This window comes from Panicum hallii, chromosome 4, assembly GCF_002211085.1.
Source record: "Panicum hallii strain FIL2 chromosome 4, PHallii_v3.1, whole genome shotgun sequence".
Classification (NCBI taxonomy): Eukaryota; Viridiplantae; Streptophyta; class Magnoliopsida; order Poales; family Poaceae; genus Panicum; species Panicum hallii.
Genome location: NC_038045.1, coordinates 6,904,717 through 7,043,983, shown reverse-complemented (window position 1 = coordinate 7,043,983; position 139,267 = coordinate 6,904,717). Strand labels below are relative to the sequence as shown.

The window sequence follows — 139,267 nt, the reverse complement described above, 5'->3', positions numbered from 1 at the left end:
AATAAATTATATTAACTCGTCTATCAACATTGTAGGCTATTTAGCATTTTAGTATTGTTCCTAAAAGAAACCAGAAAAGGGGGAGCCTTTTCATGAAAAGATATCTGTTAAAGGAAAAAAAAACCATAAGCATGAATTGTTTTGAAGTTGTGTTCTGAAGTCCAACTCTGGAATTTGGAGTAGCAAGTTGTTGTCAGAAGGTCCCTTTTCTAGAGTAGTTGACTGGAAAGTCGCATTGACCCCATACTGGAGCACACGTAGAGGAGCCAGACCAAATTGCAGCTTTCCTTTCTTGGAGGATAAATGGCAGTGATAGATCGTCCTTTCTAAATACAGGTATTGCAGTGGGAGCGGGCTAGAGAAACAGCGGACTGCTGCTGCTAGAAGTGGAAATAACTGCTGGGGCAAGATTCCAAATAGGATGCAAACTTGTTGGAGCAACCAAAATGGCTGTGATCTGGACAGAAACTTTCCCTCCCGATCGACTGGCTTCACCGATACTCCCTCCGTTTTTTTGTTAGATGTCGTATTCAGCTTCGGTGCACAGACCAAGGAGACTACTCTCTCGTGAGTTAATCATTCTCGGTAAACGCTCTCTCCGATTAATGACACATAGGTTTCCCCACGCATGCGAGCTGCGCAACAACGCAAACCAATCACACTTATTTATGCTAGGCTCTCACCAGCGTGGCATGGCCAAGGGCCAATAGGGACGTGCATGCAGCAGCACCCTCTAATTCCATGCCTCTTCCATTAAAGCACTTCAGAGACTAGACAGAACCACGACATCCTTTTGTGATGTTTAGCAAAAAACCAAATACGACATCTACTGAAAAACAGAGGGAGTATTTTACAAACGAGACGGTGGGAGTGAAATACATTTCTTCCTCCAGTGCTCCGGTCCAGATTCAGATCTGACCCCCTCCCTTGATGTCTTCGGCGAGCTTGCCGGTGGTGAGAGGGAAGGGGCCATCTCCATAGCTTCCTGGCCTACAGACTACGGTATAGCAGTTTTCCTTTGCAGGAGGTGCTTGGATGCGTAACAAGTTTGGATCCGGTAACTAAACTTTAATCCCGTCACATCAAATGTTTGGATATCAACTAGGAGTATTAAACATAAACTGATTATAAAATCAATTGCATAAATGAAGGCTAATTCACAAGACGAATCTATTAAGTCTAATTAATCTATCATTACCACATGTTTACTGTAGTACAACATTGTCAAATCATGGATTAATTAGATTTAATGGATTCGTCTCGTGAATTAGCCTCCATCTATGCAATTAGTTTTATAATTACGTCTATATTTAGTACTTCTAATTAGTGTCCAAATATCCGACGTGACAGGGGTGATCCAAACAGCCCCTAGGTAGAGGACCTAATGCTTCGTCATCGCTCCCATGGTCATTGTCTTCGTCAGCATCCTTGTTGTCGCTCCCATGGTCATTGTCTTCGTCAGCATCCTTGTTGTCGCAAGTCGACCAATGGATCGATGGGGTGAGCAATAAAATGAAATCCCTCCCCCCTGTGTGATTTTAGATTAGAATAGAGAGTACAAATACACCACATGTGATTAAATTCAATAGAAATAGAGTAAAGATTACAATCTCAAACTGTGTGTTCAAATTACTAAAACATGGAAAAGTAAAACAAAAACTATTTACACCAATATTACCATAACCACCAAAATTCTATATATACTACTAAGGAATAATTTCATATTTGGTCCCTCGACTCTTTAGTCTCTCTTATTTTGACTTCTAACTCCAATACTGTGTAGTATGGGTTCCCCAACTTTCAATTCCGTTTAATTTTGGCCCGATCTGTAACATCGGTTTGTGGCTGATGTGGCAGCAGTTTTTTAATTATAAAAATACTTCATCACATCTACAAATTTATTAAAAAATCCTAATGATATTTTTTGACCAAAGGAATCCTAAAAAATAATTCGAGCTTGTGAAACAAGTTCTACAAACTTCAAATACAGTATTTTTTGACCAAACCAAGTTAGACAATAGTAGCTACGTTCTCCTATGAATATTCAGCAAAGCAGTAGCTCCTGGAGTTTACTTGTGATATGCAGATGGACCAAAGTCAGAGGAACCGTTTCCTTCTCCAGCAGCAAATTGACCGTACTGATTCTCTATTTCACACGTATGAACTGAACATTTTATTTCCTTTGGTGTCCAGCGGCAAATAGTCACGAAATAGCCAGTGTCTATCAACAAATCCAACATTGAACAATATCTTGATGACATATGCCATCATGTTTGTACCACTGTGTCCTAGAGCAAATTTACCTAGATTGAACAAATTTATTAACCGTGCCAGAAATCAAGTGTCTCAGTAGCTGAGCTTCCATTGCAGGCTACATACATACCTTAAGCCACTAGCTAGAATCAAACACGAGCTACTTTTATTGATTTAGCTGGGTGAGGATTGACCTGGGTTCATCCAAGCCTGGCTAGTACCAATCACTAGCCCAGGCCATTAGCGTCTGCCGACCCATGATCCATGATGAACTGAATAAGGACAAAGCCACCAACAATAGTTGGATGATCCGTTGTTTCCATGTGCCTATCTAGCAATCAGTCCAGTACATCGAAATTTGATAGTTTGGTTTCAGAATAAAATCTGTGATTAACCATTATCAGTGACTAGTAAATAATGTTGATATGTGACCCAGGATCTATCGCTGTTAGCATTGTTAAAGGACACTGCAGTGTACTGCAGCACTGGAGATCGGATATTTTGCATTCCAGGTCCGGTTGCCCACATTCAAACCTGAGATGAACTTTGCTGCTTCCCACCCATAAAATTTTAATTTCTCGCGACTAGACTTTAATAGCAACAACATATATAGCAAATATGTAATATCAGAACATGAACGTTCAGTTTTCTAAAAAATGACCCAGTACAGCAAAATCATTTACTCCAATAAGTGGCAGCGCATACACCCTGAAATACTACAAATTACTAGGGTCCTTTATCTGAAATTTAAATCTAAACTTGAATTTGATCTATTCCACAGATCTAGAAACTATGCCGGACAACATTGGGATTTTATCGTTGCCCAAGAAGTATCATGGGTCCGGCGTACCGTCCCTAGGATCTTGCAGTGGGTCAGGATCACGCCGCGGCACTTCACCTGGACCAAGAGGTTGAGCTGCAACACCATCGGAGCAGCTAATTAATCAAATTCATAAGATAATATACAGCATGGAGTAGATAGTGAAGATCTTAAATTTGCATGCTAACTAGTACTTCCTCTGTTCCAAATTATTAGTTGTTTTGATTTTTCTAGATTCATAGGTTTTGCTATGCATCTAGATATAATATATATGTAAACGTATATTAAAAAGTATGAATCTAAAAAAGCTAAAACAGCTAATAATTTAGGACTGAGGGAGTAGTAACTAAAAAAACTAACCAATCAAAATAAAATAGCTGATTGTTGGCTCCTGCCGCCTAAAATTTGCATGCTAACTCAAGAGCGTTGCATGTACAATCTCAAGATAGAAGACTAGTTTAGAACGATTAAAGCAAGGCACCATCTGGCACCACCGATGAGATGGGCTTACATAAGAATCCGCAAGGAAAGTAATAAGCATCACCCACTAGTTACTTGATTCCATCCTTACCTTCTTGTGGATCACATGGACAATCGCCAGAAGGTGGGTATGCTGGTGGCTCAACGGCAGGAGAAGCCTGAGGATCGCAGCCTGCGGGCTTATCGGCTGGAGCTGCAGGAGGATCGTCATAGCATTCGTGAGACTCGATTTCATGGTACAGGAAGAGTGCAGCAGTAAGGCAAGTGGCCTACCTTTTGGCGCATGTGAACAATCGCCTTGGGTTGAGGCTGCCGGAGGCTTAGCGGTCGTCACGGCCGGAGGATCGCCGGCGCAAGTGGCCATCGGAGAGGTGGGATACCTGTTAACAAGTGCCATTCTGAAGGTGCGCAAAACCCCGCCGTGGTTTAACCTCTTGAAGAGAACAAGTGCCATTTTTTAGCGCAATGCAATGCTAGCTGAAAGGTGTTCTACTGCATTGGGTCCAGCAGACCGGTTGCCTACAAGGGGTATTTATGCATTTGGATGCCAATATCTCAAGGGCCATGACCGGGTCCGATTGTCGGCAAGCCAGCAGGCTACTTGCTCCGGCGACTCTGGACTTTCCTGAGAGGAATGCATGCGTTCATATCAATCTCATGTGGAGTCTGACTTCGGTACGGTGAAGTCAGATTGCAGCTAGTCATGAGGGCGACGTATGCAGAGGAAGGCTGGTGCAGTCTCTGTCTGAAAATCTCTATAGACCCAGTATCAAAATTCAAAAACCCACAATCCATCGAACCAACTCGCAGGTTCAGAATACTGAACTGCAGTTTGCATTGCTTGTTTTGTGAAAATTTTAGCAGTGCCTAAACTATTTCAGATAGATCGCATTCTTGTCGATCTCTGTCGCCGGCGAGTCGAAGAACCTTGATTCGCCGAGATGAAGGTGTGCGTTCAAATCAATCGCCATTCAGAGGGCGACTGACCAGTCAAGTAGCGTGCTGCTGACCGCGTCCATTCAACGGGTCTACAAAGGCAAGTGGGAGGGGCTCTCACAGTCTCTGTCGTATTCTGAATGTCTGAACCTCAGATACCAAATATCTTCGCACCAACGTATGCAGGTTCATAGAATCATAGTAATGCAAGTGGGACCAAAATTCGGCTCCCCGTTTGTCCTATAATAGTTAAAAAAAGTTTAATCCTTTAACTAAGTGGATTATTCATGCTATTGTTTATAGTAAGCTTCAAAATTTGCATTTTTTTTCAGAAACAACAATTTTTTTGAAGTAGGTAGGATCATATAACTGTTTTGATAACGATCTAGCAAATAGTAAGATTCCAGTTAAGATGGGATTGGTCTGGTCCTTCTTGGATTGTAGTTATAAAGTGGAAGATAACGTCTAGATTAACCTGATTTGATACGAGTTGTAATTTTTCTAGTAACATGGCAGCTGAGTTTCTAAGAAAAATTAGCAAAGCATGGAAATGTGGATAACCTCGATGTTATTTTGAAAATAAAAGGTTTAATTAAGTGGCCGCAGAGCGTATGTAGCAGAGGTATTAGCTTTAGGGAGATCATCAAAAGTTGAGGTAATGAAGGCTGCAACCAGAGCACTTGCTTGGAAAGGGTAATTTATGCGTTTAGATGAAAAAAAGGCTAGTAAAGCTACCTGTGCCATGGTTGTGAATCGAAGAACCACGTGCTGTCATACTGTGGTTAGTCAACTTTTCAGTTAATGCAACGCTTGCAGAGGTTAGTGGCAGGGGCAGACCTAGCTCAAAAATGAGTGGTGGCCTGATACTACCTTTAAAACTTCACGAAACAAAGCATATGTCCACTGAAAAATAGGAAGCTGAGTGGTGGCCTGGACCCCGCTGAGCTCAACGTAAGTCTGCCCCTGGTTAGTGGGATCACAATCCATGTCAATTGCGGTTTCAAGTCTAAACCCTGCAGTGTTTGATTTCTTAGCAACAAATATATTAAACTAAAGAAATGTGAACATTTAGCTGAAGTTTATCCAAATTGCTTGGTTAGTTTATCCAAGTTCTCATGCAGATCTGAGATCTGAATTAAAAAATGTGAAAACATAATTGAGTCATTTTACATGGTTCTACGGCTCTATATTGAACTTTCCCGTGGCTGAAGTAAAATACTGAAACTTTTCTTTTGTACAAATTTGCCTTTTATACTAGATGTTTCTTATGCTAATTTGTTCTGGAGTCATTTGTAATGTTGGTTTTGCTGTCCTAGATGAAGGCTGTTCTATTTCGCCCCCCAAGAAAATTCTTCATCTCCAAGAAAAATTCGGGGTTATTCAAAGAGAGTCTTGATAGAGGCAAACGCCTCTGCCAGAGCACCGAGGTCAGCATTTGCCGCATGTACCTTCCAGTGAACTAACAAGTTCTTAAAAAAAGAAGAAAAAAACAAGTTCTCCTTTATTTTGTCTTGCACATTGAAAGTAGATTTCACACAAAACCTTCCTAGTAGTACAAGTGTAAATATTCGTCGACCATGTTGTAAGCTTGTAGACCATTTGTAGCCATTGACTAAGAGAGACTTAATTTCGTTAACAGTATTTAAAACAATGACACATTTTATACGATTACCGTACTGAATAATTTTTTAAATATTCAAATATTTACCAGTTTGCCACTAATAGGCGTTCAATAACTAAGTTGAAGGGAGGTTTGTTTCGCTTAAAAATATAGCTTCAAGTCTATGACATAATTTATACTCCACAAATTGCATTTCGCAGACGTTTTGAAATGTTAAATTTTTCTCCTATTCAGTTGTTCCTATAATTTTCTACCAGCCTGTGAGGGTTGATCGACAAGGATCATTAGTGTGGGATTGACTGATGACATATCGGTAACATATTCAATGATCTTATAAATCTGTCCATGAAAGTCATCTCAGAACTTGGCGTTGGTTAGCCAGGGTTGTTTTTATTTGACAATTTACGTGACCCAATTATAAGAATTGTCTAAGCAATGCTCGGGTCCAACGCTAGCTTTCAATATGAAACAGGAAAAAGAAGGCCAATTATCGCATTATCGCTGCATAAGTAAATTTTCTGATAGCTTTCAATATGAATCGGAGAATGTCAATAGCATGCACAACTTAATAATGGATCCAATTGCTAAACATTTATGCCAATAACTTTTTTTTACAATAACATAAATCTGCAACATCGTAGTAATAATGGTTACATAGTAACATATGCCAAACGGTATGGTCTCTTATGTGATGATACTCAAATTCCAAATTTGATGGACTTTGGAACACAATTTTGCCAAATAGCACTGTCGGGATTACTGGACCCTAAGACTGGTCATGATTCGAGCTCAGCTCACAACATTTCATGGGTCACGAAGATATGCGTTAGGGTTATGACGGTTCTCACTATCTGGATCCGGATCTGGAACTGCAACATTGACGATCAACTAATTAGATTTATAATAAATCAACAAAAAAGGAAAAATAAATATATGTGCTGCATCTTGAAGGAGTGAAGGAGATAATTTGGAGTGCAATTTGAAGAATTGTTCATTTGGCTTAAGTCTTGGCTTAAATTTTCACGATTATTATGAGATTCACATGTACTTGACGATTGCATTGCATCCCTCCTAGTTATATATAACATGGTGTAAAATGCAATTGTGAATGTGTCATGTTCAGTAATTATATATATACACGTATGGTGCCGGAAATAATTAAGCAGCTTTTGAGTAGTGACTCTCCATAAGAATTTATATTTCATAATCTTTATATTTACAAGTAAATAACGATTCTCGTAAACAACTAAATTTTATTATCAAACTAGTCAGTAGTACAATCATGATGATCGAGCCTTTACCTGCCGGAGGTGTGACGGGTTGAACTGCCGGAGGATCACCTCCTGCTCCAGGAGTAGCCGGAGGACCGCTGCTGCCTGGAGTGGCTGGAGGTGTAATGGCCGGTGTGGCTGGAGAATTGCTGACTGATGAAGGGGGCAGCTGAACGGGGGAGTTGTTATCAAGTGCCATCAGCTCTAGGGAGAACGCAAGCTGAAGGGTGGGCGCGACTGTCTTCAGGGAGGTTGCTTGCAAGGGTATATATGCAATTGGATGACAGAAAAGGAAAAGCATCATTTGACCCACCTACCTGGCCTGGGAACCGAAGAGTTACGCGCTTTCATAACTTCATTCAGAAGGCGGGGTGTGCGTTTACATCATGGCAGTATCAATGTCATTGGAAAGTTTTGCAGATGAATACATTCTCTTCAGTCAAAGTTTTCGGCAGGTGGACGGGTCAATGGCAGCTTGCAAAGGTTGGTGGCCAACCGGAATCTCAGTCTGCTGTCTGAAGATTGAAATGTCAAATTTCTTGGTGCAGGTTCAGGATAATGCAAGCAACACTTGGCACTGGTTCATCAGGGTTTCTGTTAGTCCTATTCTTTTTTTTCTGAAATCAATTTATGTGAAAGCTGATAAAGTTGGTTTATCAGGATAGTTTGTGAAAATTTTGACTAGATAAAGTTGGTTTTAGTATCCAGATCAAAATACTATCATGGTTATTCTTTCTGTGGACTGATAGTTTAAGTTTTGTTTCCTGACTATGTCCTGTACTGACTGAACAAGATCATAAGGCATACCCGGAAGTAGCTGTTTTATTTACAAACGAGATGGTCCACATATTCCAGCTCCAATATTGTCGACCTTCCAAGCAACTCAATTTCCAGACACCCTCCTGAAAACAACGTGCATTTTTATACGGCACAGCTAAAAGTCAATACTTAACAACTACACCTAAAGAATTCAGGAACCAACAGTGTGAATGAAACCAGCGAAGTTGAATACCAAAAGCATGCGTTCATGCATCTTCCTAGTTCCTACCTTACGTTGGACTAGAAGATGCTGTGCACTATGTAGAGCAGCAAGGAGCTACGGCTGCCCCATATATAAGTAGACTCCAGTAAAGGACAATTTGGATAAACAGCAATGGCCTCTTTGGGCATCTTGTCACCATGTCTTGTTTGGCTTCTTTGTTTCATCACCTTCCTTGGCAGCCTACCAGAGGCCACCTGCAGTGAAAGAGAAAATGACCAACAAGCACTCCTCTGCTTCAAGTCCCAGCTATCTGCTCCAGCTGATGTTTTTGCCACATGGAGCAATGCATCCTTGGAGTTTTGCAGCTGGCACGGGATCACTTGCAGCCAACGGTCTCCTCGCCGTGTTATTGTGCTGGATCTCGCATCAGAAGGAATCACAGGTACCATATCGCCTTGTATTGCAAATCTCACATCTCTTACAAGGTTGCAACTGTCAAACAATAGCTTCCACGGGAGCATACCATCAGAGCTTGGACTACTCAGCGAACTCAGCAGTCTGAACTTAAGCATGAACTCTCTTGAAGGTAACATCCCTTCTGAGCTTTCTTCATGTTCCCAACTTCAAATCCTTGGATTGTGGAACAATTCTCTTCGTGGTGAGATCCCATTTGGCCTTAGTCAATGCATCCATCTTCAGGAGATCAACCTTAGCAACAACAATCTAGAAGGAAGCATTCCCTCTACTTTTGGTACTCTTCCAGAGCTGCGAATACTAGTTCTCGCTAGCAACAAGCTTAGTGGTGCCATACCGCCCTCTTTGGGCAGCAGCCTTTCTCTCAAATACGTTGATCTTGGGAGAAATGCTATCACTGGAGGGATTCCAGAGTCCTTGGCTAGCTGTTCATCTCTCCAAGTACTTAGGCTCATGAGAAACAGTCTTAGTGGAGAACTCCCAGGGGCTCTCTTCAACTCCTCATCACTTATTGCCATTTGTCTCCAAGAAAACAAATTTGTTGGTTCTATACCATCTGTTACTGCAACCTATCCCTTAGTAAAACATCTTCATTTGGGTGGGAACTCTCTCTCAGGAACAATACCAGCCTCATTAGGGAATTTTTCTTCCCTACTTGACCTTCGTCTTACACGAAATAATTTAGTCGGGAGCATTCCTGAGAGCATAGGCTATTTGCCTACATTAAGTTTACTGAACTTGAATTTAAACAACTTGTCTGGGCCAGTACCACCCTCTCTCTTCAATATGTCCTCCTTAACAACTCTTGCTATGGCAAACAATTCACTCAACGGAAGATTGCCATCCCACATCGGCTATACACTACCAAAAATTCAGATACTAATCCTCACGTCAAACAAGTTTGATGGTCCAATTCCAGATTCTCTACTCAATGCCTTCCACATGAAATGGCTTTACCTAAGAGGAAACATGCTAACTGGGCCAGTGCCATTCTTTGGATCATTGCCAAATTTGGAAGAACTAGATCTGTCATATAACATGCTAGATGCAGGAGACTGGGATTTTGTCTCTTCACTCTCAAATTGCTCCAGATTGACAAGACTGGATCTGGCTGGGAACAATTTCCAAGGGGAATTGCCAAGTTCTATTGGCAATCTTTCTCGTAGTCTCAAGGTATTGAGGCTAAGGGACAACAAAATTTCTGGGCACATACCACCCGAGATGGGCAATCTCAAGAACCTCAATGAATTGTACATGGATTACAATCGCTTCACTGGTAGTATACCACCAACAATTGGGAATCTGAAAAGTTTGGTGGTTCTAGCTGGGGCACAAAACAGATTCTCAGGCACAATCCCTGATGCTATTGGCAACCTTGTTCAGCTGACAGATCTGAAATTGGATGCCAACAACTTGAGTGGCAGGATACCTGCAAGTTTAGGACGTTGTACTCAACTCCAAATACTCAATCTTGCTCACAATGCACTAGATGGTAGTATACCAAGAGTAATCCTCAAAATTTCTTCTCTTTCTCAAGAATTTGACTTGTCACACAACTACTTGTCTGGAGCAATACCAGAGGAAATTGGCAATCTCATCAATTTGAATAAACTTAGCATCTCAAACAACATGTTGTCTGGCAACATCCCGTCCGCTCTTGGCCAGTGTTTGCTTCTGGAATATCTTAAGATGCAAAACAACTTATTTGCAGGAAGCATTCCACAATCTTTTGCAGAACTGAGAGGAATGAAAGAGTTGGATATTTCTCGGAACAATTTGTCTGGAAAAATACCAGAGTTCTTCACGTCCTTGAATTCTCTCCATTACCTCAATTTATCCTTCAACAATTTTGATGGAGCAGTTCCAAGAGGCGGTATTTTTGCCAATGCTAGTGCAGTGTCAATCGAAGGAAATGATCAGCTGTGCTCTAGCGTTCTAACAGGAGGTATCCCTCTTTGTTCAGCACTGGGTGATGACAGGAAAAGCAAGCACACTTATTTGGTTCTAGTTGCCAAGATAGTAATACCAGTTGTTATAATCATACTGTTTTGTCTTGCCGCATTTTTGGGGAGGAAGAGAATGCAGGCACAAGCACATTTGCAACAACTCAATAAGAACATTACATATGACGACATCGTAAAGGCAACAGATATGTTCTCTTCTACTAACTTAATTGGCTCAGGTTCATTTGGAAAGGTTTACAAGGGTAGCATGGGGCTTCACAAAGATCAAGTGGCCATCAAGATTTTTAACCTCAACATATATGGAGCACATAGGAGCTTCCTTGCAGAATGTGAAGCCCTCAGAAATGCCAGGCATCGAAATATTGTAAAAATCATTACTTTATGCTCTTCAGTGGATCCTACTGGGGCTGATTTCAAGGCCATAGTTTTCCCTTATATGCTGAATGGGAACCTAGACATGTGGCTAAATCAGAGGGCGCATGAACATAGTCAAAGAAACATTCTGACTTTAAGTCAAAGAATCAATGTAGCATTGGATTTAGCAAATGCAATGGATTATCTTCACAACCAATGTGCGTCTCCATTAATACACTGTGACCTGAAGCCAAGCAATATTCTTTTGGACCATGGGATGGTGGCATATGTCAGTGACTTTGGCCTAGCAAGGTTTCAGTGTACTAAATCAAGTACCCATAAAGATAGTTCAGCAACTTTGCCTGGCCTAAAAGGGTCCATCGGATATATCCCACCAGGTGAGTTAATCTTTAATTTAAGTTCTCTTTTTCTGTTTGTTCTTTACAGAATTGAACAAAAGCTCATTTCATGAAAATTGTAAATATATATGCAGAGTATGGCATGAGCCAAGACATATCAACCAAGGGTGATGTTTATAGTTTCGGAGTGCTCCTGCTGGAAATGATGACAGGTTGTCGTCCCACTGATGAAAAATTCAGTAATGGTACGAACCTGCATGAGTTTGTTGACAGAGCATTCCCAAAGAACATCAATGAGGTTGTTGATCCTACCATGCTACAAGATGACATCAGCGCAAACAATGTTCTACAGAATTGCATAATTCCCTTGGTCAAAATAGGACTGTCCTGTTCCATGACATCACCCAAAGAGCGGCCTGGAATGGACAAAGTTTCTACAGAAATCCTTGCGATCAAGAATATGTTCTCAAGCATACATGAACATGATCAATCGAAATAGGGGACGGATAGTGCCTAGATCTAGTGATTTAACTGTACATCACTAATGTACTATGTGATGCTTTCGCATCTCCTTTCGGATTCTGTATAGTTAATCAAACTTGCATTCATCTGCAGAAATTACCCATTGTTTGGGAGTAGCCGTTCATGTTGATTTTTTTTCTTTTGATTTATTGTGTTGTGAATTCGTAGAATCTCATCTCAATCAGACGCTCTATATCAAGATCAAATTGGTCATGTAATGGCCCTAACGGGTTCCTAGCAATGCTTCTAGAAACCAATATTGGGTCAGAATCGGGAACTAACCTAGAACTATGGGGAGCAACTCCAACACCAAATTGCGACCTACTCTGCACGGAGTAAGTTACAGGAATACCTGGCACTAGTCGCAGAACCGTAGCTCCCGCATAGAGCGCGTGCTGCTTGGAGCAGAGGGAAGCTCTCTGCCACACGCACCGCGTGCCGTCGCAGCTATCTCAGGGCGCCAAGACTGCCCCGTGTGGCCGTGTCCTGTAGCGTGGCGCAAGCAGCGCGGCACAGTTGCCGCGATGGCGGGTATTTGGAACTTGGAAGCCGCACAATAAGGGGATTTTTTTTAAAACAATCCACAGGGGAGCTGCCGATTATATTAAAAGTTTGAAAAAACTACGGAGCAACAAAACTATTCAACTCAACTCGTCCAGTGGATTGGAACGTCAACGCGGGTAAGCACTCAAAGCTACCTTGAAAGATCCGACTGGTTGGATTGAGACGTCAACACGATGGAACCGCTCCACTGGACAATGGAGGCAGAAACAAGCCTACCACCGTAGCTAACAACCTTATTTCGCTCATGTAGTCGCCGTCAAGGCACAGCCCCGTACCGATAAGAAAACGAAAGAAACAGACCGTATCGTACCCAGAAGGCCACCGCCATGCGGGACTCATCGTTATAGTGCCGTTGCAACATCACACACCATCCGACAGGGTGAAACCACTAAATTCGAACCTCATGCAGGCTGCCTCGCAGTCGCCACCGCGATAACACAATGAGCGGGGGCCTCGCCACATCCGTCGTTGGACTCCACCTCGCTCTCGTCGCCTCGTAGAAGACACCACACGCGGAGGCCTCGCCACGTCCGCTACAGTACTCCGTGTAGCCGATCCGTTTATTATATCGCCATCAGGACGAAGAATAATGTTACCCCGTTTCCCAAGGTCCCCATCAAAACCGCCGAACAAGGCCCACATGACGATATCATATCGTTGTACCACCCAGGCACGCAACCTCCGCCACCGTGCCCGGTCTCCTTGCCCCGCGCCGAGGGAGCCCCCGGTCGTCTTGTGGGAGCGACACGGGGGTTTAGATAGATTCACTACTTTTTTTTTTGAGACAATAGAATCAGGGGATCGTGACTTTTTAAATGAACCGACGGAGCTGCAGAGGCATTGAAGGGTTCTTGATCCAACCTACCCCTGCCAGCGCTTATCACATCTCCATCCTCATCACGAATGATAAATCCCCATCCACCTGCACCTGTTTCATATGAATAAGCGCCATCACAGTTTGTCTTCAGAGTCTCTGCTTTGGGCTTTTCCCATTTACACGTGGTATTGCATTTTTCTAGCTCTCCTGCACAAAAACATCTCGTGTGCGAACACTTCAACTGCCTGGCCTAAGCATGTGATTACCTTGCTCTGGATTTTTATGTCCAAATTTATAATCTGCTCGACCACCTCCCTTGCTGTTTGGATCTGAGCAAACTGAATTCGAGTATATTCAATTGATTCTAAATCTTTGACAAATTTGCACTTGAAGAACAGGTGCCCTCCATCCTAATCTACTCGGTTGCAAATTAAGTGGACATTTAGTGTAAATCTGCATTCCTCTCCTCTGCTGATTCATTCGCAATGCAAGGGTATCATGTGCAAGATGCCACAAGAAGTGCTTCATTTTATTAGGGCAGCGCAATTGCCAAATTGTACGCCGCAAGGTATCACCTTCCTGCTGGCCAGCCGTGGTTGATGCTCCACTCTCTTTTTATTTCTTTTCCAATCTTCTCAGCAAACCTTTGCATTCTCCTTGCGACAATCCTTTATCCTAGTGGTGTATTTGTGTACCAGTATCTTCCCTTATCCTTCTTACCATTTGTCTGGAATAGTTGCTAATATTTAGACGATCGATTACTTAGATGGAATAATTTATCCCTCGCTCAAATGCTTCCCTTGAGAAATACTATAGCGCTAGCAGATTTGTTCTAAAGGCTTAAGAAACAACAGCACATGTATTGATCATGAGAATTTGAAGTTTTTCTTAACTCAAAGAATTGAATTTGATCCAGATAATGATTAAAGACAATTAAGGATTATGATCTCAACGCATAGAGATATGTTCATTCAAAAAAAAGAGAGATTTAGCCTGGAAGAATGGAATCGCACGCGCGGCCACCGATTGTCAGAGACTTAGTACTTCCTGTGCTGGTGCGTCTGCGTGCCAGCTGCGGAGTTCGTCCTTGAATCCGCGGCAGCCGGCTCCACGGGCGATGCTACCAGCACCCGCCTCTGCGGCCGCTCCTGTGGCCACGCTCTCTCCTCCGCCGAGTCCTCGGCGGCGGTGCTAGATTCGCGAGGATTCCCAAGGCGCTGCTCCCTGGATCTGCGGCGAGGCGGCGGTGCTCGTCGGAATCCGGCGAGGTGGCGGTGATTTGCCGAGAATCGGCGCCGCATGTCTCATATCTGAGATGGACAGGATCCGGGGCAGCAAGAGAGGCGGCGTGTCCGTCGCGAGCTGGCCGCCACCGCGGAGGCGCCTCAGGAGCAACGGCGGCGGCGCCGGGGCCCCCAGGGACTCGCAGCGCTCCGAGCGCCGCCGGGGCGAGCGGCTCATGCTCAACGGAGGCGGCGCCGGCGGCGGCAGGGACGACGCCGAGGACACCTCCGACGAGAGCCTCGGCGACGACGACGCCGCCGCCGCCGCCGAGGATGCGCTCGTGACTCGTGAGGGAGAGAGAGAGAGAGAGAGGTGAATGCGACGGCAGCGGATGAGTGCGCTCGTGAGTGAGAGAGAAAAAGAAGAGAGGGGTAAAGCTGTAAAAGAGACGGACGTGGGGCCCAACAGTTATTGGGGTAGCGGCGTTATCTCTCCAGATGAATCACCACCGTTGAAGCTTAATCGAACGGTCAAGAATCTGGAGGGCCAGATGCCCATGTGCGCATAGAAACCCGTGTCAGAAATATTATGGTAGAAAATTAAAAAGTAGCAGGAAGAGTATGGCATAAAAGAAAATAAAAATAGATTATCAATAGAAATGTGTAAGCTGTGATCTATCATATTATACGATAAGATACGAAAACCTACTCTACATCTTCTAAATATGTGGGGTTAATCGTTAACGAGCTATTGAGCAAACTTAAATGCCATGATTTACACTTTCTTCGGTACAGTGGCTGAAGTGAAATAGGCTAACAAGTACAATGGCTATTCATATATTTTACTCTTTGAACAATACCAAATATGCAACCCTGAACAAATTACGAAAGCCGGTACCTAAAAGCTATGATTATTTTAGCTGAGACCGCAGTCCTCATCAGCTTTGAGTCATCACCATGCCAACAAGGACAATCAAGAGTAAACACAATATAGATAGAGTTATGGACACAATAATGAATGTAGCTAGGGAGTGTGCCATATTTGGCTTATTATTGTGAATTTTTTTCTCCTCATCTTTCATCACGTCATCATGCCGTCAAACCGGCTCCTCAATGGCCACAACAATGACGTGGAGGATTAGGACTTCCGTGACCATAGTCGTCCATGAGCACATGGGCCCGATAGCCTGCCTCGGTCAAAATTACGCAGGATGAGTTCAAATAGAAGATCGTAGAAAGAGGCCAAAATAAATATATTTTGAATATGCAAAATAGACGTGTGTGTACCTCAATTTTGCCCAAGTTCATCCATCAACTTTTAAATTGATCAATTTAGTCTCTTAACTTTTATTCTTGATCAAACTTATCCTTACCCTGATGCGCTCTCCATATTAGCATAAGAATAATCACTACTAAAAATAATTTGTAGCAACGTTCCTTTTTTTTCCAGGAACGGGTCTTACTACAAAACGAGCAGTGTTGCTGTAGCAGCTGATCCACCCCTGAAAATGCATCTTTAGAGACAGGTGGTGCAATCACCTGCCCCTGAAAATACATCCTATTTTTTAGGGGCAGGTGATGGCGCAACCCATCTCTAAAGATGGAATTTCCAGGAGCGGGTGGCGCTATCACCCGTCCCAAGAAATGCATTACAGGGGCGGGTGATATCCCCACCGCCGCTATAAATGATTTTTTTTAAATCATACAAAAAATTTAATTAATTCTAAAAATATAGAAAATCACATAAAAAAACTCAAATTTGTACCCTAAGTCTATTGTCGCCTATAGAACTAGAAAAAATACCAAGTATATTTTAATGTATATAATGCTTAAGAGTGTGCAAACCACAAAGTATGACTTGAGTTGTATGAGATAGTAAGTGAGAGAACTATACATTGTTATTTCAACACTCTTAACTATTATATACACTAAAATATGGTTGGCATATTTTTTTTCTACTTCTATATGTCACAATATTCTTATGGTACAAATTTCACTATTTTTGAATGTGTTTTCTATTTTTTGGAATTAATTGAAATTTCAGAATAAATTTGAAAATCATTTGCAGGGGCGGGTGGTGGCCTCACCCGCCTCTGCAAATGGATTTGTAGGGGCAGGTAGGGACGTCACCTGCCCCTGAAAATCAATTTACACAGGCGGGTGACGCCCCCACCGCCCCTGGAAATGCCCTCTTTATATATGGAATCAGCGGCGGGAACTTGGAAAATTTTTTGATTTGAAGCGGAGGATGCCGGGAGGCTGCCGAAATTTCACCTCGAGCCGCCACCGCCACTCCTCCCCCCATGCTGCCGCCTCCTCGCGCAGTGTGGCCCTGCTTGCCCCACGCCGCCACGTCCCCTCGCCGCTAGCCTCTCCTCCCCGCATGAGTCTGCGCGCCTCCTCCCCGCCGGCCTCCTTGCGGATCTATGATCGCGGTCCCGGCGGCGCCTCCTTCCGTGGACCTACGACCGCGGCCCCCCGGCGGCGCCTCCTTCGGGAGATTCTGGATCAAGTCATTGAAGCGGTGGATGTAAATTACATGGGTGGAGAGCCATTCTTCTTCACAAGAGATTTGAAGTTTCAAGCAAAATTCACTTTCTACAGGCCAAATTAGCTTAACACTCCATTGTTTGATATTTATAGGACTGTATGTGTCTATCATTGGCAAGCGGAGGAGAGTGCACTTGTCCATGCTTTAGCTTATTTTGATGAAGTTCTAGTCTGGACGATTGGAGATTTTAACTATCTTCCATATCTACAGAAGCGGGTCGGAGGAGCATGAATATGTAATATGCATGATGTACTCTTACCTTTTTCTTATGGATTTGAACTTGCATGTAGTATTGATGTACGAACTTGCACTATCATAAGAACAATGGCATGGATGTACCCTTACTCTTTCCTTATTGAGCTCGAAACTGGTTAAATAATTTGATTGCATATACAGTATTATTTGAGTGTTGGATCTGAATGAATTAATTAGAACCCCATTTTAAAAAATTTGGCAAGAAAAAGGTACAAAAATTTTGGCGGGAAGGATATTTACAGGGATGACTGAAGCCATCACCCGCCCCTAGAAAATAGTTGCAGGGGCGGGTAATGGGATGATCCGTCACTAAAAATGGATTTTCTGGAGTGGGTGATGGGGTGAACCGCCTCTGAAAATGGATTTCCAGGGGCAGTGATAGCGTGACCCGCCCTTGCAAATAGTATTTGTAGCTGCGAGAAGTAGGGACGGGTATCGCAACGCCCCTAAAAATACCGTTTTACCCGCTCCTAAAAATATTTTAGCCGCTTCTAAAAATATTTTCTCTAGTAGTGAATGCAAAATATCCCTGTTATGATTTTACCCTTGGCTTCTTCCTACCCTCAATTTCCACCGTCATGTTATTACATAATCTACATAGACATGTAATTCCCCAGTCAATGAAGTAACTTGCCCACCGTTTTTAGAACTCTAATTCTAGTATTCAAATTAGACAATTTAATTTTAAATTTTAGCACTTTGAGTAAGGTTATTTGGATTATTAAAGTTTCTAAGAAATTGAGGGGAAGAAGGAGCCAAAGGCGAAAAAACCTTTTTATTAGTTTCATGCCAATTCAGAGAGCTATACACCAGCATAAGGACGAATTTAACCCAAAAACGAAGTTGAAGAACTAAATTGGCCGATGTGACAGTTTAGAGACGAACTTGACCCACGAGACAAAGTTTAGGGATCAAAATGTCAATTTGCTTTTTAATACCTTTTGAATAATGCTCACTTAGTTTCCAGATATAATGCATGGTTTCCAAAAAGAATTTGTCCTTTGATTTCTTTTCATTCAAAGTGGCACAACCATAAAACAATACTACCTCTGGATCGAAAAATATGGGGATTTAGTCCAGCAAAGCTGTCTATATTCTAATACTGCTCTGAACGTCTAGTTTTCTTGACAAGAGGTAGTACTTTCAAATACAAATTCAAATTTCACATGTTGTAAGATTAATTATTTATTGAATATTATAAGGTCTGAATCTTAAAATCTGTGGGTGTCTCATAGAATACTCCCTCTATCACGCAGAAAATTAAAGCCTCAGCAGATGCACTCACCGGTGTTCAGTCGGGTTTCATGAGAAGCTTGGGGATGGCCGCTATGGGAAGAAACCGGAGGGTTATTGCGGCCAGCGTGGCTGCCCGGGGCAGCCGGCATGAGGCCGCTCTTGCGAGCGCTGCTGACCAGCGACAAGTAGAGCAACACAATCATGAGCATGGCCAGGACGAGAAAACGAGAACGGGCAGCTCCCATGGTGAAATAAAGTAGTGCCCAACAAAAAAAAAGGGATAGCAGTCTTGAGGACGAGGGAATGCTACACTGCGATGCCACTGTTATCAAAAGGAGCAGATCGGAACTCCTGGGGCCGGAGAATTAGCTGTTAAAGGGTACTATCGAAATATTAGCTGTTACTAGTGTCTATTTTCGCTGCTACTGCTCACTAGTTTTGTTGTTCCTGCGGCATTCACATCGCTAGGAAATGGCTTGGAAAGTGTCTTATTTTGTACTCTACCATCCTATAAGTCATGATTTAGCTCGATGCGGACCAGGAGTGGTACTTTGACTGCTATTTTACAAAATAAAAATAAATCAAACACATAAATTTGCTAAAAAGGTTTTGGCCTATGTTTAACTAAATCATAGTATGGCACTGTGGATTAGTCAGCTCATGACATATTGCTAAGCAATGATAAAGCAGATGATTAATCATGTGTCATAAACTATTGTTAAGTCGAGGTGGGGATGACTATTTGCACCAAAGAAGACATTAGGGATGAAAGTCACACTTTTTTATACTTAAATGATGAAAAACACAATTTTTATATGATGTTCTGATTGTTAGAGTTTAATTATTAAAAATACAGTGTATTTTCTAAATATAAATCCGATATCACAACATGTTATAGTATAGTCTTTTCATGTTATTGGACGAAGGTTAATAAAAAATTATAAGTTTCAACCTTAAAATACATATAAGTATTATAGTATTTTAGAATACGAGATGCAATTAATAACACCACAAAACATGTCATGAGTTCAACATCTTGATGTGATAGGATGACTTTACATGCTATGTTATCGCGTGCTTTCCTATCCGTTGAATGCATGCTAAGATGACTTTCGTGAGATGTCCCGCTCATTGCTACAGGATTGCTGATTGTAACATCTCAACCATTTTTTGAGGAAACAGGAGGGGGATCCCCTACTGGCTATGTATTAAAATGAAAGATATAAAAAGTATTAAATTACAAATGACTCTAGCCAAACTTTCTTCGCTTGAACATGTCTAGACTTCACTCTGTGGATAACAGAGGAAAAATGGTATCTGAATCTTTCTAGAACATTATGAACTGCTTGGTCTTCTGACTCAAAAATCAATGCATTTTGTGACCCCAAATGCTCCAGCTCATCAGAACAATAATCTCCATGAAGAAAGGGACTTCCATGAAGAAAGGGACTTGCAGCCCTATCTGTCAATTGGGTCAATTTGCACCAAAGAAGACGCTAGGGATGAAAGTCACAGTTTTTTATACTTAAATGATGAAAACACAAACTTTTATATAATATATTGCTTGTTAGAGTTTAATCATTACAAGTACAGTGTATTTTCTAAATTTAAATCTGATATCGCAACTTGTTATAGTACAGTCTTTTCATGTTATTGGATGAAGGTTGATAAAAAAAAGTTTCAATCTTAAAATACATGTATGTATTATAGTATTTTAGAATACGAGATGCAATTAATAACACCACAAAACATTACATGAGTTCAACATCTTGATGTGAATGCTAGGATGACTTTACATGCTATGTTGTCGCGTGCTTTCGTATCTGTTGAATGCTAAGATGACTCCCGCTCATTGCTACAGAATTGGTGATTTTAACATCTCAATCATTTATTACAGGGCTTCTGAAGTAGAAGCTAATAGCCTATTATTAGCTTAGTTGTGAAGCAGAATAATAAGGCATTATTGTTACGGCCAGGGGTATTTGTGACAATATATTCAGCTTCATGATAATATTTTCAAATAAAACAAAATTTAAGAAACTTAGGTCTTACAAGACTATCATGCTTGGCGTACAGCGAGCTCCGGTCTGCATTCCATGCTTAGACAGTAGGTGCAGAGACGTCTATATAAGCAGCTGGGATCAAGAGGGCACACACATTCTCCGCTTGCATCTCTAATTATTCCCTACAAGCAGAAAGGAATATTTATTCCTTTGCTCCACAAGGCATCGGCAGGTACATAGCATGATACATTTTAGAATTCCATGTCTGAATCTCGTCCTTTATCTCTTCATGCTAGTGTGCTCTTTAGCTCTTGTCATCAGCAGCCAAAATGAAACTGACAAAGAACGACAAGCTCTTCTATGCTTCAAGTCCCGGCTATCAGATCCAGCCGGAGCCTTATCCTCATGGAGCAACCCATACCTTGATTTCTGCAACTGGCATGGTGTAAGCTGCGACGGCGCACAGTCTCCTCACCATGTTACTTCACTAGACCTCTCTTCTGAAGGCCTCACTGACTCTATACCATCTTGTATAGCCAACCTCACCTCACTTAAGAGGCTGCAGTTGTCAAATAACAGCTTCCATGGCTCCATACCTCCCGAGCTTGGTCTCCTAACCCAGCTCACCTATCTCAACCTCAGCATGAATTCTCTGAATGGTGGGATCCCATCTGCGATCTCATCCTGCACGCAACTTCGAGTCCTCGACCTATCGAACAACTCCCTCGAAGGTGATATCCTACCAACCTTAAGCCAATGCAAAAACATCCAAATGATAAACCTTAGTAATAACAAGCTGCAAGGGAGCATCCCAGCTGCTGTTGGGATGCTCCAGAAGCTCCGAACCCTGATCCTAGCAGGCAACAGTCTATCAGGGTCAATACCACCATCCTTGTGCAGCTCATCTCTAGTACATGTTGATCTCGGAAGAAATTTTCTCTCCGGTGGAATCCCTGAGTCCTTGGTGAATAGTTCTCTCCAAGTACTTAGGCTCATGAGCAATAGGCTCACTGGGAAGCTCCCAGAGGCTCTCTTCAATAGCTCATCGCTTACCACAATTTGCCTTCAACAGAACATTTTCGTTGGTTATATACCACCTGTTGCTTCCATCTCTTCCCCTTTGAAGTACCTTAGTTTACAAGAGAACAATCTCTCAGGATCAATTCCTGTATCGTTAGGGAATCTCTCTTCTCTGGTTTTTCTGTCTCTTCAGCAGAACAATCTGATCGAGAGCATCCCAGAAAGCTTAGGCAACATTCGGAAACTACAAGTATTGAGATTGACCGCCAACAAACTGTCAGGTCTTGTGCCACCGTCGGTCTTCAACATCTCGTCACTGAAATTTCTTGGCCTGGGCAGTAACTTACTTAGTGGAAGGCTACCCTCCAACATTGGCAACACACTTCCGAATATTCAGACATTAGTACTCATATCAAACAGATTTTATGGCACGATCCCTGATTCTCTTCTCAATGCATCACACCTGGAAAAGATATATATGGCTTTCAATATGCTGACCAGTTTTGTGCCATCATTTGGATCATTGCCAAACTTGGAGGTTCTTGATGTTGGTGGAAATATGCTGGAATCAGGTGACTGGAGTTTCCTCTCCTCCCTCTCAAATTGCACTAGACTGACTCGGCTCATGCTCGACTCGAATAATCTCCAAGGAAATTTGCCATTATCGATTGGTAATCTTCCAAACAGCATTGAGCATCTTTGGATTAGAGACAACAAAATTTCTGGGCCAATTCCCTTGGAGATAGCCAATCTGACAAACCTCGTAGAATTATATATGGGCTACAATCTTCTCAACGGTAGTATGCCACCAACTATTTTACAGTTGCATGACTTGGTTAGACTTGGAATTTCACGAAACAAACTTTCTGGCCACTTGCCACACGATATTGGGAGACTTAGTCAGCTGAATGAGCTCCGCTTAGAGCAAAACAACTTGACTGGAAGTATACCTGCTAGCATTGGGAACTGCACGCAGCTACAGAAATTAAACCTTTCTCACAATTCACTAGCTGGGAGTATACCAAGCAATCTCTTACAAATTTCTTCGCTTTCAATATATCTGGACCTATCATATAACCACTTATCTGGGGAAATACCAGAGGAAGTTGGGAATCTCATTAATCTAAATCTTCTTAACATCTCAAATAACATGTTGTCTAGTAACATCCCATCCACTCTTGGTCAATGCGTGCTACTTGAGTCTCTTCAGATGCAAAACAACTTCTTTGAAGGAAGCATTCCACAATCTTTCATAAACTTGGTAGGAATAAAGGAATTGGATCTTTCGGAGAACAATTTGTCTGGAACAGTCCCAGGGTTCCTCACATCTTTGAGTAGGCTGCGCACTCTTAATTTATCCTTCAACAACTTTGATGGAGTAGTTCCAATGGGTGGTATTTTCAGCATTGTTGGTGCTGTGTCCATTCAAGGAAATGATAGGTTGTGTACGAATCATCCAGCATTAGGCCTGCCACTTTGTGCAAGATTGGTTGGCCTGAAAGGCAGACACAGATCTTTAGTCCCAAGGATCGTACTACCAATTGTTTCTGCTATTGTTATAACTTTATCATGCGTTGTGATAGTTCTTAAGAGGAAGAAGAAACAATCAGTGCCACAAATAATACGACGACCCAATATGGATATGAAGAGGATAACATTTCAAGACATTATCATAGCAACAAATCAGTTCTCTTCTGCCAACTTGGTCGGTTCAGGATCATTTGGAACAGTTTATAAAGGTTGCCTGGAACTTGAGGACAGCATAGTTGCTATCAAGATCTTCAACCTTGAAATATTTGGAGCGGATAAAAGCTTCACAGCAGAGTGTGGAACCCTAAAAAACATCCGCCATCGGAATCTAGTCAAAGTAATTACTTTATGCTCTTCAGTGGATTTGACTGGGAAAGATTTCAAGGCGCTTGTGTTCAAATACATGCCAAATGGGAATCTGGAAACGTGGCTACATCCCGAGGTCAAAGAACAAGGCCATATAAAGACTATAAGTTTGAGTCAGAGAATTAACGTAGCCTTGGATGTGGCTTTTGCTTTAGATTATCTTCATAATCATTGTGCATGTCCATTAATACACTGTGATTTGAAGCCAAGCAATGTTCTACTGGATCTTGATATGACAGCATGCGTAGGAGACTTTGGCCTGGCAAGATTTCTATGCACTGGTGGAGGCAATGGACACCATAATAGTTCAGCAAGCTTGGCTTACTTAAAAGGATCCATTGGATACATCCCACCAGGTGAGAGAAATGCCCTTAGTTGTTATTATGTCTACTCTTTGTTGAACTCTATTTATATCATGTTCAAATTATATGTATCTCAATTTAAATGCAGAGTATGGACTAAGCGTAGAAATCTCAGCCATGGGTGATGTCTATAGCTTCGGGGTGCTTCTGTTAGAAATGATTACGGGGCGTCGTCCAACTGATCAGAATTTCAAAGATGGTATAACCCTGCATGAATACGTTTACAGAGCATTTCCAAATAATATCTATGGGATTCTTGACCCTGTGCTGCTCCAAGATGATGAAATGGATGCAACTGATGCCATGGAAAATTGCATCATTCCATTGGTTAGAGTAGGCCTCTCATGCTCCATGGCATCACCCAAAGCACGATTCGAAATGGGAAAAGTTTGTACTGAGATCCTCGCAATCAAGGATTCATTCTCAATCCTATAAGGTACACATACAACTAATCAGCTAGAGCTAGCAATACCAAGTGAAGATTAGCGATGGATAAGTTGTGATTTTGTACGTTTTCTATTGCGTATGGTTGGTTATATTTGTCTGCATGATACAATCCTTAGAGAGACTTCTTCAACGTTGAATAAGAGTACATGATGGAACTCTAATATATTTTCATGTCGAGGCTATGTATAATTGTGCCATAATAAGTAGAACCTATATTTTTTCTTGTCTCTACTATAAAAATGGTTTTTATAGGTGCCCCCTTTTCCATTTCCTTAAGCAGTGTCCACAAGCACATATGTAGAATTTTTCTTTGCGAAACACAGTACACACGACGCAGATGCTCATATTCATGCACACACTCTCACCCATACGTACACAACCTTTACCCCTATGAGTATTTCTGAAAGACTAAGCTGACAGATCCTCAAGATTAACGAAATCACCATATGCGCCTCACTGTTGACGGGTACGCTGCCTACCACTAGAAGAATAATGTTGGTTAAATTCTAGAATAAATTGATCTTGGTTAGTCAGGTTCCACCATAAGAAACCGTACCGGCGGAGCTACGTTCAGTTCGCCACACATGTAGAAATTTATTCATACATGCGGACCATATAAACAACCACCTCTGCAAATCAATTTCTAGAGATGGCCACATAAACAACCATCTCTGCAACAGTAAACAATCCTATTTTAAGAAAAGGAATAATAACTTTTCATATGAGGTCTGATGAGATAAGGAATCATAACCCAATTTGGTTATAATTTCTCAAATCTATTTAAGAAAACTAAATTTTGAATTTTTCAAATCACCTTGAATAATGGAGCGAGACATGCTCTATATTTCTACTATTGCTAAAGCAAGCAATGATTCCTTACCGGAGTTCTAATCGGATTCCGGGTGACCGTAGGTTGAGTTAAGGGTCCAAAACCATTTAGAATTAGTGTTTAGCGAGTAAAATAGAAAAAGATTGAAATTGTCGACTACTATGTTATTATAAAATACATATAATATATAATATATATTTTTATACGCTGATTAATATATTTATATCTCTTCACATAGTAAGGCACGAGCATATTTGCTAGTATATCAAATTTGAAGTGCTCGATAAGATTTGAAACTTTATAAATAATGTCTCTTCATGAAAGATCGTATAATGTAGAGTGCCGAAGCAATATAAATATAAGGTCGGAGAGGTGGAGTCAAAAGAATACCATCGCTAATTAGTCATAAATTCTTTATTGGTGATATAGTAGGGAGGCTACACATGGAGAGAGAGAGGGGGGTTCTATGCTTTTTTGGATAAAATGTGAAATATATTTTTCATATTTTTTGGTACTGTGTATTGATGTGTACTATGATGCCGTTTGGGAGGGATTCACCTAAAATAGCTTCACCAATGAAGCCAAAGCAAATAGCTTTCACCCAACTTTTAGTTCAAATTTGCCTCTGCTTACAAAATGACTTCATGCTATAATATCTTAATTTGTGCAAAATGGATGAAGCCAAAGCCGGTAAAAACCCTCTCGAACAACACTAAGAATATAAATTATTTTTTGGGTATAAAGAAATTAGTTTGTACATGTTGTGGTCTCTAGTAGTAGACCGGTTTGCAAGACATCGAACCGCTACACACTAGCGTGGTACGGTGTTGGTTTCATCGGAAAATATTTGGTGTACACGGCGGCAGGTGCCCATCCTGACATCGTTAGCATCTCTTAACGGAGAGAGAGTGCGTGTGGGTCTCATGGACAAATAAAAATCTTCCCATCCAGTTGCTCGTTCATCTCTATCTCCCGTTCTCTCTCTTTTTCTCTCTCCTCCAACAAGAATCCAAGAGGAAAAATAAATGACTATTTCACTTGTACCAAATCACACCATTTCTCCCCTCTTAGGGAGGCACCCCTCTCTAGTTCAAAGTTTAGCAAGGGAGTAAAATTAGGAGCTTTCTTCGGTTCTAAAGTCGCCTTTAAAATCTAGGGTACAAGTTCCATTATATTTTTTTCTTTCTTATAATTATTTTATTATTTAATATAGTGGTCCTTCCATATTTTCCCTATGCCAAGCATTACTTTTCGGCAATGACTCCATTCAAGCTGACCGTATTTTTATTCCCTGAAACAACTAGCTCTATCCGTCGTCGCTCACAGGCATCATGCACAACCTTATCCTTTCCATCACGAAGGGGTCAGCTATCTTCGGGTCTGTTTTGCAGGGCTACGGTTCCTCTAAAAACGACTCCGGCTCGAGCTTATCTGGTGGAGCGGTGTTTTTGGTAAAGCTAAAGCCGTTTTGGAAAACGTTTGGCAAAACAGCTTCACCTATTTTTCATGGATGGATTAAAGAGGTCATATGTCCAATATGCCCTTAGCTATTTGACGTGTTTGTGCAGCTGATTTTTTTCACTCAGTTTAGAATTTTAAATCATGTCAAAATAAAGATATAAATAAATAGAAATATTAGTTAACTAATTATCATTGTCTTCTCATATTATTAGTAGAGTGATTTTTAAAAAAGGAGTTAATCCTCACATAATACCCTTATTTTCAATTTTTCCTTCCTTTTTCCTTTTCTTCTCATTTTTCCCCTTCCTCACTTCCTCTCTCCACCTTATCGCTGCAGTCACCTTCTGATCCCGATCCCCATCCACCCACACCGCCCCACTCGAATGCCGGCCGCCTCGGCACCCGCCTTGGCCAAGCTTGCCTCAGCACCACCCATCACCTCTGCGCTAGGCGCCGGCTGCGCCTGCCTCAACGCTTGCCGCGGGCTACCCCTGCGATGGCCACCGGCGGGCCCTGCATCGGCGCTCGTCGTGGGCCGCGCCGGCCGCAATTGCGTTGGCTCCTACCGTTGGCCTCGCGGTCGCCACAACCCGCCGCGAGCTCGCCTCGGCGGCCTACGCCTCGAGCTCGCGCTGACGGCAACTGCCTCCGCCTCGGGCCTCCGCATCGGGCTCGCACCGGCAGCCTCCGTCTCCGCGCCCCTCACAAGGACAAGCAAGTCAAACGAACAGGAGGAGCTGTGCGGAGCCACGTTGTCTGGCTGCCCCTCCATCGTTGGCCTCTAGAGAGCGCGATTTTACGGGCTCCTGCGGTGGAGCCGTCGTGGAGCACCCCGTTTGGCAGGGCTAAAGATGGCAACGGGTAGAAAATATCCGTGTACCCGCGGATATTAAACCCGAGGGGTACCGATACAGGTCTAAGTTTATGCCCGCAGGCATAGGCACGGGCACGGGCACAACTCTAAACCCAACAAGTATTTGCTTATGGGTAGAAAAAAATGATATCAGCACCAGCAAATCTGCCATACCCACTTCAGTAGCTCATAGGTGGGCCAAAAACTCCAATATAAGTTCCTGTTAGGGTTTCAACCTCCATATTTCTTCCCTCCTCCCTCCGTGCGCCGCAAGGGGTCTCCTTCCTCCGCGCGCCGCCGCCGCTAGTGCACCCGGCCTGCCCCCTCCTTCCTCCTCCCTCTCAGCCGAGTGCCCACCCTCTGGCGCCGCCACCTCGTCGCCCCCGGATCCTCGCCAAGCGCACCGCCGGTGGATCCTCGCCGCCCCTGAACCGGCCACCGCCGCGGGGCCTCGCGCCCTTGGACCGCCCTTGCCGCGAGGGGCCTCCTCTACGCCGCCGCAAGGAGCCTCCTCGGTGCCCCTGGAGGCTTGGACCGGCCGCCGCCGCCATCGTAGGGGCCCTCCTTGGCTCCGCTGCGAGGGGCCCCCTCACCGCGGAGGTCCTCCTCGGCGCCGCCACGGGGTCCTCCTCGGCCCTGGACCGGCCACCACCGTGAGGGGCCTCCTTACCGCCCCTGGAGGCTTGGACCGGCCGCCGCCGCAGGGGATTTGCTCGGCGGCCTGGACCACCCGCCGACAGGAGCTTCTTAAGTTTGCGGGTACAGGGACACGCTCGCGGGCATGTGATATCCGTGAATAAAGGGTACGGGCGTGATTCTCTACCCATGATGGGTAGCGGGCGCGGGTGCAGATATGAGTTTTAGCTCGCGGGTACGGATATCTGAATAGTGTATCCGCGTGAATTTTATCGTTGCCATTTGAAGCCGGTTTTGAAGCCCTACCAAAGGGGCTCTTCCTCTTCACCGCTCGTTCACACACACGCAGACACGCCGCCCTCTCCATTCTCCTGAGCCGCTCTCTCCCCATCCTTCGATTCGTTCGTCAAGCTCCGGTGGAATCGTGGCCGACGGCCCGCGACGACACAGGTCCTCCTCCTCCCCTCCCCCGTCTCCCCACCGTTTTCCCCTCCCCATCTCGCCCGCCGTCCTCCTCCTCCTCCTGCTCCTGCAACTCCCCCGAAACCCTAACCTCTTCCCATCAGATCCGCAGCCTTTTCACCCCGCGCGCCCAGATCTGCTTCCTTTCGATTTGACCCGGTTTTCTCTCATCGTGCGTGGTTCCGTAGGGTTTAGGAGTCCCGGCGGCGATGGCGGCGAGGCTGGCGCAGCTGCGCGCTAGGCGGAGCTCGCCTCGAAGCACGGCGGCGCGTACTACAAGGAGGTCATGGAGAAGAACAAGCAGTACGTCGTGCAGCCCCCCACCGTCGAGAAGTGCCAGGAGCTCTCCAAGCAGCTCTTCTACACCCGCCTCGTAAGGTGAAGTACTCCTGCCTCTCCGTTGTGGTGTACCGTTCCGTCGTTCCGATTTGCCAAATGGGTTCTGTTGTGTGTGGTGCCACGTGATCTGTTCGTGCGCGTAGTAAATAGTAACGGGCTTTGTTCTGACTGATTGTTTGATGGGTGTGATGCAATGTGGTTAATATTTTCTCCCTGCAATTAGCTACTGTCCCAATCACCTAGTATGATGAGACCTGGTTGGGTCCATACCAGCAATGGTTGGACCAAGGCTTTGTGTGTGAAATTCCGTGAGTGGATTAAGATTGTTAGTTCTGTGTAGTGTAACTGACCTTTTGTAGGTAGTATAGAATATTTATGTTCTTCATTTTCGAGGGCACCAATGCTTGGCTTGTCCTCCTAGGTTTGTTCGTGGCTTCACTGTTTATGACTTCACACTTAATATGACTTAATCATGCGTCTTATAGCTTCTAGGCAATGTGATAAAGCTCTCATTTATATGCAATGTCTGTATTTCCATGTTGTCCTTCAAGATTAGTCCTGCCAATTCTGTTAATTCAAGTTTGTTTTAGTGGATTAAATACAATTTTGGAGCTTTATAGCAGAAGGGACCTACGGAACAATGCTCTTATGCTCGATTACCAATATCTGTAACTATGTATTCCTAGTAATTTTTCTGCATCTCGATGGATCCATCTTGTATTGATACATATGGATAGAGCACTCTCAGATCGAGACATGGTTGGGTTAGGGTTCGATCTGGAATTTGAGGCCGGGGGTTAGGGTTCAGGAATTTTGGCTGGACGGCCGACGACGAGGCCGTGAGTAGATGCTCCAAGATCTATGTGGAGGTCTACACCTCCTTCCTCTCCCTCAGCCTCGACACGGCGGCTGTGCGCCTCCCTTCTCTTGTCTGCGTAGAACCTGTTTGAGAAAATGCATGTGTGGCTTGTTCGAAGTATTGCTTACAGGTATCATCGCTTGCTCCTATGTTGCATCCAGGAGAAGCTATATAGCAAGGAGATAACGATGGCCGGCCAGGAGATGGTGAAGGAGCATGTGGACTAGGTGTTGCTTGAGCCCGCCAACGCGGACGTTGCCTTCCTTGTGGTCAGTGACCCATTTGAGTAACATATGCTTTGCTTCTAGTCCCCTTTTTTTGAGCTGATTGTGTTAGTTTTAGATCGTATGTAGTTCTTTTTTCAGTTAGGTGAAACCCTGTTTTATGTGTAAACAAATATATTTCTTCAGTTAGACAACATCCTATTTTATTATGGAAGATGAGATAAATTAATAATTATATCAAGTTGGATGCGTACAGAGATGACATATCTGCAAAACTTGAGGTATATTATTCTCTATATTTTCTTTCCAAAGCATGCTGCAATGCAACATGATTAGGCAATAATCATCTTTTCAATTAGGCAGTACTACTCTTATCATTATGCAATGCTACTATTTATGGTCCGGTTGATGATTTTCTAGATTGCAAGTTACTTGATTATTTTAGTGTACGGGTTATCTTGAACTACTTTTTTTCATGTTTATACCATTTATAAAATTGTTTTAGTGACAGATGCTCTATGCAATCTTAGGCCCTCTTTGGCAGGGCTCCAGCTTCGGCTCTTTTGATGGCTTCTGCTGGAGCCCTGCCAAACAGGGTGTTCCACAATGGCTCCGTTGAAGAGGCCGCAGATTTTCCGCTAAGAGGAGCCGTGAGACGGAGGAGCCAAAAAAAAAACTGGCTCCTCGCAGCTCCTCCGCCTAGCCTGCCATGTTTGCTCCCATGGCCTCTTCGTGTGCTCTGCCTCCTCGCGGCAATTGACGTCCGCAGCCTCCTGCTGCTTACCCTCGGTGAAGCTTGAGACCGTGGTGGTGGGCGGCGGCGGAGGCGGGCACGGCCGGCGGTGGGTGCGGCTGGCTGTGGGAAGCCGCGTGGGGGTGGGCGCGGGAGGCCGCGCGGTGGCGGGCACGGTCAGCGGCGGGAGCCCGTGCGGTGGGGGCGTGGGCGGCAACTGGAGGCTGAGCGGCGGCTTGCGCAGGAGGCCGAGCAGAGGGCGGCTGCTGGAGGCCTATCGGCAGGGAGCTTGGCAGAGATGGATCGATGGAGCCGGTGGATGGATAAGGAGGAATGAGGATGGAAGAAAAAGAAAAGAAAGAAAAGAAATAGAAAGGAGAAAAAATAGAAAATATAAGGGTATTATGGACATGTTATCATTTTGAACAACTGGAGAAGCCGTTTTACCAAACGTTTTGCTAACCAGACAATTCGGAGCCAAAAAAAGCAGTTCCACCAGAGAAGCCGGAGCCGTTTTAGCCACAGTCGGAGCCGCACCAAACAGGCTCTTAATATATGCATGATCTCGCTACCCTACCTGTCCCCCTTTTTGCTATATGAGAGACTTTTTCGATTGGCTAGTTCGAGCTGCTATGTAATCAGTAATAATACTCATTTGTGGGATTTTCAGAATTCATGATTCTCAAAAGCCATTGTAATCCTATTGTTTGAATGTATAGAATAGTTGCTTTTCCCATATTATTCTGAATACCAAAAGCAAACATATTTTGCTGCTCCCAAATTAACCATGATATTAAGTGAATCCTAGAATTCTAGCAATTTAACACATAAATGTAAGTATTTTTATGTAAATAATTTTAGTTTGTGAATCCCATAATGCAGGCAGCTTAGCAGACTCATGCAAGCATTTTTATGTCCAACAAGTAGGCATGCATAACTATGCCATGCAGTCTAGTCATGCGGGTTCAGTTTGTTCCTATCATATCCACCATGTCCTTTTGTTTCTGAGCAGTAGTTTGTTGTGTTCATAATTTTTAGTGAATGAGCATAACAGTTGTTACCAAAGTTTTGTAAGTATTTGTTCTTTGTCCATCTAAAACTGAACTCCTTGCCATGAAGAATTGTTTGTTGCTGCTCATGATCCACGACTTGTATAGTTTGGAATCTGGGTATTTTTAAATTACAACTTGTAGGCAACTTCAGCTGAATCAACAAGTAAATTATTCATATTAGCTAAGTTTTTTTGTTCAGGGTAGTAGTATTTTGCCATGTTTTTATGGATTAGCTATTGGTTCTACTGGAATTCATTTTTAGGCAACTCTAATGAACAAGCAATTTATTCTTTTTAGTTTAGCATTCTTGTGTTTCAAGCTTTGGCATTTTCTCATATTACAGCAGTTTGCCATTTCAGATATGCTTATCAGTTTGTAAAGCAAATGTTCATTTGTAGTTTAGCATTTTTTATTCTTGCTTGGTTCTAGGTTCTAGAGGAGGCGTGAAGACTTATTTTTTCTATATGTTTGGACAGTCCCTTCTTGTTTCAAAATGTATTATGATGCCTGACATATGTGTTCCTTTCAAAGGGGGTGGGGTGAAACTAAAAACATTGATGTGCTGAATGATGGTACAGTGTTCCTAGGTGTTTTTATTGATATTCGTGTTCTAAGCTACCTGATGATGTTTTGATGCCTCTTTTAGGCCGAAATCACACACCCTGATGCTGAATGATACCTGATGAATGTTTACGTGTTTGATTCTGAATTGCCTGGATGAAAATTCAATTTTTTAAGCAAAGAATTGAATAATGTTTATGTAGTTTTGAACAGCATCAGCGAATCAGGTGGATGGTGGTAAGAAAATGTGTGGGGGCTGTGTGGCACCCTGGGAGTGGGAGCAGGTGTACTGTTGGCACTACCGCATCGGAGAAAAAGGCGCGGAAAAAAATGCGAAAAAAGAATTTACTAGAATAGGAAAGCGTGCTACTACTGTGGATTCGGCTGCCTAATTTACGGACGGCCGTACGTACGTTAGCTGGTCACATAGAGCAGCTCCAGTAGTTATGTAAATTTTAGCTCCCTAAATCTATATCTAGGGAGTTGCTAAACCAGAAGTTAAAAAAAGGTTAGTCTCCAACAGTTCCTCATATTTAGGGAGTAAATCAAATTTGAAATCTACATGGGCTGATAATCCATTTTATTTCTATGTGGGCTGTCAATCCACTGGGCTATTTATCCTCGTACCGCAAATACGTACCTATACGCCGCCGCTGCAGCCGCAGATACACGCCGCCGCAAGTACATGTACGTGTGTGACCCGTGCCTGTGGCGATCAACTTGAAGGCTCGACGTCTCCACCCGCCGGCAACCTGGTGCGCGAGATGTGGAACGAAGTGGTGGCGCGCGAAGCTGGGCGAGGTGGCGCGAAAGCATTTTTCGGAGAGAATCGGCGGGAGATGTGTTTCGGGAGCTCCCTACAAGGTCCCTACATGTAGCAAGGATTTAGAGAAATTTAGAATTTTTGGAAATTTAAGGAGCTGTTTACATAACTGTTGGAGGTGTTTTTTTTAAAATCTCCTTAAATCAGAATTTAGGGAGCTCTCTACGTAACTATCGGAGCTGCTCTTACTTTTCACATTATTTTCTAGTACCTAGACCGAGTTGCGGAACTGTCTCTATATGTAGCTGCGATAGAGAGTAGTAACTAGTGTAGATATTGTGTCTAGATTAGAGTCTTCCTTGGTTTGTGTTGTGCCCAGTCCCACAAATAGCCGTGGTAGGTGCCATGTATGATACCCCTATCCGTATTCTACAGTATTCTACATTCCACCATGGTCGGGTTGTAGCTATAGGGCCTTTGCTAGCAGACATTTGATCCCTATCCCTTTCTGAGAGATCTAGGTCTATTTAGCGTACCAAAGTGAATGGAGGGGCATGCCAGTTTTGATCCCTTTTGGATTGGCTTTAGAGAGATGATAGTTGTGGTATGCGAAAGTTAACCTATGCTACTATACATATCTCTACGATAGTGGCGATTGTAAGCATAAAACAACAGTTTTCGCGGAAGCATTACAAGATCAGATTAGCACAAGATTGATTCAACCAAACAAAGAGACAACGATCTCTCGTATCTTATCCGTTCATGTGCAATATGCACAAACCCAGCTTGCGACATGTTGGGCTCCTTGCATCTTCGAGATTTCTCTCCTCTCTTCTTGCCTTACGAGTTCTCTTGATGATTAGAAAACTAATCTGCTATCAGGTTTTTGTCCGGTTGTTTTCCTTTCTCACTCGTGTTACCAGCACACTAGCGTAAGAGGCATAGACACATATATTGGTAGGAATGGAGCATGTCTAAGTAATGAGTTCCTGAACCGTCAGCGTATGATGCTTCAATTCAAGAAACTGTCATGCACTTGTAATTGAGCACTAACCCAAGCTTTACTGATCAGATCATAGGAGCCATTAGTCTCCCAATATTAATTAGCCATTAACATGCATACGTACTGTAGTCAGACCCAAACAAAACGCACGTAACGTGCATGTCCATTCATATGCCTGGGACATTAAGCACTAACAGTTGATGTTTGGACCAATTAATTACCGTGAGCCCACACAACCATAGAACTTCATATGCATGTACGTGTATTTACCTTTGGGTAAAATATATCGTACATACAAACCATAATTTAAGAAGAGAGCGGGGAGTGTATTTCAACCCATAATTCTTATTTCTTTAGTCCGGCAATCATCACACATAGACTCTAAATAATAAGAATTATTTCTCTAATAACATGGGCCACATTTCAGTTAATATAATTTAACAGCGATAGTTTAGTCACCCTTCCGATCTGATGTAGGAATGATGCATCGTAGGAACCTTTGCTCTTGGCTCGCTGTCCTTATGACCATCCTTTATCCTTGTGGTATATTTCTATACTGGTATCTTCGTTTACCCTTCTTACCATTTGTACAGAATTGCAGGTAACATTAAGATGATTGATAATTTAGTACCCCTGGGTCAATTGCTTTCCTTGGGTACTCTGGAATACGTACTCCTAAGTGAAATATTATTTGGTGTTCCGTGCACTTGCAGATTTATTCTCAAGATTTAAGAAACACCAATACTTGTATGAAGAGTATTGGGTGATATTTTATTGATCATGAGAATTTGAAGTATATTTTCATAAATATTTGAATTTGAGGCAGGCAATGGTTAAACTTAATTAGATTATGAGCTCAACACTTCCATGGTACCCGTCTCCCATTGTCTATATGACCAATCGTTCATTACACTCGTTCAACATCTAAATAAAGGACCGGCTATTGTAATTCATTCTGGGTTGCATATTAAAAAAAGAGTTAAACCTATATTGGGAAGAACAATAACAGCCGCAACATGCCTCCGGCCCACTATCGAAAGCAGCAACAGCATCCCCCTACTGGTCAACACGAGAAAGACTCGCCAACCATGAGCTCCACCACGACGCTAGCAGAAACCAAAGTGCACTACCGTCACCAGACGACAAAGTTGTCAAGCTGATATGTCAACGTCAATATTTGCACCACAGTTGCTAATATTGTCCTGCACCAAACCATCCACTGCCATAAAAGGCTAGCCGCTGCAGTCTGCTGCAAACTATGTAGCCATCACACCATAAAATCGGCATGTGCCTCCTCTCAATATTATCCCACACAGACTAGCTCCTGCCAAGCAAGGCTAGCCGCCATGGTCTGCTGCAAGCCGCCAAGCCGAAAACATGAGTAGTTATCTCTAACCTTCACTATTCAACCACGTCCACCGAGGTTCTCGACAACCCCATCACCTCATTGAAGATGCTGAAATGTCACACAGAGCCTCCAATTGCCAACAGAAGGCTTTCATGCACCGGTATAAACACCGCCATGCGGAACCACCCGCAGCCATACCATATAGGTCACAACAACACACTTCTGCTAGCCACCTCCTCCCACGCCGGCCTTCATGCCAACTTCGTGATCACAAGTGGCGCATGATCTGACTAAACCGTCATCCTCAACTGCCAAAACAGAAGTGCTGCCCTTCAAACATCACACCAACGCCATCTTTTGGCCCACATTTGCCATCGTGGACACTCGCATCTTGATTCCTCAACTTCGCCTCAACGTGCTCTAGCACAGTACAACTCCAGCCTCACCAGCACCCTGACTCATTGGCCACCAGCAAGGATCACCACCACCTCCACCACAATAGCGTAGCATCGCCTCTGCGGCCACCACAGTTGTTCACCACCACCCAGAACTGTTTTAGACCTCCATCTCTAGCACCCATAGAAGCTGCAGCACCATGCCGCCATCAACGTTCGGCGTTTCTAGGCCACGAGCACAACCCACCTGGAGCGCACATATGGTGCAAGAGGCTACCGGTGCAACTAGCCACGCCACCATGGAGCCACTAGCACACCACGCTCAACCGTTACCAACCGTGCCACCATGGCACCGTTGACACGCAGCCGAACTGACCGCCGTTGGCCGCGCAATCAACACTGCCAACGCACCTTTGCGCAAGCCCTACAGCCCTCAATTGCCGCTGCAGCTGGCAACTGCCCCCATCAGCTGGCACTGTGGAGGGTTCTGGCCTCTGGGAAACACCGTGATGACGCCTCCAAGGAGGGGAACTGTGACGCCCTGAAAATCCACTTAATAAAATCATGCACTAGAGTGATTCGTAAAAACGGTTCGACGTCAAAACCCTAACCGGAGCACTGATCCGTTCCGCATCGCGCGTCCACGCGCGACCGTCCGCCGTGATTAACGCAGACGCGACTCCCTTCCCTTTCTTTCTCTCCTCGCGCGAATACCGCGCGCGTGGCCGACCGGCCGCGACCGCTGCCGCAAATTGCGCCGGCGCTCCTCGTGCCGCGCGCGAACCCCCGCGCGCGCGTGGCCGACCGGCCGCGGTCGCCGCCGCGACCGGCGCCGACACGCCCTTCCCCCTCTCTCTCCTTTTTCTCCCTCCCATTTCTTCCTTTTCTTTTCTTTTTCCAACCTCTCTCTCTTTCTTTCTTTCCTTTCCTCTCTCCCCTCTTTCTTTTTCTTTTTCCTTTTCCTTCCTTCTTTCTTTTTCCCTCTTCCCTTCTTCTCCCCTCTCTTTCCCCTGTCTCTGCTCCCGAACGACCGCCCGCCGCGCGCTGCCGTGCCGCGCACGCCCCCGCGTGCCCCGCGTGGCCGTGCGCCACGCCGAGCGCCGCGCCGTGCCCGCGCCTCGCCCGGCCCCGCAACGCCGCGCCGCCCGTCGCCACGCCCCCCGCTCTGGCCCGCGCCGTGCCGCGCCGCCCGCGCGCACGCGCGCGCCGCCCGCCGTCGGCCGCGCCACCCGCCGCTGCTCCCCTGCCGCGCGCGCCGCCCTGTGCTCGCACAGCTTCCCCCCCCACGTGCCCTCGGCGCCCGCGCCCCGCTGCACACCGCGCCACGACGAGAGCACGCGGACAAACGCCATTACGGCGCCCCGCGCTGCTCGCCGGCTCCCCCTCACCGGCCACCGCCCTCCGCTGCCCCGGCCGCCTATAAAAGGGGCCGAGGAGCACCCCCGGCACCCCACGACCGCCGCCCCACGACCGGCCCCTCGCATCCACCGCCCTAACGCCGCCCCCGCTGTGCACCCGAGCCGCCGCCGCCCTCTCCCGCCGGCCGGCCTCCACGCGTCGCCCCGGCCCGAGGTGAGGCCGGGAATCAATCCCCCTCACCTCCCTCTCCCCTTTGCCTCTATCCCCGGCCGCTGCCGCACTCCGGCTTGCCGGAATTGGCCGGCGCCGTACCCCCCCTTCCCTCCTCTGTTCCCTACTGGCATGAGGAGGAAGAAAAGGGGCGGTTTTACACAAACCCCCTCCCCTTCTCTATTCCTCTCCAAAGAAACCCCTTTATCTATTCCCTTTTGCAAAAGTAACCCTACTCTTCCCGTTAATTCAAATCAAACCCCTCGGAACATAAACCTAAACATATTCGACACCTTTTAGCATGCTTAGGGTATTTCTAGGATTTACAAATAGGTCCACACTCTTTCCGGATATTTACGAACAAGCCCTCGAACCCCCGTTTAACCACTGAAGCCATCTTTAATTCGTCATTTTATGTGCGAAACGACCTCCGATTGACCCGAAACTTTACCACTCCGTTCCTAGTATAGTTTTAGCCCTGCCATTAAGAAATCACCCAGAAATATTAACCCTATCTCCGTAATTAAATTATTTCCGACTCAAGCTCAACGATAAAAGCTTTTAGTTCTTGCGCTTGATTGTGTGACTGCTTGTTTGTGACGTAGGACACGGAGTGAACGAGGAAGGTCCCGACTGTGACCAAGCGAACGAGGAGCAGTTCCGCGACTCCGAGCCCGAGGGACAGTGCTACGATCAGGACCTCCCGCAAGAGTTTGACGATGGCAAGTTCAATTCCGCCCTTTGATGCATGTTTCTGCCCTAGTTTTTATAAACACAACCCAGTGGCCTGTTTTATAAAATTGCATGGTTTTACGTGCTGAAAACATGGTAGGATAGCCACCCTTGTTTGAGATAACCCTACCTTGACCACCTGATTTTATAAAGAAAATGTGTGTGTGTGGGAAGAGATACAATGTGGTTTTGAAAGACGAGTTAGACGGGATGGATGGCATTTCTGTGTGAATTGCCGTTGGTGTGCTCGTACCTGTGTGGTTGAGCGAGGAAGGGAGATATCCATCCTGTCACCCCTAAGGACCGAGTTGATGTGACATCTCACCTAGCTTCTTGTCGTGCGAACCACTTGACCGTTGTATGGGCAACGGCTTAGCATAAATCCCACTAGTTAGCCTGATAGCCATCAGGAGAGCTGAGAGCAACGGGTGATCAAGGAGACGGGATAAGCTCTGTGTGACTTATACCCCGGTTAAACCTCGGTGATAGGTCGAATGACCCCTTGATGGATCCCGTGGTGGCTAGTCAGGTCTAGCTAAGGTGGGTAATGGCTTTGTTGGGATCTGCACCGGCACTAAGGTGTTCGTGCTGTGGTACCACACCTGTGGGTAAAGTTGCACACCTCTGCAGAGTTAAAAATCTATTCGAATAGCCGTGCCCACGGTATTGGGTAAGTTACGGTGTGGTCACATAACTAGTGTTTATCTTGGGAATGGATGGGCTAGTGTGAGTTGTTTGGAAAAGTGTCCGGCAGTTGTGCCGTGTGCTACGGCGGACGGGGAGTCCGGTAGCAGTTTAAAACTGGGATCCTGTGTGGATCAACATCGTGTGCTCCTTGGTATTGGAAAAACTTGTTTTGAAAAGTGTTTTCAAAATGAACCCCTGCATATAACCGAGTTTTTCCGCAAACAAACCCTAACCGTACCCTTGGATTGTCCTTTGCATTAATTTCTATACCCCCCCCCCCCGTGGGTGTGATTGGACTTGCTGAGTACGTTTGTACTCACCCCATTCCTATTTTTACAGTGGAAGACCCAGACTACGTCCCCGAAGACAACGAGTAGGGTTTCGTCCTGCACCCAGTCTTGCCTGTGGTTGAGGCCACCGTTGGATTCCGCATGGCGCAAGACTCTGATGATTCTCTTTTCGTAGCTAGTGTAGTAGTGTGGGTTCTGGTTGTAATCCTCGCGATAGTGGCGCTTCACTGCCCATTACCGCGTAGAGTTGTACGGTGATGTACCATCTGATGTAATAAAAAGTGTTATCAGCCTCCTGGGACTGATAAACCAACACTTTTAAGTCTTCCCTGATGGGGGGGACGCTTCAGGTGGTATCAGAGCCGTAGGCTGGCCGTAGGACGTGACCCTAGGAGCGAGACCCCTTTTCAGGCCCTAGAATTTGTCCCGATTTGGAAACTTTCTGCACAAACACTCACCACTGGTCTTTTGCCTTGTTCCAGATGGCTGGCAATGGATGGGTTAGCGGAATCTGCCATGCAGAGCCCGGCCTCCCCAAGTTGCTATTGCTCAGCCTGGAACGCGTCGGGGTTATGGAACCGCCGGAGTATGCCTACCGTGAGTACCTCGCCGGAGGCACCCTTCGGTGCGACATGATGGTTTTTGTGGAGAGAAGCACCCGCTACCCCGATGTGGACCCTTGGTTCATCTCCACTGCTGGTTTCCGCTTCCCCGACACCTATCGAAAGGCCGCTCGTAAAGCCCTGCGATGACTGCGTGTGCTCTACAGGCACCACCTTCAGCGGACTCCTATGGGATTTTTCCCACCCGCTGAGGGAAGAGGGCGCACTTGGATTGCCCGAATGAGGGGACTTGGACGAGAAGAAGAAGACCTGGAAGACACGGTTTCCCACCTGTCCATCTACCTCACTGGCTTGGATGCACTCTACCGCGAACAGGCGACACAACTGAAGCAGCTAATCCATGGGATTGAAAAGTTAACCCAGGAGCTGGAGGAACAACGGGCAAGAGCCGCAAGCGCCGAGTATTCCTTAGCCGCCCTCCAAGCCCAGATGCAAGAATATGAGAACCGCAACGGAATAGGTGGATGGATCGAAGAAGAAGAAGAAGAACCCATGGAAACCCATTGGGATAAGGGTACTCAGACCGAAAATGAGATGGATCGGTTCCTTCCAATAAAGAAGCGCTCTATTAGGACCGAGGAAGAATCCCCATGATAGGATTAGCACTCCGAGCTAGGACCCTACCTTGATGACCACGTACCCATGAAAGCTGTACCATCCCTGTTGTAATAATAAATGTTATCTACCCCCTTTTGCACCTATTGTTTACCTTGTCCTTGTTTCAGATGGCTGAGGAAGGATGGACCCAGGGCGATTGCCAAGCTGCACCTGGCTTCCCCAGCCTTTTGATCGACACCCTGGAAGGCCTTGGCGTCACGGAACGCCCAAGGTACTACAGCCGAGAGTACGAGCACCATGGTACCCTCCGCTGCAGGGTGATCCTGGTCATCGCCAGGAGCAACCGCTACCCCGACATCCAGCCCTGGCGGGCGACCGCCACAGGGTTTAGACACCAAGACACCTACCCCTTGGCCATCCGAAAAGCACTTCGTTATTTGTGCCGGATTTTTGAAGAACACCTCGCCCCCACACCAGCGAAGTTCTTCCCGCCGGCCATCAGAATCCCAGTCTGGGAAGCACGCATGAGAAACCTGGAACGACGTCGCCACGAAGAAGGCCCCCTGTACCAAGTGGCTACTTACCTAGCCGCCCTGGACCAACTCTTTGATGAGCAAGCCAACCTTCTGAGGGAGCAGACCCATCGAGCCGAGCAAGCGGAGCTCGCAGTGAGATTACAGCAGATCCGAGCCGCCCACGCCGAGGCGAGAGCCGCAGCCGCGGTCAGTAGCGAAGCAGTCGCCCAAGAGAGCCTCAGACAGGCCCGAGACCGGCGTATGCAAGATTGGACCCAAAGTGGAACACCGGTCCCGGCAATTGGAGAAGACCATGTTTTACTCGGGACACCCGTCATAGGATGGGGAACGCTCTTTGGAAACACACAAGCCCCACCCGAGAACCCTGAAAGTTCCGCCGCCGCCGAGGGAGACGCTGCAGCGCAACCCTTGGCCGATGGAAATCCAGAGGTCGGCAAGCAAGGACCACTCACACTCTCCGCCCCAGAAGAAGGCCTGCCCCGCGAGTAAAATGACCGACGCCACCCTCATGATGTGTCCCCAGCCGCTTTTGTTTAAGTTGTACCTGATCCCGGACGAGTAGTACGATACCTAGCCTTACCCTAAGTTGTAACCCCCTTGCAGTAATAAAATGGTTTGTGCTTGTTGCTTGTGATGTTGTGTGCTGATTATTTATATGAGTACCGGCAGGAGGTAGATTCTGCCTTATATATATACGAATTAAACAACTTAAACATCACATAAACGTAATCCCAATCTACCCGATCAACAGGTGACCCCCCGGAATGTCGCGAGGGCCTCCCGTGGCCGGAACCCTGTAGCCGCTAGTGTCGGAGCACATCCCGTTGAACAAGATCTTCCCCAAGGAGAACAAGAAGTAAGCCAGAACCGAGGGGGAAGTCAAGAAGGAGAACAACTACCACCACCCCCACCCCTCGGAGACCTGGCGCAGATCATCCATAACCAGACCCTCATACTGGAGTCCCTGGCGAATGCCCTCATTAACCGGCAACCACGAGGGCAGAATATGAACGACAAGCTGACGGCCTTTCTAAGGACCAAGCCGTCTACCTTCGCCGGATCCTGCAACCCGTTGGATGCTGACGACTGGTTGCGAGTAATTCAGAGGAAGCTCGAACCATTCGAATGCCAGGACCGGGACAAAGTCCTTCTGGCAGCCCACCAGCTCACCGGAACAGCGTTATCCTGGTGGGAAAACTATTGTGCCGCAGCTGAAGATGCCTCTACCATCACCTGGGGAGAATTTGTAAGGGAGTTCCGCCGCTACCACATCCCTTCGGCCACTATGAAGCGCAAGGCGGATGAGTTCCGCGCACTACAACAGGGAAGCATGACGGTGGAAGAATACACCCACCGGTTCATAGAATTGGCCCGGTACGCGCCGGAAGAAGTGAACGACGACGATAAAAAGCAAGACATGTTCAAGAAGGGGTTAAGCCCAGAACTCCGGACCTTGCTTACCCCACAAATCTATCCAGACTTCAACACCCTGATGAACAAAGCTATCCTCACGGAAAGGGCCAAGGCCGAAGAAAGAAAGGACAATAAACGCAAATTCTTGGAAGGTAAGGCTCGCCAGCAGGACCGCTTCCAAAAGCCGAGGAACTCCAACTACACAGCACCAAGATCTCAGGCTCCGATGCAGTATAGGACTCAGTCGCAAGTGACAGGACCACAGGCCCCGCCCAGGAGCCAGAATACCACGAGGGCCCCACAGAGCAATACAAGCCAGGTCACTCCCGACAACAACAATGTTAGGGCCTGTTTCAATTGCCGTGAAATAGGGCATTACATTGCCAACTGCCCTTATGCCAAGAATAAGCCGGCCACGTCAGCCTTCTCCAACACAGTGAATGGACCCAGACCAGCCTTGACTGGTGCCAACCGTGTGCCCGTCCGCAACAATGACAACAGTCAGCAGACGAAGCAGCCCCAGCAGTCGTTTGGACGAGCCCGCGTCAATCACATCGATGCGCAGGAGGCTCAAGAAGCTCAGGGCGTAGTGCTCGGTGAGTATCTAGTCAACTCAGCTCTGGCAACAGTACTATTCGATTCTGGAGCATCGCACTCGTTTATATCCTCAAGTTTTGTGGAAAAACACAAAATACCTACAGTACTACTAGCTACACCCCTATTAACCCGGACGCCTGGAGGCGACATCAATTGTCAATTAGGTTGTCCACGAGTAAGGATCAATTTAAGTGGGGTAGACTTTCTAGCAGATTTGGTAGTACTTAAGTCAGGAGGAATAGACGTAATCCTTGGAATGGACTGGTTAAGCCGACACAATGGTCTCATAGGCTGTACGGACAAAGTGGTACACCTAACAAACCCTGAAGGAGTACAAGTGATCTGCCACACCCAGGATAGTAAGTTTGACCCAATGATGTTTAGCATGGAAGCCAAGCCCTTAGAAGGAGTCCCGGTAGTAAATGAATACCCAGATGTTTTTCCCGAGGAACTCCCCGGTATGCCACCAGACAGGGATATAGAATTCGTCATCGACCTTATCCCCGGAACCTCCCCTATAGCCAAGAGACCCTATAGGATGGCAGCCTCGGAATTGATGGAGTTAAAGAAACAACTAGAAGAATTGCAACGAATTGGTTTTATCAGACCAAGCTCGTCGCCATGGGGAGCCCCAGTGCTGTTTGTCAAGAAGAAAGATGGGAGTATGAGGTTGTGTGTAGATTACCGGGCACTGAATGAAGTTACCATTAAGAATAAGTACCCCCTCCCCAGGATTGATGACCTGTTCGATCAGCTTAAAGGAGCCAAGTACTTTTCCAAGATCGATTTAAGGTCAGGGTACTTCCAACTCAAGATTAGAGAAAGTGACATCCCTAAGACAGCTTTTGTCACCCGCTACGGGCAGTTTGAGTTCACCGTAATGTTCTTTGGACTAACCAATGCCCCTGCCTATTTTATGAACCTCATGAACAAAGTATTTATGGACGAGCTGGATAAGTTTGTCGTAGTCTTTATCGACGACATACTTATCTACTCCAAGAGTATTCAGGAACATGAGCAACATCTGCGGGTAGTATTGGAAAAGCTGAGGGCACATAGGTTATATGCCAAGTTCAGCAAGTGTGAATTTTGGCTGGAGAGAGTAGATTTCCTTGGTCACATTTTAACCGCGGAAGGTGTGGCAGTGGACCCAGAAAAGGTCGAAGCAGTCTCCAACTGGCAACGACCGACTAACGTTAGTGAAATCAGAAGCTTTCTGGGATTAGCCGGGTACTATCGGAGATTTATCGAGGGATTCTCCAAGATAGCCCGACCCATGACGGAACTTCTTAAGAAGGAGAAAAAGTTCGCCTGGACGGAAAGTTGTGAAAGAAGTTTTCAAGAGTTGAAGCGAAGGTTGACAACCGCCCCAGTGCTGACCCTACCGGACATTCATCGGGACTTTGTCATTTATTGTGACGCATCCCGACAAGGATTAGGGTGCGTACTGATGCAAGACGGGAAAGTCGTTGCATATGCCTCCCGCCAACTCAAGACTCATGAGCAGAACTATCCAACCCACAATCTGGAACTAGCAGCCGTAGTGCATGCCCTTAAGATTTGGAGACATTACCTGATCGGGAATAAGTGCGAGGTTTACACCGACCACAAGAGTCTGAAGTATATCTTTACCCAGCCGGATTTAAATTTAAGGCAGAGAAGATGGTTGGAGTTGGTCAAGGACTATAATTTGGAAATTCAGTATCATCCTGGAAAGGCGAACGTGGTAGCCGACGCATTGAGCCGAAAAACCTATGGACCCAAGGATGACCACCTACGCGAGGAAATGGCACGATTAAACGTACACATTGCTCCGCAAGGTTCCAGCCATGTGCTGAACGTCCAACCAACATTAGAGGATAAAATTAGAGAGGCTCAAAACTCGGATCAGGAGTTAATAAAGATCTGCAAACAAACTGGAGAAAACAAAGCACCGGGTTTCAGAGTAGATGATAAGGGGACATTATGGTACGAGAATAGAATTTGTGTGCCCCAGAATGGAGGTTTCCGGCAATTGATCATGGACGAAGCCCATAACTCGGCCTACTCTATCCACCCAGGATCCACCAAAATGTATATGGACATAAAGCAAAAATATTGGTGGAGCGGAATGAAGGCGGAGATTGCAAGATTCGTGGCGCATTGTGACATTTGTCAAAGGATAAAGGCCGAGCATCAAAAGCCGGCGGGATTATTGCAACCCTTGCCTATTCCGGTATGGAAGTGGGATGAGATAGGAATGGACTTTGTAGTGGGATTACCCCGAACACAGAAGGGACACGATTCCATATGGGTAATTGTGGATCGACTCACTAAATCGGCTCATTTCTTACCAGTACGAACCAATTACGGTGGGGAGAAGCTGGCAAAACTCTATTTAGAAAACATAGTAAAGCTACATGGAGTGCCAAGTAGGATTGTCTCAGACAGAGGGACCCAATTCACCTCTAGGTTTTGGAAAAGCTTGCACCGATCCATGGGTACAAAACTGGACTTCAGCTCGGCTTATCACCCGCAGACGGATGGTCAAACCGAGAGGGTGAATCAGATTCTGGAAGATATGCTGAGAGCGTGTGTCCTAACCTACGGGAAAGACTGGGAACAAAGTCTGTCGTATGCGGAATTCTCGTATAACAACAGTTACCAAGCCAGCCTAGGCATGTCCCCGTTCGAAGCCCTCTATGGTAGAAAGTGCAAAACTCCCCTAATGTGGTCGGAAGTAGGAGAACGTGCCCTAGAAGGACCCGACTTTATAAAAGAGGCAGAAGAAAAAGTAGCGGAGATCCGCGAGAAACTGAAAGCAGCTCAATCCCGACAAAAGAGCTATGCAGACAAGAAGAGGCGGGAAATAAGCTTCAATCCGGGAGAATTTGTTTATCTCAAGGTCTCACCCATTCGAGGAACACGAAGGTTCCAAGTACAAGGAAAATTGGCCCCCCGATACATTGGACCGTATCAAGTTCGGAAGAAAGTCGGAGCCGTAGCATACCAACTGGAGTTACCAGAAGAAATGTCGGATGTACATCCCGTATTTCATGTCTCGCAATTGAGAAGGTGTTTAAGAGTACCCGAGGGACAACATGTGCCGGTGGAAACAATAGATCTACAGCCGGATCTGCGATACCAGGAAGTACCGGTCAAAATTCTGGACACAGTCATCAGAAGGACAAGAAACTCCGAAGTACGGATATGCAGAGTTCAATGGAGCAGACACGGAGAAGAGGAAGCCACCTGGGAACGCGAGGAGGCTCTAAAGAAAGAATTTCCCCATCTGTTTAGGAGCCAGCCAAATCTCGAGGACGAGATTCATTTAAGTGGGGTAGGTTTGTGACGCCCTGAAAATCCACTTAATAAAATCATGCACTAGAGTGATTCGTAAAAACGGTTCGACGTCAAAACCCTAACCGAAGCACTGATCCGTTCCGCATCGCGCGTCCACGCGCGACCGTCCGCCGTGATTAACGCAGACGCGACTCCCTTCCCTTTCTTTCTCTCCTCGCGCGAATACCGCGCGCGTGGCCGACCGGCCGCGACCGCTGCCGCAAATTGCGCCGGCGCTCCTCGTGCCGCGCGCGAACCCCCGCGCGCGCGTGGCCGACCGGCCGCGGTCGCCGCCGCGACCGGCGCCGACACGCCCTTCCCCCTCTCTCTCCTTTTTCTCCCTCCCATTTCTTCCTTTTCTTTTCTTTTTCCAACCTCTCTCTCTTTCTTTCTTTCCTTTCCTCTCTCCCCTCTTTCTTTTTCTTTTTCCTTTTCCTTCCTTCTTTCTTTTTCCCTCTTCCCTTCTTCTCCCCTCTCTTTCCCCTGTCTCTGCTCCCGAACGACCGCCCGCCGCACGCTGCCGTGCCGCGCACGCCCCCGCGTGCCCCGCGTGGCCGTGCGCCACGCCGAGCGCCGCGCCGTGCCCGCGCCTCGCCCGGCCCCGCAACGCCGCGCCGCCCGTCGCCACGCCCCCCGCTCTGGCCCGCGCCGTGCCGCGCCGCCCGCGCGCACGCGCGCGCCGCCCGCCGTCGGCCGCGCCACCCGCCGCTGCTCCCCTGCCGCGCGCGTCGCCCTGTGCTCGCACAGCTTCCCCCCCCACGTGCCCTCGGCGCCCGCGCCCCGCTGCACACCGCGCCACGACGAGAGCACGCGGACAAACGCCATTACGGCGCCCCGCGCTGCTTGCCGGCTCCCCCTCACCGGCCACCGCCCTCCGCTGCCCCGGCCGCCTATAAAAGGGGCCGAGGAGCACCCCCGGCACCCCACGACCGCCGCCCCACGACCGGCCCCTCGCATCCACCGCCCTAACGCCGCCCCCGCTGTGCACCCGAGCCGCCGCCGCCCTCTCCCGCCGGCCGGCCTCCACGCGTCGCCCCGGCCCGAGGTGAGGCCGGGAATCAATCCCCCTCACCTCCCTCTCCCCTTTGCCTCTATCCCCGGCCGCTGCCGCACTCCGGCTTGCCGGAATTGGCCGGCGCCGTACCCCCCCTTCCCTCCTATGTTCCCTACTGGCATGAGGAGGAAGAAAAGGGGCGGTTTTACACAAACCCCCTCCCCTTCTCTATTCCTCTCCAAAGAAACCCCTTTATCTATTCCCTTTTGCAAAAGTAACCCTACTCTTCCCGTTAATTCAAATCAAACCCCTCGGAACATAAACCTAAACATATTCGACACCTTTTAGCATGCTTAGGGTATTTCTAGGATTTACAAATAGGTCCACACTCTTTCCGGATATTTACGAACAAGCCCTCGAACCCCCGTTTAACCACTGAAGCCATCTTTAATTCGTCATTTTATGTGCGAAACGACCTCCGATTGACCCGAAACTTTACCACTCCGTTCCTAGTATAGTTTTAGCCCTGCCATTAAGAAATCACCCAGAAATATTAACCCTATCTCCGTAATTAAATTATTTCCGACTCAAGCTCAACGATAAAAGCTTTTAGTTCTTGCGCTTGATTGTGTGACTGCTTGTTTGTGACGTAGGACACGGAGTGAACGAGGAAGGTCCCGACTGTGACCAAGCGAACGAGGAGCAGTTCCGCGACTCCGAGCCCGAGGGACAGTGCTACGATCAGGACCTCCCGCAAGAGTTTGACGATGGCAAGTTCAATTCCGCCCTTTGATGCATGTTTCTGCCCTAGTTTTTATAAACACAACCCAGTGGCCTGTTTTATAAAATTGCATGGTTTTGCGTGCTGAAAACATGGTAGGATAGCCACCCTTGTTTGAGATAACCCTACCTTGACCACCTGATTTTATAAAGAAAATGTGTGTGTGTGGGAAGGGATACAATGTGGTTTTGAAAGACGAGTTAGACGGGATGGATGGCATTTCTGTGTGAATTGCCGTTGGTGTGCTCGTACCTGTGTGGTTGAGCGAGGAAGGGAGATATCCATCCTGTCACCCCTAAGGACCGAGTTGATGTGACATCTCACCTAGCTTCTTGTCGTGCGAACCACTTGACCGTTGTATGGGCAACGGCTTAGCATAAATCCCACTAGTTAGCCTGATAGCCATCAGGAGAGCTGAGAGCAACGGGTGATCAAGGAGACGGGATAAGCTCTGTGTGACTTATACCCCGGTTAAACCTCGGTGATAGGTCGAATGACCCCTTGATGGATCCCGTGGTGGCTAGTCAGGTCTAGCTAAGGTGGGTAATGGCTTTGTTGGGATCTGCACCGGCACTAAGGTGTTCGTGCTGTGGTACCCCACCTGTGGGTAAAGTTGCACACCTCTGCAGAGTTAAAAATCTATGCGAATAGCCGTGCCCACGGTATTGGGTAAGTTACGGTGTGGTCACATAACTAGTGTTTATCTTGGGAATGGATGGGCTAGTGTGAGTTGTTTGGAAAAGTGTCCGGCAGTTGTGCCGTGTGCTACGGCGGACGGGGAGTCCGGTAGCAGTTTAAAACTGGGATCCTGTGTGGATCAACATCGTGTGCTCCTTGGTATTGGAAAAACTTGTTTTGAAAAGTGTTTTCAAAATGAACCCCTGCATATAACCGAGTTTTTCCGCAAACAAACCCTAACCGTACCCTTGGATTGTCCTTTGCATTAATTTCTATACCCCCCCCCGTGGGTGTGATTGGACTTGCTGAGTACGTTTGTACTCACCCCATTCCTATTTTTACAGTGGAAGACCCAGACTACGTCCCCGAAGACAACGAGTAGGGTTTCGTCCTGCACCCAGTCTTGCCTGTGGTTGAGGCCACCGTTGGATTCCGCATGGCGCAAGACTCTGATGATTCTCTTTTCGTAGCTAGTGTAGTAGTGTGGGTTCTGGTTGTAATCCTCGCGATAGTGGCGCTTCACTGCCCATTACCGCGTAGAGTTGTACGGTGATGTACCATCTGATGTAATAAAAAGTGTTATCAGCCTCCTGGGACTGATAAACCAACACTTTTAAGTCTTCCCTGATGGGGGGACGCTTCAGGAACAGCGCCCAAGGACATCATCATCATCGTTGCCGGCAAAGCCGGCACGGCTTTCGCTAGCGTTTATTTCCACAAGCCACCTTGCACATGGACATATTAGAGATGCAACACCCAAAGCTAGGTGCCGCCGCCGCACCCCCAGCCTGCATCCGCCATCAGGTGTGCTAGCCACGGACAAGGCCCGCAGCAAAGGTGGTCGCACACAACTCCAAATGTCGCAGCCACAAGCAAGCAGTTGAGCATCGCTATCGGCACATGCCTCGAGAGCCGAACAGGCAACAACTTGTTGTCAGTGCCGGTCGTGAAGAGGGTCCCACGACCCCAGATCCGTGGTGGGAGGAGGCGGATCCAACCGCACGCACCGGATATGTTGCCACCAACACCGGAGCATGACGGCAGTGCACCCACATGCAGAAATGGCCAAAATGGGTCAGGAGGTAGGAGAATAGAGAAGGAAAAGCCTCGACGCCACCGTACGGGCTTCCGGCAGCCGGCTTTGGCAGCAGCGCGGCCAGGAAGAAGGCGGCAAGCGCTTGGGTAGTACTGAGAGGGATGCCACCCGTGTTGCTTGGGTAGCATTGGGAGGGATGCCACCCGTGTTGCTTGGGTAGCATTGGGAGGGATGGCACCCGTGTCGCCTGGGTGATGAACTAAATGTCTTTTTTTTTTCCCTCTATTCATCTTTAAAGTTATGATTATTTTAGTTGTGACTGAAGTCGTCATCAGTTTTGAGTCATCACTTTGCCATGAAAAATCAAAAACACAATATAGATGGAGTGATGGATACATTAACTAATGTGGGGAAAAGTGCGATCTTTGTTTTATTGTTGTGAATAAAATTTTCTCCTCTTGGTTCATCATGGCATGCTGTCAATCCGGCTTCTCAATGGCCACAACAAGAACTAGGTGGAACAGGACCAGGACTTCCATGATCATAGTCGCCCTTGAACACATGGGCCCCATAGCCTGCCTTGGTCAAAATTACCAAGCATGAGTTCAAACAGAAAATGGTAGAAATAGGCAAAAAATAATTAAGTACATTTTGAATACTTTCTAATCATCCCTTAGTTTCAAAATATAAGGCACGGTTTTTTCTTTGAGCGGTCTCCAAAAAGACTTTATCCTTTGCTTTCTCTCCAGTCAGGAAATCACAACCATAAAACAGCTCCAGCTTCGGACAGGAAACATGGCGTTTCAGACCAGCAAAGCAGTCTATTTTCTATTACTGCTCCTTGTCTGAACATCAAGATTTCTTGATCGGAGGTAGTACTTTCAAATACAAATCCAATTATATATCACTTTTGTATAAAGAGATTTACATATTGTAAGACTAACTGTTTACTGAATATTATAAGGTTTGAATCTTAAAATCGGGGGTGTGGGGCTTATGTAATAAAAGGAATGGAAGGAATATAAGTTAATGAGCACTTTGGTTTTACCTCTAAACGCGAATTCCCCTATGCTTTCTGAAAAGGAATAATTTTACGAGTGGTGCATCATCATATTGTGCTTTACAGATTATTTTGGTGGTTCAAATAATGTCCATTTCGTTTTGAATTGTTACTTTTCCGATAATTTCGTAGTATTTAACAAACTTCTCAAAGATTTAGAAGTGCTCCATTTTGATCCAGTGATATTTTACTGTATATAAGTATATTTACTATTACTACCTCCTTTCTTTTATTTCCTTGTCGTTTTTCACATTAACATAGTCTCAAATTCATACTTAAATTTATTGAAAATATAAGAAAGAAGTCTACATGACCCCTCAAACTATCGCGGCTGGATTACTTCACCCCCAAACTATAAAACCGGATGTTTAATCTCCTCAACTATACAAAACCATTTACTTATTAACCCCTCGTCTAGTTTTGCTAAGCGGTTTTATACACATGGCATGTTGTGGTGGACAAAAATGCTGAGGTGGATCATGACTTGCTCGTAAGTGAGAAGCTCTTCTCCTCTCTCTTCTTCTCCCCACTCTCACCCATAGCTGCTCGCCTCGCCGTGATGCGGGGCGCCTACACCAGTGTGCTGCACGGGACGCAGCGCATGGAGCGGCGAGTTGGAGTCACCCCACGCCAAGCTTCCTTGCTGCTGCACGACACACTCGCCATTGGCGCAGTGCCCGATCTTGCAGGCCATCCGCGCTTCTTTCCTGCTCCCCCGCGCCCCACGCTCGACCTCGCAGACCACCGACACCCCTTTGTGCTGCCGAGCCTCGCCGTGCTGGGGCTCGCAGGCAACATCCTCGCCGGAGCGTTCCCCATCGACAACTTTGGAGAGCTGGAGCTCATTGACCTGAGCGGCAATGACTTCAACGGCTCCCTTCCGTTGGACTTCGGCGGGAGCCGGCTCTGGCCGCTAAACACGTCAGTGGTGAAGGAAGAGTACCGGCGGCGGGAAGGGAGGGGAGGGGGGGGGGGGGCAGCCAGGACCTGTCCTTGTCTACGTTGGTGGCAGCGAGCTGGCGGACGAGCGCACGGCAGCGAGGAATAGGACCGGTAGGAGGGATGGGAAGAGGGAGGAGAGAAAAGTTTCCCACCTACAAGTGGGTCTCATGTGTAAACTAATCTACCACAGTATTTCTGTCCATCTCAGCATGCCACGTGTATAAAACCGCTTAGCAAAACCAGATGAGGGGTCAAGTAAATGGTCTTGTATAGTTGAGGGGATTAAATATCCGGTTTTATAGTTTGGGGGTGAAATAGTTCAATCGCCATAGTTGGGCTTTATATAGACTTCTTCCATAGTATAATTATCCGAAATTATTTTCCTAGAAAGTAATACTAAAACCATTTTTCTACAAGAAATATTATTACTTTGGTAATGATGGTAAATTTGGACTGTGATTGTTTTAGTGTTCACATGTTTGCCGTCAGTGATCTTCTGTCATGGAGGGACTCTATGCATATATTTGTATTTTATTTATTTTCCATAATAGGTTTGATATTAATATCTATGGCTACCTTGGCTCAACAATGTATTAACAAAGGAGCTAGCCGACTGATTTGCGTCAACAAGTACTTAATCAAGCTTACTGTACAGTTCGCCTACGTACGCGCCCCTGGCTGCCGAGGACAGAGATGCAAGATACGGAGTACTAACCCATTTGACAAATACGTATGTGACATCTTCTTACAGAGGTGTGCAGCCAAAGTTCTCCGGTTGTGACATTGATTTAAGAACAACTATATATTTGGACATAAGAAAAAACAAAACCCCCCACTCCCTCTCTCACACAGAAAATTAAGCCTAGAACATGGTTCTCAGAGGATGCACTCACCGGTGTTCGCTGGGGTTTCGGGAGGAGCTTGGGGGTGGCCGCCATGGGAAGAGACCGGAGGGTTATTGCTGCCAACGTGGCTGCCCGGGGCAGCCGGCGTAAGGCCGCTCTTGCGACCGCTGCTGACCAGCGCCAAGTTGAGCAGCACAAGCATGAGCATGGCCAGGGCGAGGGAGCGAGAACGGGCAGCCCCCATGGTGAAATAAACTAGCCTTTGCCCAAACGTGGACTGAAGGGAGATAGCAGTCTTCAGGATGCCACTGTTATTAAAAGGAGCGGATCAGAACTCCCTGGGCCAGAGAGTTAGCTGTTAAAGGGTAGTATCGAAATATTAGCTGTTACTAGTGGCTATATTTGCTGCTGCTACTCACAAGTTTTGTTGTTCCTGCGGCATCCACATCGCAGGAAGTTGCTAGGAAATTGTCCTCTTTTGTACTCTACCGTCCTAAAATTGTAAGCTAGCCGTGATTTAACTCGACGTTAACCACGGAGTCGTACTTTGACTGCTATTTTACAAAATAAAAATAAATCAAGCACATAAATTTGCTAAAAAGGTTAGGGCCTGTGTTTAACTTAGTCATAGTATGGCACTGTGGATTAGTCAGCACATGACAATGCTAAGCAACTATAAAGCAGATGATTAATCATGTGGCATAAACCGTTATTAAGTCGAGGTGGGGATGACGATATGTACTTTACCGAAGAAGACCCTAGAGATGAAAGTCACACTTTTTTTATAATAATGATAAAAAAACACACATTTTTATATAATATATTGCTTGTTGGAGTTTAATCGTTAAAAACACAGTGTATTTTCAAAATATAAATCTGATATCGCAACTTGTTTATAGCACAGTCTTTTCATGTTATTCGCAGTTATAAGTTTCAATCTTAAAATACATGTAGTATTTTGAAATACGAGATGCAATTAGTAACACCACAAAACATGTCATGAGTTCAACATCTTGGTATGAATGCTAGGATGATTTTACATGCTATATATATATGTCGTCGCTTTGCTTTCCTATCCGTTGAATGCTAAGGTGACTACTGATTGTAACATCTCAACCATTTATTATGGAGCTTTTGAAACAGATGCTAATAGCCTAATCTTTACATATTTCTAAAGCGTGTAGTATTTACACCGGAAATTTTGGTTTAGTTCAAAACTCATGGCCGACAAGCGGACCCAAAGCATATTAGTATAACAGTGGCTGTCCTCTGTGCCGTCCTGCAAATCTGGAGGACCATACGCACATGCCGACTGCCCCGCTGGGCGCCGAAGGCAGGAGCTCCGCCCACCACAAGAAATCTATTGAGCTACGATGAATTTGACGTGACGTTTTCAGAGAATGTCACGAACGTTAATGCATCTAAGATGTTTTTCTATTTTCCATCATGGATGTGCATCGGTGGATATTCAAGCCCAAAATTCAATTACAACATTTAGGCGAACCATGCAGTTTTGGTGAGGAGCATGGTTGGAGACGCGTAGATGTTTAGGTTTTTGACCCAACAAATGGAACGAAAAGTTTCATAACTGGTAGTGAATCTTTGATCATATTATGATAGAGAAAATTGTGTATTATGGACTAGAAAAATGTGTATTATGGGCTGGAATTTTCTAAAATTGTGAATTAATTATGGTTGTAATGCATATGATGATATATAGGCTGAAAACTGGCCCAACTTTGGTGCGCTGAATTTTTATGGTATATTAGTGGGTTAGCATTTTAGTTGATACAATTGAAATTAATAATGGACCAAAAATATTGTATCAGCTTATGGGCCTATTTCACAAATTCTCGTCCACGTTAGCAGCAATCTCAGCGTCCATGTCATCGGGCACGCGTCCTTGGCCACGTCATCTTTCACTGTCATCAGCCATGTCAGCCGCTACGTAATCAGCCACATCAGCCTACACGTCATGCACCACGTGTTATCGGCCACGTTAGCTGCCATGTTATCGGCCACGTCAGCCGCCACGTCATCATCCCCACCATATCATCAGCCACATCACCTATTACTGATGTAGCTGTTTGATCCATGATGAATATTAACACACGTCTGCTCCTTTTGTAATTCAAACAATCTGGCAAGGTCGTCCTCAAAGCGAAAGGGGAAAAAGAATTTCCACTGTTTCTCACCGGAAAGAGAGCGCTGCTACATACACAATAACACAAAGAATACATTTTTTTTTGCGGATACATCATACATTACAAACATAGTAACATATAGATTTAAAGCTTGGTTCACGTGCGTTCAGACTTGTCATGAGCAACGCGTGAATTGAGTTCACGTCGTCGTACGGAGAACTATTTCAGTCAGCTCAAGTCTTCGGCTGCCAGCAGAGGTTGGTGGCTTATCATGATGTCACTCGATCTCTTAGTCTTAGTCTAATGTCACAAGTGCCAAACTTTGGCGGACAGCAAGGAACAGGTTTAGACTGATGAACACATTGCAGTCCTTCATGCAAGTCACTGTTAGTCCATGTAGTACAACTCTCTGCAAATTCTAACTCATTCATAGCAGTTGCATTGCATCTGGCGAGCACTTTGACTGACATGAGTTGGATTTTAGTTGTCAAGTCAGAAGACTTAGGTCATTTCTTTTGTTGCTAATGTGAATGCTGGTTCACATTATATTATACTGACACGTTGCCTGCATTCCATGTCCGAAAACATCCAAAAATCCAGAGCAACATTTTGTTTTCAAATTTGCACCCATAACTATATTAATTAATTCATTTGCCTCTGAATGAAATTATCTATCTTTTTCTCCACGCCCAATACACCAGGGCCACGCCAGGGCATCAGTGTCTTGAGTATCGACAGTATGAATGCCAGAGATGATCAATGTTTGGGAAAGGCTCTCTACAGCCTTGCAGGACTCATGGGTATCCCTCCCCATTTCCTCACAGACTAGTAGTTAATCCGGGAGACTTACTGCGGTTCGATCCGCGAATCGGGAGTAATCTGTTCTATCCTCCACCGCTCCTCTCTAGCTCAGCATCCGTTCTCTGAAATGACTATATTAGTACGTGGAGTTTTCTCGCATGCATGCATGCATACTGTCCAAGATGGAGTTTGTTGAAATTTGTTTTGAATGTTTGTACATCTAGGTTGCGATTCGGATTTGTGATGTAATTGGTGGATACGGAAAGAAGTTTGGTTGCGCTTTGTATCCTCAGGCATTATTAATATTAGGTAATCACCGTTGTAATCGTAGATGACCAAGGGCAATAGGTGTTTGTGTCGACGGCAGTCAGAACGGCAGAGTTGTGTCAAGCACGGCATCCGGTGTTCTTGCTATTCTATACGGATTATAAGGTGTCCGTGCATATTACGTAGAGAATGACTTCAGTCAGATGCTCTGCTGCCGGCCGAGCTCGTCAATGCTGTCAACCCTCAGTCATAGCCTGAACGAACCTGCACGAGGTATATTCGTGAGAGCCAAAACTCATGTTTGGAAAAAATTGAAGAAATATTCTCATCGCCTTTGTATCCTTCTAACCGAACTTGAATTGGAAGATCGCTCGTGGTAGTATAGTGGAGCCTGAGAACACAATTCATTTGTAACTTCTAGCAACACAAATTCTAACTTAATTCAGATAGGATAGAATTAACCGGGGACTTCGACTAGCTAAGATGAATTTTAGTATGAGATTGAAAAAAAAACTATCAAGTTAGAATGCAAAAGAAAAAAATTGTAAGGCTTACAAATTTGCATCTTCATAGCTGCCTTTGGTACAAGTTACAACTACTTGCTGAGCGGTGAGCGCGACTATATATTCATGTTTACTCGATATGGTGTTCATGTTCTTAGCATGTGTGTGGCGGACGCGCATGCATGGGCTGTTTGTGCGTCCTTGTTGTGTCCTTATATAAAGAAAGAAAAACAACGAGTGGTCGTCGTTGCTAATTCTACAAAAGTTTCTGTTCTGCTGTTTCAGCCGAGTCAGTACATGGTTGATACTTGGTGGCATCTGATCTATCAGAGTCCAATGTCTGTCAAAGTCTGGACTGCTTTCTTGGAGTTTTCAGTGTCCTTTTCTTTGCCGTCAACGTAACGAGCCTGCCCATCCTAATGACAAGGTTTGTCTTTTTAAAAAACAAAAATTAACAAGGAAGGTTTGTCAAATGGATCAGGCCGGATACAAGATGCCCAAGCAAGGTTCCCAGAATTCGAATTCTAGGACAACAGTTTCAAATAAATTTTGGTTCTCTCTTTCCACATAGTCTATGATAAAAGGAAAACAGAGTATTACTGATCGTTGGTCATGGCTTTTACAAATAGAGTTCGGCAACTATTTCCAAATAATTCAAGCAGAAGAAAACTTAGTGACAAGGTACCGAATGTTTTGATTGACTGCTAGCAAAACTGCACTTGCACAGCCGAGTCGGCACATCATGTCATGGAGCTAACCGTAAGGCACGAAGCATCACAACCTGCCAACGAACTCAATAGCAAGCAAGGCACCTTCCTCACAAATTGGTAGTTCATATTTTAAAAGAAAACTACAACTACTTCAAAACAATTCAAACAGTTGCAAATAAAAATTGTTGAGCAGGTAGCATACGTTTTTATTGACTGAATTTGAAGCTAAATCCGTACACACAAGAATGCAGGTGCAGGTGTGTGGTTTCACCATGTATGCTAAAACATAATGGTGCTCTATTTTCCAACTTAGGCCCTGTTTGTTTCCTTACTAGATTATATAATCTAGCTTATAATTGTAGGATTATATAATCTAGCTTATAATCTGAAATGGGCATCTCCTCCATAGCTTATAGGATTATCATAATCTAGAACATGGATTATATAATTTAGATTAATCTAAGATGTTTGTTAACCATTGGGAATTATTTAAGCTAGATTATATAATATATGGGTAAACAAACAAACAGGAAACAGGGCCTTAGAAAGATAATCCAACCGTGGGTGTTGATACCGGCAATTTCCGCACCAGACTAGTAAAGGTGTAAAGTTCCAGTTGCGGGATTTTAATCCAACCGCACCTTACCTGAGGCCTTATCATCCCTAGCTGAACTACAGAGTAATCTGTGGGCTGACATCTCCAGCCGGCTGAAGCCGGAATACATTTTTCTTGAATGAAACAAACGATCTGTTTGGAAGGATTTTTATCGGCTTCGGCTTCACCTGTTTTGCGCAAACCAAGATAGCATAGCTTGAAATTATTTTGTAAGTTGAGGTAAAAACAAACTAGAAGCCGCCAGGTGAAACTATTTTTTTTTTATTTCACCAGTTTTGACTTCACCGGTAAAACCACTTTAGGAGATCCCTCCCAAACAACTCAAACGTCATGGTATCTTCTATCATGGAGAAAAAAACGAAGACAAGTGGTAAACAAGTGTGCTTACATTTAAGAGTGGCAAAAAACATTGCACACGTGACACGATCATTATATTGACGCGTAAACAAGATCACCACACATACAGGCAAAGGACAAAATGTTTTTAATAATAAGCAAGAAAATGCTTAGAAAAGAAGTGCTTCGCTGCGCATAGACGATCCAATAATTGCTTCTCCATGGCCACATTTGTGTATGATCTCCGAGTCAGAATTTAATTATGAATCGGGTGTTTATTCCCACGAGGTTCGCGACCACCTGTAACAAATCCTACAGCACAAGGAGGAATAGCTAATCAGTATGTTTAAAAATAAAAGCGCGTAAAAAACGTACTTGCTTCATCTACTTTAATGAAAAAGCAGGTGCCCAAAAAAAAATAGAAGTGTTTCATAGAGAACGAAATTTGTGTATCAAGGAACCGTATTCCCGGTATGAGGTGCGAAATTTGTACGATACTCTCTCCGTTCTGAAATATAAGATATTTTACTTTATCCTAAGTCAAAGTAATCTAAATTTGACCAAATTTATAGAGAAGAATATTAACATCTAACATAAATAAGTAAATTATAAAAATATATTTCAAAATGGATCTAATTATTCTTATTTGATATTCAAAATATAATTTTTTTCTATAAATTTGGTCAGACTTAGAACAGTTTGACTTAGGACAAACCAAAATACCTTACATTTCAGAACGAAGGGAGTATTCATGTGTTCAAACAGCGAAATGTTGGTCATATGACTTAAGCTTGACTTAGCCTTGGGGAAATGAAAACTAAGAGCATTCCACACTTTAGCACTAACCGTGTTCCAGCCTTACCTCTTTGAGTATGTCGAAGATGGCCATTTGGTGGAGTGGCCGGAGGTACATTGTCTGATGTGCCCGGGGGATTGTTGGCCGGAGAGGCCGGTGGATTTGCAGAGCTGCAACAAAGTCCCATCGGGTACGAGCCTACAGCAGAGCACTAGCTAGTAGAGTGGTGACTGACGGTGTGTCCCAAAGCAAGCTGTTCGTAAAGGGTATTTATGGATGATACCAGACTCAGAGGTGTCACCCAAGCGACTACCTGCCCCGGCTACTCCATGTGTTCACATCATGAGATGGTTTCCTGGGAGAAGAGTTGGGCCCTGTTTGGTTCCTACTACTACATGTGTTTCGAGTGCCACGGTCCCGGCAGGGTTAATGCCACCCTAGCACGCCCTGGGTTTAAGGTTTGAAAATATTAAGTGGGTGTCTACATGCACCGACAGGGAGAGATTCCTTTCACTTTCAAGGCTGTCGTATGAACTAACCATGTGATGTGCTAAGTGTAACCTTTGTTCCATTTTCACAGGAACCTTGCGCGTAATCCGCGCAACCCTCAACAACTCGATTGCAAGGCACCTTCCTGGCAACTTACAGCTCCATATTTTACAGGCCAGCTTCAAAAAGTACATCCAGATAATTCAGACAGTATTAGCAAATCTGGTGAGCAGGTATCCAATGTTTTAAGTGACCGGACAAAAATCCAGTGCAGGTCCTAATCAGATGGTATCACAACCTTTCAAGGAATTTATGGCGAGGCACCTTCCTGACAGCTCCTTGCTCCATTTTACTACTAGTTTGCTTAAACAATTGCTTCCAAACAATTCGGACAGTAGTAGAAAACTCAGGTGAGCACCAAAAGCATCCGATGCATCTTCCTAACCCCCTACCAGCTACCATATCCTGGGGACACCAAAAACACGTGTGCCATTCTAAGTTAGGTGTGGCACCATATATAATGCTTTCCCTTGAAAACGAAACGGACAGCTTAGGTCGAGTTGTAAGCAAGAGTAATGGCCTCCCGGGTCTCCTCCCTCTAGGTCTTGTTTGGCTTCTCTCCATCTTCACCAACATTTGCAGCCAGCCAATAGCCATCTCCAATGAAACTGAAAGCGATCGACAAGCTCTCCTTTGCATCAAGACCCAGCTCTCTGAAGCTCCGGTTTTCACTGCATGGAGCAATGCATCATTGGAGTTGTGCAACTGGCGTGGGGTTACTTGCAGTGCACGGTCGCCTCATCGCGTCATTGAGCTAAACATGGCATCACAAGGCATTAGGGGCGACATACCAACTTGCATTGCCAAGCTTAGCTCCCTTAGAAAGCTCCAACTATCAAACAATAGCTTACATGGTGTCATACCATCTGAGCTCGGACTCCTCAGCAAACTCAGCATCCTGAACCTCAGCATGAATTCCTTGGAAGGTAATATCCCAGCTGAACTCATTTCATGTTCCCAACTTCAAATACTAGATTTGTCAAGCAATTCCCTCAGCGGTGAGATCCCACCTAGCCTAAGTCAATGCACTCATCTTCAAGAGATTAACCTTAGCAGCAACAAGCTCCAAGGTAGAATCCCATTTGCTTTTGGGAATCTTCCTTGGTTGCAAATCTTAGTTCTTGCTGGAAACAGGCTTAGTGGCACCATACCGCCATCTTTGGGCAGCAGCCTTTCTCTCACACATGTAGATCTAGGAAGCAATCCTCTCATGGGGGGTATCCCAGAGTCTTTAGCGAAGAGTCCATCTCTCCAAATACTTAGGCTCATAAGCAATAATCTTGCTGGAGAAATCCCAAAGGCACTCTTCAACAGCTCATCGCTTATTGTTATATGCCTCCAAAAGAACAACTTACTTGGTTCACTACCACCTTTTATTGCTCCCTCTCCGCCGTTAAAACATCTTAATTTAGGGGACAATCATCTCTCAGGAACAATACCTCCCTCAATAGGGAACCTTTCCTCCCTAATTACCCTTTATCTGAACCAGAATAAATTAGTTGGTAGCATCCCACAGAGCATAGGTAATGTTCCCACACTGGAGAAAGTGAATCTGAATATAAACAGCTTGTCTGGGACAGTTCCACCATCTCTCTTCAACATGTCATCCCTAAAATATCTTGGCATGGCAAACAACTCACTAATTGGAAAATTGCCTTCTGATATTGGCTACACACTACCAAACATTCAGGACTTAATCCTCCCAGGAAACAAATTTGAAGGACCACTCCCAACCTCTCTTCTCCACGCATACAACCTTCGATGGCTTTACCTAGCTAATAACTCGCTAACTGGGTTCATTCCGTTCTTTGGGTCACTGCCAAATTTGGAGGAACTTGATCTTTCATACAACATGCTAGAAGCAGACGACTGGGGTTTTCTCTCTTCACTCTCAAACTGCTCCAGATTAACTACACTGTTGTTGGAGGGGATGAATCTCCATGGGAATTTGCCAAGATCCATTGGAAAACTTTCGATTAGCATGAAGGAGTTGTGGCTAAGAAACAACAAGATATCTGGGCCTATACCACCAGAGATTGGCAATCTGAAGAACCTCAATACAGTGTTCATGGATTATAATCTTTTCACTGGAAATATACCATCAACAATTGCAAATTTGCACAGCTTGGTTTATTTAGCCTTGGCTCAAAACAATCTGACTGGCCAAATCCCTGACACTATTGGTAACCTTGTTCAGCTGAATGATCTAAAATTGGACGGGAACAACTTGAGTGGAGGGATACCTGCAACTCTTGGACAATGCACTCAACTCAAAATACTCAACCTTGCTCACAACTCTTTGGAAGGGAGTATACCAAGTAAAATCTTCAAAATTTCTTCACTTTCTGAAGAATTAGACCTCTCGCATAATTACTTGTCTGGGGCAATACCAGAGGAAGTTGGAAATCTGATTAACCTGAATAAACTGAGCATCTCAAACAACAGGTTATCTGGCACCATCCCATCCGCTCTTGGCCAATGCATGCTTCTAGAGCATCTTGAGATGCAGAGTAACTATTTTGAAGGAAGCATTCCACAATCCTTTGCAAAATTGGTGGGCATCATTGAAATGGATATATCTCAAAACAACTTGTCTGGAGAAATCCCAGAGTTCTTCGCATCCTACCATTCTCTACATCATATTAATTTATCCTTCAATAACTTTGATGGAGCAGTTCCAAGGGGTGGAATTTTTGACATTGCTGGTGCAGTGTCCATTGCTGGAAATGATCATTTGTGTACAAATATTCCAATACAACGCATGCCTCTTTGCTCAACATTCATTGACAGGAAAGTGAAACATAAGTTCTTGGTTCTGGCACTAAAGATAACAATACCAATTGCTGCTGTTGTTATTACTACTTATTCCTATCTGGCAACAATTCATTGCAGGAAGAGAATGCAAGCAAAGCCACAAACATTGCATGAGCACATGAAGAAGATAACATATAAAGACATTGTGAAGGCAACAGATAGGTTCTCTTCTGCTAACTTAATTGGGTCGGGGTCATTTGGAATGGTTTATAAGGGCAATTTAAATAATCAGGAAAATGAAGTTGCCATCAAGATTTTTAACCTTGACATATATGGGGCCCACAGGAGCTTTGTTGCAGAGTGTGAAGCCCTAAGAAATATCCGTCATCGAAATCTAGTAAAAATCCTTACTGTATGCTCTTCGGTGGATTATAGTGGGGCAGATTTCAAGGCTCTGGTGTTTCAGTACATGCCGAATGGGAGCCTAGAAATGTGGCTACATCCAAAGGACCATGCCCATGGTGAAAGAAAGATTCTGAATTTGAGTCAAAGAATTAATATAGCCTTGGATGTAGCATCTGTTATGGATTATCTTCATAATCAATGTGCATCTCCGCTAATACACTGTGACCTGAAGCCAAGCAATATTCTGTTGGACCTTGACATGGCTGCATATGTCAGCGACTTTGGTCTAGCAAGGTTTCTATGCATAAGAGATGCTGGTCAAGATTGTTCAGAAAGTTTGGCTTGCCTAAAAGGATCCATCGGATACATCCCACCAGGTGAGATAAGGTTGTTCATAAAATGCTGCTTCTGATTCGTCTTTGTACAACTGTAAAGTTTGTATTTAATTTTATAATGTTTGTTTATGTAAATGCAGAGTATGGCATGAGAGAAGTGATATCAACCAAGGGCGATGTCTATAGTTTTGGAGTGCTCCTATTAGAAATGATAACTGGGAGTAGCCCCATTGATCAAAAGTTCACTGATGGTACAAACCTGCATAGCTTCGTGGATAGAGCATTTCCAAAGAAGACTCATGAGATCATTGATCCAGTGATGCTACAAGACGAAGTCGATGTAACGGAAACCATGAAGAGCTGTATCATTCCATTGGTAAGAATAGGACTCTCTTGCTCCATGACATCACCTAGAGAGCGACCTGGAATGGGACAAGTTTGCACTGAAATCCTCAAGATCAAGCAGACGTTATCAAACTCACATGCTGAATGAAACAGAATGGTGAGACTGCTGGTAGTTGTGGAAGCTACAGCATATGTATCACTATACAAAATGGTACTTCATGCTAGGCTTCTGACCTTTTTTGCATTCTGCAACGTTCAAAAAAGCGCGCTTAAGCGCACGCCTAAGCGCGATTAAGCGCGACGCGGGAGGGTGGCGCTGCGCTTCGGCCGTAGGCGGCCTGTTCCGCGCAAGGCGCGCGTAGGCGACGCGGACGCACGCGGAAGCGCGACTGGGCGGCGCGGAAGCGCGGCTGGGAGGTGAAAAAGCGGCAGGCGGGAGTTTTTCAGCGAGCCGCGCGGGAGCTGGCGGGAGTTTTTGGCGCCAAGCTTGGTATTAGACGGGCTCCTCGCTCCCCCTGTGCGCAACCGCCCCCTCCCCCCCCCCACCCCCCCGCCGCCCCCTGCCCCCCCCCCCCCGGCGCCGCCGCCCCTGCTCCCCCCCGCGCGCCGCCGCCCCCGCCCCTGCTCCCCCTGCGCGCCGCCGCCCCTCCTGCTGGCCTGCTCCCCCCCCCCCCCCCCCCCCCCGCGCGCCGCCGCCCCTCCTGCTGGCCTGCTCCCCCCGCGCGCCAATGCATATGTAATATGCAGTTATGAACTATATATATATATATATTATACTAACGCTTAAGCACGATTACTCTTTTTGCCAAGCCTAACGCCCGCCTAGCGCCTAGCGCTTTTTTTACCCTTGGCATTCTGTATGGTTTCATATTTGCCTTAGTTTGCAGAAATACAGCAGTTAGTTATGGTGACAACTGGCTTCTGCATAAATCGTTAATGTTCTAACCACTAAGTGATGTTTTGCTGCTAACCTTTTGCATTCGCCAAATTCGCCTTAATTTGCTTACCCCTATTTTGGCACCTGCAGCTAATGTCATCTTGGTTTTTTTTCATACACGAGGATTTGAATCAGCTCAAGTGACACAAATTGAGCAAAATTGGATTCAAATTTCAAATCATGTTTCTAGAAACCAATTTTGGGTCAGGACTAATCTGCAATCGCCTAGACCAACCTAGAATGCGCACAGGAAACATCAGACTAACCCACACAGAACACCGGAAGAGCGTCTTGAAGTGGGACAAGTTTGCGCTGAGATCCTCAAAATCAAGCACAGTCTTCAAACATGTACTGCAGTACAATGAATAAAACAAATTGGCCTCAATTTGCAGAAAGGCAGCAGAGAGTTACAGTGACTGCCTACTGCATAGAAGCATTAACGTACTAAGTGATGCTCTGCTCCTACCATCCATTTTTTCATTCCGTATTCTTCAAGTCGCTTTAATTTGCTGAAAGTGTAACCTTATTTTGGCGATTGCGGTCTTGCCGGTTCTTCGGGTCGAGAATTTGTATCAGATCCAATCGGGCAACTAGAGTACAACCGGGTTCAAACCATGTTTCTACAAGCCGATTTCGGGTCAGGATTGGGCACCAGCCCCGAATCCGCACACGAAACGCGTACGGAAGTTCGCCCTCATCCGCATGGAGGAACAACCCCAACGTATAATAACCAACCAAACCAATGCGCTCACGTACCTGGTAGTCGCGGAACCCTAGCTGCTCCCGAGCCGCATCCTCCCGTGCGCCGCCCGCAGCGCGTCGCTTAGACAACAGCACGGCCTGGTCAATGCGCGCGTCCCTCCGCGAGCAGGGAGCGGCCGCCCCGCCATCCTAGCCCGCCATCTCTCGAGCTGTTTCTGTTTCTGTGCCGGGAAGTTCGTACTGTGGCTGCAGAGTGCAGACTCGCTCCGCCCACCCCGATCACGATCGGACGGCGCCGGCGGCCATCCAAGCGCCAAAAGAGTCCGAATTTCGCCATCATTTGTTTTGACATCAAGTTTGGTTTTTTAGTCGAATTTCGTCATTAGTTAGCATATATAATAATTTAGAAAAAATCTAAATTACTCTCCACAAGTATGACTAAAATCTGTATAGTTGTTTATTTCTCCATTCAATATTGTTTCTTTTGTCAAATTTTGCCAATAGTTGACATATAAATATAAATGATTACCTAACTATCAAAAGATTCAAAACCTTGACATTTAGTTTGTTGTCATCAAATTTCACCACTGCCCAACTGTCAAAAGATTCGGAACCTTGCAGTTGCAAATCACCTGTTCTGCTGGTTCGTATCGGCCGGCTTTCGCCATATTGGCAGACAAGTCGGTCACTTCTACAACTTTTTGCCCCAATAGAACGAGTGATGAACAAATATTGGCAGGCCAGTTCTTTCCCGTTTATCTGTTACTCCATCCGTTCCAAATTATAATTCGTTTTGCCATTTCTAGGCGCATAATCATTCCATACAGATCTAGAAAATCCATATTGGGTCCAAATATGGAAGAAATCAGTTCGATCAGAAATCAACACATCTAGAAAAGCGGGAGCAGATTTCAGAATTTCATACTTCGCAGACGGGCACATGAATACAGTTACAAATGTGCAGCCAAAGCTATCATCAGCTCATACGTATCGTTTTAGAAAAAGGATTCCACCCGTTTATTGTAAGTTCATTGCACATTCGAGTATCTGTGGCCAGGAGCAGAACCTGATCAGCAGATCAGCTCGGAGAGTAATAATAATTGAGGTGTATAATAATGGTCGCTTCTTGGAAGCTTAAACGAGCAGGTAGCCCTGCTGGTGGCGCTTAGGACATGCTACTGTTGAGGAGGATTGACTGGAGGATGGGGTTGCTCACATGCTACAAAAGGGGAAAATGTGCCTCCGCAGCTTAGTATATAAATTTATACTTCTGACCATTAGTCTAAGAAACTACAGAACAATAAGAATAATGTAACTGGCCCAGAGTCCAGAACATTTGTTTCACACTGAAGGTTTGATCCATTTAAAACTGAAGGTTTAAAACTGAAGGTGTATAATAATGTTTGTCATCAAACTGAAGGTTTGATCCATTTAAAACTCAAATCGTTGAAATAGAAGTCAAGAACCATTTATTATCATTTCTGTTACTCAATGGTAAAATAGGTAGAAATACTTACCGGGTCCGGGTGTAGGATCAGAACGGTCGAGCCATGAGCCCCTGCAAGCTGCAATATTCGACTAGCTCAGCTACTTTATGATCAACGTATGCAAGGATACAGTCAAATTTTATACAAAGTTGCTGAAGAATGATGTTGTTAAACTTGATCTTTCTATGTATCGAAGTGAAACTCTGAGTTGAGGATTGATTGCTTTTATTAATGTTGTCGATCACTTAGACTGTTTAATAGAGGTGAATGAGTAGTTGACGCATCTTGAGGCTTTTTATGTTTAGTTTGAATACCACTGTGTTCAACCATAAATATAAAGGAACATAAAAACCACACAAGCAAGAAACTCAGAGAAAAATAGAAGACTCTCCAGTAATGTCATGGTTTCAAGAAAAAGTGGAACTGTTATAAATTTCTATCAGCGTGAAACTAGATTTAACAAATGCAAATAGCTTGAGAAAATATCATGCAGACAACACATAAATAGTGCCTGGAATGGGAATACTGCTTGAGGACATAGAGTACATACCCAGGAGGGTGCGGCGGGCTGCAAGAAAGTGGCTGCTTAGCATAAGCAAGGTCACTATTACCCACAAGTACAATAAGACAGAGCGAGCGGCTGTCATGGTGAAATGCAGCAAACCAACGCAGGTCTGATTGCCAGCATGAAACTCTTTAACTATTTATGGGTGTCACCAGGCAAGGCATAGCGCATCATGAGGTTTTTCAGATTGGGCCCATGGACGACCTAGCGGATTTTCTTGACTAACTGTGCTATTCTACACATGTACCCCGATGTTGAATTGGGAAAGGTGTATTCAACAATGGAATTGGTTTGCCGCAGTTTGGTTTTCAACATAGCAACACTACAAATAGGATAAGAATTATTACCAAAGGATGTCTTGACAAATCTAACGTTGTAAGCTCAATATGATTTGATTTCAATATTTCAACAAGAATATGAAAAAAAACAAGATGGTATTTTAAACTTAGGAACACATTCTACACTTAACATTTTATAAACAAAAATCCAAAACATGTCACTCCGTGTATTTTTTTCCCTCCTCGTCACAGGACCAAGCAACAAGCTCTCTGCTAACACAACTCTTGTATTCAATGAGATGTCACCTCAAGATGTATTTGCTGATTGCAACATATTTGAATTCCAAATTGTAAGTCTGTTATTGATCATATTGAGTGAAAGCAAAGTCCACGGAGACTTACAAAGTCAAATCAAAAGATCAAACTTTGGGGAGAGAGAGAGAGAGAGAGAGAGAGAGAGATAGCCGACATGCCACTCACTAGGTTTCTCCATGTTTCTTCAACCTTCAACATCGTGAGAGCTAGGGTAGGGAATAATGTTGATAGATGTAGAAAAATATAAGCACAAAATTATTTTATTTGAGTACTTTGGAAAAAATGAGAAGTTTGCACTTTACAGTGTGAATAGAAAAACAAGGTGGTTGCAAAATTGCAAACAAAAACGCATGCAGATTGGTTTCCTTAGAAAGAGTAGGATGCACAAAAATATTTTTATATAGCATATATCACTTTTTTCTAATTTGAATAGCAATAACCTTAAGCTTGACTCATCCTAGTCCCTGCCAAAGCCCACAGGCATGCATCACCTTCAACGAGTTTTACAGAATTTTAACTGAAGTCTTGTACTCAAACTAACCTAAATGAACAAATCGATTGCATGGCCTGACTTTCTTTCGGCTGAGTAGTACATATCTGACCAGAGGCTTCGGACTGGTTGCTGTGACTTGACACCCAAGTGAACCATCTCCACCATGAATCAGTTCTCCCTAGCTCCATCCACAATGTAGATCCATGACTTGATTTTTTGTTGCTATTCAATGTGACCAACCCTTGAATTCTCCCTTCTTGACCGCAAGCTACACTATCTAACCCGAGTCTTATCTTGTCGAAATCACATCGCTTTATCCATATTTTTCAACATTCAGAAGCGTGAGTAGATGTGAAATTGCTAACCCAAAGTCCCACGGCCTTCTGTACAGTGATGTGTGGTCGGTCCCAGATTTCCTGTGCTTTTCCGCAGCCGGAGTAGATGTGTACATCCGATCCGTCTCAAGTATGCCAGGGCAATGCGGACATCATGAGTCCTCAAGGGGCTTAATATTCCTATGGTAAAGGTGAGCACTCCCATGGTGTAAGAGCCAGGCAAAGAACTTGATCTTGGTAGCCGGACTTCCCAAACCCTAGCAACGTCCGAGATCACGGCAGGAGCTTGGAGCGCAAGGTAGGCACCGCGCGTAGTGAACGGCTACGGCTTGGCGGTTGCATGCCAGTATGCATGCGAACGCCCGGTCTGTCGTGAAGGGTGACATGAGAGAGGCAGTCAGAGATTACCGAGAGATCAGCATCCGCAGCGCGCGTAAGCCGGGGTCGCAGGTGTTGACGCAGACCATTTCTTATCACACACTTGACTGTGATCGGGACGTGAGTGCTGTGTGAGTAGAGAGCCGGGAAGCTTTCGGCCAAAGAGTTGTTCAGCAGCCAGCTGTCATGCCAGAAGGAAACGTGATCACCGTCAACAATTTTGTACCATTGTCAACGAACGACCACCCTGTAAACTGATTTTATGAATGGAATGCACAAAAAAATATATGTAGCAGTTATAAGTTTTTTCTGATTCGAATATGCAATAAGTTTAAAGTAAACTCGTCTCACCCTAATCCCATTCCCTAGACGTCCCCGCTAGAGATGGCAACGGGCACGCGCCCGCTGGGTATTGCTTGTCCATACCCGTACCCGTCAGGATAAAGTACACCCGCTAAGAAACCCATATCCGTTGCCGGGTACAGATTATATTCCAAACCCGTACCCGCATCGGTGGTGGGTACCCGCGGGCTGCCCGTGCCCGATAATATGTTAAGTACTCAACCACTCAGATGTATCAGCCAATAGACACATACATAAAACTGAGGCAATAATACATGATAAACATCAACCATAAGAGTTACTGTCTACCATCCCTAGCATGACACCACTAGTTCACTACATTAGACATTAAAATTCCAAAATAAAGTTATTGGGCCATAATAAAATGAGTATATGATCTGCATTCTTTATATTATGTCGGGTTTAAAAAACCCGTGGGTTTGCGGGTTCGGGTGCTACGATCCCATACCCGTGCCGCGTACCCGCTGGGTACAGATTATCACCCATTAAAAAACCCACGGTTATAGATATTAGCCCGTACCCGTACCCTAATAGAGTAAAAACCCGCCGGGTTTCGGGTATCGGGTACCCATTGCCATCTCTAGTCCCCGCCAAAGTCATGCAGTTTTCCACCTTCACAGTGTTCAAAGTGAAGTGCCCTACTGCAAGTCTTTTATTCAACAGTATAACAAAACTAATTCATTGCACTGCATGGCTTGACTTGATCTTTTTAACCGAGCACGACGTATCTGACCTGATGATTTGGACTGGTTGCAGAAGACTTGACTCCCAGACCAGCTCACCATGAATCAGCTCTCCCTCCGTCCACAACACGGAAACATGACTGAGTTTCATGAATATTGAATTTTGGACTAGAAAATCTTGCTGGTCACAATTTCAGAGTTTACTTCAAATGTGAACAACCCTTGCAATTAAGTGTTACCTTCAGAAGGGTGAGGGTTATAGTGTCGATAGATGTGGAACTAACAAGCATTTATTTGAGTATTTTGGAAAAGCAAGGAGTTGGCACTTTGCAGCATAAATAGCAAAAAAGCTTTTTGCACTGTACATGAAAGCCCCCTAATAGGTAACGGGTATTGGTAACAGATATAGAGGCGGTTACCAGATATGGGTTACAAATGACCCATCAAAGGTAAGGGCAAAAGTATTTTGCATTGGACGAGCAGACATGCGAAGAACTTGTGTTTTCCTTCTACATATACTTTCCAAACAGAGCTTCCATTGAAAGAACTATATGAGCCAGCAAATTGGACCTGATGATTACCAGAATGTTGTTGTCCTTCCATCATCCATCATACATCAGTTGTCCAGTGCCATGCAATTATGTAGGGATCACCCATGAAGGTTGTTTGCTGCACAAGATTCCACAACTGCACAAAATCTGCCATCTCAGCTATGGTGCTCATTCTCCACAAGACCACAATCCATGAGTCCATCTTTGATTTTCTATCTCCTCTCTTACTTTCCTTCCTTCAAGCGAGTTTGTAAAGGTCGTCTGGAAAGAGATCCATTGGTGCTCTACCATCTAACCATGATGATTGGCAGAATGCTGTTGTCCTTCCATCACCAATTGTGACAATGGTGTTCGCTCTGAAAAGTTTCCGATCTACTGAAGTAGCAGGTGGGTCAAACATGCGACGTCACACGTTTGGGGTGTCAAAAATCCAAATTTCCCTGTGCCAACCCAGGGGCGCTCTGCCTCGGTCCATTCAAACCACATCCATCTTAAGTGAAGTGCCCTAGTCGCACTGTCAGCAGTCCCCTGTCCCTGCCAAAGGCATGCATTTTCCACCTTCACGGAGTTCTAAGATTAAAACTGATCGGTTGCAGTATGTGGCTTGACTTAACCGTTCAACTGAGTACCACATATTTGATCTTATGCTTTGGACTGGTCAACAGACTTGATGACTTCCAAGCAAACCAGCTCACCGTGAATCAGCATTCCCTCCATCCACAAAATTGAGCCATAACCGAGTCTCGTATATATATTAATTAATTAATTAATTAGTTAATTAATTCTGGATTGACAAATATTGGTCACGATTTCAGAATTTACTTTTCGATGTGACCAATCCTTGCAATCTCCCTCCTCTCGACTACAAGCTGTATGACTCATATAGCTCAACAAGGTTGAGTAATGCTACCTTGTTGAGCTCCCACTCGATTTATCCATATTTTTTCAGTGCTCAGCAGCGTGAGAACTAGGATAAGCAATATTATTAGCAGGTATGACGCTAAACCAAACATTACAGGCACGAAATCATGTGAGCTTACATTAATTTATTTTCAAATAAAGTTACCAATTGAGAGCACAGCAGAAAGAAAAAAGATCCAAATTGCTAAGTTTCTCCCCATATGAGACTACATCTTTTTTAATTAGTTCCAATTTATTTGACTCTCAGAACCTACAATATTATCTTGATTACCTCAACATTTTTATTTGGTGCTTTATTTTATCAGGTATTTACGCATTATACTTATCAAGAATATAAAAAGGCAAATAAATGGACATCTAGAAGGGCTTGTGAAAGAAATTAAAATCTTTGTTAAATCTGCTCTTGGTCTCTGCAGAGACCCTGCACGGTTGTAGTGAAAAATCTATAACTCCCAAGAAAAGAACATGTGGGATTTATTCTTTTATCCTACACAGAATTTTTAATCGGTGGTCCTGATTATAGCGACCGTCTCTATCTCTCGCAAACCAGTTTTCAAACCTAACAATGGATCCATATGTGTTGTTCAAACCTTCCTCGAAACATCTTATATTTGCGTTATGCATGTATAAATAGGACTCCATTCAGCACTTACCTAGGCACAAAAAACAAGTTAGAATCGAGTCATAAAGCAATATGCATCATCCTTCCCGACGAACTCTGTTTCTTCTTTCCTATCTCCTAGCTTTGACATCATCTTATCGCTCTACAGGTGCGATTTCCATTAGAGAAGCTGCAACCTTGCCCTCCACTCCACTGTCAGCCAAAGCAAAAGCTGATCGCCAAGCTCTCCTTTGTTTTAAGTCCCAGCTCTCTGACCCCGCTGGATCTTTACACTCTTGGGGCAGCAATGAATCACTCCATTTCTGCAACTGGCGTGGCGTCACCTGCAGCAACACACGGGTGTCTCGTGTCATTGCATTGGATTTGGAGAACTCCCAGCTCTCTGGTACAATATCTCCGTGCATCACAAACCTCACCTTTCTTCGTGTGATAAACTTGCAGAATAATAAACTCCATGGGCAAATTCCCTCAGAGCTCAGGCAGCTACAGAGACTCCAGTACCTCAACCTCAGCACCAACTTTCTCGGTGGCAGTATCCCCGGCTCATTAGGTAGTATCCCATTCCTTGAGTATCTTGATATAAGGAAGAATGACCTCACAGGTCAAATTCCAGTATCCTTAGGCAATAGCTCTTCATTGAAATCACTTAACCTTAGGCAAAACAATCTCAGTGGGGAGATTCCACCATTTATTTCCATGGGCTCATCACTAGTCCGCATAGATCTCTGGCAAAACAGCCTTAGTGGGAACATACCATCCTCACTGAGCAACCTTTCTTCCCTAGCATATCTCTACCTTGCTGATAATAACCTGGTTGGGGGCATCCCGGAGAGTTTGGGTCATAAACAAAGCCTACGAGGATTAGCCCTTGCAGCAAACAAGCTCACTGGCACAGTGCCACCATCTATTTACAATATTTCATCACTAACATTTCTTTACATTGGCAATAACTTACTCCATGGACGGTTGCCACATGGCATCGGAGGCTTCCTTCCAAACATTCAATCATTGATCTTTGAAGATAACTATTTTGAAGGGCTAATACCAGCTTCACTTGCTAATGCCACAAGTCTAACAGTTCTTGATCTTGCCATCAACTCATTTTCGGGCTCAATACCATCTTTAGGGTCCTTGAAAAATCTTCTATATTTAGATTTCAGCTATAACCACCTGGAGTCTAATGATTGGAACTTCTTATCTTCTTTGGGTAATTGCGTTCAACTGACAGAACTATGCCTACAGTCTAATAGCTTGGGAGGAAGCTTGCCAAGTTCAGTTGGAAATCTTTCCACCACAGTTTACACTTTGTGGCTAAGCATGAACAAGATATCTGGAACCATACCTCTTGAGATAGGAAACCTCAAGATACTGAATAATCTTATGATGCATGACAATATTATCTCAGGAAGCATACCCTCTGCTATTGGAACTCTTCACCACTTGACCATCCTAAGCTTGTCCGGAAACAATCTGTCTGGCTTGATTCCAGATTCTTTTGGCAATCTTGTGCAGTTGAATGAACTTTATTTACAACAGAACAACCTGAATGGGACTATACCTGGGAGCTTAGGTAAATGTCAGAATTTGCAAAAGCTAAACCTTTCTCACAACTCGCTGAGTGGGAGCATACCAACTGAGCTCCTACAGATTTCCTCACTCTCTAAAGGTTTGGACATATCATATAACAACCTAACTGGATCTATACCACAAGAAGTAGGAGCACTCATTAATCTTGGCCTTCTTAACATATCCAATAATCAGTTGTCCAGCCAAATACCATCGACACTTGGCCAATGTATTGTGCTGGAGACCCTACAGATGGAGGGAAACTTTCTTGAAGGGAGTATTCCACTTTCTCTGATGAATTTAAAAGGCATCAAAGAGGTGGATCTTTCTCGAAATAATCTGTCAGGAGAAATCCCAGATATATTTACACCCCTCGCTTCCTTGGAGTATCTCAACCTATCATTCAATGATTTCACTGGTGCAATACCAACAACTGGTGTCTTTGAAAATGCTAGCAAGGTGTCGGTTGAGGGAAACAAGAGATTATGCACAAGGACCCCCATGCTAGGACTGCCCATTTGCACTGAAGAACACAGAACAAAGCACAAGTCCTTAACAAAACAGATAGCCATCCCAGTTGCTGTCATGGGAACAATATTACTATCATGCTTTAGCATTGTCCTTCTGAAAAAAGGTTCAAAAACAACAAATCGTTGCTCCAATGAGAGGGTGAACGTGTCATATGAAGACATTATCAAAGCAACAGATAGGTTGTCTTATGACAACATAATCGGTTCAGGTTCATTTGGAACCGTGTACAAGGGCACATTAGAGGACACCAAGAATCCAGTTGCAATCAAGGTCTTCAACTTAAACTTATATGGATCATCTATGAGCTTCATTGCAGAGTGTGAATCCCTTAGAAACATTCGGCATCGGAATCTTGTTAAAGTCATCACTTCATGTTCCACTATAGATTCTAATGGCGATGAATTCAAAGCTCTCATATTCAAATACATGCCCAACGGAAGTTTAGATATGTGGCTACACCAAAGATCAGACATGCATAGCCATAAGAGGTTTTTGACCCTGCATCAGCGTATAAGCATAGCTACAGATGTAGCATTTGCTCTTGATTACCTTCATAACCAATTTGGCCATCCATTAATTCATTGTGACCTGAAACCACAGAATATTCTTTTGGACGAGCACATGAGTGCATGTGTCAGTGACTTTGGGCTTGCGAGATTCCTGTGCACAGACCATAGGTTTGGGGGTGACAATTCTTCAAGCTTGGCTGGACTCAAAGGTTCCATTGGATATATTGCACCAGGTGAGGCAAAATTCCTCTTTTGCAATTTTCACTTATGATAGAAGTGAATCACGGAGTCCTCATAGTGTCACAGCTTAAACCAAATGTAATTTGATACAATTTTCTCTAATAGTTCTCAACTCCGGTTATCTAATTGAATGCAGAGTATGGACAGGGAGGACAAGTTTCAACCCAAGGCGATGTCTATAGCTACGGAGTGCTGTTACTAGAAATACTCACTGGAAAGCGACCTACCGATGAAACATTCCAGGATGGCCTGAGCCTTCACAACTTTGTGAAGTCGGCCTTCCCAGATAAAATCGGCATGATACTGGACCCCATTATAGTGCAAGAGATAATGGCAGGTGCAAATCAAACAATCCTGGCCATGCAGAGTTGCATCATCCCCCTAATCAAGCTAGGACTATCGTGCTCCATGGAGTCACCGAAAGACCGACTGCCTGCAGAACACATTTCTTCTGAAGTTCACGCAATCAAAATTGCATTCTCAAACATAAACGGTAGAGGGTGAAAAGGAAGTGTTCTGTATAAATGGCTCAAGCACTGTTTGCTTTACATTCTAATAAGTTTCACCCTTTGTTTATATCAGAAGAATCCAAGTTCTGTGCATAAGAATTATGGTTGTTTACAATTTGGTCAGGTGATCAGCACCTTGTAATCTACTCCTATTGTTTAAAAAAAATCAGGATACATTGAACTTCAGGCAGCTGATCAGCACCTTGTATTCCACTCCTATTGCAAAAAAAATCAGAATACATTGAACTTCAGGCAGCTGATCAGCACCTTGTATTCTACTTATTCTACTCCTATAGTCAACATTTTCAGAATACGTTGAACTTCAGGCAGTGGACTGGGTCAAAGTACCAGGGCAGGTGAGTCTTGCACAGCGTTCCAAACTATAGCGATCAATCTGGGATATCGAAATCTTATCAGATGGTTCGAAGAAGCCCTAAGTCCTAATGCAGACTGTGCAAGTCCTCTAATGCAGAGGATCCATTTCCGATTGCAACACTTTTGAAGTCCTTAACCTGAGCGAGATCTGAACAGCCTACTCAGATCCAGACTGGCCTTACTCAGATTAGCATCCAGACAATAGCGCAGGGCTTCAGTGAACATGCGTAGCTATATTACAGAGGGACCGAGAGAGCACAGACCTGCCGCGCGTCGCTTGCACAACAGCACGGCCGGGTCGATGCGCGCGTCCTTCCGCGAGCAGAGCGAAGCCGCTATCCGTAGCTCGCCATCTCTCGAGCCGTTCTGTGATGCAGCGGCATCGTATCACACCAGCGCGCCGCCGCCGGCCGCTGAAATTCGTTTGGAGAAAGGCGCGGCCGGGACTCGGGAGGAAGGAGAGAGGGGGGCAGCAATGGCGACGCGAACCTGTCACGGGATCGGACGGTTCTTCGTGTTCGGCGGACGCTTGGGCGTGAGAGCGTTTGATCCGTGCTGAACTGCTGTCCGCCATCCAAGCTGCAAGAGCGCCTGAATCTCCATCATTTGAAATTCGCTTTTGTTTTTCTTAGTCCAATTTCGACATTATCTGGCATTCAGCGTTGTTTATTTTGCTGAATTTCGTCGTTAGTCAACATATAAATGCCCCCCCCCCCACCCCCACCCCCACCACACCGCACACACAAAAGAGCTCTCTAAAGATTTCAAACCCCGGCAAATTTTATTATTAGTTTGAGAAAAAATTCCCTATTTAACACTGGTAAAATTGAGAATCACTTATTTGACATTTAAAATTTTTAAATTTCCTATTTGACACTAAATTGAACTTTCGTTCCCTATTTAACAATTTCGTCCATCATGTCATTTAACTCACGTGAGCAGTAATTTGTGGACTTTACACCTCTTTTCTAAGCTAAAACAACTATTAAGTCACTTCCAAAATTCATGAAACTTTTTGTAAGGATATAACAAATGGAGATGAATCCATTTTGCATAAAAACACATGTGTAGCATTTAAAATCTTGAAATTAAAATCACCAAAATAGTCTACTTTTGAAGCTTATCTAAATTTTTAGGACACATCATTATTTTTCAAAAATTATGAAAATATACCTAATAATCCTATCATGGCATGAAATAAATTTTAAAATTACCTTCAATCATATGTTACTTAGAGAATCTTGAAGTTATCTCAAAATTTATTTTTTGAAACAACTTTAGAATTTCTTTTTCTTAAATAAGTTCAAATTTTCTTGGCAATTTATCATGTAAAGTAATTTTAAAAATTCTTTCATCCAAATGTAGGAATATTATGTATTTTTGCATAATTTTTGGAAAGTATTTTTTGTGCACTAAAAATTTAGATAATCTTCAAAAGTTTCCTACTTTGATGAATTTTTATTTTAAGATTTTTAATGCTATATATGTATTTTTGTGCAAAATGGATTCATCTCCATTCATTATATCCCTACAAAAAGTTTCATGAATTTTGAAGGTGATTTAATAATCATTTTAACCTAGAAAAGAGAGGGGAGAGCCCACATGTTACTCATCACGTTAACTACTGATCAATGTCAAATAGAGAAGTTAAAATTTTCAATATCAAATAAGTAATTCTCAATTTTATCAGTATTAAATAGGTAATTTTCTCTTAGTTTGACCGTTCAACTATCAAAATACCCAAAACCGTGCAATTGCAAATCATCTGCTGCGGCTGGTTTATGTCTGCAAGCTTTCGCCAATTGGCAGACATCTCTCGACACTTTTTTCCGACAGAACGAGTGGATGAACAAACATGGGCAAGCCAATTCTTTCCCATATCAATTTTGGTCACCCCAAATTTTGGTCACCCCATGGTTCAACAACTTACATTGTTGTAGCACCACGACATACTCCCAGACCATCCACTTCACTTGCCCGCTAACATTATTAAATCCCTTGAACCACCAGATGACTTTGAACATACTGGAACTTGCGACTGTACAGATTAACATCCAGACGACACTACATGTTTAACCGAACACACATGTATATTACAGAGTACAGATAAGTTATTAGACCGTTGTAACAGGGAACAGGAGGGAAAGCATGTATCAACAGGTCTGCGCAGCCAGAAAAGACAGACGTCTAGAAATGCAGCTGCTTGCAATGTGACGCGACGGCCTCCGAGGGGCAGTAGGGGCACTTGAAAGGCCTGGAGCTGCTCTTTGACAGCTTCATGATGGATTGCTTCGAGACGACATGCCCACAAGGCATTCGCATCGGGGGGTTCTCCTCAGTAGATTGCTCCCTCAGCACCGGGCACACAAAAACAGAGTGGTACTGGAACTCTGGCCCAATGTCTATGGGGACTGGGAGCTGCTTCATCACTTGCCACTCCTGCTTCTTTGCAGCCATGACTTGCATCAGCTTTAGTAGAGTTGGTAGTCCCTGGAAACCAGCTGATACTGCGACACTCAGTGGGCTCTCCCTAGACTGACCCAGAAGGCTGCAGAATTGATGGGTAAGCTCCTCAGCTAGCTTATCCCAATGCGCTGATGACATTAACTCAGAATACGGGGATTGATCCAGCCGACCAACCCAGAGAATGCAAGCCATTAGCTTCTGGAATTCTTCCTTGTGCACAGATGCAAACGGAACCAAGTGAGTCCGGGCATATTGAATAGCCTCTTCCCTGGCCCCATCCCTGCTTCCTTTAGATAGTATCTCAACAAACTGAAGCTGATAAAGCTTGAACTCGAGCATAGATCCATTCTGCAGCAGCTGGTCATGGTTATTGGCAGCCCAACTGAGGGCAGGCTCAAGGTTTCTCGCTTTCATTGCTTCAAGGATACCATACATCTCCTGAAATGGTAACTTCAAGGATGCTCCACCTGATTCCCCACACTCACGGAGGAACATGTCACCAAGATCAAATAGGCCTTGGCGGTAGAAATGATTTGCTATGATGTTGTTTACCGTATGAACCTCAAAATCCACATTTCGGTATGCCTTCGATATATCTGGATTAAAAGACTTCTCAAGGAGCTTGAGATATTTGCTCAGGGCAACATTAAGCTCCTTTTGGCTGCCTTCAAGTTGGTTTAGTGGTGCCATTTCATTCAACTTAGCTTTCAGTTCTGCAAGGATGGTTGTATGGTCAACATTCCCAGTAGAATCTGTATTCATCATCTGCAGCTTGACAATTGCCTGCTCAACTTCATTCACTAAATGATCAACAGCTTCCAGTGCTTTAGCAGAAGATAACGCACGTTTCTCAGCAACTCGGTCAAATCCTTCTCTTAGGCTGTCAATCTCCATTGTAGCGCATCCAACTTGGCACAGCTTTTCAAACTAGCCTGCACATGTGACCCACAAGTCATATGACCAATTAATTCATTAAGAAAATAACTAGCACGAAAAACATTATGCACCACATGAAGTCAAACTGCTAGCTGATCACTAACGAACAATTACAGCATAGATTCAACCACTGATAATTACAGATAATACTTGAAAAAGATTAAATATACATGGAAGACAGCCCAAAGCCTGACTGAACTTGAGTCTGTCTATACATGTCAGCAGACTGGACATAGGCATATAGATGTATGTATCCGCAATTAAACAGTAGTTTTCAAATCACATTAACCCAAGAACTAAAATGTCTTCATGAAAAAGAGTAAAGAGTTACTAGACAGATAATAAAGCAATAAAGATCAATTGCGTTAAGGTTGGCAAGGCAAGGCATAGTAACCCAACCCCTTCTATGTGACGACACACACATCCTATGAAACAGCAAAGCAGAAGCAGAAGCAGGGGAGAGGAAGGAAAAAGGAAAATGAAAAGGGAAAGAGAAAAGGCTTGCTGGGGACAAAAATGCTTTGCTGTATTGTTATAAAAGGAGCAAAGGGAAGAGAACCCCAACAGTAGATATGCTCTAGGCTTTCCTTGATGCATTGTCGTCTCCCCAATGCGATGCAGCATCACCACTGCCACCACTCTCTCCTGCCACACAACAGCAGCCCACCACATATTCTCCCTGTTGCCCCCCTGTGACAGGCTGCCGGCCCCTCAGATCAACCATAGCAGCCACCCCATTCCAGGCCACCGCCCCTACGGCTGACTGGAGCAAGTGTTGTGCATCCCACTGGCGCCAGTGAGGATGGCTGCGTTTGGCTGGCCTTCCTTGATTTCCTACCATTCTTCCTTTCTTCGGTGCAATACTTTAATAACAGTTATAAATACCAACTGATTCTAAGATGGCCAAATGGACAGGTTGTAACTTGTAACAGAAATAAATTCCAGAATAATCCATGATTAGCAGTATCAGCACTCAGATAGCAATACACAGTAACATGAAACTAGATTGGCTTTACAATACAAGGTCCCCACCATGCAAAACCTTCCAAAACAGAATCATTACCGATTGAAATTCGAAAGCCCTAGTAATTCACTGGTCACGACTTAAACTTTCCCATAAGAGCAATACTTCAAGCTTAACATAGAGCCATGCAAAACCAAAAGGCTGACATCAATGTAGCAAGCGGAAGAACGTTACATCTCGCGTCCCGTGAGACGCCACATGTCATGGGCATGGGATGATGGACAGTCCTCGTATATAAGCATTGGTATGCTCCAGTAAACCCTAAACATGATCGCAATACCTCTGTGCACATGTCAAGGATGCACTCGGTCCATGAAACATCACGCATGTGGGTTTGTGAGCTGCCTTACTAAAAACACAATGCACAGCTTCACCCAACAAAGTGCAAGGTTTATCCCCTCGTTGATCCACACCCCCAAGTGCAAGCTCAGAGGCGGTGCCGCTCCCCAAACATCCCAACATCAAGGACTCGACTAGGTCCCCTTCTTCAGCTATCCATACCCAACCCCCAAACAAAGCATGCAAGGAAGCACAGACAGGCGGTCTGGTAGCCAGGCCGCAGATTAGCACTCCACGCGCCGTCCAACCCAAAACCGCAGAAGCTGCATCGCGCCTGCAAGGGCACTGCCCGACGCTTGCCGGCGGGGCGACAGCGAGCAGCCTCCCTGCCCCTCGCGGACCGAACCCTAGGGGGGCACGCAGGCCGCAGCTACCAGCACGAGGCGATCTGACGCTGGCAGACGACGGTCTCCTACCCTACCTACGCACCCGCGCGTTCGGCCTCCGGATCGAGCAGCCCACGCCTGGATTCGCGAATCGGGTAGGGAAAAAGGAGCGGCGGACCGGACGTACCGAATCGGATGAGCGAGCAGGAGCGGCGCGGATCTCCGATCGTGCTGCGGTGGGCGGCGGCGTAAGAGGAGAGGAGGCTGCGCCCCGCCTCGGCTCAGCGGCGGACGGGGGCGGCGGCGGAAGCGTGCCGAGGAGGCGTGGGCGAGGAGCCGAGGAGGTAGTTGGGTGAGGAGCCGTCTCGCAGCGGCGAGGCGGAGCGAGGGGGCCCTGGCCTGAGGGGTTGGGGTTATTGATTGGGAAATTTTTTGTGTTCGGATGGGGTGAGTTCTCAGGTTCAGCGAACAGGAGCCCAGGGTACCTGCACGGAAGCGCCGTGACGCGTGCGCCCCCTCCCTGTTGCGAGCGAGGCCCAGAGACCTCTCGTCTTCTCGGGCCAAACTCTTCTTAGTCGAGGCCCGGATGATTGTTTAAATGGGCTAACTTGCATTTTGCCGCTAATGCTCAACCCCAAGCCACAAAGGAGGAGAAAGAGACATATGAAGCACCACATAGATAAAACCATTGACATTTTAAGCAAGTGCTCCCTCCGTCCTATATTATAAATTATTTTATCTTTTCTAAGCACATAAACTTTGTTACGTGTCTAGATATATTCTATGTCTGAATAAAGATCTGAACAGCGATCTATAATTTGAAGTGAAGGGAGTATTTCTTAAGACAATGAAGCAAAACTTGTGGCTAGACCAAAGCATTTTTGCACAGGTTGCCCATGGCCCGGAATACGAAAACATCGTGACGAATTGGCTTGTAAGCTTTGAGAACATGGAGCCGAATTGGCCAGCATTTTGGTGCCCGAAAACAATCGAGCCCAACCTAAGCCCGGCCCAAAATAATAAAATGAATTTTACGTGTAAAAAGAAACGGTTTTTCTATACATCTATCAGGTGATTTTCTTCTTTCGTTTCACCCAGATTTCTACGGTTGCGATTCCTCTTCCAGATTCGTGCAGCTATTTTTGTTGACGGGCCAGTCTGTTGTTATTTTTGTTGGCCCTTTTGATTTGTTGGCCTGTCAGTTCGCTGGAAGCTTGGATCATGCTACTCTGTTATCTACTTCCTGCGGGGCGCCACGCGTCCGGGGCTTCATTGTTGGGCCTCCGAGTCCTATCCCACTTATGGGCCGATGCGGGCCGCGTCCCTATCCGGCAGGCTAGGCTGCCCTGCAGCCGCCGCCGGCTAATTCCTGCTTAGGCTGTGAGCACTTTTCTTTAGGGTACTCGTGGTATTTAACCCTGTCAATCTCATTAATTATTTTCAATTAATTTTAAGTTTTTCAGTATTTTGCAGGGCATTCATATGATATTAGTGCTATTTTCAATTACTTTTTGTCATTCAATGGTTTGATTCCTTCGTAGGCATAATATATGGTATTATGGTCAGTAGTTGCAATCCGTATCAAAATTTCATAGGCTAATATGTGTATCATGGTCAGTACCTTTTTTAAGTTCAGATGCTTCTTCAGTGTTTCAGAGCACACATGGAAAGGATGTAGTTCAGTGCATGTTAAGACCTTTCCAATTCAGATATTCATTTGTATTTCAATCATTGAGTATTGTCACTGTTCTATGTTATCTTTTGTTAAAGTTTTCAAAACTGTTCAATACGGTTTTTACAAAATAATGAATTAGTCTTTTGGGGTGATTTTTGTTACAAAAGAGACGTGACTCCCTAATTTGTTGACAATGGGTCTGAACTCTGAACAGCGCACAAATTAGTCTTTTTGGGTGATTTTTGTAGTTATTATCACTCAGTTTTATTGCATTGCATGTCTGATGGTTTTCCAGTTGGAAATAATTGCCGTATCACTCAGTTTTCCTTGTAAGTTTAGCTATGACGTGTCATTGTGCTATTGGTCTAAAAAGTGAGTGATTACTAACAGAGAAATCACCCGAAAGATGTCTAGACAGTCCCAGAAAGAAAAGGGTGGTCTGGCTCGACTTGGACCCTATTTTCCTGGCCTGATGGGGTTTCGAGCGTGCCTAGACATTGATTTTAGCCCCAAAATTTTGCTTTTTCTGGCTTGGCTTGTCAAATCCTGGTCTTTTCCGGGCCCTGCACTAACTATATATTGGAATGCAAAAAATCACTACTATATCACACGATAATGCAAATTTACAATGTGATTATCAATACACAAACGTCACCTGTACCTAGAAAAAGAATGACAAAAACATACAAGCTGACCCAAAGAATCCCTGCTGACAAAAGTGAGCAAATCAAACTACCAGCTAGAAGAAAGTACGCACGCTGTACAGTACAGCAAGCATCAGCACATCGTCAGGCCCCTGCCCTTGCACCGGCGCACCAGGCTACGAGAGCTCTTCGCTGAGCTGCGCCCCTTTGGCGACCTTGACGAACACGTCCTCCATGGTGGTGTCGGCGAGGCCCCAGGCCTGGACCTCCACCCTCTTCTTGAAGCTCTCCACGGCCATGAACACATCCGCGATCCTCGCCTCCTGCTTCAGCAGCTCGTACTTCTGCGTCCCCGAAAGATTGTACACCTTCCTGGCGCTCGGCGAGAGCTTGCGCACCAGATTCTCGACCTCTTGTTCGAACTCGGGCGGTGTCGTCATCGTCAGCACATAGTACCCTCCATATCTAGCTATGAGCTGCCATAAGATCGATTCTTTCTGTTAATCTTCGTTTGAACAGAGCTGTCGCAGTCGATGATCAAGAAGTGTATATGATCTTGTGGTATGGAAAAATACCTCTTTGGGCGTGCCTATGCACTGCAGGCTTCCATCGACCATGATACATAGTCTGTCACAAAGAGTTTCAGCTTCTTCCATGGAATGCGCTGCGAAGATGCACAAAAGTAAGAGCAAAAATCAATCATTAATACTACATTAAGAGAGGAAATTATGGGCAAACGGCAAGCTAGCGAATGATTAAAGTTTCCAAGTCTGAAGATTTACTTGTGAGAATGATTGCTCTGTCCTGCTTTGCTTGCTTCACAGCGCTCCAGAGACTCTTCCTTGAAGCAGGGTCTAATCCAGTGCTAGGCTCATCCATGTACACGACCTGAGGCGCGGTAAGAAAGTGTCAGCATGCAGTGACTACTTGTGGCCCTAGAGAAATGTTAGATTCTGCAGAAAGAAATACTTTAGCATCTCCGATCAGAGAGATGGCGACACTAAGGCGCCTCCTCATGCCACCACTGTACTTCTTCACTTGCTTATCGGGAACACCACCATGAAGCAGATTTACACTCCTTAAAGACTCATCAACGGCCTGCAAACGTTGTCATTGTGGTAAGTTTCCTTCTCAAGGCTCAAGCTCCAAAAAAGAAGTACATAGCTGTTTTCTACATATAATCTAATAGGCGAATTTAAACAACAATTGATTTAAAGAGATGCAAACAAGACTAGATCAGTTTCATGTAAGGTTATGCTATTGCATTATGAAATTATGTAGTAAGCAACTGGAATACATGTGAACATGTGACCACATACAAGATCCAAAGATGAACCACTAAGGCCCTTCAGTCTGCCATAAAACTGGAGATGTTCCCTGCCAGTTAGCGTCTCCCAAAGCATACTGCATTCCAAATAAAGATAACCGTGTTTAAAATTGATTTTTTTTGTCCCAGACAAAAATATTACTCAGAACATATTAGCAATAAAGAGATGCATATCCTACTCATTCTGTGGGCAAACCCCCATGCTGTTGTATATCTTTTCCATGTCATTCTGTATGCTGAAACCCCGTACAAATGCATTTCCTGATGTTGGCTTTACAAACCCAATCAGCTGTCAGGCACAAGAAGGATGGATCAATACAACGATGGTTTTGGAAAAAAGAAACGAGACATCTGATAGTCTACATTATGAGATTTTAAAAAGGAGTTTGTGATTCAAGAAGGCATGGTTAATTTCCCAGCAATGTGTGACTCAAAGAAAATATAGTAGAAGATAGAAAGGAAAAATATTGGTAGTATGAACAAAATTCTAACCAACATGTTTTAGACAAAAAAATAAAGGGCTGGACAGAAAGACTATAAATTAATCTCTATGTATGCGTAATTAATTGAATTTGGATAGTTTATCATGTAAAGGGATCTGATGACAAACCATGCTGATAAAAGAGCTTTTGCCAGCTCCATTAGGACCAAGAATACCAAGACACTCTCCATATGGCAAAGCAAGCGATACACCCTGAACCGCAGACTTATCAGGGTTACCATCCTTTCCATGGTATACTTTTTTGAGGTCATCACAGATGACAGCGTAGCCACTGGTTTGTTGCTGTAGCATTTGATCAACAGTCTCCCTCTGCAGTGAAACCATATCATGCTTCTGTCAGCACAAATAAAGTAGTACAGTGACATCTGAGATTAAGAATTCTCAGATAAAATGAATGAAATTGCAGACTAAATTATTTTCAGAAAATATAAAAAAAATATGTAGAGATAAAGAATTTATTATAGGTAAATCTAAATTTTAAACTACACTTAAGCAATGCTAGAAATTGACTGCGTGCAAGAAAAGGTGAAACAAACGACTGCAAAATAAGAAGCTTACTTCTTTGATAATGTCTAGCTTCTCCATTTCTACATGAACATCCTTATCAGCTATTTCATTAACAGTTATCCTTCTTGAAGCGCGGTCCTTCTTCAGGAGACGTTTGATTATAGAAATGGGACTAGATGTGTGTCCAACTGAAGCAGCATGGTCCAAATAATATGCAATAGGAAGCAAAATCAACCATTCTAAAATAATAATGATTAACACATCCCTCATTCCATTTGTGTGGTCGTTTAGATCACTCCATCGCATGCCAGGACTTCCTGTTTCTGAAGCGATAATAGCGTATTGGCCAAGCTCATATAGTCCTCGATATAAAGAAAATGCAGGTATTATCTCCAGAACTGTAATCCAATGTCCTGTAATAGCACAGGGAAGATACTATTCTATAACTTCAAACTGATTCATCGAAGAACTATGCCTATGAAATTGAGGATGAGGAAGAGGAAAGACAACACATATTTTCCTACCATGCATGATTAAAACTCAAATATGATATTCCGGGGACAACTATAGAGTTATGTGAACTTTACACCAAAAGATTATGAAATATTTCTTTAAAGTGGTCGCTAAACTTACTTGGGAATTTTCCACCTTCAATAAAATTGCGAATAAGATTTCCTGCAATCAACCCTGACCCAAATATGTATAGGTACGCAATTGCTGGTAGAAACAACATAACATAAACATCACATAGCTTCCAGAACTGAAGAAATTGTTATGAACAGAGAAAAAAAATGTTGCAGTTCTTTTTACCTTGAGCAGTGTTAACTTTGGAAAAGAATGAAGAAGCTAGAAAGGCCAATACAATCTGCAGATTAATGAAGCTGAAAAAGAAAACAAACTGGATGCTGTAATTGTTTATCTTGAAGAAGTTCACACCTGCAAAGTAATAAGTGAATTAGATAAAGAGCTTCAAACAAAGTACTATTTGTTATGATGATCATTGTTGGATATCCTACCTATGATGGACCCAAAAATGACAAATATAATCATATACACTGTGGAGAAAACAAGGAAGTACATGTAGTATATAATCCAGTAAGGGCCATCCCCAAGCCCATGCATTTTCATCATTGTTCGGAGTTTGTGCTGCTTCTCGTATACAAGATACGTCAGCATAACCTGAATTACAGTTTAAGCGTTTCAATACTTCCATTATGTATTACATCAAATCTGTATTCTGTGTAAATATATGTCGCCTGCAAAGAAAAAAAGAACTCCAATAAAATCATACCGGAAAAAGCAAGACAACAACCCATTCGAAGAAGAGTGGACCGACAGCAGCAGAAAACTCAAATGTCAGACGAGTGGCTTGCTTAGGCATTTCTTTTGTGAAGTCGAGCAACATCTTTACACCTGAACCTTGTACAAGTTGGAGATAGGCATTTGAGACCTGAACAGATGTCAAGATAATACGTTATTTGAGGGCAAATGGGTGTATAGATTCATATGAGTAATATTGACAGGTAAGAGTAATAATGTATCTTTTAGAAGAAAAGGTTAAATTATTTTAGAGATAATGAGATCAGTTTCATCATTCCATATTTTAAATAAAACAGAAAATTATAGCTGAACCAGACACAAAAGATTAAAAAGATATATAGTTATGCATGCTCATCAGTTCATCCATATTTGGATAACAATTTGTTGATATTGCGACTGTTCTGGATTTCTTGTGGATCATGCTGGTTAATGGTTAGCATTTTACAGAGTAACACAGGAAAGCCAACCTTTTCAGTGGGTTGATAGGCAAGAAATATCTGAAAGGTTCAAATTTATATCAGCGAAGTAAATGACACCCACCGCATTCAATGAGCGTGAAATGCGCAGAAGTCCAAATGGCATCGGAACAAAGGAGACATTCTGATAAGTTGAGTTATATAAAGCAAGCACGTTAAAGTGCTTCTCATTTGAGTCTTGGAAATCATAGGCTGCAGTAACAGCAGTAGTTAGAATTACTCATAAAATAATTGCACTATCAGCATAGATGAGGGGAGGTAACATACCCATCGCAACTTCATTTATCCCTTCTGCAGTTTTTCCTTTTCGGTAGCCCCGGAATGTTTCATCATTAATTGTTCTTGAACTGTTCCGCCACAAGGGTAAACCTTGGACACACTTTATCTCTGCTAAACATTAAGTATGAGGTTCAAAATGAAATGCTTTTCAACCAAACACCCCCAACAAGATAAGAAACACATAAGGATGACCATAAGAGGATGGAAACACTGTGGGGATGCAGAAAAGTCTATGATTATTATGAGAAGACAAATTCTTGAAAAACAATCTCTAGCTGGAGGATAATGAATAATTGAATATTCAAAGTTTTGTTGCCTTTTCTTTATATATAGGAAAACGATAACAACCAGTTAATATTATTCTTCATACTCTGCCAACCAGGAAGGCCCATGTTAAGGACGTTTGCCCACTTTTTTTCTCAAGGGGTCACCATTTTACTAAAAAGCAAGAAAGGAATACAATACCTTTCTGAGCATTAACAGAACCAAGGGTAATGGGGACTGTAACTGAATCACTGGACTTGCATTGCTGTTCAAGAACATATATAGGTCGATCTGAGGCAAAAGCAGGTTCAACGAAGCCTGTAGTAAATCCTGGTAAATCTGTACCCTGGAATTAAATTTATATGTCAAAAAACGAAGTTTTGCTTTATTTTCGTTCTTGAAAAAGAAAAACGTTCATAGAAACTTGCAAAAAATCATAGGAGTACTAGTGAAATGACTTTAACTTACAAGCAGACGACTAGATATGCTTGTGTAATCAGAAAGATTTGAAAGCGGTGAGCTTGCGAACAGGTTCTGCATGATACCTGTCAAATACAGGGGTAAAGTTGACTGTTTAAGGAACATGGTTAATAAACTAAAGGAACCTTACAAGAGTATTCTTTTTGTAAGTGACACAACGCTTACTTCCTTAGTTACTTGAAACACAGAAAGTATCTTCCAAAAAATGGTAATTCTTACTTATGGGCCCAACATTAACTGGATTTGTGGGGAATAAAAAGCAGATGGTACAAATTACTTACTATTAGATAGAGTTCTGTTTGCTCCAGTGAAGGGAATACTGGCCGGGCAGGATTGAGTCTTTCTACATGACGCATCAGGGAGGCCTGTCAACAAACTGGAGGAACCCTGCACGGCGCGATACTCTGGGAGGGGTACTTGCACGAGAGCAGGCCATTTTGGGGGATTTGGTATTGGGCAACTGCGTGCCTGTTGCGGTGTAGAGTACTGAATTCCACACACATTTTGGCAAGGGCCTGTGCCATTGACATCAACACACTGGCAACCGCACCTGAATCTCGGCTTATCCAGCAAATTGTTGATGACTCTTTGAAGAACGCTGATTATGAGACAGAGGTATATGGGAATTATGATTAACCGAATGGTTTCCTTCCTGTTACGCTTCTGCAAGGTGATGAAACATGGACCAGCACCTGTTAGCATAAAATTCATACAACCAGCTGTATATAATTAGGGAACTATGGCAAATGCAATTTGAACAATCCACTTTGGCATTAATAAACCTTGTAGCATCAACTGGCATAAGCTTATAGACGCAAAGCAAAACCATCGGCATATTAGAAAAATACAGCACAGGTGACACTTACAGCAACTTTTGACGTCTGACATCTAGAGGAATACAGCGCCACAGTGCCAATCCCCAAATTCTACTCATTTGGACTTATTAGGAGTCCCAATCAACACTGAGGTCTGCTTTGGTTTGGCACGAAGGAGACCAAATCCCTCAAAATTTGCACGGAAATCAGTTCATTCTCTACTACCGTCAAGTGATTGGACCTAATCCTCGTCATCCGAACCCAACCAAGCCCTCAGCAGGCCAAAAGGATGATTGACCAGCAAATTCCCAGATTCCAACAAGAGTAAATTGTATGTGCCAGTGTGCCCCAGAGAACCTCAAACCAGGCTCAACCGCATAAAACTATAAAAGTTTTTCCCCATTTATAGAGCAAGAGTAGCAAGTACTTTGTGGGAAGGGGAAGAGATTACCCACGACGTGCTGCAGGACCTAAATGTAGGCAAAACAAAATATGGTTTCCATAGCGCAGATGGTGAGTTGTGACAACATGACTAGAAGAACATTCCCTAATAACTGCTATCCACCAAAGTCTCTTCCTCATCAGCAGGAAAACATTTCCGAAATTGAAAACAGCATGCCCATTTTGCAGTTGCGCAAGAGAAGTTCCCTGTGGAGCAACCTCGAAGGAAAACGAACAGGAAAGGTGAATGCCATAAGGGTTGACCTGGAAGATGAGGTTCTTGCGCAGGAGGGCATTGGTCTGCGACGCGAAGCTCGGCGGCCTCGGCACAGCCGCCCGCGCCGCTGCCGAGGGCGGCTCCATGGCGCGGCGGCAGTTCTTGGTTTTCCGCCCTTTGTTTTTTCTCTCTCCGTGGACTCAATGGAGAAAGAAGAGGAAGCAGAAAAAAAAGGCAGCAACCGCAACTATGATTAGCCGTTAAGATCGGAGGAAGAGGGGAATTTATAGAGGCAACCGGCAACTGCAGTCGAAGGAGATGCTGCTTCCCGCCACAGAGGAAAATATTTTTAGAATTGTTCTCTTTGTCAACTCGTTTGCTCTTCTACCTTTACCTGGCGCAGAACTACTGGTTGGGCAAAATATTTTGCCAACTATAAATCCCGTCGTATAAGATATTTGAATATTTATTTGAAGTATTAAACAGAGACTAATTATAAAACTAATTGGACTGATTCGCTAGATGAATTTATTAATCCTAATTAGTCTATGATTTGGTAATATTGTATAAACGTATGCTAATGATGGATAAATTAGGCTTAATAGATTCATCTCGTGAATTAATCTTTATTTATGCAATTAGTTTTATAATTAGCTTATGTTTAGTCCATCTAATTGGTATCCAGACGTTCGATGCGACGTGTATAAAAAAATTAGTACGAGGATCACGGAAAACTCCCACATCTCAAAGGAGCAATATCACCACGCGCCCGTCGGCAGCAAGGTATCACAGGTCGCAACATGCAACGAGAAATAGACATCGCCAGTTCGTTAATCCGATTGGCATCATCAGCGTTGTCACATCCTGACCACGGAATTATGGTGAACAGTGGGCAGTGATCCACGATACGACAGGTAGGTGTGAACGCGTGAAGAACTTGTGGGTTTGACATCGAGACATCACGCATGCATCGTCTGACGATTCTTATCCGGAGATCCCCAGCCGCGTTCGTGCACGCGGTTCGTTGATTTCTGGGGTTCATTTCCCCACTGTGTTCGCCAGCTGTTGACGTGCGCGGCAGCGCAGGGCTCGTCGCTGAGAGATCAAGCTGCGCTTTTGTTTCTCCACACGAACTGCAGAGTGATACATTTCTCTAATCTTTCTACTGGAACAAGCGATAATAATAAATGGTTCGCTCTGACTGGCTTCGGGGCGAAGCAACCGATCGAGCCGCCGACGTGGGAATGGGCTCTCGCTTCGGCGTCTCGATAAAAGTCAACGCGACCCCGCGGGTTCTGCTTTACCCTGTCCGCTCCGACTCGCAAGACGGATACAATCAGGCTACCCCTTTGACCTCACCTGAGCTCGCGGAAGCTTCGTAGTTAACTAGCGTGCCCACGGCTGATCAGCGTAGGGTGCATGTGGCGACACGCCGTCCGTAATCCCGGGGCAAATCCCCTCACGCGGTGGGGGAGCATCGTCGAGCATCGGAGCACGGGAAGCTCCTGAAACCATTGCGAATTGCCATGCCACGTTAGATTGTTAAACAAACAAAACAAACGCGGCAATGCGTGCGATGGAAAATTCCTCTCGAGACAAAAGGGCCCAGTATACAATGGGCTCACGGCCCATCACAAACTACCATTCGTTGGGCCAAGCCTGCCGCTGCGCATGACAGGAGTGGGCCCAACCAGAGGTGACACCTGGCACTGCTACCAGGTAGTGAAAATGGGCCCACGGCCCCTTAAACCCTCTTGACCTGCCCCGCCAACCTCCCCTGCGGCCCACCCAGCGACTAATAAACGCCACGTACGCGCGCACTCCACCGCACCATTCGAATTTCCAGACTCCGCCGCCGGCACGAGCCCTCCCCCCTCCTTTCCCGCCCCGCGCCTCGCGATTCAAACGGCGCCGCGGGGTGGTGGTGCGGGTGGGCGGGCGGGCGGGCCCCGCACGCCCCCGCTCCCCGTCCCCCTCTCGAACGGCCAGCCCACGGGGCTCGCGCGACCCTCGCTCACTGACAGAGCGACAGGCGGATGCACAAACTGAAGGGGCCCCGCACGCCGGCGTGACAGCCTGCCCGCGTGGGCCCCGCGGGTACGCCCAACGGCTGTGCGAGGCTGCGGGCGCCGTTATTTATACGCGCCCTCTTCCGCCCACGACGAAATACGGAAGCACAATCCTCTGTCTCGAAGGTTCCATCTCGCGTCGCCGGTTTCTTCGTCCCCCGTGGTGGTCGAGCGCGCGGAGGGGTTTTCGAGCGCGATGGCCACTTCCGGCGATCAATCGGCTGGCGGAGGTACGGGGGACTTCGTGTTTTTCTTTCTTGTATTCGGTTCCAGTGGATTTTCAGGCGAAACGGTTGTGTGTTGAAGTGTTGATCGATGATGATTTTGGTTCATCTTGTTTGTAGGGTCTGCGGCGCGGGCGTCGAGGCTGCGCTACCCGCTGCGGTCGGCGAGCAGGGGGAAGGTGGCGGCGGGTGCGCCTCCCACCATCTCCGCTCCGAGAAGGTGCCGGCTTTTTTCACCTCATCGCCTTTTTATTTTTCCATTTCGCATTTCAAGGTGGGGGATTGGGGGCAGTCAGGTTATTTCATCTGTGAACCCACGATTCCTATGTGCGGTTTGAATCTGCTGTGTAGTTCCGAAACTAGTAGTAATTCTGTTGTGCAGGACTAGGACGTGCCTCTTTTTGAGCGCCACTTTGTTGCGTGCAACGGTTACTGAGATGTGACTATTAGATGGCACTATTTTAACTTCAGGTTTTTGCTCATGACTTGATGGAGTAGCTAAAAGTGGCGGCTGATATTTTTACAATTATGCTCATAACCCTCTGTTCGGTCGTGCTCGAATAGTGGCTGAAAGCTCTGCAAATGGTCTTGCCACACCTACTTAATTTAGATAGCAACTGTGGATCATGTTAACCAACATGAGACGATATATATAGTGGTAATGATGCATTTGTTGACATGTGGAAGGTTGTAGGTGTGTTTCATGTTTAGGAATGTTATGGAGAAAAAAAAATCAACTGTGGTGATATATAAGCAGTAAAGCAAGCCTGGTCACTATGACTGGTTACTTAAAAGGACTAAAAACAGTTCAAAAGAGACAGGCCCATTTCTGTAGTTTCAGCTGCCTAATTGAGATCGGCCAAATGTGATTTTCAGTCCCACTTGCCATATTGTAGTTTCACCTATTTGTGAGGTCAGCTGTTTGCACCGTGCTAATTTTGAAATGGTAATACTGTGCTGTTTCTTCATGGGTCTTACTTTTTTTATGTAGTACAACTTTAGGTACTGTAGGTCCTAGTTCGTCCCACATTGATTGGTTCAGGAGCATTTACTACGCTGAGCTATCAATATTTGAAACAGTTTCTGGGAAGACCATTGGTCAGTCTTCAAGAGAGTAGATGTTCAGGACATCTCTTCAAAACTAAGCATCCGATTGTTTGGTGTTATGTCAATCTACCCACAATTGTCTAGAATTTTCGCTGGGTACCTCTCAACTTCCAACTTAACATGTATTCCTTATATAGGGCAAAACCATCTTCAGATGTCAGCAAGAGCATGTGTCTTGACCTTTCTGTGAAGGATAAATCAGCCAAACCTCCACGGAGGCACTCATTACAAACTAAGCCAGGAGCTAGTCCAAAGCCAACTCCTTCTGGAATCATTACTCCAGTATCTGGGATTCGGTCAAGGAGATCAAACAGCCAGGGGAGGTTTGATACTCCAACATCAGAAGTGTCCATGTCCACCGCAAGGCGCAAGTTCAGCACGCTGTCCTCAATCTCGTACTGGATGACACAGATCAGGCTGGCAGAGGCTGCTTCCAAGCACTCAGTTGCCCTGGGATTCTTTAAGCTTGCTCTTGAATCAGAATGTGAGGTGAGCATCTCTTCTTCACTTCATTGTTTTTGTCAGTTAAATTTGTTACATAGATGATATTACAATGGTGCGTACTTTTTCTAGCCTCTGGACCGGATGAGGGAAGAACTCAAATCCTATGTTGCCCGGCATGGCCTAGCGGCAGAATTGGAGGAACCAGTAAAAGACATTCTTCTGGTTTATGATATTGTGGAGGATTTTGAGAAGCTGAAGATCTCTGCAGAGCCCTCACAGCAACCAAGAAAGTCTGACAATGCTGCTCGTGCTGCCACCAATGTGTCACCCAATGGTAACCTGAAGCCAAGGTCACTGAACTCTGAGGCAACTGAAAGTAAGGTAGCAGGAAAGAAAGAGAACATTCAGAAGGCGAAGCCTGATGCAAGGGTCAGAGCCTCATGCAACAAGAATCCTGCCAAAAACACCACAGCAAAGGAGGTGGTTCCCAAGAACGCCGGTAAGAAAACCAAGAAACAGTCGAAGGGTCAACAGCAAGTTAGCAATGGAGGTAGTGAGGCTTCGGCCGCTTGTCCACATCAAGATCCTGGTAAATGTCTTTGTGAAGTGTAAGCGTGGCATATGTGCAATATCCTGTTTACTGACAGTCTTTTTACTCTGCAGCTGATGTGGTGATGGAGAGTACACATGAGGATAAAGAGAACATGGTAAATATATGGCTACCAACTGAGATCAGTATTCAGGACAGCAGCAGGCTGTTTTTTCACCATTGCTGATTGATTTCGTTGGCTGTAGGGGGATACTGAGATGCCCATGGATGCTGGAATTCCCCAAGAAGCCTAGAGCAGCCGGACCGACTTCAGATTCAATCCTTTTTTTTATCGCTGAAGATGAAGTACTAGCGTGTGGTTGCTTGTTTTGGTTTCCATTGTTAATATGTGATTGCCGAACCGGGTCTTGGAGAGAGTGAGTGCATTGTTCTCTGATGGGTGGTTGATTGCTTGCTTGCTTGTATTCCATTATTAAGATTGCTTGCTGCTTTGCATGTACTAGCCGTGCATCTGAATATAGTCGAGTTTACTTATTCGTGAGATGGAATTTCTGACAGGAAATCCTCCCTGGTGTTTGTGTCCTGTCCACGCGTTATGCTGCTCGTTCAGGGAACTATATGCACGTGTGCCCACGTTGCACGCTGTACCGGGGCAGGAGCTTACTGTTCGATCATGTGGTTTCCTTGGATCTTCCACGGAATCCAGAGCGGAGCATGCGAGATGTTGGAGGATTACGTTGACGAGACGCATTTCGCTATGTCTGTAATGTATGCACCGAGGGCTCATTGCTTGATCTGGAGTGTCGAAATATTACCGGAAGTAGTGGTCCATTTCCGCAAGGAGTGTGGATGAATTCACCAGTCCAAAATCGATCCTAACTAGAAAGTAGCTACCACGCTTGATCTTCTCGCCTGTATGCCTTCGAATTTCTTTTCCCGGGTGTACTAGTCCCTGATGGAGGCGTGCCAACAGCAGGAGATGCTGGAGAACCGTGGCCTGTGGCTGTGGCCATCGCCTCACCCTCACCCTCACCTCACGCGAGGCCAAACGTGCACGCCGTGATCAGTTGCGACGTCACGATCTGTCGATCCAGCAAGGGTGGTGACACCTACCAGACCAGAGAATGGACCGGTGAAACTGAAAGGCGGTATGTGCATGAATGCATGATGATGGTGATGCGCACAGGAACCGCAAAAAGAAAAAAAAATCCAACGCGGTCTAAGGTCCTGACAAATGTGATGTGCTACGGGACAGGAAGGAGGTGGCAACGATAGCCGCTGGTGCCCTGCCGGCTGCCGTTGCCCGAGAAGATGATGGAAGCGCGGACGCGGCACCGCCCGGTGCTGCGGAAGCGGACAAGGGAGGTTAGGTGGAGAGCAGGCTGAACTGAAACTCTGGAGAACATCAGCCGGGCTGGGCACTGGAACAGGCCATGGGATGGGTTAGATGAAGCTAGGAGCCCAAGCTTGGGCTGCCCAATTAATTAAACAGCACCTGTGCTCTCACTTCTCAGGGCATCCTGTTTCTGGCCGATGGGTTTTGATGCGGGCGCTTGGTAGACCATTCTCAGGTTGCCGGCGTGATTGGTTGCCGAAAGGCATCGGTCTCATTGGCAGCTCAATCTGTGGATCTGATACCAGTCACTGCAGCTCAATTTCAACATCAGCAGTTCAGCGTCACGTCGACCGATCTGATTGATGAACGATTTCCTGGAGAGCAAATGAGCACTGCTGGGGAACCGAATTATGAGCGCGGACGCGGACGAGAGGAACAGGCCACGCAGATGAAGCCCAAATCATCCGCCTCACCAACTAAAGGCAGAGCCACGGCATCATGATACGTGCATCATGAAATTTTGAACAAGCAGTGCCAGCTCGTTTATGCACCCTTCCACGGGACCAATCCCAAGAATCATCGAGCTGCGAAGTATAAACTACCGGCCGCAGTATTGTAAGCGTCCTTCAATGCGTCCACATACTCTGAAGAACTTCAGAGCAGCTGCAGCACGTTGCTCTAATCTTTGTAGTAATCCCTCGGAGGCAAATTCAGAATCTGTCTGCCATTGTTTAAAGGCACAGCCGCAGAGATTCCCCTGGCGAATGCTGACCATGCGTGCAAGATGCTAATAGTAAATTACGAGTGGAGATAAGATGGCGACGGGTTGACGACTGGCTTCCCATTTGCAGAGTTCATCAGCGTGCAACGACGAGTTTTTAAGCATGTAACCAAATCGTACTATGGGCGGTGCGTAGGTGTATCTCGTAGCCGTTTGTTGGCCCAGACAAATGTGTTCTCCTGTGTTTACAGAATCTGCATTGGCGAAGCTCTTATAGCGTGTAGTCATGGGCTCAGGGCGCACTGAACGTATCCAAGATGTTCGAATCTTTTTTCTCGTGATTTGAGAAAATAAGAGGGTAGCAGGTGGGACCTGGACCTATAAAAGAGAGAGTATATGATAGTTTTTTTTTCCTTTTCTCAGCTCCATGTCATCTAGCTACGTACGATGCTCTGCAGGGAGAGTCCCGCGCGCGTGTACGTAATCAGCGTAATCCGCGGGAGTTTGGCAGGGATCGTCGCAACCCCCGGAGCGTAACGAACACATGCGTCCGTCACCAAACCCACTCAACCCTCCGTCGTCTTGCTCGCATCGCGGCCCGTAACACCCGCGGCCGTCGCCGAGCCGGCCGGTTGCTGCCGAATCGTGCCAGCGCCCGGACTGGACCTGATCCGCGGCGCCGAGGAAGGAATCAAACGCTGGAGTGGAGCAACGTGCCAGGCCGGGGCCGAGTTCGAGTGCTTGACCCCCAGCACAGCGCAGCACAGCACTCGCCGGTGCCAGTGCCCGCGCACGCGCTGCAGGGCAGCAGCCTTGACCTTTGGGCAAAGGTGCCACTGTGCCAGGAAAAAAGAGAAGCAATGGCAAGCAGCAGCAGCGCCCAGTACTCGATCGATTTTGACCCGTCGCGTGGAAGCTAGACGCCCATGCCGGGCCACCCTGCACGGCACCACCCCCCGTGTCGAAGTCTTGGAAGAGTGGACTGGCCGGTCGATCATGGACGGCGAGTCGTGGTCGTGGGGCGGGGACGTGCCGGTGGCACGGTGGCCGAGGTCGACGGCGCGCGCGACCACGCCACCGGTCTCTGACTTGCGGTCGAATCAACTCGGCCGCGCGGCTCGGTGTCGCGGAGTTGCGCCGCGATTTCACTCGCAGGGACGTGTGTCGGCGGAGGCACGCATGCAACAGGGCAATGGGCAAGCCACCCGGCCGGCCGGCCGCCCTGATACGCAGGCGGCGTCCTCCCAGCGGCCCGGCCTTGTGCTCCGCACCGTTCCTTGGCGCCTATCGCTTAACCACGCATCGCTATCAGAGCAAGAACAATAGTTCAGTACCATGCTCCACCGTTTCTTTACTACTAGTTCAGTACTTCCCATCCGGTAAAAAAAGAAGAGAGGGGGCTGCTCCCATCCGTTTGATCCCTCGACAACATTTTCGATACGAGCAAGTGCCATCCTGGACTTAAAGGCAACTCCAACGGACTAGCAAAACCGATCTGAATCTGTAAAAAAGCAAAAACATCCGTGAAACAGGCATGCAAGAGTCTCTCCATCCTCCTCGCTAATCCATCTCTCTCGCCATCCCCTCCCGCTCGCTAGGCATCTTTGCCGAGCCGCCGGACTCGCCATCTCCCAAATCCCACGCCGCTCCCGTCCTCCCGCGTGCCCTCCTTGTCCCGCTCGTCCTTCTCCTTCCGCTCGCGGAGGCTGTCCCCGTCACGGACGGCCTTCCTCGCCGACCATCCCTGACTGGGCGCACGTCGTCGCCGCCCCCTTCCGTCCCCGCCCGGTCCGGCGGCCGTCCCTGCCCGCCGCCGGTGGGCCTGCGCTCGTGGCCATCCGCCTGCCCCTCCACGCCCGCGGCGACGAAGGCGTGCGCGTTCACCCCCGCCGCGGCGCCACCATCCACGATCTGTCGGTGGCTGCCCAGGCGGTCGTCCACGCCGCGGCGCAGCCCATCCCTGCCGCGGTGCCACCTGTGGTGGGCCAGCGCACGGCCGCCAGGCGCTGGAGGAGAGGAAGGGACCTGGAGATCCTTGCGCCGCCGATAGACGCCGCCGCCGCGCCTTGCCCCGCCACCACTCCTCACCACAGGCACGAGGTCACCGTCGCTGTCGCCGGGGGGCAGAGAGGAGAGGGAGAGGGAGAGGGGGAGCATGAGGGGCTGGGGCGGAGGGGAGCGGAGAGGAGAGGGTGAGGCCGGGGTGGATAAAGAAGGGGAAAGGAAGGGGATGACACGTGGGATCCACGCGTCAGTGTGTGGAGGGGGAGAATTGAACGAGTTGGGATTTCGAGAGCGAGAAATGGAGAGTCTTGAAGTAAGAAGGGCAATCGAGTCAAATTAAGAGTTAAATAGAGAGTCAAAAACAGCTACTTTTTTGGAGACGCTCTTATAATATTTATAATATATTATTAGAACTTAAAAGTCTTTAATGATGAGGCAAATAGCTAATGAAGAAAGAGATGAAATAAATTTCATGTGAATGCTGCCTAGAAAACATCAAAGACTGGAAAATACTTCGTGCGCACATGGGCTCCATCACCCAAATCGAAGCCGTGCTGCCGCCCAAATCAGAGCTGATGTCGCCCACTGCCCAACAAAATCCGCGCACTCGCCTGCCGTTGTCTGGCCGGCTCCTCGCGCTGGCCGTAGCGTGCGGCGCTGCTGCGCACCGCCGGCGAGGGCTTCGCACGCTCCCCTGCCTGCTGCCGGCATGGGCTCGCGCTGGCGGCGCCGCACCACTGCCTGCCGCCGGCGAGGCCTCTGCGCATGGCGCACCCGCTGCCCACCGCCAACGTGGCCTCCGGCCGCCCAATTCATTGCGCGGCCGAGAATAGGAAGTGAAGAAAAAATGAGAAGGAAAGAAATAGGTGCGCTCATGACTCAAGAGGAGGAGGAGAGGGGAAAGGTGCCGACGTGGGCCCCAATGGACGTCTGGGCAGTAGCCGGTGGCAGCTAGCTAGCGGCTGCCCGGCGGCCGTGAGTAGCACCGTTAGGTATTGTTTGGTTAGAGAGCGAGATAGTATGTAACGATTCCATACTAGATTGCAAGAATGGAGTGACTCCATTCCTATGTTTGGTTGGATGAACAGAGTTTCTTCATATTTTGTTTGGTTGGAGCAATAAGGATCAACTGGCTCCTATTCTGTTAACCATTAACCACCATTTTGTAGGATCACCACCTACCATGCACTCCCTTTTCCCTTCTCTTCCCTCCCGTTATTCCCTCTCCACCCTCCACCCCGACCCCCTCCTTCCCTCCCCTAACCTCGAGCAGCCCTTCCATTGCCGCAGCCAATCTTCTCCAGTCTCCCCGAGCAGCAGCAGCGCGGACGGCGGAAGGTCCGCCACTTGATTCGGTGCGTCGCCACCCAAATTGGCCCACCATCGTCCGATTCGTCAAGCTACCGCCCAAATCGAAGTCGCGCCACCCGATTCACAGCTCCATCACCCAAATCAAAGTCGCGCCGCCGCCCAAATCAGAGCAGATGTCGCCCATCGCCCAACAAAATCCGCGCACTCGCCTGCCATCGTCGGGTGGGCTCCTCACGCTGGCCGTACCGCGTCGCGCCGCTACGCACCGCCGGCGAGGGCTATGCGTGCTCCCCTACCTACTGCCGGCACGGGCTCCGTGCTGGTGGCGCTGCGCCACTGCCCGCCGCCGGCGAGGCCTCTGCGCATGGCGCACCCGCCGCCCGCCGCCACCATGGCCTCCGCGCGCCCGTCGCCGCCCAATTCGTTGAGCGGCCATCAGATTCACCGCGCCGCCGCTCAAATTGGTCCTTCTCCGTGCAAGCAGCCGTCGCAGGGAGCAGAGGATCGCGGGGAGAAAGGACAACGTCGGAGGGAGCACGAGACGGGAAGAGACGGCGTGGAACTGGAACAAACTCGTCCGATCATTTTTGCGGAGAGAGTTTATCCTGAATCTAGAGCGAATATTCGTTTGGAGGGATCTCTCCATTCATACGCTCACAAAGAAAACACGGGACGGGGCGGCTCCGTCCTGCGCCGCTCCTGAATCAAACGCCACCTGACTCTCTGTAAATGAATCCCTACCACTAAAAGTTGATCCGATGGATAAGCATTTGGTGGGCATATGCCCACGTGGGCACGGATCCACTCTCCATCAAAGACTGAAATAATTGAAATAATATACTAGTCCTTGGTACCTGTTCTCCACCTTCGAGCGTGTTAGGCATCCCAACCTATGATGTAGTGTTTATATTGCTATATTATCAAGATATCATCTTTAAAACCTACACTCTACGACTCATGATATTTTGATGTATATTTTTTTTAAACTTTTTTCCTCTTCTCAACCTATCATATTTGTTTTTCATTTATCAGAAAGACACCACTTCACTCCCAATGCACAATTTGATAGTGTCTAGTGTATAGGTTATCGTGTTAATATTATGTCTTGTATGAGACTCAATTTTTTTCTCTCTTCACTCTCTCATTTATCATGGTGTAATATAAATTAAAAATATTATGTGACAGCATAATTCATGGTTGAGGGTTAAGATGCCCAGGGTCCGGAGGAAATATTTGGAACTATTTTAACAACGGACCGTAGTACTTTTACGTGATCTTCTTCGAAGAAATCCCGTCGAGAATTAAAGATAAATAAATTTATTTTCGACCACCGATGCATTCAGTGCTGGGTCATAATTAATAATCGACAAAAGGAAATCGGAGTAGCATCGCCTGCGTCAGGCGTCAGGCCAGTTTAACTCCTCGTCCCATAAACACAGCAGCCACCTGGCCCCGACCTGTGGGCCCAAATACAATATGGGCTCCACAGCCCAGTGACACGCCCCTTCCCCCGCACCACCACTTCATTCGCTTCCGCTGTCAGGCCAGCTAGACCAGACGGGATCCGCGCCGCCGTACCACCATACCACGCACCCCGACCCCCGCCGCCACGTGTTCCGTGGGCCCGGCCCACCACATCGCTGCCACCCGTACCCCACCCGAGCAGCCGGCCCCACGCATCAGCGAGACGTAGCCCGGCGCGAGGGGGCAGAGACAAAGCACAGTGGCAAGGCCGCAAGGCTGCTGCCCGCGTTAGTGCGAGTGTCCCCACCGCGAGTTCGGCTGGAAAGCACTCCCGCCGGTCGCCCATGGTGGCCACCTCCACCACCTGCCTCCCACGCCTCCCTCCCTCCCTCCTCGTCCTCCTCCTCTCCCCACTGACGACACCCCTTCCCTCACTCTCCCTCTTTACCTTCGCCATTGCCGGCCACCCCTGTCCACAGCCGTGACAACTGTCGGCCTGTCGCGGCGCCATGGCGCGCTCCCCTTCCTCTCCGAAGGCCGCCGCCCTGCTCCTCCTCCTGCCGTTCCTCCTCTGCGCGGGCACGGCCACCCTCGCGCAGCCGCTGTCGTCGTCGCAGGCGAAGGCGCTCCTCCGCGTGCGCCGCCTGCTGGGGTACCCGCCGGCGCTCGAGCCGCTGCGGCGCGCGCCGGACCCCTGCGCGCTGCCGCCGGCGCCGTCCCTCGCCGTGGCCTGCGAGGGCGGCCAGGTCACGGCGCTCTCGGTCCGCGGCGACCGCGACCCGGACGCGGCGTGGCGCGCCGCGCTGCCGCCCACCTTCTCCGCCGACGCGCTCTTCACCACGCTCGCCAGGCTCCCCGCGCTCGCGCGGCTCTCGCTCGTCGGGCTCGGCGCCTGGGGCCCGCTCCCGGGCGCCAAGCTCCGCCGCCTCCAGGCGCTGCAGCAGCTCAACCTCAGCTCCAACTACTTCTACGGCGCCGTCCCGGGCGACCTCGCACGGCTGTACTCGCTGCAGAGCCTCGTCCTGTCGCGGAACCGGCTCAACGGCTCCGTGCCGTCCCTCGCCAGGCTCCAGTTCCTCGAGGAGCTCGACCTCTCGCACAACCGGCTCGGGCCGGCGTTCCCGGAGGTGGGAAAGGCGGTGGCGCGGCTGGTCCTGGCCGACAACAACTTCACCGGGAAGATTCCGGCGGGGGTGAGCGCCCTGGGCCAGCTCCAGTACCTCGACGTGTCCGGGAACCGGCTGCAGGGGTGGATCCCCTCCTCCATCTTCGCGCTCCCGGCGCTGCGGTACATCAACCTCTCCCGCAACCGGCTGGCGGGGCAGCTTCCGGCGACCACGGCGTGCGCGGACGCGCTGGCGTTCGTGGATGTCTCGGCGAACCTGCTCACCGGGGCGCGCCCGGCTTGCATGCGGGGCAACTCCTCGGCGCGCACGGTGCTCGTCGCAGGCAACTGCTTCGCCGACGCCAAGCAGCAGCGGGCCAGCACGTACTGCAGCCCCGGCGCGCTGGCCGCCGTGCTGCCGCCGCCGCAGGGGAACGGTGGCGGAGGGCAGGGGAGGGGGAAGGGCGGCGAGATCGGGATGATCCTTGCGATTGCCGGCAGCGTCGTCGGTGGCGCATTGCTGATTGCGCTGGTGATGGTCGTGGTGCTGAGGAGGGCCAGGATGCAGCACCCGGAGGTGAGCGTCCTGCCTAAGTCGCCGGCGGCGACGCCGGCCAAGAAGGTGGATGGATGGAAGGCTCCGGCTAAGGCGACCCAGAAGATTATTACTCCTGCTGATAAGAGTAAGAGGAGAAATTCATTTGCATAATCGAATTAATCGCGTCATTTCTTTTTTTTGTCGTGTTCTTCAATTATTTGCTAGTACATTTAAAATTAAAAGGGAGCACAAGATTATGGGCACTCGTTACTACGAATGCATGAGTGATCCATGATTAGTGGTACAAAGGTACAGTATAGAATTGAACCACTAGTAACTTTGAACATCTAGTTGCTGTCTCTCATTCTTCCCTGCAATTGTTTTTTTAAAGAAATTGGGAATAAAGTCTACTCACTTTAGTCAATGAATTGGGAAACTTTGCTTGATGTACATTGTGGATCTTACTTAGACTCTGAGCTTTTGAAACATGGTAGGATCTTTATTCCTTACTCCACAGTCTACAGTAGACTTCGAGAAAGTAAAAGGCTTCAAAGTCAATCAACCAAAAAAAGGAAAAGACAAATAATGAACGATGACTTACTGACTAGTAAATTAAACTCACCAATACTTATATTTTTGGAGTTTTTATTTCACATTCATATTTAGTCTCCATTTTGACAGGGCATGCATCGCAAGCTGCTAGGGTGAATACACTGGAAGTGCCAGCATACCGTGTGTATACGCTGGAGGAGGTCAAAGAAGCAACCGACAACTTCAGTTCCTCCAACCTGATCAAGACTAGTCCTCATGCACAGGTATGCAATAATGGATTCCTTTAGCTTCGACTGCAGCATGGAAGGCAATGAATATACAAATAAATGTTCCACTGTTCATCGTAAAGTACTGCTTACTCCACAGAATGTTTTATTTCAGAAGTGTGGTTGGACAGGCCATGTGAGTTTATATTTATCTAACTCATTTTTCACCTAATGCATTTTGAAAAATGTCTTGTTATGCTAGGATACTAAGCTTCAAATTTGTCAAATGGTCCACTGTAGTATCTCCACTCATGGCTGAGTACAACTGTGTACTGCCAATTATTGTCCTGTTATGTTTGCTGTATTTTGGCCACTTTGGGCATTTGATAAACAAAGGCTTTGGGGTGGTTGTTAAACAGTACCTTTCTTCAATACGTTTTAACAGCTTGCGTTTGTAGATTCTTTAACTTTTAATTAACATTACAGAACAAATATTCAAATGGGAGAAACTTTTCTGATATTTACTATTAAGTCTCAGTGTCTAACTGAACCTGAGACTCAAATTCAGTTGCCTATCATGGTTCAGGATATCCAGTGGCGGAGGCAGGGGGGCGGCAGGGGCCATGGCCCCCCCCCTAATGATCCAGATAAACAAGCTTAGGTTACTGATTTAGACTAATCATGAATCATTTAGGTCTCTTTTTTTAATAATTAGGACTTCTAATCATTAGAACCAAGCACTGTTAGATTTTTATAGATATAAATGTCATGTTCTACTATCCTATTTACCAAATATACAAGTCATTTTTTCTATAGATAAGCTACACATTATGCTAAAACTGTGAAAGCACTGTCAGTTTATTCATCTTTTGGCCATCTGACATCGGTGAAATATAATTATCCATGCTACATTACAATATAGAAAAGTATTCTATCATACTATATATTCTACAACCACAATTATTATTGGGCTTGTTTGGAACTGTCACGTGGCAGCGCATTCTATATGAGTGCGTCCAGAAGAGCTGCTTCTCGTGTTTGTCGTTTGGAGCCCGCGTCTTGATCGTTGTCAGTGTGAAAAATTACGTCTGGTGTAGCCTTTTACTGACGCCAACATTCTAGACACCGTTACATATAGATTTATTATTTATTGATTTGATATGGTTTAGCTCGCCCCCCCTAAGTTTGATTCCTGGCTCCGCCCCTGGGGATATCCTGTGTTAGTATATCCAGGCTGGCAGGCATAGTGACTGATTGCAGTCCATTTTATTCTGGGCATTATGCAAATTTTGATATTTTCCATAAGCAATTAGTGTTGGCCTTACTTCACAACCCTACCATCATTAGTAAAACTTTATGCTAGAAATATTGTAAAGACTAATTTTTGTTCTTTTATGTCCCTCTCTTTTCCTAGCATTATAATGGTCAGCTTCAAGATGGTTCAAGAGTCTTGGTTAGATGCCTGAGGCTGAAGCCAAAGTACTCTCCCCAGAACCTTGTCCAATACATGGAGATTATTTCTAAACTCCGGCACCGTCATTTGGTCTGCATCATTGGTCATTGCATTCTCAGTGACCAGGAGAATCCTAATATTGCCAGCTCAGTATACCTCATTTCTGAAAGTGTAACAAATGGATCTCTAAGAAGTCATCTTACTGGTAATTGTGAACGATGCCATGCATGCAGTTATACACTGAACATCTGCATGACTCTCAACTTACAGTTTGACTGCTTTTACAGAGTGGAGAAAACGTGAAATGCTGAAATGGCCACAACGAGTTTCTGCTGCCATTGGTGTTGCGAGAGGGATCCAGTTTTTGCACAATGTGACTGCTCCAGGCATCGTAAATAATGATCTCAACATAGAAAATATCCTGTTGGACAAGACCCTCACATCGAAAATCAATGACTTTAATCTTCCAGTGATATCAACTAGCAAGAATGGCAAGGTGAGTTCAAATGATTGGTGAAGTTCCTCATGTGCCTGCCTGATAGCTAAGTTATAACTGTTTTTATCCTGCAGATCTTCTCAGAGATCCCATTTGATGTCCAGGTAGATAATGATATTGGCAGGTACGTTGTCCTTGTTACCTTGTGGAAAGAAAGTGACGTGTCCAAACTTTATGCAGTAGTTATCAGTTATCTGAATAAATAGGAGTCTAGTGATTGTAGTTGTTAAGTTGCCAATCAGTTCTGTGAACAAATGCAGATATGATTAGCAGTACAATTTTCTTGAATTGAATCAACCAACATGATTCCCTCTGCTACCCAGTGCTCATAATATGGAACAAGGGGACAAGCAAGACATCTACCAGTTCGGCTTAATTCTCCTGGAAGTGATCACAGGCAAACCGACAGATTCTCAAAGTGAAGTGGAATCCCTGAAAGCTCAGGTTTAACTGCAAGCTCTATTTTCAAATCACAACCAGTCTATCAACAAGATGTCTAAAAGGTTGCTTTCTTATGATGATTCGCAGCTAAGCGAGGCCGTGACTGAAGACCCAGATAGACTTAAAGACATGGCAGACCCGGCCATCCAAGGTACTTTCGCAATGGAGTCCCTGTGCACGGTCGCCGAGATTGCTCTCAACTGCACGGGCGGTGAACTGAGCGACCGGCCTTCCGTCGACGACGTCCTCTGGAATCTGCAGTACTCCATGCAAGTGCAGGATGGGTGGGCGAGCAGCGAGAGCTTAGGCTTGAGCGTCAAATCACAGGCCTGAAGAGAAGAGAAATTGAGAAGGGTGCAATGCTTTTGCTTCGATCCACTGATAGCAATGAAGTTATATGCGCCATCAATCTGCCTCTGGTTTTTGTCGTGGAAGAGAGATCCTTGGTGTTCTCTATATGTATATAAGTGGATTTTTTTCCAGGTATCTTTTTCAGTTAGCTGTAAAACTCGGGCTCTATTTAATCATGGATGCCATGAGTATGTGTTCATCAAGTGAACAGATATGTTCTAGCTTGATGCATCACAAGCAGTTAATTTGAGAACTGCTAAAAAGTTTTAGAAAGGGGGCTGGGTGCTAAAGGGTGCCGATGCGGTGAGCATTGTGCCTGCCCACCTGTCTTGGGTGAATGCTAGAACTGCTCCTGTTTCCTCTTTTAATATATCCAGTAGGGAAAACCCCTTCTGTTGCCTAAAAAAAGAACTGCTAGTACTTGTCTCACCCTAAAATATTTAATTTTAGAACGTGAATATCTCTTACAATATGTTCATCTTTCAATAGGATTTTCCGAGAATTTTATAGATTTTTCTGGCAATTATTCTATTTATTCTAGAGCTAGATCCATTTATTTTATTATTTGGAAAGCTCTAAATTTTTTTTCATGAAGTCCAAATATTCTGTTTGGATTCCTCGTATCCTAAAATTACCTCCCGAGTTTTCCTCGGAAAATTTTGGGATTTTTCTGGATATATTTTTCGTGGTTTGAAATATTTATCTGAACTTTTCTAGATTTATTTTAAACTTAAAAAATGTGTTCTGGAAAATATTTCTATTTTGATTCTCATCGTAGTCAGACCGAGCCGTATCTTTATAGTACATCCTTTTAACCTTGTCCTCGTCGAATCCTTAAGATGCCCCATCGAGCTTCCGATTCTCTAACCTTTCTCCCCGATCAAGACATGCTTGAAAACGACACTTCATGGCTCGTATTCAGTGTTTTTCCGACGACGTTCGATCACCGTCAGCCCCAACAACTCGGTCTGATCCTTTCCTTCTCCTTTCCTTCTCTTTTCCATGCTCCCGAATAACTCGTTCACGTTCAACCAGCGCTATCAGCTTGTTTCCATGTTCGGCCCTCGCCCAAACCTGTTTCGGCCCATAACCGAACTCGCTCGGCCATTCCCGTTTCCTCTTTCCGTTACCTCTTCTATCCTCTCTTTTTGCTCGTTAAATTATGGGACCCGCTGGTCAGCCCAATCTTATCTCCCGTGGGCAATACGGACTCAAGAACGGAGTCCCAGCCTGATGCGTCGCCGCGTCCTTGTCCTCGTCCGAGTTTGAGCCCAGCCCGATATGTCTAGGTCTATTTAAACTGGCCTGCACCATTCCTTCCCCGTAGCCTCTGCATCGCGGCTCTACTGCCCACATAGCGAGCCAAAACCCTCAAGCCGCAGCATGATCTCCTGCGCGTAATCTTTTTCCTATGCAACGCCGCCGCATCTCCCTGCTGCCGCGCATCATCTTCGCGTGCGCTCCTGCAGTACCGCCGCCATGACCTCCCCGAGCGCCCAGGCCCTCCCGTTCTTCTCTTCAGGCGCCTGAGCCCCTGCTCCTTTCCCCCCTGCGCCATGCCCTATCCTGCTGCCGCGCTGCCCGTGTACCCGCGCACCACCAGGCCAGCAGCGCCCTCCTACGCCTCGTCTCCTCCTGCGCCGCCCCTGTGCCACCCCCAGCTAGCGCCACCAGAACAGGAACCGCAGGAACAGAACAGCAGGCCGGCCCTGCTCGTGCACCACAGGATGCCGCCGTCCCTGCCCGTGCTGCCCCCTCCTGTTGCCGCGCCACAGGACGCCGGCGGCCTTGCCGAGCACCCTGCGCCCCCTGCCGAGCCTGCACTATCGCCGCCACACAGCAGGAGCACTGCCACCATAAACAGAAGCCCAGAACAGATGAACAGAACAGCCGCCGCATCTTTCTCCGCAAAATTCGATCACCACAATGCATCTCCGCAGTAAGTTAGGTATGGAATGGAATCCCCTCATCATCCTCTTTCATTTGCCCCACTTCCCGCGATCTTGTGGCCGCCGCCATGACTGTGCTGTTCCGAGCTTTCGCAATTTAGTCCCTGTAAGATTCTGTAATTATCGTGTAAATTTCTATATCTGGTGAAATTTTTAGAAAACCCCCTAGATCTATTACATCCTCTCAATCCAGCCCCACCATAGAATTTTTCAGATCTAACCCTAAACTTTTCTGTATTTGCAAGCACTATTTTCTAAGTCTAGTATTTCTTTTCTGCTAACCCCTGAAAGCTATAGTTAATTATGTATAGGTCCCTGCAGCACTGCTTTATACATAATTTCCGCGTTTTAGATCCGTTTCGATCCGTTCCTTTTGCGTTAGTCTTTTAAAACCCTAAGCTATTGTTTAGTAGTGTTGTTATACCGTAATTCCTATTTTTAAAATTAGATATCAATTTATTTTGAATAATATCCTCTCATCTAGTTTTTTGAAATGGAATCCAATTAAGTCTTTACTCCGGTTTTCATAATTAATGTTAATTTGATCAATATCAACTTAAATATGTTTGTAATTTAATTTGCTAGTTCAACATGAATCATATGAGGTTATGCGTTTATATGCTCTCACTAGTTTCTTTTATAATTAATTGTTTAATTCGGATAATTCGTACATAGACAATTATATATAAAAATTTGATTAAGTTGTATCTCGTCTTTATAAATGCAAATATAATATAAGTTATTTATAATTAGAGATATTTTTTCTTTTATATCTTTTATATTAATTTTCTAAATTAAAATAAATGAAAGCATATAGTTTTTTATTTCTTTTGTAATATAAATCTTCCGATAACTGCATCTTTTCAACCCTAGCTCCGTTTTCCGCGTTTCTTTTGTTCTCGTGACCGTAGCAAGAGCCGTATCCTTTTGTACGTTCTTTTAAACGCTTTCATATTGTTTGCTGTATCTATTCTTAGTCGTTCTTGTTTGTTTGCTTGCTTGTATGCTTGGGCCCGATGCTTGTATGATGTTAGAAGGAGCGTGATCCAAGAGTTTTAAAGATTTAGAGTTTTAAGAATAAGAATTGAAGACTATGAGCAGCTATTCTCTAAAAGAAAGGCAAGTATTTTCTTGACCATGCTTTTATCCTAATAATCACAATAAATATAACTTTTTTTATATGGATGCATGTGTCCTAATTTTCATGAATCCTAATTAAGGATATGCCTAGTCTTTATGATCATTCCTTGTCAACATGGGTTTTACCTTTATTATTGGGTAGCTATTGCTTAGTTGCTATAACTGGTTCCGGTTTGGGAATAATATAACCATGATGATGATAATGATGATACTACACCTGTTTTTATCCATGTTCATGCTCTTTGTGTTGTTGATCACAAGATTATATGTTTTAATTTGAATATGGAGAACCACCCAGGAAAATAGTGCAACCACAATACTATATGGCTCTGGTCTTGGCTAATTAATTAGAGACTCTAGCTTATGATAATCTTACTGAAAGAGCAAGAGGGGTTGCATCGTCGGGGTATAGCTCGGTTCTCTTGATGGTATGATATGGTCCTAGTTAAGACATCTGTCTCATTAGGGAAGTTATGACCGCTTTGACTTGAAACCTTAGTAGATTGTCATAAGTTAGGGAATCTTTATAAAGACCTCGTAGTGAATCTCTTGCCACTCACCTTGGAAGTTGTGGCAGAACCAACCTGAATTACACTGGCTCAAGTACGCAAGTCCACTCTCAAGGGCTCCAACGTACTTCAAACGGTGTAACCCCTTGGCCTGTCGGGTAACGTCCCGATAAACCACAGAATGTAGGATCAAACAAGGTACCTCGCACGAAAGCGAGTCCAGAGATACAATTGCCATCATATTTTATATCACAAGTATTTATATTACAAGAATTTCTAAAAGTAGTATCAGTTCTCAAACTGATAGAATTTATTACAAACCAGTTCAAAGTTTGCAAGATTATGGCAGCGGAATTAGAAACACGACCATTATACACGTGGCTAGTACGGACATCATGCTAAGTCCTGGCATGACATCACTCGGTAGGATCAGTGTTGGCCGGGGACGGGTCCCATTCCATGGACCAACCATCGGGAAGTGCATAGGGCCAAGGCATGGGAAGAGTAGGTTCTTCAGAGACATTACCTGAAATAAAGTCATATCGCAAGGCTGAGTACTCTAATACTCAGCAAGACTTACCCATTTCATGGTATACCTAGCCATGTAGCTAGACTTATGAAGGCCTTTAGTGGTTTTGGGTATAGTTTTCAGTTGAAAAGCAACAAAGAGTAGATCCTTAATTTCAAATTTTAGCTTTCAGGTTCTAGTTGATTATCCATTCTAGGTAAGCAACTATAATTACTCAAGCATGATAGGATCTTTAAACAAACATCATCTTTGATAACCATAAAGTTGCTCTTGTTACTCTATGTGGCAAAGGGATCAAGCAGTCTCAATCTCCGCGAGAAACGGACGATTTTGAATCGAATTTCAACCTTGCAAGGGTAAACCTAACTCACACGCTTGGAACATCCAACAATTGTTCCGAAGCAACCGTTTGCCTTTCATTCCGACTCGTGGATGAGATCCACCACAAGCGGCTACAGGACCATACACACATCCAATGTGCAGGACGTACGTCTATAGCGCAACTACATGACCGTACTCCTGGTTGCCCTGCAACACGTATTCCCACACGTCGAAGCGAGTAACCGGAAAAACCAAATACGAGTGGTGGGAGGTATGTCCACTTGCCGGGCCGATTGGTTACTAGGCCTACCGCTTACCATATTTCACGGCATGTGGCTAGTACTTTCAAACGCTTAACCACTGCTACCACACACTGCGATCTTAGCCAAATTCATCAACATAGACGGGGTATCATCTCAACCATGATACTTCATATAAATCCCGTCCGTCATCCTTATAGTGATTACAGGAATGTAAACACTACAATTCCTATAAAGCTCATGAGTGACAGGCAATCACTCAACTTCTACCGGTCCTATTAGCATAGCAGCTATTCGGACTCAAGTTCTGGTATTTAGTACATCGGTTCCTAGGAATATGCAGCTAGGGTTTCCAGACAACTCCTAAGAATATAATGCACAACTATATATATATAAATGTAGATTGCAGCGTAAATAAAATAGCGGGTTTATGTCCGGGGCTTGCCTTCTTGAGTGGGGCTGGGGGGCAGGAGTGTCAAAGTTTTCCGAACTTTGGTTTGCAGCTTCAGTTAGATTTCCGACGATGTTCCCGGGGTCTTCAGAAATTTCCACTTCTGGTTCTGGGATCAGTTCGTAGTCTCCGTCGGCGAGAGTGGTTGAGTCTATATGATATGCAAAGATGTGGTTCAATGGATGCATACACTTTCATTTCACTTCACGATAAAGTTGCAATCCAAAGAAATTACATTACATACTAACCAACAACACAGTTCCCCTTTACTGGGCAGTCATTTATCGGGTATTAATTAAACTACCTAGTTATATTAAGTAACATGGTTGCCTATCCTAAACATCTAAACTAACCATATTAGGTAGCATGTGTGGTTATCTTAAACTATCAAACTAATTACACTTAACAACTTTATTTATTTGACTCACTAATTATCTTTAATAACCTTAGGTTATTACTTAATTATGGGCTTACTATGCTTAATTTAAACAAACCCTAAGTTAGGAACATAACATTACTATATCAAGTTCTATTTATCCTGGCTGTTTCACATATGATTATAGGTTGAAAATTTGTGGACATGCCATACTACCTAAAGACATCATTCTGCTTTATTTTCATAATTTTTCATGAGCTAGAACTACTGTTCATAGATTTCCTTTGAAGCTAAGCTTAAATTTATTACTAAAGTTACACTAGTGTTCTGACTCTCAAACTTTTATCTAGAATTGTACATGCTGAAACAAAACTAAGGTAAAAATTTCAGCTATAATAATAAAAAGATGCATCTGGAATTAAATTATGAAACTTTTATCAACATAAAGCAAAATTATCTAAACATCATAGCTAGAAGGCTGTGCTAGGATTCCAAATTTTACACAGCTCCACTTATGGCACATACATCTTATGTGTCAAATTGGAACCTCAGCACTGCTATGGATCAAAAGTTCTAATTCAAGTACCTATTAGCTACTTAATTAAATAGCAGCACAAAATACATATATTCATCTCATGATCACAATACCAAAGTTGTAGTACTTAACACAAGGATTCAAACCCAACTGGTTTGACATTTTTCTGAATGTTCTACAATTTACTAAGCATTTTCAAAGTTTGCAACCACTTAAACTAACATTTAAATTAGAGAAAACAAACTATTTAGAAATTGAAGGTCAACCTGTAAGGAAAGTTGTAGATCTTAGAACAAGAAATCCAAAAAAATTTAGTTTGTATTTTTCTGATTTTTCTATGATTTATAACTGAATTTACAAATTTGCTGTTTTTGAAAAGGAGAAGGAAAAAGAACTTTGCAGACAGGCCCCTGGAAACTTGCACCGGGGACGCTGGAAAGAATTGGGGGCTCGCAATTTGGCCCTTGGCTGGAATTGGGAACAGAGGAGGCGGCGGTGGCCGTGTTTCCGGCGATGGTGGTCGCCGGCGGCGAGGGGCCAGGGGTGGAGGAGCACAAGGAAGTGGAGAGGGACCTCGGCCGGCGTTCGGGTGGAGCTGGGGTGGTCGGAGGCGGGCCGGCCACGGAGCTCAGCTCCAGGCGGCGACGGCGGGTGGCGGCGGTGGCGTTCCGGCGGTCGTGAGCGGCGAGGAAGGGGGTCGGGAAGCATCAGTGCATCGTGGGGAAGGTAGATGCGGGGTTGATTGGAGCCGAGGAAGGTCGGGGAGGGGTGCTCCACAGCGAACAGGGGGCGGTGGCGGCGGCGGTCACCGGTGGTGGCGCTCCGGCGGGAATTTGATGGTGGTTATTGGCTGGTGAGCACGAGCAGGTGATGGGGAAGCTCGCTAGGGGGTCGGTAGGGGCAATGGGTGATCGACGGCGGCGACCCACGGTGGCCAGTAGCTCACCGGACTGGAGGAAAGGGCGGCGGTGGTGTTCGGGGGTACGGGGCACTGTGCATGAGGAGAAAGAGCAAGAATGAGTCGGGCAGGAGTTGGAGAAGGTCATGGGCAGAAGAAAAGAAGCCAAGAAGGGTCGCTCGGGTCCTTGCCATGGCGGCGGCGAGCTGGCGACCGAGCAGTGCTCCTGGCAGTCGTGGCACGCGCAGGGACGGCCAACAGAGGGGTGGCGACGCGTGGAGGCGAGGGGAAGCAGGAGGTGGTAGTGGCGGTGCGGCAGCGGCAGCACAGCGGCGGCAGGGGGTGCTCTGCGCCGGCGGCAGAGAGGAGCAGAAGGTGCTAGAGGAAGAAGAGGGGGGGGGGGGGGGGGTTCCGAGGGACTCATTTGGAAAAACAGAAAAGTCAAGGGACCCTACTGTAAACTAAAATTTTCCACTGATCCAAATCTCTAATGAAAAAATGATCAAAATAGAAGTTGTAGGATTTTTCAAACCCTACAACATTGCTTTAGGGTTCAAGTTCAAAAACTCAAAGTACAAAGCTTTAATTCTAAACTTTGAACTAAAGTTAAATTTAATAAGGTTTTATCCTTATTGAGGTAGATTTTATGCAGTTTTGGACATAATTGCAAGTTTTCATGTGATGTCATGATAAATTGCATTCTTACACTTTGGCCCTAAGTAAACTTTGAAAGTTACTTTTGTACTTCAAATATTTTGCATAAAAGGACTCATACTTTTGCAAAAAATTACACATAAGTCCTTATTTTCATATAAACACCCAAATTTCATATAATTCAACATATCTATTACAATTCCTTCCCTAGTGTGATACAAATTTGACACCTAGGGTGTCACAGAAGTGTTTAAGAGACTAGCTACCTCGGGCAAATCGGGAGACACGAATTGTAGGTAAAGTGTACAACCTCTGCAGAGTGAAAACTGATATATCAGCTGTGCTCACGGTTAAGAGCGGCTTGGACCCTCACATGATTAATTGAACTTGAAGATGAATTAAATCATGGATCATGGTTATGGTTATGGTTATGGTTATCGTGGACCATGGTTATGGTTATGGTTATCGTGGACCATGTTTATGGTTATGGCTATCGTGGACCATGTTTATGGTTGTGGTTATGCTTATGCTATATCTCTTCTCATTTTCTTTTAATGTGGGTTTTGGTATGAACTTATACCTTAGTAATCAGATGCTAATAAAACTTGACCAACTAAAATTGCTTATCGCAGTAAGCCAGTCAACCTTTCCTTACTTTTGGTCTTCATGTCATATAATTCCCAATACTTGCTGAGTACCAACCATAAGTGTACTCTCGCTTGTTATAATTGTTGCTCAGAGGAGAAAGTGATGTAAAGTCTTTTGAAGATGATGATGAGTTCTAGTCTTGCGCAACCCCCGGTCGATTGCCTATGAAATTTGGAGTCTTCGTTTTCACGATAAGCGGTATAACTCTGATAATCTTTATAGTCTTTTAATTCTCTTTTCGTGATACTGTTGCTGATTATTCACTAATGAAGTCACTATATGCATGGAACTTGATTCTGATATACATATAGTTATGCATTCGGTTTTGTCCTTTAAAAACCGTGTGTGACAGTACTATTTCATTTCCTCTAACTGAATACATTATAACTTACGCTTAAATGATGAACATGCAAGAATTGAAATGTAAAAGCAGCAAATTGAGCTTTAGCCATTTTGATTATAATCTAATTCATGGAGTATAATAGTGTAATTTATATGAAAAAGGTACATTTGGAGAAAATTGCATTAGAAGCTATGCTATTTCGACACAGAAATAAGCAGCCAAACCAGAGTATCCTGAAACAAATAAAAACCAAGACACTGAATACTAAGGTTCAGTTAGGTAGTGTTTGGTTGAGGAGCGAACTGGAACGGAGCCGTTCCATCCTACTTTTGCAGATGTTTGGCTGCCAGACTCGTGGAGCGGAGCGGCTCCCGACGGGGAATATTCTCCTCAGATGCCGAACGAGGCCGCTCCAGAAAATCGGGCGGACGGAGCCGCTCCGCTCCGCACTCGCTCCTGCCTCGCCTCGCTCTCCTGTCCATGTTCGTTCTCCCTCCCGTGCTCCCATGGCGCCCAGCCCGCGGCGCCTCCTCCTCCCCCCTCCTCCCCTGGCCATGGCCGGAGCAAGGAAGCTGTGCGCCGGCCAGGTCTGACCCGCGCCGCCTCCTCGTCCCCTACGCCCAGGCCGGCCGACCCGCACCGCCATGGCCAGATCTGACCTCCTCCTCCTCCCTGCACCGCCTCCTCCTCCCCTGCGCCATGGCCGCCTCCTCCTCCCCTGCGCCGCCTCCTCCTCCCCCGCGCCATGGCCGCCTCCTCCTCCCCTGCGCAATGGCCGCCTCCTCCTCCCCTGCGCCATGGCTGCCTCCTCCTCCCCTGCGCCATGGCCTCCTCCTTCTCCCTCATTCTTACACCATGGCCGGCCTCCTCCTCCTCCCTACGCCATGGCCTCGTTCTCCCTCATTCTTAAGTCTTTATTGATTAGCAACTAATTCATGTCTTTTATTTTGAATAGGGAAATCAGATTGGCAGAGCAAGAGGAATAGTCAGGAACAACTGCAGCTAAGGTATACTTCTAACACGAAACATACCTCTACATTAACAATGGATTATATTATCTTCATGTGTTGTGGATTGGTATTTTTTTTCTTTGTTGTCTAATAATATATAGATGGATGAGGATGATCAGCTTATTGTCTTTATAGCTGCTGCTCATGTGTTGCTTTCGATGATGGCAATGGTTATTAAAAGTAGAAAAAGAAAACACCACGGTCATACACCCGTAGGACAAATTAGATATGCTCCAATTGATGAGAGGGATAGGAGGAGGTTTGAGTACCTTAATGATAAAATTTGGAAGTGTGATGTTACTTGTGTCAATATGCTTAGGCTTAATAGAGCATTGTTCTTTTGCTTTTGTAAACTTTTTAGTGATAGAGGTTTATTAGAAGACACTACACACATGTGTGTTGAGCAGCAAGTTGCTATGTTTTTGCACACAATTGGCTACAATGTTAGGAATAGGGTAGTTGCCACTAATTTTGGTAGGTCCGGAGAAACCGTTAGTCGGTACTTCAATAAAGTGCTTCATGCAATTGGAGAGCTACGCAACGACTCCATTAAGCCACCATCATCGGCGACACCATCTAAAATTCAAGGGAACCCACGATGGGATCCTTATTTTAAGGTAGTGGTTGGTTTGTTTGCATAAATTTTATTGATTCTAGGTACACTTTTGAGGCCTTACACATTCTCATTGTAATGCTAAAATAGGATTGTATTGGAGCTATTGATGGCACACATATTCGAGCGTCTGTTCCTAAGGAAATGGAGGCTGCATTTCGTGGTAGGAAGAGTTACACTACGCAAAATGTAATGGCAGCCGTAGACTTTGATCTACGGTTCACATTTGTTATAGCTGGTTGGGAGGGAACAGCCCATGACGCCTCAATTTTACGAGATGCTTTAGAACGCCCAAATGGTATTCGTGTTCCCGAAGGTACAATAAAATTTGAGTAGCTCATTTACACTAACCCATTGTATATAATGACTAATGTACCTCACATACATATCCTTATATGATAGGCAAGTTCTACCTAGTTGATGCCGGATATGGAGCCAAACCGGGTTTTCTGCCTCCTTATCGTGGTGTGAGGTACCACTTGAATGAGTGGGGTAGCAACCCCGTACAAAATGAGAAGGAATTGTTCAACCTTAGGCACTCATCTCTTAGGGTTACAGTAGAGCGTGCATTTGGTTCTTTGAAGAGGCGATTCAAAATTCTTGATGATACAATACCATTTTTTCCCTTCCCTACCCAAGTAGAAGTTGTTGTTGCTGCTTGCATTATTCATAATGGGTCATAGAAGATGGCGGTGATGATTTAATTATATCTGAAAATGATGACCTCCCTAGTATTATCCATCAAACATCAACATATGGACAAGCAACGGAATATGCCTTCATGGTTAATTTTAGGCAAGAACTTGCCAATGCCATGTGGGCAGACCGTCAGCAATATTATTCCAATACTTCATGAGTTATGTATCTTTTTATTTGTTTGCATGAACCTATGTACTCTTTTATTTGTATGAGGCTATGTATGTTTTGTTTCTATGAACCTATGTATTTTTTTCTATGAACCTATGTATCTGTTGTTTCATTTAATGATGAAATCAGATTTACTTTGTACTATTTATATTGCTGAAATTTAGTTTACTTTTCTTTCAATTTAAAGCTTGATACAATGGAGGGAGAGGTAAAAGGTGGCACTGTTTGGATAGCAAGTCAGTCCACTTTTGTGCAAATTTTTCTTGCTAATCTTGTAGCTGATGGTTCCAAAACATCAAGTGGTTTCAAGAGAGTTCATCTCAATGCTTGTGCTAAGGCTTTGAATGAACATTTTAAGATCAATAGAACACATGAACAGATTTCCAACCACTTGAAAATATTGAAGAAAAAGTACATTAGGATCAATCAACTTAGGAGCAAGAGTGGTGCTGTTTGGGATGAAGAGAACTTTATCATCCGTTATGATCATGAGATGTACACAAGTTATTTTAAGGTAATAACTTTATTGTACTTGTATATTTTCTTTTGTCATTATTGTTGTCCTGTAGGTACTAATTACCTTGTCCAATGATAGGATGAGAGCGGAAAGGAGAGAAATAAGGGTGATGATGAGTATATAAACAAACCTCTTCCATACTATGGCAATCTAGCTACAATCTTTGGTGATAGTGTTCCAACAGGGCAATTTATGAAGACCTCAAGTGAACCTCTTGTTGTAGATGTTGAAGATGATACACAAAAGAATGAGATGAATGTTGGGACACCATCTAGTTCTACTATTGATAAAGATGACACGGCGGCTTCAGGCAATAGGCCCTCCAAGAGAGCTAAGAAGGATGACAATGGAGCTGATCCTTTGGTTCAAACCTTTGATCATGGTACTCAAACCCTAGCTAGTGCCATACGAGATGCAGCATCAAAGAAAGCTTTGCCACCGAGTTTGTTTGAAGCTGTGGATAGCCTTCCTGGTTTTGAGCTTGAGCAAAAGGCTAAGTACTATTCTTATTTGTTGAACCATCCTAATGTTACACATGGCTTTGTGGATGCGCCATTGCTGTACAAGCTCTCTATGGTTACTGAGTTCATTAATGCTAATATGTAGGTTTGCTAATTAGCAAATGATAGCAAGACTTTATTTTGGGTGATATGAACTTGTATGTCATGCTTTTGATTGTATCCATAAACAAGGCACTTTGGATTATATGCATGTCGTGATGACGTGGTTTATTCTATATGTTATGTTATGATGGATCTTAAGGAGCTGTAATCTTTGGATTATATGTTATGATGTTATGATGTTATTAGTATTTTTTGATTGATTATTTAGCTAAGACATGAGAATGTGATTATTTTCTACTTCACTTGACTCCTCAACCAAACACACGATGGAGCCGCTCTGTTCCAATTCACTCTGCAACCGATTCCAGTTTACCGAACACGGAATAGAGCGGCTCCATTCCTAGAATCTAGGACACTAAGTTCCTAACCATTGAACAAATAAGCAAAGGGTACATAACAACACACGGTTCCGCGCTGCATGGGTAAGTACTGAAGAATTCCCTAAAATCCTAGGCAAATGCTTCTTTATTGCTACGCGAGTTCATCAATGGCTCAGGCGTCCGGACTTGGCGCGTTAGCCGCGGGCGTAGGGTCGGCAGAGGCTCCGGCCTGGGATCGCTGCAGAACCAGCATGGCTTCACTGACTTTGGCCCGGAGAGCCTCCGGAGACTCCAGGAGGTGCAGGATCTCCAACTTGTCCATCTCGAGCAGCATCCCTGTCACCTTGGCGGCTTGGACAGGATCGAGCTGCTCCACCAGTGGGTACAGCTTGTTGCCCAGCATCTGCACAAGAAACGAAAAAGGTCAATCCAAAATCTTGAGTTGCTGCTCATGGTCGACAATTCGGCATGCCAACGGTGGAAGGGAATCATATGGTTACCTGCTGTTGGTCTTCCGGGCTAGCGGAAGCTAGAGCGTTAGTAAGGCTGCTGCCATCCTGTTTCAGAGAGGGCGCCGCACCTGGGAAGCCCTGAGGCAGCGTTGCAGGGTAAGCCCCGTTCCTGGCATTCGGCATGTACCTGACGCCCTGGTTGGCGTTCGGGTGGATCATCATCTGAGCACGAGACGCCAGCAGTATTAGCACAAGAAACAGTGTGAAATGCCAGACATGATCTGGTGGCAGGGTGCCATGTCTTGGATTAGAACACATCTGATGAATGCAGAGATATGTACTACCTGGTGCTGCCGATACATCTGGGGCGACATTGCTCCATGACGAGCACCCATCCTCTGGCCAGGATGCAGTGGCCTCTGCATGCTGTGTGGCATCATAACTGGAGCGCCAGGCCCCATCCCTGGGAAGTGTTGCGGAAATCCAAAGACAGGAGCCTGCTGTGGGATTTGCCCAGGTGCAGGGTGACCAACGTAAACCTGCTGGGGCGCAGCGTAGGGAGCAGCTGCCATGGCTAGGCTACGTTGAGCAAAATGTGCCTAGCAAAAATGAGTTCAACATCATTGCGTACTCATGGTAACATTAATGGCATTTGAAATAAATGAGCAATGACATTTGTAAATATATCCTTAGATTCAGTAGTGGATAAATCTCTATCTCTATCTCTACTATTTCTAAAGCAAGCGATGATTCTTGATCCGTCGATCGGAATCCTAATCTCTATCTCTACTATTTCTAAAACAAGCAACAAGCAATAATGTATGCATTAATCTTCGACCATAGCAACGCACGAGCATATTTGCTAGTAAATGCTAAAAGAATGGTGTCATTTTAATCAACATTAGCATACAAATACACAACTGTCTTTTCTGGTGTTATGGCTTTCCATCATTTATATAATAGAAAGATACCAGCAATCTAGCGATCCTAAAAATGTTCAGAAAGGGAAAGTCAAAGATTTGGAAACAAAGGCACGTATAGTCATGCTAGAGAAGTGACTATAGTAGGAAGAATAAAACGCCAATCCTAAATGTGTAAAATGTCACTTGAAAAAAAAAAGAAACGGTCGGCACACAGTCACATACCGTTAGCATTGCTCTTCTTTGGTCCTTAGGTTGATGCAAACCAACATATAGTGGTTTATTTGCAACCATCTTACCATTCATTCCATTAATCTGGCATGTAACATTAATTAGAAGTATGTTAGTATTAGAAACATCAAACATTAGAAACCATTCTGACAAATTATTAAAAAGTCAGAATCAGATGTAACTTACAGCACTATAGCCAGCTTCAGCAGCAGTAAACGACACAAAGCCTGAACCCTTGCTCCGTCCTTTAGAATCAACCATGACCTAAAGAATTGTCAAAAACAAACACGATGAATACTAACGCTAGCTATTGAATGTGTGGTTCTTTTGTCCCTTAAATGAAAAAGAAGACCAAAACAACCATAGAAAAATTACCGTGCATGATGTTATCTCGCCAAATTCTTCAAACAACTTCTTCAGCTCCTCATTACTGATACTATCATCAATATTTTTCAAGTACAAATTAATCCCTTGAGGTTTCTCAACTTTACCATAGCTCCCTTGCTGAAATTTCGCTCGTAACTCAGCCTGTCTTTCTGCTTTCTTCTGAGCCCTTCCAACATATAAGACCTTATCGTCCATAGATTTTCCATTGAGCTTTTGAACTGCTTTGGCAGCATATTCTGGTTTCTCAAAATTTACAAAACCAAAACATTTAGAGGCACCATCAGAATGTCTCATGACTACAGCACTAGTAATTTCACCAAATGGTGCAAACTCCTGGCGCAAATCATCATCAGTGAACTCAGATGGCAAGTTCTTTATATACACATTAGTGAACTTGACTTCTCTATTCTGGCGGCGCATGTGTAGGCCCACAAAGATTTTTTTATCGTCTGCAAGCATCCCATTAAGCCGATTGATCGCATCTTGAGCGGATTCCTCACTCTCGTACTGTACAAAACCATATCCTTTCGACTGACCAGTGGATGGATCAGTGGCAACTTTGCATGATAGGATGGTGCCAAAAGATGAAAACATGTCATACAAACTCTTGCTGTCAATGCTAGCTTCAAGATTTTTAACAAAAACATTAGCACGTCCACTCTTCCGCAAGCTTGGATCTCTGTTTGAGAACATAAGTCTGATGTTCTTTCCATTCAAGGGAGCAAAATTCAAAGCTTCTAGAGCACGGACAGCTGAAAGCATGAAATGCCAAGTTATGACAATAATAAACTATATAACTTAAGCTCAAAATTATAGCAAAGTATCAAAGTATATTGGTCAGTCTCACTCTATATGCTCGATGTTGGAATGGAATAAATAGTCGAACATGCTAATCAATATTGATATTCCCTGAAACAGAATTATTACATGGTAATGTGTACAAAACTAGCCTATCCTTTAACCATGTTACATGCCTGCACAAGTATCAAAGTATGTATATGCATATGCAAATGTCAGACTTCTGAATTTGTCTGATCACAGCCTAGACAACCTATGGCCATGAGTAATCAATTTAATTGATGAGGGTCTATTAAGTTAAATCCAAACACTTCAACCTAGATTAATCATCACATGGAACACAAACCTTATCTTAATGAGAAAAACGTTGAGACCGATTGCTAAGCTGTGATTAAAATAAACCACACAGTGCCAAAATCCCCTTTTAACACAACATCATAAAAGAACCCTAGCTAAGAACCAAACAACCAGATGCTAGACTAGAGGTGCAAATTGGTGACCTTACATGCACCTCCAATCCTTTTTAATTCAAATATATCTGTACACAGATGCTAATAAGGTTCGCATCAAAGACGCTTACCGTCCTGGCGCGAGTGGAAATTGACGTAGCCGTATCCGAGCGAGACGCCGCTAACGGTGTCCCGGCAGACGCGCACGGTCGCGACGGGAGCGACCTGGCTGAAGACTCCGATAAGCACCGACTCGTCCACGCTCCCAGCTAGATCACCGACGTACAGCGACGCCATGGACACGGCGGGTAACGCCACCGGTGCCCCGTCCGCCGCCGCTGCTATCGTCGTAGTAGCCGGCGGCGTTGCCATTGTCGTCGCCCGGCGAAATTCCTGTGTCGCGCTCGCCGTCTGAATCGTGTCCGCGTTTGCGATTTATTGTTCCTTTGGTTCGCTCGGTTCTGTAGCCTGTATCAGGCGGCGCGGCGGTTAGGAATCGGATCAGGCAGGAGGCCTGAGCCTTTTTTTTTTTTTTTTGCAAGGACGCCTGAGTTGGACTCGGACTCCAGGGCAGAAGTGCGTGCTGGCATGTTGCAATCGGGAGTGGACGTAGCAGCCCACCAAAAGCTCACGAGACGGCCCAATTAGCCAACCTGTGGTAGCATATTTTGTGGGCCGCATACGCACCACCGCGCGGCAGCATTGTTTTGTTTTGTTGCTGCGTGGCCCATAAGACCATAACAACGTCGGCCCAACCCGTAATGAACGGTTTTGTTATGGGTCTCGGTGGATCAGGCCAGCGGTGGTCCAGTCGCGTTGATCCAAGATCAGAAGGAACACACGGGAAGTGGCGCAAGATTGTGAAAAGATTGCCCAATGACATCGCAGGTTTCTTTTGGTCTTTCTTCTGTGCCAAATCATCTGATTTGCAACAAACCAACACAGTGTGTTGTCGTCAGTAGAGGTGAAACTAGAAACTGTCAAATGTGATCAGGCGTTCCAGGTGCTATTGATCCGGACCTTCAGTATATGTTGCCTCTGTCTGATCCTGTTGGTTTGGTTTCAAAAAAAAAAGAAAAGGAAAAGAAAGAAGATGATGAAATGGACCTGCAGAATAGCAGCCAATGAACAGTGCAGGCGAACCTGCCGCCGCCCCGGTCGTGGCCGCGCCTCTCAACCAGGCGGGCAGACACGCATGCCGGACGGGGACAGGCGCGCGGAAGCCGGAAGGAGCCTAGTGCTCCTGTCCCACAGCCCACGCTTCCGAGCGACCGGCCATGGACGAAGGAAGAAGAGTGGCCCATGATTTCCCGTTCCATCACCTGAGAAATGCCACGTGAAGCAAACGCGTTCGTTCACCTGGGATGTAGGCTTATGGCCTACTGAGATGAGCAGCCTAATCTGGTTCAGTACTTGTACTGCTGGTACAGCCAGCTGCCGCTGTCTCATCTCTCATCAGCTGATCGTTCAGGAAACGACGGAGGTTTTGGATGAGTGAACTTTCACACAATAATGATTGAGATCAAAGTAGTAAAAGGCAAAAGTAACAAACTTATATTTATGAAATTGGACAGTGCATGTTAGTGGAAGCATTGTACATATATTAATACTGTGGGTTAGTCTTGAGTTTCAAATGGTGAGTTAACAGATAGTACTAGTAAACTATTCAAAAAAAAAGAAAAAAAACGAACACACAGGTGATGTATTGCAAAAGCATTGACAACCCAGAAAATTTCACATTCCAAGTAACCGCAAACCGGGCTGCGAGACCATTTGGAACTGTACATGAATCGCCTAACCAAAGCTAAGCTAGCCCTGAATTTTATCAAAAACCTACTCCATTCCCCCTGTGTCTCGTCTCCGCTTCTTCTACCTGCAAATCTGCATGTGTATCACTGAACCTCGCTACAACGAATGCTAGCTCGTCACCTCCAACGATGTGGAACCATCCGAAAGAGAACCCGCCACTCCGGTAGAATGTCGGCCGCCGGCCCGCCGGCAACGAACGCCGTCGGCAGCCGGTCACCCTTGCTGGCTGCCGGGCTTGATGAGCGGCTGCTGCGACGTCTTGGCCCACTCCTCGGGCGGGCTCTTCACCTCCTTGAGCAGCGCCACCACCTCCTTCATCGTCGGCCGCTCCGCGGGCGCCGCGTTCACGCAGAAGATGGCCACGCCCAGCGTCTGCAGCATCTCCTGCACCAGCTGGTCGGGCATGCCCCGCAGCTTCGGGTCCAGGATGTTCACCGGCGGCTCGTAGCTGCCCATCTTCTTCTTGGCCCACTCCACGATGTGCAGGCTGGTCTCGCCCACCACCGGCTCGATGGCGCTCCGCCCGCTCAGGATCTCCAGCAGCACAACGCCGTAGCTGTACACGTCGCTCTTCTCTGTGATGTTGCTCGTGTACCCGTACTCTGAAATGCACATCATGCAAGTGTTAGTAATCAAGCAACTTGTTGACATTATCCTGTGATGAAACAATGTCAAGTCAGCAGACGAATTCCAATTGACAAGGATGCTTGTGATGTGAGGAACTGGTGGTGTGGCATGTACAACCTCGACAAGGGCAACTTCATTACGAGGGTGCTAGTCAAGGGTGATCACTGTTACCAGCTTAAGCTACAAGCAATTGAGTCATGGTCATGGATGCAGAACAAGGCTAACATTGCTAGAAGCAACTAAAGGTCAAAGATTCTTGCTTAGCAGCAGCATTTCCCAAAGAATCACTGAGCTGTGGCATTAATTGGTGTTGCTGCTATTCTACACCATGGTCTAAACGCTGAGGAAACAAGAACAGAGAAATGTAGATTAGTAGTAGTACTTGATAGCTGTAAAAGAATTACTTGCCTGGAGCAATGTATCCGTAGGAACCCGCGATGCGCGACATGGCGTGATGATAATTGGGGGAGTTCATCAGCTTGGCCAGTCCAAAATCAGCCAAGTAGGCCTCATACTTTGAATCGAGCAGTATGTTGTTGCACTTGACATCCCGGTGGAGGATTGCCGGGACACAGTCATGGTGCAGGTAGGCCAGACCCTGTGCTGTCCCCACGGCGATCTTGTACCGGGTGTCCCAGTCGAGGCTCCTGTTCTCCTTCAGGAGCTGCAGCAGGTTGCCATTGGGGATGTAGTTGTAGAGCAGGAGCTTGACAGACCTGTTGGAGCAGTACCCCAGCAGCTTCACGATGTTCCGGTGCCTAATGTGGCCCAGAATCTGAATCTCAGCCGCAAAGGCGTCGATCGGCTCATCCTTGCCAGCCTTCCAGAGCTTCTTTACCGCGATGATCTCCCCATTGGGCATTTCAGCTCTGTACACCACCCCAGAGCAACCTTTGCCGATCACGTTCTCGTCTCTTAGGCATGCCAGGATGTTATCAATGCTGAAATTGAGCTTCTGGAATGGCGTAAACGTCCAGGGATTGGAGAAATCGTCACCGCCAGCACCCGACAAGCTCATTGACTTCTCGCCGGCAAGCTTCCTGTTTCTGTTGATCAGAATCCAAACGACGACAAGCAGCAGAGAGACTGACCCCAGAACGGCGCAGACGAGGATCACAGTCTTTATCGTCTTCAGGGCCGACCTGCGAACCATGTCCGATGTGCAGGTGTGGCCGTCATAAGACTCGCAGAGGTTGGCATTGCCAATGTAGGAGTTGGACGACAATGTCTTGAAGAACGGCGTCACCGGGATCGCCCCGGAGAAGTTGTTGTAGGAGATGTTGAGGGATGTCAGGCTGGTGAGCGCGCCCAGGACAGAGATGCTGCCGTAGAGGCCATTGCTCGCGAGGTTGAGGGACTGGAGCTGCGTCAAGCCGGACATCTCTTCCGGCAGCTCGCCGACGAACCTGTTCGAGCTCAGGTCCAGGCTGATTCCCAGGCTCGACAGCTCGCCGATCTCCGGCGGTATCGGGCCGGAGAAGCTGTTGTTGCTGAGGTCCAGCATGGTCAGTTTCTGCAGGTTCCGAATCGACTGGGGCAATGGCCCGGACAGATTGTTGCCGCTCAGGATGAGCTTGTTGAGGTAGCTGAAGTTGCCGAAGCTCGCCGGTATCTCGCCGGTGAGTTTGTTCATGCTCAGGTCGAGCTGCTCCAGGTTCATGAGCGCCCCGAACTGCGGCGGGATGCCGCCGGTGAAGCTGTTGTTGTGCACGTCGAGGAGCTCCAGCACCGTGATGTTGGCGAGCTCCGCCGGCAGCGTTCCCGTGAACTTGTTCGAGTACAGGTCCAGGAACACCAGGTTCTGCAGCTTGCCGATCTCTCTAGGTATGTCACCGACGAGCTGGTTCTCGCCGAGCCGGAGGCGCACCAATGACACGCAGTCGGCGACGCTCGGCGGGAGCGGGCCGGAGAGCTCGTTGCCGAGCAGCAGCAGCTTGCTGAGCTTCTGCAGCGCGAACACCTCGTCGGGGATGCCGCCGGTGAGCCGGTTCTTGGACAGGTCCAGCGCGTACAGCTCGGTGCAGTTGCCCAGCGACGGCGGGATCGTGCCAGACAGAGCGTTGCCCCAGAGGAACAGCACCTGCAGCGCCTTGAGCTCCCCGAGCTGCGGCGGGATGGCGCCCGAGAAGCCGTTTTTGTCGAGCTGCAGCGCGGTGAGGCTGCTCAGGTTGCTGAGCTCCGGCGGTATGCGCCCCGTGAGCTGGTTGTCTGACAGGTGCAGCTGCTCGAGCGCGCCGAGCCGCCCGAGCTCCCCGGGCACCGCGCCGGTGAGCCGGTTGCCCGACAGGTCGAGCACCACCAATGCGGAGCAGTCGGAGAGCTCCGGCGGGATCTTCCCGGAGAGGGCGTTGCCCCAGAGGAGCAGGCTGGTGAGCTTCTGCAGCCGCCCGAGCTCCGGCGGTATCGGGCCGGTGAGCTTGTTCATGTGGAGGTAGAGGTTGCGCAGCTCGATGCAGCCGCCGAGCGCGGCGGGAATGGAGCCGGACACGCTGGTGTCGTACAATGCCAGCGTCTGCAGGTTGACGAGGTTGCCCAGCTCCTCCGGGATTGGGCCGGACAGCGCGGTGGCCGCGGCGCCGAAGACGGTGAGGTTGGAGAGCGCGCCGAGCGAGGCCGGGATGGGGCCCGACAGCGCCGGGTTGCCGCCGACGCGGAACTGCTGGAGCGCGGCGAGCGCGCCGAGCGACGCCGGGATGGTGCCGTTGAGGAGGTTGTCCTGGACGCAGAGCACCTGGAGCGCGGAGAGGTTGGCGAGCGAGCGCGGGATGCCGCCGGTGAGGCGGTTGGAGTTGAGGAGCAGGAACTGGAGCCACGACAGCGCGCCGAGCTCGTCGGGGATGTCGCCAGTGAGCGCGTTCGAGGAGAGGTCCAGCACGCGCAGCGCGGAGAGCGACGCGTACGACGGCGGGATGGTCCCTGAGATGTTGCAGGTGGAGAGGTTGAGCAGCTGCAGCGACGAGAGCATGGCGAGCGGCGGCGGCAGCGCGGACAGGTTGAGGAAGGTGTTGGGCAGCGAGAGCGACACCACCCGGCTCTGCGGCGAGCACGTGACCCCCTGCCACGAGCACGGCGTCGCCGCCTTGGGGTCCCACGACGGCAGCACGGGCGACGGCGCCGCGCCCGGCAGCAGCGACAGCAGCGCCTTGCCGTCCGGCGACAGCGCCGCGGCCGGCCCCACCGACAGTGCCGCGGCGGCGACGACGGCCGCCACCAAAGAGAACAGCCGGGCCCGCCGGTGGAGCGCCATTATTGCCGCCTCTTATCAGCACCCGCCTCGATCAAGAACCCCGCCGCGGGAACCGGAAAAGGCGACGACTTCTTTTCCCTCCAACCGAGACTCCGATAGAGCGAGCGGCCGGCGCGGCGAGCTCACGGCATGAGCGGCGCGCGCCCGCGCCCGGTCGATCGCTTGCGAGCGGGAGGAGAGGCGGCGAGCGAGTCAGGGAGCAGGACGACGAGGTGGTCGCCGGGGCATGTTGGGGGGGGGGGGGTGTCGGATCGCGGCGTGGGGAGGAGGCGAGAGGCAGTGGCGAGGTGGAGGTCGCTCGCTTTCAGGCACAGTTGCTTGTGCCGCACCCAACTAGCATATGGAGGCCGTGGCTGGCGTTTCTCTCCAGCTCCCTCTCCCTCCCCCTCCTCGCTTCAGTTATGTGTGCTCACTGTCACTGGCTCACTGCTCAGCAAGGAGATGATGGATTTGGAGAAGAGGGGAACTAGTACTGGTAATTGCTGGCTCGCTTTGCATAAACCCTTGATTTGGGGTGGGTTAAACCCCGGCCGTTTTGGTCTTATCTGCGGTTCTTGGGAGCTGGAGCAGTATTTAATGAGGGGCTACGGCAGGTCCTCTCAAGGTAGGTCGGGAGCTATTAGCTGGAAGTGTCACTGTTGCTGAGTGAGTTTACCTGTCTAATTTGAAGCTTTGGTCACTTGTTGCCTGGCACCATCTGTGTGCCCCTTTTCACCCCAATCTCCTGACGAATTCTTTTCATCCTAAGCTCCATAAGTAGGCAACCTTCTCGTGAGCACACAAAGCAGAGCGATTTTCGCATTTCCTTGTGGCTTTTTTTTTTTGCAAGCCTCTTTTCTTGGTAACCGAAAATCGTAGACAATGCTGGAGCTTGATTGTCGCAGCATCTTTTGCATCCGTTTCACAACGAAATCGCATGGAAATTAGTAGTAAACCTACATCTATCAGCAAAGAAAACACAGGTAGGAGTGGCATTCTTTTTTTTACCAGGGATTACGGAGGAGAGAGCGTGAACATCACCGGGACGGGCACGTGAAAACCGCGCTAGTGACAAGGCCAAACCGGAGGCTTGTGGGATCGTGTCCGGGGTGATAACCACCTCGTGCACATACCAAGGTTGCAGCCGGGGAGCCGCGCCACGTGACATGGGGCTGCTGCGCCCTTCTGCTTGGGTTCTCCAGCAAACAGCCCTGTTCTGCTCTTTTTAGGCCGGAGCGAGAGTGACAAAGCTTTTTTCTTTTTTGTGAATGGAGAGTGAGAAAGCTCTGGGCTTGAACAAGGGCAACTTTTCCATCGGAGCTAATCACTAGCGCAGTTCACGAGTTATTATTGGTGGCCAGCGTTTTAGGTCACATCAAGACATGGACGGCTTTTAGTAGTGGGGAGGTATAATTAAATGCTAAAATACTTTTTTGTTTTATTTGAGCTCTTTGGTGGTAGGAGTACTCGTACTGGTAGGACAATGCTGCGGCTCATCCGAGAAATAGGGGTCGTATCTGTTAAGCAGCATACAAGAGGCATTTGATGCTTGTCAGTGCAAATGTGCTGCTAGTAGTACAAAAAAAGGAGCCACTTATTTGAAGCCGCCAAATGTTTGACCAAAGGACCAGGCATTTGATGCTCGAATTTGTCTAAACCCTAGCAGGATAATAAAAAAAGGCAGCTCTGATTAGCAGGAGCCAGTGGCTACAGAGAGAGAAAGAACATGATCATTCAGTCCACATGACAGTACGATGTGAGAGAAAAAAGAGAGGTTTATCATTTCTCCACGCTCGCATTAAAAATAAACCCAAAATTAGGCGTTGGGCGGGATGGGCTTCTGGCTAAACGGGCCCAACGGCCGAGCCGAAGCCCACATATAGGGATCGCGGCGACACGCAGCCATGCCGTCCGACCAATAACTTAAAGCCGCCCGCTCTCGCTCATCCCCGTCGCTAATCCCCAACCGCTTACAAATCCCAAAAGACACACCGCCCTCGACGCCCATTTCTACCCTCAGAGCCCTAGACCACACCCCACAGAACCCTCGCGGAACTCCGGGGGCATTTTGGCCATTTCCCGCCGGCCTCGGGTCAGAATCCTTGGGAAGCCCGAGCATTTGATGATATTGGGAGCTAGGCGAGCGGGCACTGGCAAGCTTGCTCCTCATCGCATGGGGCAGCGTGTTTAAAGTAAAAGCGCTTAATGAGAGAGAGGGAGGCAGTGCAAATGCAAGCAGCTAAGCAAGCGCCCGTTTCCAGGTTTTGGGATTCTTAAACGGGGATTAAAATTTTAACCCCGTCTCTCTCTCTCTCTCTCTCTCTCTCTCTCTCTCTCTCTCTCTCTCTCTCTCTCTCTTGGCCCTCCCATTGGGTTCCGGTCTAAAGGCAGAGGGGTGGTGTGCTGTGGTGGATGCCTTTGGTTGTATTTACTGCACCTTTGGTTAATCTTTTTTAACCTCTCTGACTGTGTGTGTGTTCTTTTCTTGCTGGGGAGTGTGGATGCCTTTGGTTGGGATTTTTTTTTTTACCGCGCTGGGAACAGGGTGAAAAGAGGGGAGGGTGATAATTGTGGGGGTGGGGCTTCCAAGGGGCTGGAGGTGGGTGGGTTTGGGGAATTGGGTTAAACAAAGGGGAAACTGCAGCGGCTTGTACTTAACATGTTGCTGCACTCTGCTGAAACGTTTCAGCTTTTGTGTGAAAACGAGTCATGATCACCGTCGTCAAAACTTCTTCTGTAAGGAGTGCTTGACCTGAAGTTTTTTTACCGGTAAAGTTTTAAACCAATGGCTAAATACAAACTATATATAAATATATATATACGGAGATAATAATAGATATTTTAAGTTCTTATACATGCTGAATGCAGGAGCTCTACAATGACTCCAGTGGCATGATTCCGTCTTTGTTGGTTAAACGGCCGCTTTATTTCTGCATTCCAAATTGGTCTTCAAGATCAAACTCCTTAACCACTCAAACAAAAATACGGAGTAGTAAGTCCGTTACTGAAATCGAATAAATCACTGTAACCATAGTAGTATAATTATGTTTCAACAATCATAATAGCGCGCTGAAGGTGTGGGCAAGTACATTCAGAAAAAGGGCATGATGAAAAGTACTGGGCCAAATAGACACTGAAGAAACAAGTAATGTGACAGCGCCAGGCTCGTAGACCGGTCCGTTAAGCATCTGACAGAAACTATTTTAGTTTGAAATGACTTTATTTAAGGTTGTTCTTATCCTTTTTTGACTGTGCCCGCACGAGATATTATCTTGGGGCGTGGGACCAAAACTGGGATTGTCAGATAGTGGACCCGGCTGTAATCGCAGATTAACCCGGCCCTGAGATCCGACGCGTTCATAGCTATACAGGAATTGATTAATGGCGGCTCAAACCACACGGTTTATAAATGTAAAAATGAAATGCTGATAACAAGTCACCTGATTTTTTACCCTCATGAGTTCATGTTGATTATCTAGCCTTTATTGTTGTTTAAGAAATTTTTTATCTTACGGATTTTCTTGATGTTATGGGTCATTCTTTTTTTGATGGAGAGGCGGCGGTGGTCACACACCTTGGGTTTACTATTAGCTGGTAAGGGAGGAAAGATCATAGATCGTAACAGGAACACCAATGATAGAAGAAACCAATAAGTAATGATAACAATAAATGTTATAGATGATAAATGTAACAATGGACGATAAAAAGATCAAGTTGGCATAAGAGGCAAGATAGGATATGGCTCATTTTTTTATGTAGTGCACCATCATGGATTCACGCTAGCTTCGCCACTGTGCTCTGGCACCAGGCTAAAAAATTTTGTTACCAGTAAGCGTCTTATTTTGGCAACTTATTTTGGAACAGCTCAAGTTGATGATGTTGCTTGAAAATTATACATGTGCGCACCAGCATCAAATTCTTTCAAGATAGTTAGGCGATGTGCATTAGACAGCAAACGTATGATTGCGTCCACAGCGCCCACCACAAACGATTCGAGAAACTTATGAGACACTCCAAAACAGCTCGACGGCCCCTGTCCAGCAACTTCAAGTCTGCAACTTGAAGACCCGAACCCGGTTGGGGATGTGGGCGTGTGGGTGATACTTGGACCAGGCGGCTATCGGTGATCACTCGGCCAGTCGTCACTCGTCAGCTCGCCCCCAACCAACCGCCCGGCCCTACCGTCCGTGAGGGCCTGGCATGGACATCTGCGCCCGCAAGTACGGCGAAACCCTTGGGAAATCCGGAGGCGCACGTGAGGCCTGCGTGTGCCGGTCGTCGCCACCGCAGTCGGCACGCCGGCGGGGCCTGGGTCGCAGTAAAAGTCAGTGACCGCCACCACCTCTCGCCCCCTTCGCTGCCAGCTCTCGTGACTCCTGCCCAGGGAAAGAGGAGCAGCGGCGCTTCGCACCCACCCCGCGCTGGCTCGGCCGGATGGTGGCTCGAGCTCGATCGGCGTCGCCGGCACGAGGTTCCATGCGGGGGTTTCACCGCGGCGGCGTGGCCACTGTCCCCGTCGGCCATCTTGTCCGTTTGGCATGGGTCAAGCTGTTCACTCGCTGTGGTGGTGCTTTGCGTAGTCGTTAGTAGCCACCTGTGGTCAAGCTGTAGGCGAGCGTTAACGGTCGATCGCAACGGTAGTTTGATTGACTGACGAGTTGGTGCTCCGAGCAAACGCCCCGTTGTTTAGCAATAACAGTTTAGTAGTAGTAGTAAACAACCATCTTTTGCAGGCAGTTCTTAGTACGCCTACCCCTTGTTAGTTTCTTATCATTCTTAACTTCGTACTCCAAATATAAAACCATTTAGATTTTTTTCTAATATTAAGATTTCTATATTCAACCAAACAGAAAAGTGGCGTTTTCAGCAATAACATGGTTTAAAAACAATTTTTTTCTAGCACCTTTTTATAAAGTATTTGCAAAAGTATACCTTTATAAACTATACTTGGAGAAAATCTTCATGTGTGAGAGTATAATCTACAACGTAAGAGCCGTGGTTGTTTGGAAGGATGTCAATCCCATGTAAAGATCACAAAGATCTATAAATAAAGCCGGGAAACTTCGACAAGAGCAATTCTTGGTTAGCTCTTCTTTCACAAAATGCAAATCCTTCTAGTACGAACTTATCTTTTGTACTCTCTTCTATCCATTTTCACTCCTTTTAGCTGTTGAAGCTGTTTAGCTTCCTTCCATGCGCTTGGCATGGGCTAAGTGAAAACGGAGATACCTAGGATCATCAGGAGCGGAATCTATTCTGTCGGTATTTTACCGCCACGCCAACTGAGGGATGCCCCCGAGGTGGTAAGTTTTTAGGTAGGATGTCGTCGAGATCAGGAACTCGAAGGTACAAGGAACATAAAGTTTAGACAGGTTTGGACCGCCGAGAGCGTAATATCCTACATTCTGTGTGTGGTTTGTATTGCTTTAGATGTTGATCGGGTTGATCTTGGTAATCTTGTATGAGGCACGAGTTGTCCCTCATGGTTCTGTTTGGAGGGGGTTCCTGCCCGCCCTTGTATAGTTTGGGGTGTCAGACCCGTGGCCACCGGGCTGGGCATGTCACGAAGTTTAAGAGATTAAGCCCGTCTTATCTCTTATTCATTTTGTTTATCTCTTGTTTATCCCGTTTAAATAGGAGATAGGGCTAACCAACACGGAGAGGATCTACTCGAGATCAGTTCTGGTGTGATCCCTCGGTGGGGGTTGGTTAGCATCTTTGTAACTCTGACCTCTCGGGTATATAAGGGAGGTCAGGGACCCCCTCAAAACAGAAGATCATTAGGTCATTCTACACCAAAGAGAATACAAGCCACCGTACAGGACGTAGGGTGTTACGCTCCGTGCAGCCCGAACCTGTCTAAAGTCTTGTGTTCTTTGCACCTTCGAGTTCCTGATCTCGGCGTTCCCTCACCCAAAACTTACCACCTTGGGTATATCCCTCGGTGGGCAGCCGGTTAAACACCGACAGCTGGCGCGCCAGGTAGGGGAGCGCGTCGAAGATCCGCCGGCGAGCTCGATGGCAACTTTCAGTTTCATCAGGTCAGTACCCTCTCAGGGTACGACGTTTGTTTTTGGCTCATGGGTTTGCGTCGCAGACGGTGCGGGCAACTTTCGGCGATTCCTCGTCGACATGACGCCGAAAACCGTCGCTGCGGATCCTCGCAGCGGCCTCGACAAGTTCGTCGACGAGCTCGACAACTTGCCGCTCCATGCTTCCGCGGCACAGGTCGAGATGGAATCTGTTCCAAGCTCGACTTCTTCTGATGCCGCGACAACTTCTCCTGGTTTGGACTCGTTTCAATTCAGGGGTTCGTTGAGTCGTACTCAACCCGGCTTGCGCGAATTGGCCACTGATCTTCAGGAGGCCAATGCGGTCAGATCTCTCTTCATGATAGAGAAGGATCGGGATCTGCTGCCCCGGGACGGAAACTCCGAAGCCACCGCGTGTCGGGGGGCTTCGGGTTGTTTTGGCCCCGGTGATTTGGTGCTCGCTTCCTCGCCAGAGGGATATATCGTGCATTGGAAGGGCATGAAGCCCTCCAATCTACTCGAGGCAGAGAGTCGACTCGTGGCTCACCTCGAGCCCTTGCCTTTTCAGGAAGGCAGGCCGTTGGCCACCGCGGCGAAGGGGGCGACTGAACTAGTCGACGAAGGTTCTCATGAGCTTTCTTCCCGCCAGGTGCTGATGGCCGAAGAAGGCGAGGACGGTGGGGATTTTCTCATCGACAATTTTGAAGTGATCTCCGAGGATGAGATCACGGCTAATGTTGGTGACGAGAACGACGCCGATCGTGAAGCGCGGAGGGCCAGAAACAGGGCCCGCACAATCCGGCGGAGGAGGGCCAACAAGCGTAGGCGATCTATGCATCGCGAGCTTGATCCTGAGTTCGCCGCCGTCAGCGAACGGGGGTTTCGGACTCCGGTGGCCAACATCGCCAGGGTTACGGCCATCCTCGAGTGCAGCTATGACCCGGAGGTACGTCAAGCACTCTTGTACGCGCAGAGGGCTTGGATCCAGTTGGATCAACACAACCCGGCGCCTACCATCAGGGAGGAGCGCGTGGGCGAGAGTCGAAGTCAGACCCACAGCCGAACGGCTGGCGGCCGTCCTCGACGTCAACCCAGCAACGACAACGCTTGCGCGAGCCAGACCCCTGGCGGGAGGCAGCAGCCACCGCAAGGGGGTCAGCCACGACAAGCCCATCATCGACCCCCTCCGGAGGATCTGCGCCAACACATCAATGAAGGCCGCGATGCGCGCACCGTGATTTCTTCCAGGCGCAAGACCCGTGAAGAAGTCGAGAATGAATGTACTGACTGTAGCGATTGATTTCCTGCTTTTTCTGCTCGTTTCAGCAGCTACAAGTACCCGGAGGGTTTCAAGCCGATCGGCATCACCAAGTACGACGGCAAGCAGGCTCCCCAGCAGTGGCTTCGTTGCTACTCCACGGCCATTGACGTCGCGGGGGGCTCAAATATCACCAAAGTCGTTTACTTCCCGATGGCTTTGGACCCTGCGCCGCTCACTTGGCTGGAGAGCCTCGGCAGCAACACAATCGACTCCTGGGAACGACTTAAGAAGGTCTTCATCGATAATTTCCAGGGAGCAATTACCCGTGCAGGTACTCGACACGATCTTGCCCAGTGCAAGCAGGAACGTAACGAACTTCTACGGTCCTACACGCATCGCTTTTTCGACGTCCGCGCCACCATCGCGAACATCTCGGAGGAGGACATCATCGACTGCTTTTACAACGGCATCACCGACCCGAGCATATACAGAGATTTCGGGCGGAACAGGCCGAAGACCGTTGCGGGCCTTCGTGATATGATGCACGATTGGTCCGAGCAGGAGGAGAAGATGCGGGAGCGGTTTTCGCGGCGCCATGATAGCAATCTGCGGCGCCCAAACGACAACCGCAGCGACAAAAGCCAGCGGGACTTTTCCGGGCCACCCCGGAAACGAAAGCCAGATGATGTCATCGCGGCTATCGATCGTCCTTCGCGGGGCAAGAAGTCGACGACGCAGGAGGAATTCGAGAAACTCCTGCAGAAGAAGTGCCCATGGCATCCGGGCGCCAGCCATGCCGGCATTGACTGCTACCACCTTCGGAGGATGTTCAGCAACACCGGTGGTGGAAAGAAGAATAAGAAGCCTGCTGACAAAGAACCCGAGGATGACGATCACGATGACCAGGGGCGTAATCCGAAGTTTCAGGATGCCTCGAAGGTCGTCAACGTTATCTTCGGCGGTGATGAGGATTTCGGTTCCAGGAGGGACCAGAAGCTGCTTCTTCGGGAGATCTTGTCCGTCGAGCCGGCGGCACCACGGCCTCTCCGTTGGTCGGAGGTCCCCATCTCGTTCTCTCGCGACGATCAGTGGACGAGCTTCTCGGAGCCCGGTAAGTTCCCATTGGTCCTGGATCCTGTGGTGGCAGAGGTCAAGCTTACTAAGGTCCTCATCGATGGCGGAAGCGGGCTCAATCTCATCTTCGTCAGTACTTTGAAGAAGATGGGCCTGAATTTCAAGGATATGCTGGTGCCCAGCAAGTCTCCCTTGTACGGGATCGTCCCAGGTAATGCGGCGCATCCGCTTGGCACGGTGGTCCTCCCAGTCACCTTTGGCACGCGGGAGAACTATCGTACCGAGTTCATCAAGTTTGAGGTGGCTACTTTTGATTCCTCTTACCATGCAATATTGGGTCGTCCGGCACTGGCTAAGTTAATGGCAGTGCCGCACTATATTTATCTGCTTCTTAAGATGCCAGGACTCGGTGGAGTGCTCACCCTCCGTGGCGACTTGAAGAAGTCATATGACTGCAACCAGGAGGCGATCCAATATGCTTCGACTACTCGTGTGCCAGATGCTTCGGGAGAAGTACTCGCGGCCGCGCAGCAGCTTTCCCAGTCTGGGCTGGAAATTCCCTCCAAGAAGGCCAGCAAGTCGAGCATCCAGTCGTCTGATGGCATGGCCCTCAAGTCGATCCAGCTCCAGGAGGGAGATCCATCTAAGACCGCCGTCATTGGCGCGGGCTTAGGTGACAAATAGGAACTCGCGCTCGTCAACTTTCTTCGGGCTAACCGAGACATATTCGCATGGAAACCTGCGGACATGCCAGGGGTGCCCAGGTAGTTGATCGAGCATGCTTTGAATGTAGACCCGAAGGCCATGCCCAAAAAGCAACGCCTCCGGAGGTTTGCTCACGACAAGCGTGAGGCCATTAAACGAGAGATCGCTAAACTCCTCGCGGCTGGATTCATTAAAGAAGTAATTCATCCAGAGTGGGTAGCGAATCCCGTGCTTGTAAAGAAAAAGAACAATGAATGGAGAATGTGTGTCGACTACACCGATCTCAACAAGCATTGCCCAAAAGATCATTTTGGGCTGCCGCGCATTGACCAAGTCGTCGATTCGACGGCTGGGTGTGTCCTTCTTTGTTTTCTTGATTGCTACTCAGGGTATCATCAGATTGTGCTCAAGGAGGAGGACCAAATCAAGACTGCATTCATCACTCCATACGGGACTTATGCGTACAAAACAATGTCTTTTGGGTTGAAGAATGCAGGAGCAACATACCAACGCGCGATCCAGATGTGTTTCGCGGATCAGCTGCACCGGAATGTTGAGGCTTATGTGGACGATGTGGTCATCAAGACCAGGGATTCCGATAGCCTGATCGAAGATTTGGAAGAAACATTTAGTAGTCTACGCAGATATCGGTGGAAACTCAATCCCACCAAGTGCGTCTTTGGAGTACCTTCTGGGAAATTGCTTGGGTTCATCGTCAACAACCGGGGCATCGAGGCCAACCCTGTCAAGATCACGGCCATCACTGATATGGAGGCTCCGGCCACAATCAAGGATGTGCAGAAGTTGACAGGTTGTATGGCGGCCCTGAACAGGTTCATCTCCCGACTCGGGGAGAGAGGACTACCTTTCTTCAAGCTCCTAAAACACCAAGACAAGTTTCAATGGACGGAGGAGGCCGAGCGAGCTCTACAAGACTTGAAAATTCACCTCCAGTCGCCTCCAATCCTTACCGCTCCGCTACCGGAAGAGGATCTACTACTCTACATTGCGGCAACAACCCATGTTGTCAGCAGCGCTATTGTAGTCGAGCGAGGTGAAGAAGGCCATGCGTTCGGAGTGCAGAGGCCAGTATATTTCGTCAGCGAGGTCCTCTCCGAGTCAAAAGTACGGTACCCAGCTGTTCAAAAGCTCTTATATGTAATTTTGATCACATCAAGAAAGTTGCGCCATTACTTCGAGTACAAGATCACTGTGATTATGGACTTCCCGCTGGCGGATATTCTCCATAATCAAGATGCCACGGGACGCATATCTAAGTGGGCAGTGGAACTGGGGGCTTTGTCAATCGACTTCAAGCCACGCACTGCCATCAAGTCACAGGCTGTAGTCGACTTCATGGCTGAATGGAGGGAGAATCAAGTCCCAACCCCAGTGGACAAGCCAGAGCACTGGACCATGTATTTTGATGGGTCCCTCAAGCTCGACGGCGGAGGCGCTGGTGTCTTGCTCATCTCCCCACGAGGCGAACAATTGAAGTACGTCCTTCAGATCTTATGGAAGGTATCTAATAACGAAGCCGAGTATGAAGCCTTGCTTCACGGGCTTCGTTTGGCGATATCACTAGGGATCAAGCGATTACTTGTGTATGGCGATTCTCTTCTTGTCGTTCAGCAGGTCAATAAGGAGTGGGACTGCAACAAGGAAACAATGGATGCATACGTCCAGGAAGTGCGTAAGCTGGAAGGCAAGTTTTCTGGCTTGGAGGTTCACCATGTGCTACGGGAGCACAACGTTGGCGCGGATATCCTGTCCAAGTTAGGGTCAACGCGCGCTCAAGTCCCGCCGGGAGTCTTCGTCCAGGAGCTTGGTCAGCCATCCATCAAGCCTTCTCCGCAAGTAACCATCGACTCGGGTTCCCAACAACCCGATCGAGAGGTTCTGACGCTGGGGGAGGACTGGCGAGCGGCTTTCATCGACTTCATTCAAGACCAGCGGCTACCAGCGGGAATTGACGCTAAGAGTGCGGAAGCGGCGCGCGTCTTAAGAAGAAGCAAGGGCTTCGTCCTGGTCAACAGCAAGCTCTACAGGCGTGGCTCTCGGTCAGGAGTTCTTATGAAGTGCGTCACGAAGGAAGATGGGTACGACATACTACGAGAGATCCACGAAGGCGTCTGCGGCAACCATGCGGCGTCAAGAACGCTGGTTGGGAAAGCATACAGGGCCGGCTTCTGGTGGCCCACTGCAGTAACCGACGCGGAGGATCTCGTGCGCAGGTGTCAAAACTGCCAATTCTTCGGCAAACAGACCCATGTTCCTGCTCATAGCCTCATCACTATACCACCATCGTGGCCTTTTGCTTGTTGGAGTCTCGACATGATCGGGCCCTTCACGATGGCGCCAGGCGGTTTTACTCATGTTCTGGTGGCTATCGACAAGTTTACGAAGTGGATCGAGTACAAGCCAATCGCCAAGCTCACGCCAGACCGGGTCGTTGACTTCATCTCAGATATTTTGCACCGGTTCGGCTTCCCCAACACTATCATCACGGACTTGGGGTCAAATTTCACGGCCAACCATTTCTGGGAATTCTGCGAGAACGCTTGCATCGAAGTCAAATATGTCTCAGTTGCACACCCGCGGGCCAATGGACAAGTCGAACGGGCGAACGGCTTGATAATCGACGGTCTCAAGAAGCGACTATACGATGAAAACAGCAAGAAGGGAGGCAAATGGGTACACGAGCTGCCGCATGTAGTCTGGGGGCTTCGGACTCAGCCGTCCAAAGCCACAGGCCAAACACCTTTCTTCCTCGTATATGGATCTGAAGCCATTTTACCAGCCGATATCATGT

At 46.4% G+C, this 139,267-nt stretch overlaps 11 protein-coding genes, 6 long non-coding RNA genes and 1 pseudogene across 26 annotated transcripts; 9 read left to right on the top strand and 9 right to left on the bottom strand.

Moving 5' to 3' along the window:
• Nucleotides 1–2,843: 2,843 nt before the first annotated feature.
• LOC112889004 lies at nt 2,844–12,522 on the bottom strand. Of its 5 annotated transcripts, none has more exons than XR_003227977.1 (7): nt 12,389–12,522; nt 8,189–8,283; nt 7,699–7,896; nt 7,412–7,601; nt 3,827–6,979; nt 3,645–3,746; nt 2,844–3,169 (listed from the first exon to the last, which is right to left on the bottom strand). It is a non-coding gene; the product is annotated as an uncharacterized LOC112889004 (long non-coding RNA). The 5 variants fall into 5 exon arrangements; XR_003227978.1 differs by lacking the exon at nt 12,389–12,522 and adding an exon at nt 8,430–8,816 and having other exon boundaries at nt 7,695–7,896; XR_003227976.1 differs by lacking the exon at nt 12,389–12,522 and adding an exon at nt 8,430–8,816.
• Nucleotides 8,528–12,132, top strand: LOC112889003 (putative receptor-like protein kinase At3g47110). Of its 2 annotated transcripts, XM_025955463.1 has the most exons (3): nt 8,528–8,949; nt 10,549–11,553; nt 11,649–12,132. In XM_025955463.1, exons 1-3 carry the CDS (start codon nt 8,535–8,537, stop codon nt 12,011–12,013), a joined length of 1,785 nt encoding a protein of 594 aa, XP_025811248.1. In that variant the 5' UTR covers nt 8,528–8,534; the 3' UTR covers nt 12,014–12,132. The 2 variants fall into 2 exon arrangements, with proteins under 2 accessions (XP_025811248.1, XP_025811247.1); XM_025955462.1 differs by having other exon boundaries at nt 8,528–11,553.
• Nucleotides 12,523–15,449: 2,927 nt separating the features above from the next.
• On the bottom strand, nt 15,450–18,979 carry LOC112889006. Its single transcript, XR_003227983.1, has 2 exons — nt 18,732–18,979; nt 15,450–15,827 (listed from the first exon to the last, which is right to left on the bottom strand). It is a non-coding gene; the product is annotated as an uncharacterized LOC112889006 (long non-coding RNA).
• Nucleotides 18,980–19,787: 808 nt separating this feature from the next.
• Nucleotides 19,788–24,592, top strand: LOC112890302 (receptor kinase-like protein Xa21). The gene is made up of 4 exons (XM_025957216.1): nt 19,788–19,796; nt 20,818–20,917; nt 20,994–23,957; nt 24,052–24,592. Exons 1-4 carry the CDS (start codon nt 19,788–19,790, stop codon nt 24,396–24,398), a joined length of 3,420 nt encoding a protein of 1,139 aa, XP_025813001.1. The 3' UTR covers nt 24,399–24,592.
• Nucleotides 24,593–28,483: 3,891 nt separating this feature from the next.
• On the top strand, nt 28,484–31,542 carry LOC112889005. 3 transcript variants are annotated; one of them, XR_003227981.1, is made up of 3 exons: nt 28,484–28,639; nt 28,840–29,029; nt 30,011–31,542. It is a non-coding gene; the product is annotated as an uncharacterized LOC112889005 (long non-coding RNA). The 3 variants fall into 3 exon arrangements; XR_003227982.1 differs by having other exon boundaries at nt 28,840–30,118; nt 30,579–31,542; XR_003227980.1 differs by having other exon boundaries at nt 28,840–31,542.
• Nucleotides 31,543–50,101: 18,559 nt separating this feature from the next.
• On the bottom strand, nt 50,102–52,862 carry LOC112889008. Its single transcript, XR_003227985.1, has 2 exons — nt 52,639–52,862; nt 50,102–50,318 (listed from the first exon to the last, which is right to left on the bottom strand). It is a non-coding gene; the product is annotated as an uncharacterized LOC112889008 (long non-coding RNA).
• Nucleotides 52,863–57,967: 5,105 nt separating this feature from the next.
• LOC112889007 lies at nt 57,968–65,080 on the bottom strand. Its single transcript, XR_003227984.1, has 3 exons — nt 64,845–65,080; nt 63,066–63,228; nt 57,968–58,279 (listed from the first exon to the last, which is right to left on the bottom strand). It is a non-coding gene; the product is annotated as an uncharacterized LOC112889007 (long non-coding RNA).
• LOC112889002 (receptor kinase-like protein Xa21) lies at nt 58,834–64,202 on the top strand. Of its 3 annotated transcripts, XM_025955461.1 has the most exons (5): nt 60,122–60,238; nt 62,205–62,288; nt 62,412–62,848; nt 62,947–63,392; nt 64,002–64,202. In XM_025955461.1, exons 2-4 carry the CDS (start codon nt 62,212–62,214, stop codon nt 63,297–63,299), a joined length of 867 nt encoding a protein of 288 aa, XP_025811246.1. In that variant the 5' UTR covers nt 60,122–60,238; nt 62,205–62,211; the 3' UTR covers nt 63,300–63,392; nt 64,002–64,202. The 3 variants fall into 3 exon arrangements, with proteins under 3 accessions (XP_025811243.1, XP_025811244.1, XP_025811246.1); XM_025955458.1 differs by having other exon boundaries at nt 58,834–62,848; XM_025955459.1 differs by lacking the exon at nt 64,002–64,202 and having other exon boundaries at nt 58,834–62,848; nt 62,947–63,573.
• A 764-nt stretch (nt 65,081–65,844) lies between the features above and the next one.
• On the bottom strand, nt 65,845–66,938 carry LOC112888401. Its single transcript, XR_003227811.1, has 3 exons — nt 66,828–66,938; nt 66,308–66,355; nt 65,845–66,009 (listed from the first exon to the last, which is right to left on the bottom strand). It is a non-coding gene; the product is annotated as an uncharacterized LOC112888401 (long non-coding RNA).
• A 4,903-nt stretch (nt 66,939–71,841) lies between these two features.
• On the top strand, nt 71,842–75,156 carry LOC112889814 (probable LRR receptor-like serine/threonine-protein kinase At3g47570). The gene is made up of 2 exons (XM_025956584.1): nt 71,842–74,620; nt 74,764–75,156. Exons 1-2 carry the CDS (start codon nt 71,854–71,856, stop codon nt 75,129–75,131), a joined length of 3,135 nt encoding a protein of 1,044 aa, XP_025812369.1. The 5' UTR covers nt 71,842–71,853; the 3' UTR covers nt 75,132–75,156.
• Nucleotides 75,157–77,362: 2,206 nt separating this feature from the next.
• LOC112889445 (protein RMD5 homolog) lies at nt 77,363–81,024 on the bottom strand. Its single transcript, XM_025956090.1, has 2 exons — nt 80,790–81,024; nt 77,363–78,909 (listed from the first exon to the last, which is right to left on the bottom strand). The coding sequence occupies exon 2, from the start codon at nt 78,869–78,871 to the stop codon at nt 77,699–77,701; it is 1,173 nt and encodes a 390-aa protein (XP_025811875.1). The 5' UTR covers nt 78,872–78,909; nt 80,790–81,024; the 3' UTR covers nt 77,363–77,698.
• Nucleotides 81,025–83,097: 2,073 nt separating this feature from the next.
• LOC112891049 (ABC transporter A family member 7-like) lies at nt 83,098–89,808 on the bottom strand. The gene is made up of 18 exons (XM_025957949.1): nt 89,597–89,808; nt 88,358–88,739; nt 88,065–88,141; nt 87,798–87,942; nt 87,321–87,440; nt 87,118–87,245; nt 86,549–86,707; nt 86,274–86,436; nt 86,068–86,193; nt 85,891–85,974; nt 85,309–85,670; nt 84,859–85,059; nt 84,428–84,537; nt 84,241–84,325; nt 83,891–84,019; nt 83,704–83,809; nt 83,497–83,585; nt 83,098–83,397 (listed from the first exon to the last, which is right to left on the bottom strand). Exons 1-18 carry the CDS (start codon nt 89,693–89,695, stop codon nt 83,098–83,100), a joined length of 2,865 nt encoding a protein of 954 aa, XP_025813734.1. The 5' UTR covers nt 89,696–89,808.
• A 1,919-nt stretch (nt 89,809–91,727) lies between these two features.
• Nucleotides 91,728–94,484, top strand: LOC112889669. Its single transcript, XM_025956415.1, has 6 exons — nt 91,728–91,848; nt 91,963–92,062; nt 93,087–93,438; nt 93,523–93,982; nt 94,057–94,100; nt 94,189–94,484. Exons 1-6 carry the CDS (start codon nt 91,815–91,817, stop codon nt 94,234–94,236), a joined length of 1,038 nt encoding a protein of 345 aa, XP_025812200.1. The 5' UTR covers nt 91,728–91,814; the 3' UTR covers nt 94,237–94,484.
• Nucleotides 94,485–100,914: 6,430 nt separating this feature from the next.
• LOC112891072 (probable LRR receptor-like serine/threonine-protein kinase At1g14390) lies at nt 100,915–106,322 on the top strand. The gene is made up of 7 exons (XM_025957974.1): nt 100,915–102,567; nt 103,104–103,237; nt 104,595–104,838; nt 104,921–105,129; nt 105,204–105,253; nt 105,453–105,573; nt 105,658–106,322. Exons 1-7 carry the CDS (start codon nt 101,289–101,291, stop codon nt 105,901–105,903), a joined length of 2,283 nt encoding a protein of 760 aa, XP_025813759.1. The 5' UTR covers nt 100,915–101,288; the 3' UTR covers nt 105,904–106,322.
• A 9,932-nt stretch (nt 106,323–116,254) lies between these two features.
• On the top strand, nt 116,255–117,631 carry LOC112890253 (annotated as a pseudogene).
• On the top strand, nt 117,221–118,147 carry LOC112890301. Its single transcript, XM_025957215.1, has 2 exons — nt 117,221–117,538; nt 117,620–118,147. Exons 1-2 carry the CDS (start codon nt 117,221–117,223, stop codon nt 118,145–118,147), a joined length of 846 nt encoding a protein of 281 aa, XP_025813000.1.
• Nucleotides 118,148–118,656: 509 nt separating this feature from the next.
• LOC112890300 (polyadenylate-binding protein 3-like) lies at nt 118,657–122,018 on the bottom strand. Its single transcript, XM_025957214.1, has 7 exons — nt 121,853–122,018; nt 120,463–121,226; nt 120,274–120,351; nt 120,082–120,171; nt 119,281–119,535; nt 118,985–119,158; nt 118,657–118,887 (listed from the first exon to the last, which is right to left on the bottom strand). The coding sequence occupies exons 1-7, from the start codon at nt 122,016–122,018 to the stop codon at nt 118,657–118,659; spliced, it is 1,758 nt and encodes a 585-aa protein (XP_025812999.1).
• Nucleotides 122,019–123,419: 1,401 nt separating this feature from the next.
• On the bottom strand, nt 123,420–127,252 carry LOC112888512 (probable LRR receptor-like serine/threonine-protein kinase At1g34110). The gene is made up of 2 exons (XM_025954739.1): nt 124,566–127,252; nt 123,420–124,132 (listed from the first exon to the last, which is right to left on the bottom strand). Exons 1-2 carry the CDS (start codon nt 127,120–127,122, stop codon nt 123,744–123,746), a joined length of 2,946 nt encoding a protein of 981 aa, XP_025810524.1. The 5' UTR covers nt 127,123–127,252; the 3' UTR covers nt 123,420–123,743.
• Between the last annotated feature and the right edge of the window lie 12,015 nt (nt 127,253–139,267).

What these genes read in the sequence shown, in the direction of transcription:
- LOC112889003 (XM_025955462.1), top strand. Translation starts at nt 8,535, where the DNA reads ATGGCCTCTTTGGGCATCTTGTCACCATGTCTTGTTTGGCTTCTTTGT. An exon ending in CATCGGATATATCCCACCAG is followed by an intron (nt 11,554 to 11,648) that starts GTGAGTTAATCT and finishes ATATATATGCAG; the next exon opens with AGTATGGCATGAGCCAAGAC.
- LOC112890302 (XM_025957216.1), top strand. An exon ending in GCTCCACAAGGCATCGGCAG is followed by an intron (nt 20,918 to 20,993) that starts GTACATAGCATG and finishes TGTGCTCTTTAG; the next exon opens with CTCTTGTCATCAGCAGCCAA. An exon ending in CATTGGATACATCCCACCAG is followed by an intron (nt 23,958 to 24,051) that starts GTGAGAGAAATG and finishes ATTTAAATGCAG; the next exon opens with AGTATGGACTAAGCGTAGAA.
- LOC112889002 (XM_025955458.1), top strand. Translation starts at nt 59,683, where the DNA reads ATGCATCTTCCTAACCCCCTACCAGCTACCATATCCTGGGGACACCAA. An exon ending in CATCGGATACATCCCACCAG is followed by an intron (nt 62,849 to 62,946) that starts GTGAGATAAGGT and finishes ATGTAAATGCAG; the next exon opens with AGTATGGCATGAGAGAAGTG.
- LOC112889814 (XM_025956584.1), top strand. Translation starts at nt 71,854, where the DNA reads ATGCATCATCCTTCCCGACGAACTCTGTTTCTTCTTTCCTATCTCCTA. An exon ending in CATTGGATATATTGCACCAG is followed by an intron (nt 74,621 to 74,763) that starts GTGAGGCAAAAT and finishes AATTGAATGCAG; the next exon opens with AGTATGGACAGGGAGGACAA.
- LOC112889445 (XM_025956090.1), bottom strand. Translation starts at nt 78,871, where the DNA reads ATGGAGATTGACAGCCTAAGAGAAGGATTTGACCGAGTTGCTGAGAAA.
- LOC112891049 (XM_025957949.1), bottom strand. Translation starts at nt 89,695, where the DNA reads ATGGAGCCGCCCTCGGCAGCGGCGCGGGCGGCTGTGCCGAGGCCGCCG. An exon ending in AGCTAGACATTATCAAAGAA is followed by an intron (nt 85,060 to 85,308) that starts GTAAGCTTCTTA and finishes GTTTCACTGCAG; the next exon opens with AGGGAGACTGTTGATCAAAT. An exon ending in GCATAGGCACGCCCAAAGAG is followed by an intron (nt 83,398 to 83,496) that starts GTATTTTTCCAT and finishes ATCTTATGGCAG; the next exon opens with CTCATAGCTAGATATGGAGG.
- LOC112889669 (XM_025956415.1), top strand. Translation starts at nt 91,815, where the DNA reads ATGGCCACTTCCGGCGATCAATCGGCTGGCGGAG. An exon ending in CTCTTGAATCAGAATGTGAG is followed by an intron (nt 93,439 to 93,522) that starts GTGAGCATCTCT and finishes TACTTTTTCTAG; the next exon opens with CCTCTGGACCGGATGAGGGA. An exon ending in ATGAGGATAAAGAGAACATG is followed by an intron (nt 94,101 to 94,188) that starts GTAAATATATGG and finishes CGTTGGCTGTAG; the next exon opens with GGGGATACTGAGATGCCCAT.
- LOC112891072 (XM_025957974.1), top strand. Translation starts at nt 101,289, where the DNA reads ATGGCGCGCTCCCCTTCCTCTCCGAAGGCCGCCGCCCTGCTCCTCCTC. An exon ending in TATTACTCCTGCTGATAAGA is followed by an intron (nt 102,568 to 103,103) that starts GTAAGAGGAGAA and finishes CCATTTTGACAG; the next exon opens with GGCATGCATCGCAAGCTGCT. An exon ending in GTAGATAATGATATTGGCAG is followed by an intron (nt 105,254 to 105,452) that starts GTACGTTGTCCT and finishes TCTGCTACCCAG; the next exon opens with TGCTCATAATATGGAACAAG.
- LOC112890301 (XM_025957215.1), top strand. Translation starts at nt 117,221, where the DNA reads ATGGAGGGAGAGGTAAAAGGTGGCACTGTTTGGATAGCAAGTCAGTCC. An exon ending in TGTACACAAGTTATTTTAAG is followed by an intron (nt 117,539 to 117,619) that starts GTAATAACTTTA and finishes GTCCAATGATAG; the next exon opens with GATGAGAGCGGAAAGGAGAG.
- LOC112890300 (XM_025957214.1), bottom strand. Translation starts at nt 122,018, where the DNA reads ATGGCGTCGCTGTACGTCGGTGATCTAGCTGGGAGCGTGGACGAGTCG. An exon ending in CTGAAGCTGGCTATAGTGCT is followed by an intron (nt 120,172 to 120,273) that starts GTAAGTTACATC and finishes GTTACATGCCAG; the next exon opens with ATTAATGGAATGAATGGTAA. An exon ending in AAAGAAGAGCAATGCTAACG is followed by an intron (nt 119,536 to 120,081) that starts GTATGTGACTGT and finishes CATTTTTGCTAG; the next exon opens with GCACATTTTGCTCAACGTAG.
- LOC112888512 (XM_025954739.1), bottom strand. Translation starts at nt 127,122, where the DNA reads ATGCTCTCGTCGCTGCAGCTGCTCAACCTCTCCACCTGCAACATCTCA. An exon ending in CTACGGATACATTGCTCCAG is followed by an intron (nt 124,133 to 124,565) that starts GCAAGTAATTCT and finishes TGTGCATTTCAG; the next exon opens with AGTACGGGTACACGAGCAAC.